Consider the following 127,500-nt stretch of genomic DNA (forward strand, 5'->3'; position numbering starts at 1 on the left):
AAAAACTAACGATGTACTGTATGGTGACTAACATAATTTAAAAAAAAGGTATTTGAATTAAGATCTGTCTTAAGCTGACACAGAACATTTAGATGTTATACTAACATTTAATGCAAAAACGGCTGTCAACCAGCCACAGAAACGAGGACTTAATTCCAATGGAAAATCACAACACATTTAATAGTAAAAGCATGTCATATAAGAAGTTCACTGTTGACATACACAACAGCAATAATTTTACTATGTATCCATTTTTATATAGAACATGTTTTCATTGGCTATGATTTGGTATTATTATGAACAGTAAAAAATTGTATGGTTTTTATTTTTTTCTTTCCCCACCCTGTTTGTTTTTCACTTATAGGTATGCCATCAAGGTACTCTAGTGTTGCAATGCAGGCTCAGTGATTATTGATTGCTTCCTAACCAGTTTAATTTAATAACAAATGTTTTAAAAACTTGTCACTTAAAAATACTATGTATCCTGGAATCTCTCTCTTGACACCGCTTAACCTTATGAGAAGTGAACTGTAAGAAAAATTAGAGAAACCAGAAAACTTTATTTATTATAAATGGCAAGGAAAGAACTCAGAAGTCACTGTGCTCCTCCAGTTTAGCGGAATATTCCCTCCAGCACCAAGTCTTATCTCTAATAGATAATATGTGAGAAGATTCTACACCAGTGAAAACAGAAAATGCAATTACATTTTATTGCAAGAAATTTGGAAAACGTATTTTTAACAAAGTTAGCTATTCAAAAGTGTTACCTTAGGCTGTCTCTTAATAGCTCCTTTTCACAAGTGTGAAATTTAATGAAGGCAACTGCACTTACAAGCAAGACCAAAATGGTATCTTAATTACTAGTTGCATTTTCTTAGGCAACAGGAGATTAGATGGAATGAGAAATTAGTTTTACAAATGGCATCATACATCTTTATGTTACACCCCCCTCCATCAAGTCACAGATGGTTATGTATCTGAAACTTCCTCATATTGTAGGCAATTTTCTTTTCCTTGGGCACACCCAAATCCATCACTGCTCTAAATTATATAGTATTTTGAATCATTTACAAGACTGAAGTGGTTTCTCATAATGATTTAACATTTACTGACCACGGGGAATGGACTTTTCCCTCCCTGGACTCTAGATGAATATGAAACTTAAGACCTGTTGAAACTTCTCGCCCTATAATGTTGCAGCATCCTCATGACATACAGTTCAGAGAAATAACTCAACTTGATCTAATGCTAATAAAGGGTTCCTGGTCCAATTACTACTGCCAAATCTCACAGCCAAAGCTTCTGGTAAAGTCGTGGCTAATATTTTTGCCTATCATGTAATTCAGGTCTTAAAATAGGGACTCATGAGAGTCCATGTGAAACTGCTCTTCCCAAATGTCTGCAAAACTAAGTCATTAAAAAGAGCCCAGAGATTTTGCTTCTAATCATGGCCAAGTAACACCTACAGGAATAACAGTTCCACATATAACAATTATAAACTCTGGACAAAATTTATTTTTACAAATTACCTAAAAGCACTGGAGAGCAATCAAAAGAAAGGAAATTCTACAGTGGAGTGTTGAGCACTGGGGTGGATTTTGCATTTTCTACTGTGGGCAGGCCTCAATCCATGCCATGCCAAGAGGCAAAAATGCAGATTTTAAAAAAAATCTATAGTCTTCCTTGTCCAAGAGGAAAAATTTCAGGGCAAATGCAGCAGCTGGTGAGGAAGAAAATGCTACAAAGGAGAGAACAAGAGAGGAGCATCCCCAAATTGTGTCATAAACACTGCCCAAGTCTCTGGCTAACCCCTGAAGCACACACATCAACAGCAGACTCCAACTAGCCCAAATAAGGTTAAAAGAACTGAACAAAATTTTGAGCTGCTCCACACTGTGGAGGAGATGAGTTTCCAATTCCCGTTCAGCCAACCTAATGGACTAAATTAAAAAAAAAAAAAAAAATCCCAATACCTTTAGGAGGAATATAACAAAATCCAAAGTCTTTATACTGGCATCATTCACAAGGTCTAGGATACAATCTAAATGTACTTCATATAACTAGAAACAGGAAAATACAAGCCATACTTGGAGACATTCAATGGAGGCTGACCCTGACAGGACCCCACATGTTGAAATTTACAAACAAGGAATTTAAAGTAGCTATTACAATTATGTTCAAGGACACAAGGAGAAAACACTTGTAAGGAATGAATAAATAAAAAAGTCAGCAGAGAAGTGGACACTATATAAGAGGACTAAATGGACATTTTAGATTTGAAATTACAGTATCTAACAGAAAAAATTCCCTGGATGGTTTAATATCAGTTTGAGGATAATAGAAGGATATATGAACTTGAAGAGACATCAATAGAAACTAGATAAAATTTACAGAGAAAAAAATATTTTAAAAATGAATGGAGCTTTGGGGACTTGGGACAAAATGAAAAGGTAAAACTGGATTCCTAAAAGAAAGAAAAAAATCTGAATGAATGAATAATGGCCCAAAACTCACTCTATCGGGTAAAAGACATTAACTTGTAAGAAATTCAGAAAACCCCAAGATAAACACAAAGAAGAATATGCATAGGCACAGCCACAAGCAAAATGATGGAAACCAAAATTAAATAGAAAAATCTTGAATGTTTTCCAGAGGAAAACATCACATTACACATAAGGGAAGAATGAATGATTCAAAATCTCTGATTTCTTCTCAGAAACAATAAAGGTGGGGAGAGGATCAAGATGGAAGAGTAGGAGAATCCTGAGCTGTCCTCCTCCCATGGACACACTAAGACTACAAATCTTTACAGAGCAACTCTTTCTGAGGTCAGCCTGAAGACCGGCAGGACAGCTCTCCTGTAGCTGGAGATATAAAGGACACACTGAAACAGGTAGGAGGGGCAGCACAAGGTCTACAGACCAGACACCGCTGGTACAACAACCTACAGTGGCAGGGATACGACAGATACAAAAGTCTTCCCTGAAGAGTGAAGGGTTCAAGCCCCACATTGGGGACCCCTGTCCTCGGGACATGTACTGGAAAGACAAGCCCCCCATAACTTCTTGCTTTGAAAAATCAGTGGGTCTTAACTGTGGGAGTGCTGGAGGGCTACAGGAAACTAAGACTCTGCTCTTAAAGGGTCCTGCACAAATTCACTAGCTCCTAGACCTAGCACAGACCCAACAGTTTGTAAAGCACCTAAGTCGTATGTGAAGATTTATTAAGTTTAGGGCATGTGGAGATAGTACTGAGATCTGTAGGAACCTTCTCTGGAAACAGAAGTGCTGGTGAAAGCCATTTTTAATTTTTTTAAATTTATCTGAGAGAGAGAGAATGAGTGGGGGCGGGAGAGGCAGAGGGAGAAGGAGAAGCAGACTCCCCGCTGAGCAGGGAGCACAAGGCTTGATCCCAGGACCCAGAGATCATGACCTGAGCTGAAGGCAGACGCTCAACTGACTGAGCCACCCAGGTGCCCTGGTGAGAGCCATTTTTTTTTTTTTTTTACCCTCCTTCTACCTAGCTGTTCTAGCACTGGTGGGTGCCATTTCTGACACTTTCCATCCACCTTGCTAGACTGCTCTCCTGCCCTGGTGTTCACCTCTGGACCTGTCCGCACAACCCACCCACCCTAGCAGGTACCCCTCCAATGTGGTTCCCACCCTACTGGACACAGCAGGGAGCCTTGGATGGGACTCCTGCACCCCCAAAGTGGCTCTCACCCAGCACACAGCCACACCAGGGGCTAGCCCTGCAGCACACCCACAGCAGTGGAGTCTGAGCCTCTCAGCCAGCTGTGCCAGGAGCCAGCCCCACGCACCAGTGTGTGTGCAGCAGCTGCTGTTGGGCACTGCAGTCAGCATGCTGGGGCACCAGTCTCGCCCACCAGCATGTCTGCGACAGTCACAGACCAGCCAACAGGATGGTGTACACAGCCTGCACTAGGGCCACCCCTGGAGCACCTGGTTCTGGTGACCAGAGGGGGTCATCCTTTTGGGCCCCACAGGACTCCTTCTCTATAGGGCCACTCCTTCAAAACCTGGAGATATAACTGACCTACCTAACAGACAGAAACACACACACACAGAGTCGGACAGATGAGGAGGAGAGAGGAGGACACAGAGGAGACAAAGGAAGATGTTCCAAACAAACAGAAAAACAAGATTAAAAAACAACAACAAGAAACAACATGAACATAGATAAGCTATCTACCTGATAAGGATTTCAAAGTAACAGTTGTAAAGATGCTTACCAAACTCAGGAGAAGACTGGATGAATACAGTGAGAATTTCAAGAAAAAGAAAATATGGAAAAGAACCAATCAGAACTAAAGAATACAATAACTGAAATAAAAAATACATAGAATCAAATGCAGATTAGATGATACAGAAGAACTGATCAGCAGTCTGGAACACAGGATGGTGAAAATCAAGCTGAACAGCAAAAAGAAAAAAGAATTTTAAAAACTAAGAATAGCTAAAGGGATCTCTGGGACTACTAGATCAAGTGTACTAAAATTCACATTATTAACTTCTCACAGAAGAAGTGAGAGAAAAAGACAGAAAACTTATTTGAAGAAAAAGCTGAAAACTTCCCTGAACTCAGGAAGGAAACAGATACCAGGTCCAGGAAACAGAGCCCCAAACAAGATAAATGTAAAGAGGCCCACGCTGAGACACATAAAAATTAAAATGTCAAAAATTAAAGGCAGAGAATCTTAAAAGCAGCAAGAGAAAAGCAATTAGTTACACACAAGGGCACACCCATAAGACTATGAGATGACTTTTCAGCAGATACTTTGCAAGCCAGAAGGGAGTGGCAGGATACATTCAATGTACTAAAAAGGAAAAAACCTAAAACCAAGAATAATCTACCCAGCAAGATTATCTTTCAGAATTGAAGGAGAGATAAGGAGTTTCCTAGATGAAAAAAAGTTAAAGGAGTTCGTCACCTCTAAATGGCCTTACATGAAATGTTACAGGGGCTTCTTTAAGCAGAAAAGGCCGTAACTTGAAGTAAGAAAACTGTGAAAGAAAAAAATCTTGCTGGTAAAAGCAAACATATAACAGTACTGGATCAACCACTTATAGGGCTAGTATGAAAATTAAAAACCAAAGTAGTAAAAACAACTATAATAATTAACACACAAATAAAAAGATGTAAAATATGATGTCAAAAATACAAAGTGGGTGGCTAAAAATGTAGCACTTTTAGAATGTAGTTGAACTTAAGCAACCATCAAAAAATAGACTGCTATATACAGAGGGTGTTAGAGATGAACCTTATGGTAACCACAAACCAAAAACCTATAATACCTACACACAACACACACACACACACACACACATAGAGAGAAAGGAATCCAAACATAACACTAAATAAAGTCACCAAATCAGAAGGAAAGAGAGCAAGAGAAGAAACAAAGAAGAGCTACAAAAACAACCAGAAAACAACAAAATGTCAGTAAGTACATACCTATCAAAAATTAAATGTAAAAGGACTAAATGCTCCAATCAAAAGACACAGGGTGAGCAAATAGATAAAAAAACCAAGATTCATCCATATGCTCCCTGCAGAGCCTCACTTCAGACCTAAAGACACATACAAAGTGAAGAGATTAAAAGAGATATCCCATGCAAACAGAAATGAAAAGAAAGCTGCAGTAGCAATACTTATATTAGACTAAATAGACTTTAATACAAAGACTGTAACAAAAGAAAAAGAAGGGCATTACATCATGATAAAAAGATAAATCCAGTAAGAGGATATAATAATCGTATCTATGCACCAAAACAGGAGCACCTAAATACATAAAGCAAGTATTAACACTTATTAAAAAAAAAACCCTGACAGTAATACAATAGTATGGGACTTTAACATCCCACTTACATCAATGGATAGATCATCCAAACAGAAAGTCAATAAGGAAACAATGGCCTTGAACAACACATCAGACCAGATAAATTGTATTGATCTATACAGAATAATCTACTCCCAAACAGCAGAATACACATTCTTTTCAATTGTACATGGAACATTCTCCAGGATAGATCACATGTTAGACTCAAAAAAAGTCTCAATAAGTTTAAGTCATATCAATCATCTTTTCCAACCACAACAGTGTGAAACTAGAAATCAATTTCAAGAAAAAACATGAAAAACACAAATATGTGGAGGCTAAACATGCTACTAAACAACCAACAGGTCAATAAAGAAATCAAAGAGGAAATTAAAAAAATACCCTGAGACAAATGAAAATGGAAACACCTTCCAAAATATATGAGATGTGGCAAAAGTAGTTCTAAGAGGGAATTTTAAAGCTATATAGGTCTAACTCAAGAAAAATGAAAAATATCAAATCTAATTTTACACCAAAGGGATGAGAAAAAGAAGAAACAAAGCCCAAAGTTAATAGAAGGAAGGAAATAATAAAGATCAGAATGGAAATAAATGAAATAGAGACTGAAAAAAAAAAAAATCAATCAAACTAAGGACTCCTTTGAAAAGATAAACAAATTTGATAATCTCCGGCTAAATTCCACCCCTCCTCTTGCTCCCCCTCCCCACAAAGAACCCAAATAAAATAAAAAATGAAAGAAAAGTTACAACTGACACCACAAAAATACAAAGGATTATAAGAGATTACTGGGGCTTCTGGGTGGCTCAGTCGTTAAGCATATGCCTTCAGCTCAGGTCATGATCCCAGGGTCCCAGGATCGAGCCCCGCAATGGGCTCCCTGCTCGGTAGGGAAGCCTGCTTCTCCTTCTCCCACTCCCCCTGCTTGTGTTCCCTCTCTCGCTGTCTCTCTGTCAAATAAATAAATAAAACTCTTTGAAAGAAAAAAAAAAGATTACTATGAATAATTATATGCCAACAAATTGGAAAGCCTAGAAAAAATGGATAAATTCCTAGAAACCGGTAATCTTCTATGACTGAATCAGGAAGAAACAGAAAATCCGAACAGACTGATTACTAGCAATGAAATTGAATCAATAATCAAAAAACCCCCAACAAACAAACGTCCAGGATTATACAGCTTCAGGTGAATTCTACCTAGCATTTAAAGAGTTTATACCAAAAAAATAAAGAGTTTATACCTATTTTTCTCAAACTATTTCAAAATGTTGAAGAGGAAGGAACATTTCCAAATTCATTCTACAAGGCCGGCATTACCCTGATACCAAAACTAGCCAAAGAAACTACAAAAAAAGAAAATTATAGGCCAATATCCCTGGTAAGTATAGACAGATGCAAAATCCTCAAGAAAATACTAAAGGAATCCAACAATACATTTAAAGGATCATATGCCATGATCCAAGTGGCATTATTCCAGGGATGCAAGAATGGTTCAATATTCACAAATCTATCAACATGATATACCACATTAACAAAATGAAGAATAAAAATCATATGATCACCTCAAAAGATGCAAAAAAAAAAAAAAGCATCTAACAAAATTTAACATTTACTTATGATAAAAACCCTCAACAAGGGGAGTATAGAGGAAACATACCTCAACATAATAAAAGCCATACATGACAAGCCCACAGCTAACATCAAACTTGACAGTAAATAGCTGAAAGCTTTTCCTCTAAGATGAGGAACAAGGATGCCCACTCTTCATTCAACAGTCAATCATGACTTTAATTCAACACAGTACTGGTAGTCCTGGCCCACAGCAATCAGACAAGAAATAAAAGACATCCAAATTGGTAAAGAAGAATTAAAACTGTCACTATTTACAGAAGACATGACATATATAGAAAACCCAAAAGATTCCATCAAGGAACTGTTAGAACGAATAAATTCAGTAAAGTTGCAGGATATAAAATCAATATACAAAAAAGCTGTTGTGTTTCTATACACTAATAATGAATTATCAGAAAGAGCAACTAAGAAAACAATACCATTTACAATTTACCAAAAAGATTAAAATACCCAGCAATAAATTTAACCAAGGAGGTGAAAGACCTGTATTCTGAAAATGAAAATGAAATGTTACCATGTAAGAGTATCAGAATGTATTTTAAAAATCAGAAAATGAAGGCTAAACAAAATCTGGCTATAATCCATTAACAAGAGCCACACTTAGAAGGTTGAAAGTCAGGGAACAGAAAACAATAACACTGTAGGAAAAATTATATGGCATCTTGGATTTGCTCTAAAATATCTCCCAAAAGAAGTAACCTGGGGAGGGAGAGTGGATGAAACAAGAATGCCAAATTGATGATTGTTGAAGATGGGTGGACACATGAGAATTCATTACAGTATTCCAACTTGGATATTACAAAATTGCTTTTGTAATAATAAACAAGTTTAAAAAGACAAAGGGAAAGATATCCCAGGACAATACTAACCCAAAGCAATTTCGTATAGCTACAAGAGTATCAGAAGAAAGGTAAAAGCATTGCTAGAGGGGTATTATACATAATAAGAGCATCAATTCACGTGAAAGATGTAAAAGTTCTACTTTTTATGTACCTAATTGTATGGCAAAAATATATGGAAAAAAAATGGAAAGAACTACCAGGAGAGGAAAAAAAAAATACATCAATCACTATATTGGGAAATTTTAACACATATCTTTCAGAAATTGTATCAAATACACACACACACCACTAAGGAGTTAGAAAATTTGAACACAAAGAATAAAGTTGGCCTAATAGTTCAAATACTGGAGAAAACAGGTTTTTCAAGAATAGTCACACATTTTATAAAATTGTCACATGCAGAGAGATCTTGGAAAATTTTTGATGTATCAGCATATGTATCAGAGGAAAGACTGTTCAAATAAACTATGGCAAGATTGTTACCCATGTGAGGGAGAAAACATTGGATCCCTATACCTTACACCATACACAAAAAATAAATCCAGGTAGATTAACAACCCAAATATAAAATGCTTTAAAACTTTTAGAATATCTTTATCATCTCTGGATAGATAAGTGTATTATTTTTGGAATAATATACTAATAGCTTAATCTACAATAATTCAGGATGGTGATTCTTTGGGTAGAAGGCAAGAAATAAGAGGGAGATGCAATCATACAAGTATACATGAGGGCTTCCACTTCACTGGCAATGATTTCTTCATTAGCTGGTAGGCACAAAGATATTCATTATATTATTCTTTATTATTCTTCATGCCAGAAGTATTTTACAAGGAATTTTTTTTTTTTAAGATTTTTTAAAATTTATTTGAGAGAGAGAGAGAAACAGCATGAGAAGGGAGAGGGTCAGAGGGAGAAACAGGCTCCCTGCCAAGCCGGGAGCCCAATGCGGGACTCCATCCCAGAATTCTGGGATCATGACCTGAGCCGAAGGCAGTCGCTTAACCAACTGAGCCACCCAGGCGCCCCTTTACAACGAATTCTTAAGAGTAAAACAAACACTTGTCTACACTATGCAATACATACTGTAACAGTTCAATCACGAGATTAAGGTGAAATGGATTAGATAGTATCTAGGTAAATGGAAAAGAAAACAATGTAAAAAAAAACTTAAAGGAAATCCTAGTTAGAAGATAGAGGAAGTAGGAGTAATTAAGAACATCTCTTCAGGGGCGCCTGGGTGGCTCGTTTGCATACTTAACTGACTAGTTAAGCATCTGACTCTTGATTTCTGTTCAGGTCATGATCTCAGGGTTGCAACAATAAGCCCCATGTGGGGCTCTGCACCTAGTATGGAGCCTGCTTAAGATTCTCTCCCCCTCTCCCTCTGCCCCTCCCCCCACTTTCCCACCCCCAGGATCACACATGCTCTAAAATAAAATAAAATCTTTAAAAAATTAAAAATTAAAAAAAGAACATCTCTTCAGATATGGAGGCTAAGAGAAGGAGAAATCAAGTCTTTGAGTAGTTTTAATTTGATGTAACAAATTATACATTATTACCATGTTACTATATTATAAATAGGACTCAGATACCATAAATGGTGCACCCAGAGTTTTCTTGGCTCCAAAGCCAGTATTTCCTTCCATCATAACATGCTGGCATTAATAGAAATGGTCCAGAGTGAAAGCTAGCACAAATGCACATATACGCATGATCATCAACTAGTCTTTTTTTTTCTTTTTGGGAGAGAGGGAGCATGAGCAGGAGGAGGGGCAGAGGGAGAAGCAGGCTTCCCGCTGAGCAAGGAACCCAATGCAGGGCTCAATCCCAGGACCCTGGGATCACGACCTGAGCCGAACGCAGATGCTTAACGACTGAGCCACCCAGGCGCCCCTCAACTAGTCTTTAAAAGATGTTTGCAGGGGTGCCTGGGTGGCTCAGTCGGTTAAGCGTCCAACTCTTGGTTTCAACTCAGGTCATGATCTCAGGGTGGTGAGATGGAGCCTGCCTCAGCCTCTGTGCTGCTGAGCTTGGAGCCTCCTTGGGATTCTCTCCCTCTCCCTCTGCTCCTCTCCTGTGTTCGCGCTCTCTCAAAAAATAAAAAAAATAAAAGATGTTCGCATACAACAAAAATTATAGGTCTTTGAGGGCGCCTGGGTGGCTCAATTGGTTAAGCGACTGCCTTCGGCTCAGGTCATGATCCTGGAGTCCCGGGATCGAGTCCCACGTCGGGCTCCCTGCTCAGCGGGGGGTCTGCTTCTCCCTCTGACCCTCTTCCCTCTCGTGCTCTCTGTCTCTCATTCTCTCTGTTTCAAATAAATAAATAAAATCTTTAAAAAAAAAAAAACTGTTAAAAAAAAATTATAGGTCTTTGAGCACAATAGTATTAGTTGTCTCACTGGGATCTAGTTGCACAACCAGCCTCAACCAAATATTCACAAGATTTTGGAGGTAATTCAACCTAATATAGTTCTGCAGAAAAAAATAAAACTTCGCAAGCTACAATTTTAAGTATCATTTGCCCCTGTTGTGAAGTACTACCTAAATCTCATAATACTACTAGTTATCTTAAGCCACATTAAGCAACATCCATTTCAATAATAATGAGTATTTCCTTCAATAAAACAGAGTGATCTGAATCCTTTTTCATGTACACTAGATGCTGCTGGTACTTACTGACATAGGGCCTCAGTAAGTGTCTCCTGGGTGGAACAATAAAAAAGAAAATGAACATATGCATGTAAAACCTTATAACTGGTCTTCCCACCTTCATTCTAGCTCACTAAGATTTCCAGGTGATTTTTTTTTTTTAAAGATTTTATTTATTTATTCATAAGAGACAGAGAGAGAGAAAGAAGCAGAGGGAGGAGCAAGCTCCCCGCTGAGCAGGGAGCCTGATGCGGGACTCTATCACAGGACCCTGGGATCATGACCTGAGCCCAAGCAGACTCTTAACCATCTGAGCCACCCAGGCGCCCCCAGTGGTACCACTCTTCTAAACTGGGAAAACCTGAAGCAGGTATTTCCGAGGCCCTTTAAAACTTTTAAAATTCAATCATTTTTAAAGTAGTATACCTGAAATATACACTTAAATAATATAGTAACAAAACTTCTGATTCCTTTAAAAATCATAAAAGTAATAAAACTGAAAACTAATAGAATTTGGTAGAAGAGAACTGTAAGCAGGATGGGAATGAAAAATATAAGTTCTTCAGTAGGAACCAGGATTTTCAGTATTGAGAAGATAAAGATATAAAAGAGGTTAAAGACTCTATAGTCCTGGATTTGAATTAGTATGAATTAGTATAAATTCATAATGTACTTTATCTTCAAAAAGCCATTTTTATATTTATATAACATAATTTGTGTGCTTGAAAATTTTATCACTTATACATAATACCTATTCATACAAACTGTTAAATCATATTTAGAAGACGTACACATTTTATTTACATAATGATTATAATAAGTGTTCATGCTATATTTACATGATTTATATATTTACACATGATCTACGTATTTAAATGTACAAAGTCCTTCAGCTCTAGCTACCAAAAAGGCCAAAAAAAAACCAATTACCAACCCATTAGCCATGACTTACTTACCTAGCACAAGATTCTGCTCTAGAAATACTATTTGCCACTAAAAGAAATCAAAGTTTCTTGGTGAAATGGCACATTTCAGTCTGGGGCAGCAGAATATGTGCAAGATCAGCCTTTTCTTTTTTTTTTTAAGATTTGATTTATTCATTTGAGAGAGCAAGAGAGACAGAGAGAGAGAGCCTGCGCGCAAGAGCAGAGGGGAGAGGCAGAGGGAGAAGCAGACTCCCCACTGAGCCTGGAACCCCACTGGGGCTTGATCCCAGGACCCGGAGATCATGACCTGAGCTAATGGCAGACACGTAACCATCTGAGCCACCCAGGCACCCCAAGATCAGTCTTTTCATGCTAGATCCTGTCATACCAGATACAAAGGAAATTATTCGACTATCAGGAACACTCAAAAGGACTCAGACAACTTGAAGAGGCTTGACTGGCCACAGATAGGACAGTGTGGACAACAATACAAATAGTATAGAAAGCAGTACTTCAAATTTGTTTAAATCTACACTAAAAAATAGTAATTGATTACTTTTAGAGGATGACAGAAAACAAATTCTCATTTTGAAAACTGGTTTAAAAAATGGACAAAAATCAAAGGTTTATTCTGCCTTTCCTATAGAAATTGTGCCACTGGATGGCCAATTTCTCTTTATAGAAACATTCCAGCCAAGGCATCAAGAAATGATAGAATAAAAAAACAAAAACAAAAACACACACACCACTTGGCACTCCCTAATAAATTAATGGATCTAAGCATTTAGCAATAATGGTAATGACTACTATCACTACAAAAAGATAAAATGATGAAAGATGAAAGAACATACTACCACCTATGAATTTAAGTTTGCCAGAAATATTGCAACTGAACCTGGTCAACCCTATAGATCTGACAGCAACAAAATCCAGAGTATGGGAAAGTCTACAGATCAAACACAATTTCCAGAACAAATTGCATGGGGTTGGAGGGTAACAGGATAGGATTACATGTAGATTAAAAGAAGCAAATATTAACCAATAGAGTTTGGGGAATACTAAGGTGATCAAAACTATAAACAAAAGCAAAGAAGTAATTCCTAGAAAAGTCAAGAAGGGAAGAGGGAGTTGTAGCTGTAATATGAAGAGACTGGCAATGTTCTCTTTCTTAATCTGGCAGAGAGAACAAGTGTTGTTTTCTCTATAATTAATTGGTAATTTGTTTTATGTAAATTTTTTGTATCTGTACTATATTTTACAATTAAAAGTTTTTATTTTTTAATTTATTTTTATTTATTTATTTGAGACAGAGAGAATGAGAGACAGAGAGCATGAGAGGGAGGAGGGTCAGAGGGAGAAGCAGGCTCCCCGCTGAGCAGGGAGCCCGATGCGGGACTCGATCCAGGGACTCCAGGATCATGACCTGAGCTGAAGGCAGTCGCTTAACCAACTGAGCCACCCAGGCACCCCAATTAAAAGTTTTTAAAAAAATGTTTGAAAATATGTTCAAATAGTTTGGGGAAATGGGTACTCTCCTATACATTGCTGGTGGGAGCATAAACTGGTACAGTCTTTATGGAGGACTTTTAGGCAAAATCTGTAAAAATTACAAGTGCACATACCATTGACTTAATAATTCCAGTTTCCGGAATTTACCTTATGGTTACTACTCTATACATATGAAATGTAAAAGGCTATTTACTGCAGGACTCTTGTAATAGCAAACTACTGGATACAACCTAAGTGGTTACTGATAAGAGACCAGTTGGGAAATTATAGTGCACTATACAATGGAATCATGATATACCTACAAAAAACAATGAAGCAGCCCAAGGTGATCTACACATTCAATACAATCTCTATGAAGATACCAATGCAGAAATAGAAAAACCGATCCTAAAATTCATACAGAAGGATCCCAAATAGCTGAAACTATCTTGAAAAGGAACAGAGCTGGAGGACTCACACTTACTAATTTCAAAACTTACCACAAAGCTACAGTAATCAAAACAGCGTAGTACTAGCACAAAGGCAGACCTAGAGATAAATAGAATAGAGAGCCCAGAAATAAACCCTTGTATATATAGTCAGATGATTTTTGACAAGGGTACACGACCATTCAATGGGAAAAGGACAGTCTTTACAACAAATGTTACTGGGAAAACGGGATGTCCACATGCAAAGGAATGAAGTTGGACCCTACCTAACATCACCTACAACAATTAACTCAAAGTGGATCAAATACCTAAATGTAAGAGTTAAAACTTAACTCTTAGAAGAAAACAGGGCAAAAGCCTCGTGACCTTGGATTTAGCAATGATTTCTTAGATATGACACCAAAGGCACAGGCAATAAAAGAAAAAACATTAAAGGGACATCGTGAAAATTAAAAAAATTTGTGCATCACAAGAGTTTCAATAAAGTAAAAACACAGCCCATAGATTAGGAGAAAATATTTGCAAATCTTCTATCTGATAAGGAATTAATATCCAGAATATACAGAGAACTCCTAAAACTCAACAGTAACAACAAAAAAAACCCCAATTTGAAAATAAAGGACTTGAGTAGACATTTCTCAAAAGATATTCAAATGGCCAATAAGCACATGGGAAGATGCTCAACATCACTGATTAGGGAAATGTCAATCAGAATTACAATGAGATACCACCTCATGCCCATTATGATGGCTACTATCAAAAAATCTGAAAATAAAAAGAGCTGGAGAGGATGTGAAGAAACTGGAATCCTTACGCACTATTGGTGGGAACATAGAATAGTACAGCAGCTATGAAAAACAGTATAGTGGCTCCTCAAAAAATTAAAAATAGAATTACCATATGATTTAGCAATTTCACTTCTAGATATATAACCCAAAAGAATTGAAAACAGGGTCTCTAAGAGGTATTTGTACACTTGTTTTTGTAGTAGCATTATTCACAATAGCCAAAAGGTGTAAGCAACCCAAGTGTCCATCAACAGGAAGATGAATAAGCAAAACACAGTCTATATATACATATAAGGAATATTATTCAGCCTTAGAAAGGAAATTCTGATGTATGCTACAATATGAACCTGGAGGACATTATGCTAAGTGAAATAAACCCACCACAAAAGGACAAATACTGAATGATTCCATTTATATAATATTTACAGTAGTCAAAATCATAGAGACAGAAAGTAGAATGATGGTTGCCAGGGGCTAGGGAGAGGGGAGAATGGAGTTACTGTTTAATGGGAATGTAAGTTCCAGTTCTACAGGACGAAAAGAGCTATGGAGATGGATGCATGACATTATGAATGTATTTAACATTACCAAACTGTACACTTAAAAGTGGTTAAGATAATTTTATGTTATGTGTATTTTACAATAAAAAAATAAGTAAAGAAAAACTTATTTGAAATGGATTGTAGACCTAAACATAAAAGGTAAAACTTTTAAACTTCTAGAAAAAAACATAAAGTCTTTGGGACTTTGGGGTAGGGTACGCAAAGATGTCTTCAGCAGGACACAGAAAACATGAATCATAAAATAAAAAACTTGATAACCTAGACTTCCTCAGAATTTAAAATTTCTGTTGTTTAAAATATACCAACAAAAAAATGAAAAAGGCAAGCAGGTGACTGGGACAAAATATTTGCAACATCTACATCTGAGAAAGGACTCATATCTAGAATATATAAAGAACTGTCACGACTCAATAATAAAAAGATAAACCAATTTAAAAATAGGCAAAGTTTTAAAAAATATTTGAGAGAGAGGGAGAGAGAGCACGCACAAGTGGGATGGGGAGAGGGAGAAGCAGGCTCCCTGCTGAGCAGGGAGCCCAACCTGAGGTCCTGGGATCAAGCCCCCGGGATCACAACTTGAGCTGAAGGCAGATGCTTGACCAATTGAACCACCCAGGTGCCCCTAAAAATAGGCAAAAGATTTGAACAGATACTTCACAAAAGAAGATATACGAATGATCAATAAACACACGAAAAAGTGCTCACTGTCATTAGTATTCAGGGGAATGCAAATTAAACTACAATGAGATACCACAACATATCCATCCACTAGAATGGCTAAAATGTGTTAGTGGGGATGTAGAGGAACTACACTCATACACTGCTGGTGGGAATGTAAAATAGCACAACCACTTTGCAAATCAATTTGGCAGTTTCTCCTAGAGGTAAACATATACTTCCCTTATTATCCAAGAAAATTTTCCCCAGAGAAATGAAAACATATCTACAGAAATACTTTTTTTAAAAAAAAGATTTATTTATTTGAGAAAGAGAGAGCAAGAGAGAGCACAAGTGGGGTGAAGGGCAGAAGGAGAAGTAGACTCCCTGCTGAGCAGGGAGCCTGATGCGGGACTCTGGGATCATGCCCTGAGCCGAAGGCAGACGCTTAACCAACTGAGCCACCCAGGCACCCTTACAGAAAGACTTCTGCACAAATATTCATAGCAACTTTATTTATAATGGCCAAACACAGGAAAGAACTCAAAAGTCCATCAACAAATAAATGGATAAACAAAATCTGATATATCAGGTCCTGGGACTGAGCCCCATGTCGGGCTTCCTGCTCAGTGGGGAGTCAGCTTCTCCCTTTCCCTGTGCTCCCCCAACCCCTAGCTTGTGCGGTCTCTTGTTCATAAATAAATAAAATCTTTAAAAAAATCTGATAGATCTATATAGAGGAGTATCATTTCAGCTGTGCAAAGGAGTTAACTGCATGCAACAATACTGATGAATCTCAGAAACATTATGCTGGATGAAGCAAGCCAGATACAAAAAAGTACACACTATATGATTCGATGATATGATACTCAAAAAAAACAAAAACAAAAACAAGTCTAATTTATAGTTACTGAAAGCAGTTCCAAGCATGCCTGGGCCTGGGAGTGTGGGTGACTGACAGGAAAGGGGCACATGGAAACCTTTTATAGAAATGGAGATGTCTTGCACCTTGATTGCTGTATTATCAAAGTATCTATTTGACATAACTCTTAAAACTGTATATTTAAAATGATGCATTTTACTGTATGTAAATTATAGCTTAGTACAGTTGTTTAACATTTTCTGCACATTATAAGACATAAACAAGATTTCTCCTTTATAAAATAGGGATAATAATAGTATCTATTTTACATGTGCTGTGATGAGTAAATAGGTTAGGGTTAAGTCATGTGAAACACACAGGGACTGGGATATAATATATATTCAAAAAAATGTTAGTGGGATAAAATTTTCTTAAAGATAAATAACTGTACAACAGAGTCATTATAAACCAGTGGTTTTCAATCAGGGGCAATTTTGCCCCCCAGGGGATACTCGGCACTGTCTGGAGAAATTTTTGATTGTCATGACTGGAGAGATGCTACTGGCATCTAGTGAATAGAGGCAAGGGATGCTGCTAAACATCCTACAAGACACAGAATAGTCTCCACAACAAAGTATAATCTAACCCAAAATGTCAGTACTGTAGAGACTGAGAAACCCTGCTACAAACAAAGTGATATAACAATCCACAGATAGAAAATATGTATACAAAGTGCATATAATCAAAACAGAATTAAAAATCCAAAATGGCTATGTATATATTCTTCTATAAATCAAAAAGAGGAAAACAAAACCAATAGGAAAATGAGCAAATAAGAACATGGACAGTAAGCATGGAGATCCTGACACTGCGGGGAAATGCCAAGTGAATATGTGAGATAGCATTCTAAAGCCAATAAAAGCGGCAAAAATGAAAAATTCTGACAATACCCAATGTTGGTGATGATACAGAACAGAAATCTATATTATACTCTGCAGATGAAAGGGTAAGTTACTATAGTCATTTATGGATACATACAGGAATATATGCATTCAGATATGCATTCTTATTCATACATTAGGATGAACAGTGATTACAGATAGTAGCTACCTCTAGGAATGCAGGGAGATGGATGGGAGGAACTTAGTTATATATTAATTTAGTGTTCTGTTCTCTGAAAGCTAGATGCTTTCAAATGATTCCCATTCATCGAACACCTATTATGTATCAGGTAGTAAGAGAGAGGTTCTTTTCACACTTCATACCTTTTATTCCTCACAACAAATTTGTTATAGATTTTCCTTGTAGAGATAGTGTCTCTGAGAGATTAAATAATTTACTCAAGGTACATAGACAGCAAGTGGCTGAGCCTGGATTCAGGCCAAGGGTTTTCTACTGCAAAGCCCAATCCTATGTCCCCAAAGGTGGCAAAATATTATGGCCGATGCCCTAAGGTTTGACAAAATTAAAGCATTCTTGGGAATATTTCTAGTTTTCATAGAAATAGTCTCAACCAAGATAATTCTAGAATGGGAAGAAGGTAAAAATAGGATGGCAAAATGCAGAATAAGCAAGACAATGTAAGCTATAGACTTCTCTCCCCGGAAAGATGGACATAAAATTATGTAATTTCAGTGGTTCACAAATTCCCTAACACCCACCAAAAAGCCTTTGGTTAAGAACGTCTGCTTTAGGAAAAAAAGGGGGGAAACTGAATTATAATATTTGAAAGACCGTCTGAATTTCTTTGACCAGAGTCGTACTTTATCAACTAGTGCATAAGTGTTCCAAACATTGCTCATGGTCAGAAATCTTTTGATCTGCCTCAATAAATCTACCATTATTCTTACTATAATGACCTCTTTGCTCCAGAATGACAGAAATGAGATTGTTGATTATACAAGGCGTGCAGAATTAGTTAAATGCAATTGCACATCTTGTGTGTAAAGTTACCTTTGTTGAGGGCTGAAAGTTAGAACAAAGAACAAGAAACATTAGGCTTAAAAGATGTTGGATTTTTTTCTATACCCAGAAACAATTACTAATAAGTTATATCCCATATTATGCCCATATTTGCAAAATGCACAAGATCTAACATCTTTAGTTTTAAAATAAGAACATGCCACACAGTCCGTTAGTTTATTTTTTATTTGTAATGATCTTTTTCTTTGTATGTCTTCCTTTCTCATTTTGGGGTAATGGTTCATGTCTTTGCTGCTCTCTAGTCCTCTTCAATATTCCCTCATTCTCCCACTTTTATCTCCTAGGCAGATAGAAAGCACAATAACTAGATTTCATGTTTTCTACCAACCTAGCTAACTTTGAATTAGTATTTTTTCCCCCTCAATCAATATGTCTAAACTGGTTACTTTCTTAATTTATCCTTGTAGTTTGTATTCAATGTTTTATACTTTTCTTTTTTTGAGAGAGCACAAGAGGGGAGAAGAGAGGGAGAGGGAGAGAGAGAATCCCAAGCAGACTCCATGCTCAGCTCACGACCCTGAGATCATGACCTGAGCAAAATCAAGAGTCTGACACTTAACCAACTGAGCCACCCAGGTGCCCCAGAAACTTGGGTGTTTAAGATTTTATTTCCTTTAAGTAATCTCTACACCCAACGTGGGGCTCGAACTCACAAACCTAAGATCGAGAGTCACATGCTGTACCAACTGAGCCAGCCAGGTGCTCCTGAATGTTTTAATATCAATCTTTGGATGGCAAAGGGAAACATTATCCACACTGTATAATGGTTCAGAGTTATGCTCCATCTAGCACAGTCTCTTTATTTTACAAACATTTGAGTACTAACTATGAGCAGCAACTGTGCTATGCAGACAGTGGAATTAACGAACACTTGTGGGAAAACTTCAAGAAAAGTTACACAACATCCTAAATTTTTCTTAATGATTGATAAAGCACGTCAACCACGAATTCATCCACGAAGTTTTTAAAGCTGTATTTTCACCCTGCATAACATTTTGGGAGAAATTATGACATAAAATGACTACTTACAAGTTTGACAATTAATATTACCTCCTTCGACCTTAAAAAATATCACACACACACACATACTATTCAAATTTGTATTTTATTCTAAGTAACTTGTAGATTTTGACCATAACCACCTTCTTCCCATAATTGAGAACAATTATTTGTCATACATTGTCTGCATGCCCCAACTTCCTATTCATTTTTTTCAAAAAAAAACCCTCAGTGCAGTGGAAAGACCAGACTTTGAAGTTAAAACCCAGATTTGAAACCTGGTTCTGTAAACAAGCTGGCTGAATGACTTCTGCATAGGTCACTTTATTTGGCTCCCTGAACCTCATTTTCTTTCCTTTCTAAAACATGCTAAAATACCTATCTCATTGCCTTGCTCTCAGGATGAAATGAGATAAAGCATCTCCATTACCTAGCACAGTACCTGGCATATGATAGGTGCCCAATAGATGGAAGCTACTCCCAACTTCTAACATCCGTAAAGGGCACATTTCCTTGAATGGTCGTCATTATAACTAGCAAAGTGCTTCACGCATCACAGAAATGATCCCCAGATACTGCCTTAGGAGGAAATCTCTAGCTTTTGGTAAGTATCTCGTTTATATTACTTTTGAGGTAGCCCTAATTCCACTGGGTGTCTTCTAGAACCCGATACACCATACAGATTTATATCAAACATTTTTAATGTTTATTTTATTCTTCTGATAACCTTCTAACAGCTTCCCATGGTTCTCAGAATACAATTCAAGTTCTTTACTATGGCCTAGTGACCTATTTAGTCCCAACTTATCTTCCCCCCTCATTTAAAATGTTCTAGCCACACCTACCCTCCACCTGCCCCTCAAATACTCCAAACTTATTCCAGCCTCAGGGGCTATCTCCCTCCAACTGGAGGGTCTCCCCCACCACCTTCACAGGCTGGGCTGTTCATAACCATAGGCCATGGCCTCCTGAGAGCCTTCCCTTGACGCCTCTGCCTCCTCTATTACCCTGTTTCGTTCATTCATGGAATAGCGCTTACCGCTAAACCAAATCCTCTCTTACTGATTTGTTCCCAAGGGAGGTCAGGGACCGTGCGAATTTTGTTTCCAGATATATCCCCAGTGCCCGGAACTGTGCCTGGCACAGAGTAAGCGAGTGACCCCCGGGGCCACCACTCATCCGAAGGTCCACCTTTTTGGCTTTCAGGCAGGTAGGACCCTGGGTGAGGGTGGTCGCGCGGGCTCTCACTGTGGCTGCGCGACCGCCCTCCCAGCCAGGTCCCCTTCCTGGGTCTTACGGGCGAGCACCCCTTGCCCCCACAGGGGACCTCGTCGCCAGTGGAGGGCGCTCCTCCCGTCGAGTCACTGGATTCTGGGGTGGATTCGGGGGCTGGGGAGCTGGTGGGGCCACAGCTGCTGGCCCTAGCCAGGTGAGCAACGGTCACATGGCTGCACTCACGAGGCTGTCGGAATATGCACGTGAGCTGCGAGCCAGTTAAGCCTCGGTCCCCCGGAATCCGACGGAGCCCGCCACCGGAGCAGAACGCGGTGGCGTCGGCCTACCCAACCCGACACAAGTCTTCCACGTGGACCTCGGAGTGAGAGTTCAAGGAGAGAACCTCTTCTCAAAAGCAGTGGGACAAAGTTTAGCGCTGGTCACGAGGAAACGACTTCAGAGGACTGATTGGAAAACTCACCAAAGAGCGTAAGCTGCACACACGCCCCGACGGAACTTGACTGGAGGGAGGAGCCGCAAGAACGGCACTCGCGAGCGCGCGCCTAGTGTGCGCAGCAGCAGTAGAAACTTTACGGCCCCCACCATGAGCCAGACGCGCAACCGCAGTGGAAGCTCCGCGAGCCCAGGGTGGGGCGCGAGACTAGGGCGGAGCTAGCCCTTAGCGCGCGCTGACGCGACGAGTAGCGGCGGAAGGGTGTGGACGCGCAGGCGCCGCGGTGGTTTGGTGAAGGGGGTAAGGAGGCGGCGCCGCGCAGGCGCCGTGAGGGGCGGTAGCGGCGGCGGTGGCGGCGGTAGCGGCGGCAGCTGTGAGGGGGTTCCGGGAAGATGGTGCTGATTAAGGAATTGTGAGTGGGTCGGTGGGCGCGAGCAAGGTTACCCAACGGCGGTGGTGGGAGGCTCACTGATTGAGAAGTGGCGGAAGCGGAATATTCCTAGAAAGGAGCGAGCCTCTGGCTGGCCGCTCCCTGCGCGCGCCCCCTCCCCCCGGCTCGCGCCCCCGGCCCACTGAAGGCCTCACCTTTGCGCGCCCCCAGACTCCCTCCCCTGGCGTTGCCGTGGTAATACCGCCGCCCACTCCCCTGGGGCGGAGGCGCCTGGGTCCGGGTCGGAGCGCGTGGCTCGGGAAGGCGAGGCCGGGAGTTTCCGCTGGGACCCGCCTTCTCCCCACCCCCCACCTCCAGTCCCAGCCTGGGCCCACCCGCACGCCCGCCCGGGAGGACCGAGCCAGGGGCCGAGTCGGAGCCCGAGGGTGGGGAGGCGCGGTGGGTCTGACAGTGATTTGTCGTGTGGGGGTGGAGCTTACCTGTAGCCCGCGGAAGATGGGTTTGCCAGGTGAAGACAGCCCCGGTGTCGGGACTCGAGGTGGGACGTAGGCGCCCTGAAGTTCAAGCAGGAGCTGGGAGTTCGGAAAAACTGCGCTCCTCAGGGCGGCTCAGTTGACTTAATCAGGAGAGCCGTCTCTCTGCTTTGAGTCTCAGTTTTCACATCTTTAAGATGGGGTGACACTGGGTTCCACCTACTTCACGGGGTTGACGTGAAGAATTGTTAACACGTGGCCTGTCAAATGGAAGGGTTTTCAGGTGCATTAGACCGGCGGAGTGATTTTACTGAAAAGTTATGGCATTTCCCACCGGCAAGCACTGTAACTATCACAGGAAATGTTTAGCCATGATGTTGAGTTGTCACAGCTGGTTCGTATCGTCAGCATCCTGTGGGCAACTAGGGATTTCGAGTATGGCCTGTTCTTTGGTTTTTCAAATGCTCTTCTCACTTTAAATTCTTAAACGTAAATTTTGGCTTCATTTAGTTATCTTAAGACACCTTATCTTTAGTGTTCTCAAACTTCCTTTAGAAAGTCACTACTGTCACTTCTCTGCTTAAAACCCTCCAAAGCCTCCCTATCTCATTGTGAATTTAAAAAGTCCTTAAAATAGCCCACGAGGTCTTACACTATTTTCTCTTCTGCTTTGGTCATATTTACTACCCTGCACGTGCCCGTGTCCATTTCCAGCTCAAGCTTTCTTATAGTTATTTCATTACTTCAGGGAAAAAGCTCAGTTCAGGGCCTTTCTGCTTGCTGTTCCCTCTGCGTGAAGTGCCCTTCCCTCATCTCACTAACCTACCTCCTTCAGGTCTTTGCTTAAGTATCAGCTTCTTTGGGAGTCCCTCTGAAGATCTAATTGCAACCCCCACTGTTTGGTATTTGCCTTTCCCGCATTATTGTTGTGTGTAGCAATTATCACCATCTAACATACAATACAGTCACTTTTTTTTTTCTATTTTACTACATGTATTCTCTTGCTACATGCGGGCTCCATGAATTTGTCTACTTTGTTCACTTCCATATTCTCAACTCTTAGAATAGTCCTTGGAGCATAGTGAGGGCTCAATAAGTACTTGTTAAGTTAATGAAAAATTAACAACTTTAGTCAGTGACAGGGATCCTGAGAAAAGACACATTTTTGGATAAAGTTTATAGTATTGAATTCTGGATTTATATAAAGTTTTTCTTCCAAGCTGTTTATACAATGTATCATGAAAGTTTTATTTTTTACTCTGACATCTTTGTAATGTAGGTAGGTGGCAGATATTAAGACAAATGGAGGAAACAAGACAGAAGGAAATTGACTTGGCCCAAGTCACATAGCAAGTGAGTTGCAGAACTGATCTTACATCATAGATCTCGTCATTTTTATTAGAGTATTTCCTCCCTTCTAAAATGTGAATTAAGTGTTCAGTAGATCCCTTTGACGGTTATGTGAGGAGTATCAAGCTAACTCATGGAAAGAAGTTCCCATTGGGAATTTGCATGATATGCTTTTTGTGAAACCGTTACTTTCATTATAAAAATTTCAGTGCGCCAAGGTAACACGTGCTGAAATGTGCCCAAATGTAATTTTTTTCGTAAGGAGTTATAAATTACATTTCTTGATGTTCACTCTTCATGTATGTCTCCCTAGACTTTTTTTTTTTTTTTTTCCTCCTTTTAGACTTTTTGAAAGCAGAGGCTGTTTTTATCTTATTTCTAGTACCCGGCATAGCATCTAGGCCACCATCCTGTAAGTGCTCAGTGTTGTTGAATGAAAAAAATGATTCTTCCTATTTTCAAGTCAACTTTCTAAAATCGTTTTTGGTTAGGAGCAATGAATAGGTCATTCCTATGTGAAGATGTTAAACTGTAAAATACTTTGGTAAATGTTTGTTGTTTTAAAAAATGCCATCTATTTTTGACATAAATTAAAAGGTTAGAAATGACTTTTCAGGGTGGGGGAGTTCCCTTTAATTTGTTATTTAAGCAATAGATGAAGTTGCCATTAGTATAAAGTCCTAGTTCTAAAGAACTAGTTGTTAGTTCCATTTGGAAGATTATTTTCCTGAGGATTTTCAGAGAATTTTGAAAATTTTCAAATTGTTGTAAAAGTTGAATAAGGCTTTGAGAAAAAAAAAAATCAAAGTCTGTCTGTTCCTTTTACTTTTCATTAAGCAAATCTTGAAGAATTTATTTGACTCATTATTCATCCAGAATGTCTTCTTCAGTCACTTTGATTTTGTGAAATAAGTTTTGCTTGAAGTGTTGTTATATAAAAATAGGTTCTTCCCACTAGTGAGTAGTTGTTAAAATTACTCAGCAGTGATTCTTTGGTTTTGTGAAAGTTCCGGGAAGTCTTTAACTCTTTCCTCTCTATTCCTTCCATTTCTTCTGCAGCCCGTCATCTTGGTTCAGGCCTTTGTAAACCCTTGCCCAGCCTCCTCAAAGATGGTTATTCCCCACACTCCTGCCTCTCAATGTTTTTTAACCAGCTACAGATGACTTCTTTAGATTGGCTGTAGTCATGTCACTTCCCTTTTGGAACAACCTTCCTGGATTCCTTGTTGCCTAATAAATGTAATAGATTTCTTATCATTGTATTCCAGGCCCTAAAAATATGCTCCCAACCTATATCTCTGTCTATATCTTTCTTTATCTTCCAGAATAAGCTCTCAGCCTCTATATCCTAGTCTGCCTCTCCCCCCACCACACCCTCTTGGCCCCAGTTTATTTTCTCTTCCTGGGACAGTGAGCAAATCAGTGTGTACTCTGAGAAGACAGTTAAAAGGATTAGGTATGCAAGGATTTTTGTATAACAGGTTTATTTTTTATGAGAATAGGAATTAGTAATCATGGTGTTTGAGAATGTTCGTTGTCTTTAGGTGACCATTATCAGAAAGACAAAGAGTGATGAGTGACCCCTGATAGTGAAGGAGGGGAGAATAACAGGAGGCATGTTTTATACATGTTGGAGATCAAGGTGATGTGAGGACTCAGGCATAGATGTTTGAGGAGAATAGGGAGAGAGGGGTGGGTGGACAGTGCAGCTGAAGAAAAGTTGGAATGAGGAAAAACTATTGGGAATTTTCTGTAAAATGAAAATCAAGGTGAAGGTTGTGGGGTTTTTTTCCCTCTCATTATAATAGAGAGTTAAAATGAAAGTTTACGTAACAGTGCTTTGGTACCTTTAGCAGGGAAAAGTCTGAGAAAGAACAGGCCAAAAAAAGAAGTTGCTATCTTGGACACCAGCTATTATTGTGAGATAATTGATATTCAGGGATTTTCAGAGTTTATGCTAGAGATAAGTGAAGGTACTTCCCTATAAAAATCTGGTGATAAAGTACAATATTCTGATATAATTTACCATAATATTATTTTTTTTGAATTATATATTCTGGGGTATTATGCCTCCATCTCAGTCCTTTTGTTGGTCTAGTAACAAACTCTTGGACAAGATCAAACACCAATCAACCTTATATTGCATCTGCCCTGGAAGGGGTTCTATTTCTAAGGTTCAAAGTATTTCCCTTGGTAAATAAAACTGAGGAATAATCGGGTAGTGGGGAACAATTTTTGGAAGCATTCATTCATGAGATTCAAGACATATATTCTATGAGAAATATCATAAAAACAAAATATGTAGCATATAGATGGAGAATGAAACCATACTAAAAATTTCATGAGGGCAACCTGACTAGACAGTCTAAAAATAATGTATTCGGTACCCTGTAATTTTCAGTGATGAGTTTTCTCTTGTTCCTTTTATCCTCACAAGAATCTCTGCAACTGCGTTTTTGGGGTCCTGGTACAATGAGAACACTAAATGGGAGTGATCATTGAGGCCCGCAAATGGTAGTTTTATTTCCCCAATTTAAAAATTCTTATTTAGAGCTGTAGGCATTGTAAAGACAATGACATCCTTGTATTACGCCATCATTGGATTTAAGCAAAAGTTCTAAGTGTAGAGATCTGTGTTTTAAAGCCAAATATTTCATACGTGACATTTTTTTTTCTTTTGTTGTTTTAGCCGTGTGGTTTTGCCATGTTCTGTTCAGGAGGTAAGTCTTGCTTTTTTCTGTATTATTTTGTTGATATAGCTTATTTCAATATGTTAATTTAAAGTCATATTTAAAGTCATACAATTTAAAGTTGTATTTACTTACCTTCATATTCCAGTTTGTGACAAAATGAATTGTGGTGTATTACAGATAATTCATTGTAAATGAATTCTGTTACACTGCCTTGTTTCAGAAGGCTCTAAAGAATGTAGTTTAATCTTCTTCCCAGTTCAGGATTTCTGGCTACAGTATCCCAGAGAAAGGAGGTTCCAGCCTCAACAAAGCACTTCAAGGCTAAGTAACTTGCTGCTTAGAGGAAGTCTGTTTTACTGTTGGATATTTTAAACATTTGTCTTTAAGCCAAAATTTGCTTTCCTATAATGTTTGTTGTTTACAGTTCCTTCCACTTGTGCAGTGGGAAATAAGCCTATTCTGTCTGGCATATGGTAGCCCTTCAGGTTTTCTTTTGGCCATTCTCTCTCCTGCCTTCAAGTTCTTTTGTTCCATCTTCTTTACATGAGGTCACAGGGTTAAACATTCCCAGCATGTTCATTTGGCCTAGTATAACATGACCTCTAGACTTCCTCACAGCTGGTCTAACTACCGCTTGTGTTGTAGTTGTTGCTCTTAACTGAAAACAGTATTCCAGACGTGGTCTGACCAGCATGTAACTGTGAGAGATTATTGTCTCCCTTGATCTGCACATGATACAGAAATACACTATCTGTTCAGAACTTGCGTGTCCTTCGGTTGTAGCTATTTGTGGTAGAGCCGGGAAGGAAGACAAAAGCAGAGAAACTGAGGTATGTGGTATGTGTAGCAAACCCACAAAGCCCTCTGGGTCGTTCTGTAACTTGCACACAGTTTGCACTTGCTCAGTTATCTGGTTTTCCTGGAGCTGACAGTAGATTAGAAGCAGTGAATTAGAAGTGGGACAAAACAAACTTGATAACCTAAGAAGTGACATCTGACAGAAGACAGAAAGGAGAAAAAAAACAAACAAACCCAAAATGCAGGAACTACAAATGAGTAGCTGTCTGGCACAGCTTAAAGTAGACTTGAACTTAGCTGTATGTATCTCAGTAGTGCTTGAGGTTTCCCCATATTAAAACACTCAAGACAAACCAGGCATCCCTATGCTTTCCTTGTGCAGTTGATTGTTTGAACTTGAATGTGGAAATTGACATTTGTTTTTGTTAAATTTTTTCTTTTGTTTCAGTTAGTTGGATCAACTTGTTGAAATCTTTCTGACTTGGTGTTGTCACTGAAAATAATCTCAGCTTTTTCTTCTATTCAGACTTAACTAAACATGTCTTCTGTCTCTATTTAAATTAGTCTTAAAAATGAGAATGAAAGGCTAGTGGCATGCCACAAAATATCAGTTCATTAATAACATTTTTTTTGGATACTGTTGTTTAGTTGTTTCTTTGTAAAGTTCTGTTACTTTGTTCCTGACCAAGATTAAATTTACCTTTTGATTTAGAGACATTTTAATCATCTTTTAAGAACACGACAGTGTTGAAAAGTACATTTTAAAGGACTTAAGGATTGTAGCATTATTGGACTAATCTGGTGTTGTATCACAAAAACCAGAGAAGAAATACACTCTCTCTGCAGTCTAAAATCCCTACAGAAATTATCTTTGTTGCTTTTAAGAAGTGTGTTTGGTTCTAGCTTCCTAAACCCAAATTGAGTGATTGAGTTAGTATGTGTTTAAATTAACCTTCAAGATAGTGTCATATTCCCATGGACTTTATAAATATAAATATTGACTGAGTTTACAACTACTCCTGTTTTTTGTCTCAAATAAAATGTTCATTTTCAGTAATTTCATTTTTAGAGATAGCTTTTCTTTGAAAATGTGCTTAAAAACAAAGAAAAGCATTTCTTCAGGCTGTCCTCACCTGGAGGAAGAGATTTAGCCAAATTTGAAGAGATTGGAGACCATGCCATGGTTGAGTCACTAGAACAAATTAGAACATGAGAACTTTGCCTTTTATTATTTGTTGGAACTGTTAGCGGCTCCAGATTGGCACAGAACAATACTGCCCACTCACAGGTATTGGTTCAGGCCATTGAGGATTCTGGTTCACTTTAAAATGAAATAGAAGCCACTGTCAGCAATTTCTTGCCTTTTATAGTAATTCTTGTGTATTTGTAATACTTTAAAAACAGTTTGTGTTTATTGGAGAACTTTACAGTTAACAGTTTTGATCCTGGGTATCCAGTATCGATTCTCTTGAGGTGGACAAGGGCTAAATTGGGCATGTCAGGCATAAGTCGTTGGAAAAAAGACCCCAGAGGTCTACTAAAATTTGGACTGTAATGGTTCTTTGTATTTTCAGGCTTTTAAATTACACTTTATATACCTCCTCTTTATCATTGACAGTGGTATTCTGGTTGCTCATCTTTCTTAATTAGCAGAGTAACAATTCTATTCCTTCATGCCTTTTTTTTTTTTTTTCCAGAATTTTGTGAAATTAAATGAGATAGAATAGACATGAAAGTGCTTTGGAAAAAAATATATATTATACAAAAAGCTGGGCCAAGCATCAAGGTGTTTTCTTGATAAGTGGGTAGTACATATGAAGGCACCCCAGAGTATTTGTAACTAGCAGTTTTCTCAAATCATGGAAATCTTGTAAAATATTAGAGTTTGTTGAAACTGTATGATCACCTAGTGTTTAATCTTCCTAAACATTAATTTTTAACTTGAGTCATGTTTTCATATGGAACAGATGTGCTGAATGATTTGGACAAGCTTTTCTATATCATATATGGTAAGATGTTAGCATAGGAAATTTCCACAGGTACTACTGGCTTAATGAAATTCTGTGCTCTGAAATTCCAGTATCAGGTTGGGCAGCTTTACTCTGTTGCAGAAGCTAGTAAGAATGAAACTGGTGGTGGAGAAGGAATTGAAGTCTTAAAAAATGAACCTTATGAGAAGGATGGAGAAAAGGGACAGTATACACACAAAATCTATCACCTAAAGAGGTAAGCTGATTGTTCACATCTGATGCTTAGTCATTCTATTGAAGATGATGCCTTAATTCTCCAGCTTACTTATTGAGCAGATAACTCCCTAACTTCCTGGGCCGTGTGCTGAGGTACTTTTTAAATTTTACTCTGACAATATGTTGCATTTTAATTTTTTGAGAGAACTCCCCCCTTATTGGTAATTTTTTAAATTATAAAAGTGATATAATTGTTCATAAAAAAAATTCAAACAACAGGGAAAGTTATAAAATAAAAACTTAGTTCCCGTCTCTTGCCATCACATATTCATAACCCCAGGGAGAATCACTAGAAACAGTTTCTCCTTCCGGATCATTTTCTATACATACTCAAATAAGTTTTTTTTTTTTTTTTTAAGATTTTATTTATTTATTTGACAGATAGAACAAGTAGGCAGAGAGGCAGGCAGAGGGAGAGGGAGAAGCAAACTCCCCGCCGAGCAGGGAGCCCGATGCGGGACTCGATCCCGGGACTCCAGGATCATGACCTGAGCCGAAGGCAGCCGCTTAACCGACTGAGCCACCCAGGCGCCCCTCAAATAAGTTTTTAAAATGAAAATAAACTATCACTTGTGTTATTTTTGTTTTCTACGGCAAACGGGATCCTACCATACATATGGTTCTGCAGTTGGCTTTGTTTTTCATGGAGTGACACATTGTAAACACCCTGCTGTGTTATTTAATGTCCATGTCCTCCTTTTGAAGGCTGAGTGACCTTTCATAGTGTGAACAAAGCATAGGTGATGTAACTATTCTCTAAATGATAAGTCGATTTAGGTGTTTCAGATATTTTCCTTTTTGCAGGTTACAAATAATATTTCTGTGAACATGGTTGTACATGTCTTCATGCCTTAGGTTACTATTTCTCTAGGAGAAATATATAAAAGTGGGATTTTGCTGCAAGGACATGCTTATTTAAAATTTTGGTATTACTGCCGGATTGCCCTCCGAGTGTTTGGTAGTGTTCATTTTCCATATTTTTCTCCATTTATTTTCTTGCCAATTTGATATGCAGAAATAGTCTCTTGTTTAAATTTGCATGCTTTAGGGGCGCCTGGGTGGCTCAGTCGTTAAGCGTCTGCCTTCAGCTCAGGTCATGATCCTGGGGTCCTGTGATCGAGCCCCGCATTGGGCTCCCTGCTCTGCGGGAAGCCTGCTTCTCTCTCTCCCACTCCCTCTGCTTGTGTTTCCTCTCTTGCTGTCTGTCAAATAAAAAAAAAAAAATCTTTAAAAAAAAAAATTTGCAGGCCTTATTAGTGATGTTGAATGTATTTTCCTATTAGTAGACCATTTGAATTTCTTGTGTGACTTGACTGTTGAAATCTTTCATTCATTGTTTTTCTCTCTTTGGTTTATAGAAGTTCTCCTGAGTTTGGCTGTCTGATCTCTCTCTTTGGCATAAATAATTTTAAAAAAATACTTAAGAGAAAGCGAGTGAGTGGGGGGAGGGGCAGAGGAAGGGAGAGAGAGAATCTCAAGCAGACTCTGTGCTGAGCATGGAGCCTGACATGGGGCTCGATCCTACGACACATCTTGCCCTGAGCCACCCAGGCACCCCTGGCATAAATATTTTAAAACAGAAAATGCATACCAGTATTTGTCTAAGGGCAAAAGATCAGTAATGGTTTTTAAGAGTCCATTTTGTCAGTAGTCCCTCAAATTTATTAAAAGTAGGAGGGATCGGGACGGCTGGGTGGCTCAGTTGGTTAAGTGTGTGCCTTCAGCTCAGGTCACAATCCCAGGGTCCTGGGATCGAGTCCTGCATCCGGCTCCCTGCTCAGAGGGGAGTCCGCTTCTCCCTCTCCCTTTGCCCCTCCCCCTCTGCTTGTGCTCCCGTGCTCACCCTCTTTCTCTCAAACAAATAAAATCTTTAAAAAGGTAGGAAAGATCTTTGGTCTTTTCTTGCCTTTATTGTCTTCATATTGAAATGAGTAACACCCATGTTTTTGTAGAGCTCCTTAAAGTTGTAGGTGAGCTGTAACAATCAGTGTTTCCTGTTTTTTTCAGTTTAAGACCACTGCTTGGTTTATACTGACACATGAATATAAAGTAGATTATCACTTTACAGAATCTTAAATTTTATTGTGTTTTTTTTTTCCTCCTAGAACACAGTGTTTCTGTATTTCTGATGCAGGTTTGAATGAAGGCAATAATTCTGATCAGTTACCCATAAGACTGTCTTATTCATGGTTCCTCTTAATTTGTTAGCACCCTAAGTATATCTAAAAAAATGTGTCAGTTGGAGAAAAATGTGGCATTCTAGACGGTATGATCTACATAGTATTTATACTATTGAATTTGCTTATGTATGCTTAGTTTATTCTTTAGTATCTTACATTTACTCATTACTTGAATTTTACCAACACAAAACTTTTTTTTTTTTTTTAAGATTTTTTATTTATTTATTTGACAGAAAGAGAGATAGCGAGAGCAGGAACACAAGCAGGGGGAGTGGGAGAGGGAGAAGCAGGCTTCCCGCCGAGCAGGAATCCTGATGTGGGACTCGATCCCAGTACCCTGGGATCATGACCTGAGCCGAAGGCAGACGCTTAACGACTGAGCCACCCAGGTGCCCCACATAAAACTTTTTTTATTGTAAACATTTAACTTTCTCTGGGGATTCTAAAATTAGCCAGAAAGTTCAATATATAAAACTTTCTGTTGGTGTATTATGTCCATATGTGAATAATCATGAAATAGATTCAAAATACCCTTCATTTTGAAAACTGAGAGATGGAAGTTTGGGGAAATGTTTGATATATCATTACATGGAAAAGATTAGTTGCCAAATATGTACATAAATATAAATATGCACTACATTACATGTATTTTTAAAAAACTAATCAGAAAAGGCATAGAAAGAGATTCACTAAAATGTTAATGTTTTTTTTCTCTTGGTGGTGGGATTATGGGTGATTTAATTTTTTTTTAATCTGCATTTTTAATTAGAAAAATGATATTTGAGACATCTGATTCAGATGACATTCCAGCCATAAATGATAAATTTCTTAAATTGAAGAGGGCTATATAAATATGGTTAGTTCAAGAGATGTTATTGTTCTGCAGAGCTTATTTGGGGACAAGGTTCAGAATTCTTCTCAGGCTTTTAATAGATTAAATAAAGGAAAATCGTGGCTCTCTGGAGGCCAGCCTCCCAGTGCTTTCATGACTTCTTCATTCCTAGAAGGAGCTGAAATCATTCCCAGTAGCCTTTGGTTTTACCCTTTCACGCACTCATTTACTCCTTATCACGCCTGTTGAAAAATAGGTGATACGCCTCTTGTACCTAAGAGGATACTGAAGTGCATGTTTACCCAAAGTCACACAGCTAGTAAGTGGCAGAATGGTAACTGACCTGGATTCTCTGGGTTCTAATCCCATGCTTTTTGGTCACAAGTAGGCAGTCCCAAGTCCTTGACAAGCACTCAGGACCTGATGAGCACAGGTGTCCCATGAGAAGGGAGGGGAGGGGGTCTGATTGGATGGGAAGAGCTGTTTGATGACCAGGGAAGGTTGGCTTTGTCACACAAAGATAGCAGCTGGGGACAGCATGGAGAGGCCTGATACAGGAAAGGAACAAAGGAAAGAGGATGGCACTAATGAATCTCAGGCAGTGTGGCGGGTGGTAGCCTCTCTGACAATGAAGAACAACCAAAAACCCATCAGCCAATAAAGACAAAACCAGGACCAACTGTTGCTGTAGTCTGGGGGAAGGGAACAGTCACAGGGCACGGCAATCAGAAGTCCACATGCTCAAAGGCGTTAGCGTTGTGCCGAAGGCCCAATAGCCACAGGATAACTAGATTATGGAAGGGCAAAGAATCATTTAGCAGTGAGTGCTGAGGCCTTCAACGTGCCGTAGGAAAGCTAGCAATCATGACACAGGGCTGGCCTCGCAGCTTGTCAGACAGCAGTGTCCTGCAGGGACAGCAAGCTCAGCATCTGTAGACTTACCCACGTTCCTAGAGAGTTTTAGAGCTATCTCCCTGAGGAAGTTAAGTTTGTGTCCAGTAATGTATGTTCCCTTTTTCAGCTTGGGCTCCGCTGGGTAACTTCTAGTGCTGTGTGCACTATCACTGTATAGCAGCAATAGAATTGCAGACTTGGCTGGCTAAATTTGTTGCCTGAGGCCACCGACACCTTGTTGTACATTTGAGATAACTTGAAATTCTGAGATTCACTTTACCCAGTGGAATCAACTTCTCTGGGTTCTCTGGCCAGTAAGCTTTCCCATTTCAGCAAAAACACTTCTGGGTGTAAGATACACTTCATCTTAACCAGAAGATTGAGAAACAATCTTGGCAAGGTATTAAAAAACCTCATAATTTAGTGACCATTGACTTTTTTGCCCTCTTGAATCTTGAGTAATAATCTTACAGGATATCTTTCCATATCCTTTGATAATTTACGGTAAGTAGTTGCCCATGGTAATTCTAACCAGAGGATCTAATCCTTACTGGTCACTGTACATGCTCTAGGTGGGAGCTCAGGGATTCCCCATAGCAGCCTTTTTTAGTGAGGAAATGAAGGTCCAGAAAGGTATAAGTAACTAGCCCCTGTGTCACTGCTTTTGGTAGCAGAGACAGGCCATGAACCCAGGCAGGCATTGTGACTCTTAATCACTTTGCTTTACTGCTGAGCCCTGTGGGAGGGTTAGAATATTTTCCATTTTCTGAAGTGAATGCCAAAGGAGTTTACAGAGAAATTCTCCCAAGACCATGGATTTCACCGTATCCCATGTTCTCATAGTCTTTAAAGTCTCAAGTCATCTTCCAGAATAAAGTTAAACTTAATAAGCCACTCAGGATTATCCATGTCTCTCCAGTTGTTATAACTGTTCAGAATAAAAACTATTGGCTCTAAGCAAGCCTGACTCTTCATTGTCCTCTAGAAGTGCCATGTTTAGCCCCTTAGGTCCTTTTCTTGTGATGTGGGGTTGCCCATAAACCCAGTTTCCTGAGCATAGCTCAGCTCTGTCCTGTGCAGAGGCATTCCTTGACTACTTTTCTTCTTCCCTAAACTCCATCACTTTTTGTCATGTCTATTCATTTTGACACCTGATTATGTATTTCATGTGTACATATTTGTCTTATACCCCTTTTACCATGAAAGTTTGTTTCCTTATGATGTTCAATATATACTTAAACACTTAATAGTGGATGGTGGGGAAGGAGGACAGACCTTATCGGGCAAAGAATTTTGAAGCAAGGCAAGGAAATGTGTTGCAACCTTTGAGATGGTTATTTTAGAGAAAAACTTGCAGCTCTCCTGAGACTTCGTAGTAAGGAACGCACTGACTGACCAATCCTTTTGTTGTTTTTTTTTCCCTTCTTGGGGAAAATCAGCTTTACTCTTTTTTATTCTTCATCAGCATTATATCTTCACCATCTCCAGTCAGTCCTGAATGACGGAGAATTCATAAAGCTATGCCAACTCCTGAATGGTCTTGTTCCCCAAAGGTTGAAACAACAGAGGTTTAATTGAAAATCGTTTTAAAATTTCATGTGGTTCCAGTTAAGAGCTCAGTCATTGCCAGGAACTAAAGTTACGTTCATGTTTAAAAATGAAAAGTGTAAATCACCTGAAAATGCAAAGATAGATCATATGTGATGATTCACATCAGAGAGCATCTTTTAATAAGTATACATAGGAAATTGATAAATATCAGCTCAATATAGTAATTCATTCTTGAGTCGAAAATTAGTCATCAACGCAAAGTTTTATCTTTGTGTATAGTTCTAGGTCTTCAGTTTTGCACATTTCAGAGTTGTCTAAATAAAGAGTGATCCTCTTCCAGAAGAATATCAGAAATACTTCTGTAATGCGTTTCCCTTTTATGGTATATTTTGTTTCTCATTGCTGATCTGTTTTGTTATGTGGAAAGCACTTCTTTCCCTCTCTCTTTTTGTTATTTCTCTAAAACTTGTCTTGTTTTATCTCCTGAAAGTTAGCCAATTTGTGTCTGGTTATTTTACTCTTTTCCCACAAATCAGGATTTGAAGTCATTTTGTAAATTTTTCCTGTTATTCTACACATTTTTTCCATCTTCATACCCACCACATTAGTGCAAGTTACCATTATCTCTTTCTCTTGAACTTTTCCAGTTGCTTCCAGACTGATCTCTTGCCACCCATTCTTTTGACTTAATAAGTAATGCTGCTATGAACACTTGTGTACAAGTTTCTGTATGGACATATGTTTTTATTTCTCTTGGATGTGCGCACGCACGCACACACACATACACACACTCTCCTAGTTGGAATTATTGGGTCATATGGTAACTCCTCACTTTTGAACTGCCAGACCCGTTTCCAAAGTGACTGCACCATTTTACATGCCCCCCAACCATGTAGGAAGGCTCCAGTGTCTCCATATCCTTGCCAACACTTGCTGTTATCAGGTTTTGTTTTGTTTTTGTAATAGCCATTTTAATGGGTGTGAGGTGGTATTTCAAGGTTTGGATGTTTTCATGTGTTTACTGTTAATTTGTAGATCTTCGGAGAAATATCCGTTCAAATCTTTTACCTGTTTTGTAATTGGGTTGTCTGTTTTAAGAGTTCTTTACATATTCTAGATACTAGCCTCTTATACATGATTTGCAGTTTTCCCATTTTGAGTTTTCTGCTCACTTTCTTGATAGTGACCTTTGAGGCATTAAAAAGTTTATAATTTTTTTTAAGATTTTTAAAAAAATTTATTTATTTGACAGAGAGCGAGAGAGGGAACACAAGCAGAGGGAGTGGGAGAGGGAGAGGCAGGCTTCCTGCCTAGCAGAGAGCCCGATATGGGGCTCGATCCCAGGACCCTGGGATCATGACCTGAGCCAAAGGCAGACGCTTAACGACTGAGCCACCCAGGCACCCCTAAAAAGTTTATAATTTTGGTTAAGCCCAATTTACTTGTTTTTCTTTTGTCATTTATGCTTCTGGTGTCCTATCAGAGAAACCATCATCCAATCCAAGGTCCCAAAGATTTACATCCACATTTTCTTACAAGAATTTTATAGTTTTAGGGGCCACCTGGGTGGCTCAGTCAGTTAAGCATCCGACTCTTGATTTCAGCTCAGGTCATGATCTCAGGGTCATGAGATTGAGCCCCGTGTCGGGCTCCATGCTCAGCAGGGAGGTAGTCTGCTTAAGATTCTCCCTCTCCCTCTCCCCTTCCTCCCACCTGCGCTTGCTCGCTCTCTCAAAAAAAAAAAAAAAAAAAATTTTTTTTTTTTTTTTACAGTTTTAGCTCTTACATATAGATCTTTAATCCATTTTGAGTTAATTTTTGCCTCCATCCACTCTTGCCCACTCCAGTTAATTTTCATTTACTAACATGACTACTAAATTGAGTCAAAATGTTCTTAAAACTTAAATCTGGTTGTGTCATTCTTCTTAAAGCCTTCAGTAGCTTCCCGTCATAGAAAGAATAAAACCCAAACACTTTGGCTTATAAAATGGGTCTTATTGTGATCTGCCTGTCCTCTGCTCACCTCACCATCCTCATCTTGTGTCTGTCCCTCTGTTCCCCCTTCACTACAGTCTAGCCATGTTGGAAGCCTTGTAGTGACCCAAGCAGGCCAAGTCTTTAGCTATTTCAGGACTTTGGGGCCTGTGTCTTCATGTGGCTGGACCTCCTCACCCTCAGATCGCCATTGTATTTTCACTTCCTCAGGGAGGCCTTCTTGGGCACCCTTAAACCAGGTACTCACTTGTGCAGTGCTCTGTTCCTTGACTGCTGCACTTTGGGAGAGGTAATTCACTGCCTCTTGGTATTTACTGCTCTGTTTCCTGCTTCTTTCCCTGGAAGGTGAGCTCAGAATAGGAATTGTTCATTTACACAGTTATTTACGTAGCCCCTGGTACAGTGGACACTCAGTAAATAAATACTTGAGTGAATGAATGAGTGAGGTGCCCACCAGTGTATTTAAGGTATATTTCATTTGATTATAAAATGAAAGATTATTTATGGCAAATTAATCTCGTCTTCAGATTCTTCCATATGTTTTTCTACATTTTGATGTTTACAGTAGGTTGTAGGATGGAAAAATAGAACTCAGCAGTTTGCTCATTTTGTTTACAAGTGGATGTAAAACTTCCACGGGAAAAGTGCAGTTTGAAATGATTTCCCAAGGTGTTATGTATCTCAGGAACAGATTTTTTAAAAAAAGAATGCTCCTAGATCAGAAGTTCAGTGTACATTATGGCCATTTATTACATATTTTTTAACCATGTAAGCCCTTTGTTTTCATCTACCACTGTTACAGAGTTGTCTTACCACTTAACAGGTTCACAGCCATTGTTATAGAAGTTAAATCTTAATATTTATTTCCTGTCAACACAATTGATGGAATGTTTTGGTTGAATTTTACCCTGAAGTTAAATGTTCTTTGTATGCATTCAGAGTTGGGGTGGGAAAAGGACTATGTATGGCAAAGAACCTTTTGTGCTCTTGGACATTATTTTATATCTGACTCTTAGACAAATCTAGAAATGTTTACCTTGAGTTAAGCACTGTCATGAGTGTTGGTTTGTCATGAGAGAACATTTCATGATCGTTGGGAGAACAAGAGGAGGAATGTCTTTGTTCATTTATTTTTGAAGACCTACCTCCATTTTGTTAATTCAGTTAATATTTATTCTTTTTCTGAGACACTTAAGCTTCCAAAACAGAATTTACTTCCTAGGTAGGTGATACTGAAGTAGAAAACCAATGTGTATGCTGTTAATTATATAAGTGGTTCATTTGAACCACCTTGTTAGGAATATTTTAAAGTTGGCCACTAAAGAAAATTTCTCTCCTTTAAAGCAGAATTGAAATTTAATTTTATTTACTCCATGTATGCATTTTCCCTGTGTTTAGTCCATAATTAGATTCACTGAGGAGAGATGTTTGTTAGTGTTCTCATGTTAAATGTAAAAAGCGAGTCAGTTTGAAATAACTGGCTCAGAGGTTTGGTCATTCTTAACTAAGTCAAAAAGTTGATTGTTGGAATTCACATAGTGGAAAAGTATCCTGGAAATAAGAAAACAGGCATTTGGGAGCAAAATGAAGACATGTTAAAACTTTCTTGTAGATTTGGTTCTTGCTGACCTTTAGTGACTGACTGCCAGTATTCTGTTTGGGTCAGCAAATTTTAGAGCTTTTGATGAATGTTTAAGGTTTTTAGACTATTGGGCACTATGGGAATAAATAGGATAATTAAAATATGTTTCTGAGCTAGTATGCAGCTGTTTTTTTTCCCCTGCCTTTTTCTTTTCTTTTAAAAAAAAATTGAAGATTTTATTTGTCAGAGAGAGAGAGAGCAAGTGTGTGCACAAGCAGGGGGGGCAGCAGGCAGAGGGAGAAGCAGGCTCCCTGCTGAGCAGAAAGCCAGCTGTGGGACTCGGTCCTAGGACCCTGGGAACATGACCTGAGCTGAAGGCAGGTGCTTAACGGACTGAGGCACCCAGGCGTCCCCCCCCCCTTTTTTTTAAAGAATTTATTTATTTATTTTAGAGCATGCATGGGCCTGTGGGGGAGGGACAGAGAGGGGAAAGAATCTTTCCTAGACTCCCCACTGAGTGCAGAGCCAGGATCCCAGGACCATGAGAGCACAACCTAAGCTGAAACCATGAGTCTAACCTTTAACCAATTGAGCCACACAGGCACCTCTTGCCTGCCTTTTTCTACTTTGACCACATGAACCAGTGATAGATCTGTTTGTCTTACTCTAGATGGATAGGTAATCCTGTGGTATATTTTAAAAATCACCCATATGTATTACATTATACCCTGATGAGACCTCTCCCAGTTTAAAGGGATTTTGGTTTCAGTTCTTGAGCAATGGAAGAAATAATGTGGACTTCAGATAGTCTTTGACTTTTAATATGAAAGTATTTTCAGGTATCTTGGCTTTATTTTTGTGAGGTTATGCCCCTTTGCATGAATCTTCTAGATTTGCAAAGAATGGATGCTCAAAGAATTCTCCTTTATTGTTATCTTTTCAGGGTGTAAAGGCACAGGTAAATCTCTGTGCCCTTGGAATCTCGATTATAATGTCACGTATAATAGTGCTTCAGCTTTTCTTTTCCAGTGGTTTAATTTGCCACAGTAGCGGAAGCTCCAAGACATACATATGTTCTTGTGTACTGAGGAGGCAACGAAGGGGCTGTCCACACTACCTCTTTTATAGCTGCACGGCTCTCTGGCTGGTGGGGCTTCCTTACATTCATCTTGCTTAGCTTCCAAAATTCATAGGGATGCCTCTGGCTCCCTGCTCCATCTTAGTATGGAGGCATAAGTCCTTTCTGGGGCCCAAGTCTCCTCCTTAGTTTGTTCTTTCTCCTAGCTTAGGAAGTTAAGTTGTATTTGACAGTTCTCAGAGAAGCCGTTCTGATACAGAAAAAGTATGTAGGGCTTCACATTAGAGGTTATAGTTTTGACATGTAGTTATTTAGCCACTTAAATGCTGGTTACACGGAATAATAAATGAATATGTAGCTTGCAGTGCTGTTGGAGGATGTAAGTGAAGAAAGGCACGTGAAAGTACTCAGCTTCATGTCAAATTATAATTAAAGAGCAGTACCTACTGTTTATTGAGCTTTTACTGTATTATGCAATGTGCTAATAAATAAATTACAGGTATTAATCTGAATCCTCCCAATAACCCTGCAGAGTAGGTCATAGGAACTGTGTTCAACTCATGGGGAAGTTCAGAGAGCCAAGTGATGTGTCCAAGGTCACACAGCTTCTAAGTGCTAACATTGGGATTTGAATCTGATCTGTATGAAAAGCCTATGCATGTAAAACTGATTTCTTTACAATCATTAGAAGTGGTCATTCTATTTGCATTTCTTTGAAGACTGAAAAGACTGATTTTTCCATTTGTTTGTTAACCAGTTGTGTTTTCTGTTTGTAACGTGTCTGGGGATGTCTTTTGCCTACTTACCTGTTGGCATCTTTGCTGATTACCTTATGAATTGGCACAGACTCCTCATGTATTATATACTTATCCCTTTTCCGATTATACTTGAGGCAGCAAATGACATTCATCATCCAAACATACAAAATTTTATACTTGGATATGCTTTTTTTTTTTTTTTTAAGATTTTATTTATTTATTTGACAGAGAGACACAGCGACAGAGGCAACAAAAGCAGGGGGAGTGGGAGAGAGAGAGAAGCAGGCTTCCTGCTGAGCAGGGAGCCCAGTGCGGGGCTAGATCCCAGGACCCTGGGATCATGACCTGAGCCGAAGGCAGACACTTAATGACTGAGCCACCCAGGCACCCCAATACTTGGATATGTTTTAAGATCTCATTTCCACCTGGGTTCCTCAGATTGTTACTTTTCTTTAAGTTTGTTCTGTAAAATGTATTTAAAGACTTTTATTCAGAGATACTCCTATATTCTAGGGATTCTTTTGTGTTAAACAGTGAATGTCGTCTAACCACATGAGAGAATTTCTGTGTTGTATTATGCGCAGCTTAAATAGCCTCAGTTAACTTTCAGATTTCACCTTAGGGGAATAGAGCAGAAGCCCGACACAAAATTGTTTCTTTTTTGCCCCTTAAATCCTGTATACAGCTAAATGTTCTTAATCATGTTGTAGTTTTACATTAATTTTCCACTTGATTACTTTGGGATTGAAAATGAAACATGTTGCTAACAGTCAGCCTGAGTTGATGAAACTTAGAACATAATCACCTTTGATAACAGTACTCTTTGAGGTTGCCCAGCAGATGCCAACAAAGAAGTGATGGTACTACTGAAAATATATTCACTGTTTCTCACTTCACAGCAAAGTTCCTGCGTTCGTCAGGATGATTGCTCCGGAGGGCTCCTTGGTGTTTCATGAGAAAGCCTGGAACGCGTACCCCTACTGTAGAACAAGTAAGCCTGGTTCCTGGCATTCATTCCCCGCCTCTGCCCCACTGCTGAGGAGGAGAGGGACTCCTGGTGCTGATGCCTTTGAGAAGGGTGACACTCACGGAAGTCCTCTGTGGGTTCTTGGGTAGTCACTGCAGGTGCTGTGGCAGAGGAGAGAGTTCTCTGTGTTCCTCCCCCTAGACCTTTGTGAGGGGCATTGGTTCATTCCCAGATGAGAGCACCTTGAGGTCCTTGCTGACCTCACTGGCTCCAGGGGTGAGACCTGAAAGGTCATCCACACTCAGAAGTGTCCTTTGGTGTAGTTTTAATAGTATTTTTCTCATATTGCCACATATAGTAGGGTAGGAATATGGCAGATGTCTGAAACAGTTTCCTGTTGTTTGCTGATTTGGCCTTAAAGTGATATATTGCTTTTGTGACATTATTCTCCCATTGTTTTAAAATTAGATTATTGACTCTATAATCTAAGGTAGACTGTAGTGTCACTTGTATAGAAACTTTTGCAGACATAAACTACTAAATGCTCTGTGTTTTAAGGGAGTTTAATCATCGTGACAGTAAATAATATGACAGATTGTTTTGACTTCGATTAATATTCTGAAATTTTTCCCCTTTTATTGCCCACCTGTCCATTATGCCTCAGTTGTAACGGTGAGTAAAACTATTTTTGTGTCACATACTCTTCATCTTTAAATTTTGCTTTACATAATAATTATTTTCAGTCATTCATTGCTTTTTAAAATAAAACTGCCCACCGCTGCATGGCTCCTCCTCTGTGCTCTTTCCACCAGCCTACACTCCACCACATGTTCACAGTGTTAGTGGGTTTTTTCCAGCCTTGTCTCAAAACCTCCCTGTTGACTTTATTTTGCTTCTGCTACTTCCTTTGAATGCTGTATTTGCTCACCAAACCTCCCAGCTTCTTTAATATTAGCCCTCTATGCTGCATGACAAGTAGGGTTGTTTAAATTATTTAAAAGCATGCAGCATTTGGTTTGCCTGACAAGTTTATAAAAACAGGTAGCTAATGATTCTTTGTCACTTGAGGATCAGTCTTATAGAGTCAAAGCACGGATGCTTATGCTGGGGAAGGCTCCTGCAGACAAAAGCCGCAAAGAACCAGTGAAAGATCACTGTCATTTTGCTGTTGTGTTTTCTGCAGAATGAATATATGAAAGATGATTTCTTCATTAAAATTGAAACATGGCACAAACCAGACTTGGGAACATTAGAAAATGTAAGTTTCAACTCTGGGCTTTCAGTGCAGAAGCCTCTGGAAATGGGAATACTGTTGTAGTCCATTCTGTCATCACCCGAGTGATATCACCTACGGGAGACCGGTACCTGGACACACCAGGGCATGTCCGATTACAGTGAGGCAGGCCAGCAACCAGCAACAAACGGGGCATTCCCTTTCAGCCCCCTTGCCTTGGTGCGAGAGCAGACTGTGGGGAGAGTTGCTGTTTTTATCAGCTCTCTCTCTCTGGGACAGGGAGAGCAGAGATAAAATTCACAAACCGATTTTAGCCATTAACTTTAGATTTCTTTCATCTTTTCATCTCTGTATGTTTGTCAGAGCTACTCTACAAAGCAAAATTGACGGCTTTAATTTTCACCTCCACTCTGCTTTGCTGGGTTGATGTCAGAGAAATGGCCAAAAGGCGAGGAGGAGGAGCAACTGTGAATGTTTTACAAAAATGTTGACAAGCGTCTGATTTTTACAAGTTGGAGCACATTTATCCCTCAAATAAATTTCAAGAAAATCACTTAAGACTCAGTGTAATCATTAACTTTTGATAAGATGTGTTACAGAACTTGGCAAACCATCTGGTATGGATCGATGCCCTTGGCCCAGTGGCTGTCAAAAGTGTGGTCTCTGGACCAGCAGCAGCATCTGGGAACTTGTTAGAAATGCACATTTTCAGCCCTCACCCAATACTTACTGAATTAAAATCCCTGGGGGTGGGGCCCAGTATGCTGTGTGTTGTGGTACACGATCCAGCTCAAGAGCTCCAGTTTGAGAACTGCCGTTCCAGCCTCACCATTACGCTGTTACAGGAGATTAAGTTCATGTTGTGGTATTTTTCGCTTTTATGTGATTGGTGCCAATTAATAGAACTTTTGAATTATAATTGGTAGTATTTGACTTGAGTTTTCTTCCGGGTGATCATTTGACATTTCATGTTGGTTTTTTTTCCCACAGTAATTCTAAAATTTAGAATCTAAATGAGATGATTGGGTGTGCTTTAGTCTGTGTATGAGTTGATCTGCCTTTTCTAGCTTCCAAATGGATAAACTTTGGCATTTGTAAACAGTTCTTAATTGGTTCATAGAGGGAGTTTTAGAAATGATTAGTTAACATGAGGAGTGGAGGAATTGCTGTCCTTTCAAAACTGAAAATTCAGGATAGGTTTTAAACCTCACAGTGTAGCTTCTTGAAATCTAATTTTAATGTCACCTTATGTTTGTCTAGGACTTAAAGGTTACAAGGACTTGGTCGTGTATCATTGGGTTAAACATAGGTTAGGTACATTTTGTTATATAACTCATCTCTAGGGATTACCAGAAAATAATGGTGACAGATTTCTGTTAATTTGGCAGCATTCTCACACCTCCTCCCCTCCCCACACTTATTTTTTTAGGTATACAAGGGTAACAAAAGATTTCTAGATCCTTTAAGACTTCAGACCGCTAATTTAATGAAGTAGCAATTTGGATTTTTTTATTCCTCGTAATGTGGTCTAAAAGACTCAGATAAAGATTATATATGTAATAGTTTGCCTAGTAAGAATAGTCTACAGTTTGCTGTGTTTCATTTCTCTTTGTCATTTATAGGTACACGGTTTAGATCCGAACACATGGAAAACTGTTGAAATTGTCCACATAGATATTGCAGATCGAAGTCAAGTTGAACCAGCAGTAAGTACTGCATACTTCTCAGTGACATTTTAACTTGTTGCCTCTTATATCTAAACACGATCTTTCTCTCTTGTATGGCCTGCATTTCTACACTGCAGTGAGCCTGGAGTTTGGGTGTGGGTCTGTGCAGCAAAAAGACCAGAGAGTAGGAAAGAGGGTTATTTGTTTCCTTCTGTGGATTTCATCTTTTCACAAATGATCCCCTTGAGAAATCCCAATATACCTGAGATATATAGAGGTTTGTTTTCATTGCGGGGGGGGAAAGACTAACAACATTATTTTACAAAAGAATTCTCCTTTGGGCTTCTGTAAATAATGTGGGTCCCTTATACTTTTAAAGTGTGATTAAGAAAGCTTAACAGTTGTGTAGCTTTCTTTTCTTTTCTTTTTTTAATTTTTATTTATTTGAGAGAGAGAATGAGAGAGAGAGAACACGAGAGGGGGTAGGGTCAGAGGGAGAAGCAAACTCCCCGCTGAGCAGGGAGCCTGATGCGGGACTTGATCCCGGAACTCCAGGATCATGCCCTGAGCCCAAGGCAGTCGCTTAACCAACTGAGCCACCCAGGCGCCCCCAGTTGTGTAGCTTTCTAATCTTGATTTTTACTAGATGTAAATATTCATACTCTAGGCTTTTGACTTAATAACCCACGCTCCCCCAGAAGTGAAGACCTGCATTCTCCCAAAGTAAGACCCTTGTATTACTTTGCTGCAGTTTGAAAATATTAACTCAGTTCTTATCTTAGAGTATGCTGGTGCTGCTTGTTTTTGCAGGGCACAGTTGTGGACTTTCTCTATGTTATGACAACCATTGGCCCTCTTTATGCTGGTGTAGAGAGCAAAAGCTTTGGAACAAGAGTTCTTCTGTCATGGTAAAGCCCAGCGTGTTCAGTTAGCATTTTTATTTCATGACCTTTCCATTTCATTTTCAGTGCTTATTGTCTGAACATGAGCAGTGTTATAGGCTGAACAGAAATAACCCAAACAAAATATCTGGTTTTGCTGTTGAAATTTAAAGGTAAACCTTCTAGGGGCACCTGGGTGGCTCACTGGGTTAAGCGTCTGCCTTCAGCTCAGGTCATGATCCCAGGGTCCTGGGATTGAGCCCTGCATTGGGCTCCCTGCTCAGTGGAGAGCCTGCTTCTCCCTCTTCCTCTGCCTGCCGCTCTGCCTACTTCTGCTCTATCTCTCTGTCAAATAAATAAGTAAAATCTTTAAAAAAAAAAAAGGTAAATCTTCTAAAACAAAGGTCCCCCATCTTTTCTCTGAAATCACTGGGTTTGAGACTGCCAGCTTTGACCCTCTGCTAGGCTAGGTCCTGTTCTGCTAGGACCCCGTCCCTGATTAGAAATGTGAACACTAATGAGGGATTCTTGTAGAACTTCTTGAATTTTAGTTGTGCTGTGATTTGCCATTATTTCAATTTTAAGGATAATTCCACCTTTGAAATTATATAGGACTTTTTTTTAATCTTCAGAAGTAAATGTATATTCTGTTTTTAAAAATAATATTCAGATTTCTCTTTTGCCTTTTATTTCTCTATCTTTTCCAGCCATGTTTACTGCATGTGAAAGAATGATGGTAGGAGGAAAAATCCTTGGGAGTGAGCAGTGAGTGAGTCGGTTAATGGGCTAGGTCAGGGTAGCCTACGTGCTTGGACCAGCAGGTCACAAGATAATGCCTAGTGACAGTATGGATGCCCCAGGGAAGGCATTCAGGTTATATTGTTGGTGTTTGAAAAAGTTGTGCCAGCCAGACAAAACAATCCGATCTTGTGGTTCATGGGTTTGCATTCCAGGTTGTTCTCCCGCAGAATACAAGGCACCTTTGGTTTTGCTGAGGTCATAAGAGTTCTTTGTTCTTGTTCTCAGGCTAAAATGGGAGTTCAGTCAGTGTTTGCAGGCATGAATGCAAGTAGATGGAACAGTTAAGGCCAATTGTGTAAGAGCCCCGGAGGCCCCTGGTCTCATTCTTTCCACCCCAGCCTAGACCAACAAGGAGAGAAGGCGCTGCTGGCCTTGAGGGGTGTGACAACGGCACTTGAGATCAGTGCTCCAGGTGAAGGGCACTGCACATGCAGAGGTCAAGCGGGTACTTCCCTGTTGTGGAACGTTGTCTGGGCTGGATACATGGTTTCGGAAAGAGAAGGGATTGGGCCCGAATGAGAAATGTCTGTATTCTGAGGCCGTGGAGCTGTGACTAAAAACATACATTCTGAAACTAGATTGGATTCAGATTCTGAGGTTCTGCCACCTGCTGGCTATTCAGTCTTGGATGGGTTGCTTCCTCTCTCTGTGCCTGTTTTATCTTGTGTAAAATGGGGCTAATTATCTCACAGCATTAAGTGTGAGCACTTAGAGCTGCGCCCAGTTTACTAAATGTTCGCCATTGTTGGCATCATGACTGGCTACGGTTGTACGGGAGCTTTGAGAACTCTCTTCACACCAAGCATTGTTTGGGGAGTAAATCAGTAGGTATGTGTGGTTTTGTTTTTCAGTGTTCACAGCTCCTTTTTGCCAATTACATTGTTGAGATCAGTAAGATACAAACTTATTTTAAAGTTGACTGAATTCCTAGTACTTTATTTTATTGTGATGAAATACACATAGCATTTGCTATTTTAACCACTTCAAAATGTACAGTTCGGTGGCATTTGGTACAGGTACCTTCACACCATCACCACTGTCCAGTTCAAGAACATTTCATCGCTCCAAAAGGACACCCTGTACCCATTAACAGTCACTCTCTACTTCCCCCTCCCCCCAGCCTTTGGCTACCACTAAGCTGTTTTTGTGGACTTATCTATGCAGGATAATTCATAGAAGTGGAATCATAGCAGTATGTGACTTACAGTGTTGGCTTCTTGTATGTTAGCCCGTTTTCATCCCCACTGTGGTGTGTGTCATTACTTCATTTCTCTTTATGGCTGATAACAGTCCAGTGTATGAATACACCACCCTTTGTGTATGCATCCATCTGGGGAGGGAGGTTTGGGTTGTTTCTACCTTTTGGCTATTGTAACTAGTGCTGCTGTGAAAAACTGTGTCACAGTAGTTATTTATGTATTTTCTCAGTTGTGAATACTGAAAGTAAACTGATAACATGTATGGATTCTTAGACCTTTGGACATAAAAAAGGAACCTTGACATGCATACTGACTGGTGCAAAAGGGAACTCTGTGTGCTAGGAGGCGAGGGTACCCTGGGCAGTTTTGAAGCCTGGGGATGAGGAACAGAGCATTGAGCTGCCTGAGGATGTGTGAAGGCTGAGGGGGCGTTTGGGGAGTGGGGTGTGGGGCCAGCACCCATTCCGGCAAGGAGGTGGGGAAGAGACATAGTGGGGCAGGGACTCTGGGTCTGCCCTTTTCTTCTGCTAATCCTCTTCTTCCCACACTTTGGGCACAGACATTCACCCGGACACTCTCCCTTTAGGTTCCACCCCATCTATTTTTGGCCTTGAGTAGTTAATGTTTATCCTAGGAATTAACGTCTAATGCAAACACTTGGACCACCTGGCCATCCTTACTTCTTACTAGACCCAATTTGGTTTTCTGTTGCATTAATTTGTTCATTTGATTCTGCTCTTTTTTTTTTTTAAGTTTTTATTTATTTGAAAGATTGAGAGGAAGCACAGGAGCATGGGGAGGGGCAGCCTGAGAGGGAGAGAGAGAGAATCTCAAGCAGACTCCTCAGCTCAGAGCCCGAATGTGGGGCTCAGTTTTATGACCCTGAGATCATGACCTGAGCTGAAATCAAGAGTCGGACACTTAACCAACTGAGCCGCCCAGGCACCCCTTGGTTCTGCTCTTTTAAGTTCTTTAAAAATTTTGGTCCGTGGTGTTGGGAAAAGGAAGTTAAGCACACATTTGTAATTCTCAGATGACAGTGTTTTTCATAGCAGTTAACAGGTATTGAGTGCGGGCTCTGTGCTGCTGGAATAGGCCTGCTGTAGCTATCCAAGATTGGGATAGAACCTTTGAGAGGCTTGCAATCTGGGTGAAACAAGCCCAGCACAGTGAAATAGTGAACAAATGGCAGAGGCTTAATGCATGGTCCAAAGTGCTGCAGGATTTCAGAGGAAAGAAAAAAACGATCTGTGAGGACAAAAATCTGGAAAGACTGAATTGAAGAGTCATAACATGAGGGAGAGTAGGATTTAATGGATGGAACAGCCCACCCCCATCCTCGTTACACTTTTCCCTCTTACCCTCATTTCTTTGACATACTATAAATTTGTTTACTTCTATTTCTCTTCTCCCTGAGTAGAGATTGAACCTCAGAGGGAAGAATCTTTGTATTCTTAACTGTTGTCTCCCCAGCTCCTAGAAGAGTGCCTGAGTTATATATATAGTAGGTACTCAGTGAATGAATGCGCTGTAGGCAAGCAGAGTTGCAGGTGCATTATCCAACACTGAAGGGAAAGCTGGAATCGTTTTTAGAGTTGAAGGGGACCTGAGCTATCCAGGTCTCATTGCTTTTGAACTGTACTTTGCATAATCCTAAGAAGTTCTTGGAGTTTACCAGTTTCTCAGGCTGTCAGGATGGAGCCACTAGAAAGTGGGGCTGAGGAATTCCCTCCGTCCCCCTCTCCCAGCACGGTTCTGTCTGTCTGACATTAGTCTTCACTATAAATTTACTTTGAACACAGTTAGTTCTGCAGCTACAGAAAGTTTGATTTCAGGGCTCACCACCCTGTTTTATACGTGAGGAAACTGAAGCCCAGATAAACTAGTCTCTTTCAAGGTCGTTCAACCAGTGCCAGAAGTGGAAATTCTAACTCTTCAATCCAGTGTTCTTTCTACTGACTCTTGGTTCCTTCGGAGCTAAGGCCCTGCTTTGTTGCTCTTCAAGCTGCCATCTTCCTCTCCTCACTGTTTGTTCTGGCCTGCCTTCTGGGCCTCCCTCTCTGTCCAAGGCCTGTGTGTCCTGTAGGTCAGATTCCATTTCCTCCAAGGAGATTTCGCCCATGTTGGAATCATCTACCCCTCTGCCCTTACTCGTTTCATTGATGTATCTTATTCTCCATGTTAGAAACCCATCCCCTTTTCAGAGTGAGTACTTCATCAGTATTTGTAGAGTGAACCTGATAAGCTTGAGGATAATGATGAAACTAACCTTTTTGAGTCAAGAATTTGTATAAAATCAATTTGATGTCAACTTGTAACACCTGGGTTGGCAAGGGGTGAGGAAACAGACACTCATATACATTGCCCATGGGAGTGTAAATCAGTGCAGCCTGTTTTGCAGAATTAAAAATGTACATGCCCTTTGACCCAGCAGAATTCCATTTCTAAGAATTGATCTACTAGGTGTGAAGTGCGAAATGTATAAACATAAGACTGGAAACATTCTGGAGTCTAAATGTCTCCATCAACAAGGACTAAAAACGTTATGGGTCTTCTGTATGATGGAGTTAAGTTGAATTATTAAAAGGGAGTGAGCACAATGCCACATTCACAAGGTAATGTGGTTGGAGAAAGATAAAAAAGAGTATTATAGGATGCTTCCATTTGAATATTGTAAAAGGGGGAAGATATATCTGTATGCACGTACTTGATTGCTCATGTATAGCTGCTCGAGAAGAATGTGTAAGACGGTTGGAAGAGTGATTTCCTTCATGAACGGTGGTGAGGGAGCTAGATGTCTGGGGAACGGGGTGGAAGAGTTGAGGTCTGTCAGAAATGTGTGCAATGAATTTTAAATGTCCTCTTCTCGCTTAGCATATCGGTTTCCTATTGCTGCATGACAAATCACAAATTTAGTGGTCATGTAATGCAACCTAATCAAAGGAGTGACAGCCCTTTGCCATACATAGTCTCTTGGTGAGAAGCAAGTCACAGGTTCCATCTGTGCTCAGGGGAGGAGCTTATACAGGAGTGTGACTCATTATGGGAGTCATCTTAGGGGATGTCTGCCATGGCATTGGTCAATTTTTAGTACCTAAAACTTACTCTTCAGGAATTAGAGGGACACTGGAATTGAGAACTTGGTAACTCTGACTGGACCAACAAGGTGGATATTTGGTAGGGAGACCTTGTGAAGATGTGGTGATCTATCAAAGTTCAGACTGTGGCACCTTAATCCCCAGAGGTTTTGGTTTCAGTCTGACTGAATCCATTGGTTTTCATTTGGTTGTTAATGAACTCCGATTTTTCTTGAATGAGCTAATTTTTCCCAAAACTTCTTAAATGGTTGAATTTCTTTCCTGCCTATTACTTGCTTTAAAAGAAATAAAAGCCGTTAATTAGTAATTTTGAGAGGATAAATAGCCAAATCTCCTTCTCAATCAGGAGAAATGTGAAATAGTTGGGAGTTCAGGAAACCCAAGAATTTGGAAGTGAAGCTTGCATCTTTTAACTCCACCTGGTGGGGGTTTTCTGTCACTGCAGGTGGATTTAATTCAAATACAGCCCTAAACATTTTAATTCAGAGTGACTGTTGATTACTTTTAGGATTTACTCTCTGCTGGGTTGGTTGTTTCAGACAGCTCGTATATCACTCTCGCTGTAGACTTGCTGGTTTTTGGCCGTGCTTACGAACTGTACTTCACCATGCATAGAACGGATGTGATTAGACCCACAGAGTAACTAAATATTTAAGTGGGTGCTTTGACATATGTACATAATCGAAGGGTGACATTGTCACAGTAACTCTAGGAACAAGGATTTGTTGTAAAAATTTGTCAGTATGACCCAGGGTCACAGTAGTTTGCTTCAGAAATCATATATATATTTAAATGTATGGGTTATTCATTTTTTTTGTTGTTGGTTACTTTGGAAAGTCTGTATAGAACTGTTACTGTAACCACCATTCTCTGTAATTTTCTAGAAGATGTGTGATTGCCTAATGAAACAAGCTGAGGAGTCGAAGATTTCTGCACAAATGTCCCCACTCAATTTCCTTTGGCCACTATACAAAGCAGGTTTCCTATTTTGGGGGAAAGCAGCGTTGTAGTGAAGGGTTAAAGTGTTATATCCCTTAAGAAGGAAGGCTCCTGCTTGGTGTGCCGTTCCAGCAGAACACATCCCTGAGCCCCTACACCCTCCTGGCCCCTCCTCCATTTCAAATCTAACCCAGGAATTGCTCCTGAAAAGCCTTCTTCTTTTCCTCAATAAATTGGGTACCCACTGGGGGCCCAGACTATACTGTACCTCATCAGGTCCTGTTTCCAGGACCTAGCAAGATGCTCAGTGCATGACATCAAGTGAACTTTTCAGTAAAGGTTTGGTGAATCAAAAAGCATTTGCAATTTTTTCCTTTGTTGTGTTTAAAAAAAGGTGGAGTGGGGAGAAGACCATTTGGAGGAATTGAAGTTTTTATCATTCTGGTATTAAATGAACAAAATGCTACTCTAGTTCCTTCTTTACTTATCCTAGGTGATGAAGCATATGTGATATGCCTTTAATTCTAAAATTTCATTTCTAAATGAGCAAGTAGCTTTGTCATATTAAAAGGTGTTTGAGTTAGACCAAATTGTAATGAGTCAAGGTTTTATCTAGCATACAAAAGATACCAGAATATAACTTCCTTAACTTCTAAAGTCGTTTTTCATACAGAACCACAATAAAAAAGTTGAGAATTCTTTAAATATCCTGATGAAATGCACATGCATATCTTCAACTTATTTCCAAAATATACACAAATGAGTCAGTTGACATCTGCGTCTGCTTTTTTTTAAGGTATAAATGCGAATCTGGCCTCTTTTAATCATCTCCAGCACTTTGTCTAAGTAGCTTTTCATGATTTGTACACAAAAGTCACTTCCCAGGAGAGGAAGACTCTTTAAAGTGTAAGCCGAAGTGTACACACAATTAACATGAGAGAGACCTTCGTTTTTGGAAGTAATTTGAAAGAAAATGAGCACGGTTTGAAAAAAAGAAAGAAATTGGAACCACATTTTTAGGTATTTATGTGTAACCAGAAAGGACTGTATCAGTCTTCCTCCATAGTGTATGCTTCCTCTGCAGTGTGTGCTGTGTGACTTTATCATTTCCAAGAATTTATTTTCATAGAAATAATGTTTAATTGAAGCTTTTAAGGCTCACAAGTCTAAAAGTGATATAGTTTCACATCCAACTGTTTTTTAAACATCAGTAATAAGGAAATACTAATGATATGAAACTGTAGTGGTGTTTCACTGAAGATGGTATTCTGCCGGTCATTTCTGGGTCACAGAAAGGATGTGCAGGGTGTGCTCTGACTGATAGGGTCTTTCCTGGGGACTTCCCCGAAGAGCATGAAGGGGCCCTTTGAATGTGAGTGACCCAGTAAGCTTGTGTTCTTAAGAGAAACCTCAGATTCCTACCTCTTCCTTCTTTTGTTCTTTTTAATCTCTTGTTACCAAGTCATATTTAGTCCAAGTCTCCATCCTTTCTCCCAGCCCCTCTCCTTTGCAAATACCCCCCTGGGGAGCATTGGGGGGTTGTGTCCTGCAGTGTGGTCGCTGAGTGCTACAGCCACCGTGCAGCCCCGATGCCTGCCCTGCGGAGCCAGACTTCCTGAGCTGTGGTCCTTGGGTCATCACACTGCTGAACTCTGGACCACTCTCTCTGCCACCTCTTGGCAGCACAGCCCTTCTCCTTGATACCTCACGGGACACAGGCATCCCAGGTGAGGGGGTGGGCTGCTGATCAAGTTCACCCTTCCTCGAAGTACCTGGAATTGCTTTCCTCGGTCCAGCCCACTCGGCTTTACCCCTCCCCCCCCCTTGCTTATTTTCCTTTGGAGAACATCCCCACTGTGGCTAGAAGGCAGGTCTGTAAATGTGGGAATCCCAGTTGTGGCTGAATCTGCCCACAGGTCCAGTTCTCTGAACATTGCTTGGAAGTAAAGAGGTTCTATTTAGGGTTCCTGAGGCCCTCTGGGGAGCGTTGTGACTAACTCTCAAGCTTGCTTCTCAGAGCCTTAGCTAGGACTCTGGCCAAAACGCTTGGGGCCCTTTCCTTTCAAGCTAGGTTTGCCCAGGGACAGCTTGTTAGAAATGCAGATTTTTAGCTCCCACCCTGGTCAGTCTCTAGGCGGCACTCTGGGCTCCATCCAGCTCTCTGGGCGGTTTCTGTGCATGCTCACTTGGGACATGCTTTAGTACACTATACGTGGTGAAGATTGCACAGTGGGCACTCTTCGAAGATTTTAAAAGCGGAGGGAATCTCAGTTGGAGGCCAGGATCCAAAACATTCACCTCAACCTTTATTTTTACTGTTAAGGAGTTTGAGCCCAGGGGAAGTGCTGTAACTTCTCTAAACCACATAAGTGCTGGAAAGGGAAGTTGGGGACTCAAAAGCAGGGCTGCTAATTTTTGTCTTTCTAGAGCATCTTCTCACCATATGATGTTCCTTCCTTTACAGTATATTAAGAGCATGCTTAATTTATTTAAAACAACCAACCACCCGCTCTTCTTTCCATCTCCCCTGGTTCCCCGAAAAAGCAGCAGTGGCCTTGGTCACCCTCTCCCATAACCACTAGACTCTGGGATATTTTGAAATTTGCATATATGCAATAGAATAGTAAAAGGATTGGAGCCACTAAGGTGTCTTTTGGTCTGGGCACTGTTTAACAGAGAACACCCCTCATGTGTTTTCTCATATGTTCACTTAGCAAACATCTGTTGGAACTTGCTATTTGCTCTGTGTTGGTATGGTAAATATTTTTCCAGATAAAGGAATAATTGTATCTGTCTGAAGGGATTGCAAGATTCTTTTTTTTTTAATTCTAAATCATTAGCATTAATTTTATTCCTCTTTATAGTACACCATTCCAGTTTTAAATGCAACTAGAAGAGCAGAGAACTCATGCAGAATCACCAAAATTAAACAAGTTACATTTCATAGCTTATGTATATATGTGGTATATATTTTGTCCTTATTAGGCAACACTGCAAAAAAAAAAACCTCGCTCAACTATCATTTCACTTCTTTTTTTTTAATCTTATGTTAATCCCCATACATTACATCATTAGTTTTAGATGAAGTGTTCCATGATTCATTGTTTGAAGGATTGCAAGATTCTTAATCAGGGAACACTTTAAAGTGTTTCTAAGTGAATTGGAGTTGGTTGCTTGTGTAGCGAGCAGTGCTAAGTTTCCCTGCACCAAAGGGCCTTTTTTTTTTTCTTTCTTTTCCATCACAACTGATACAAACCAGTGCTGGGCTCCAGGCTGCAGCCAAAGTTGGAGTTCGAGGGCTGACTAGAACCTGGAAGCTTGGAGTTTTGTACTTCACTAAAAGAAGAGCCCTGGCCCATTTTAATTGTACATAATAATGGAATTGTTGGGCACTTCTAAACTACTCACTTAAGCCATTTGTAGAAATCCCTTGGTGAAACACTTGGCATTATCAGCAATTTGCATTTTAGCTACTCTGATGTATGTAAAGTGGTATTACATTTCAGTTTTAATTTACAGTTTGTAAATGATTAATAATGTTAAACAAAATTTCACACTTATTGGCCATTTACCTTTTTTTAATTTAAATTCAATTAACCAACATATAGTGTATCATTGGTTTCAGGTGTAGTGTTCAATAATTTATCAATTGCGAATAACACCCAGTGCTCATCATATCATGTGCCCTCCTTAATGTCCTCCTTAATAAAGTGTTTTTTTCCCACAAAAAAAAAAAATCCCTTGGTGATTTTTTTAAGGATTGCGATGTCAAAGCAAATGAGTTGGTTTTTAAAGTTTGTGCTTTTTGCTTCTTTCTAGCATTGCCCATTTGTTCTTTGTTTATGAACCTTTTGTTTAGTGTGTTTTGGTAGGCAGAACAATGCCGCAATTTAGTTGAGAGCCGAAATAATGCTAAGCAACACCTGATTATCTGAAATCCCATTTGCCTTTGTAAATGAATATATAAAGGCCTGCTTTTCCTTGCATTTAGCCATTTTTACTTTAAACACATCATTACCTTGTTTGAGTGTTGAACAGTCTGACACTTTTTAATTGTTTTAAACCATGAGTGTATATTGTTTTTAGTTATTGCTCTTTTTAAAAGAGACTTCTTGAATGTCAGCCTTGGAAGGCTGATGAAACTTGGTTTAATTTATTTAGGCATGTAAGTTTTGGTCGCACCTTCAGCAATGCTTGTTTCTGGTGCTCTAGGAAGGATTTGGGCATATCTTTTTCTTTGATCAGACATTTCCGTGAGACGGTGCCCAGATGTTACACATTTGAGTATATAGTCTTGGCAACATATGCTTTACTGTACTGCCTTTAGAAAAAACTTCGTAATTTTAAAGAAATGCAAGAATCATAAAATACGCTTTCTAAACCTTTTTAAGATTAATTTTTTTTCTTTAAAATTAAAAACATAAAATCTGGCTGGAAAAAACTAAATATTAGGTCAGACTTTGTGGAATTGTTAATATTTGTCAGCTTTTGAGCCACATAAATGACATTTTGGGAGTCAACCTAACAGACCTTCCAAATTAATCTTTGATGGATGATAATGCTAGTGGTCAACACCGGTTCATCATCTTTCACAGCTTTCAAAAAGCTTCTGCAGTTCTAGATGTTACTTTCATTCCAACTATTGCCGCTTACTTCCTAAGAAGGGCTTTCTACTTCTTAGAGCTGTGCAGTGGCTACCTAATTCTTTAGCCCTGAAGAGAGCTTTTGTTTATTAGAAGTCCGTGGCTGAGATCCATTGAGTCCGAGGAGAGCCTGTGGTTGCCAGCCCTGTTTCAGTTGTTCTCTTTGGCGTGAGCAGACTTGATCTAGTAGAATACCTCTTCCTTTTGCCATAAATGAAGCTAGGCATTCAATCTCTATCTTAAAAGTTTGTAACATGTCTCTGATGTATGTGCGAGAGCGCCAAAAGCTCTTTATTAAAGTGTGTGCGTAATAAAGAGGTGAGACATCTGACCCAGCTCCTAATTGTAATGGTAGCCCCCTTGAATTCGGAGAAAAGAAAAAACAAAACAAATATAGGTTTTCAGGTACCAGTGATTTTGCATTTGCTCACAAAATTTCCGCTTGTCAATGCTCGTCTCCTTTCACCTTTTCTGTGCTGTGAAGCAAGCCACTGTCGAAATCCTTTTTGTAGTAATAGAGGTTCCCCCCTCCTTAAAGGGGATATAAATAAACATAAGCATAGTTTTTATTAAAAAGAAATGTAAAAATGTTTCCCACTTTATTCTGCTACCTTACATGGTCAGCTTTTGGAACTCTTAAAAGATTTACATCCAGTCATGGATTTAGAGAATGTGCTAGTGTATTTGAAGGCATAGTTGGATGGCAGTGCCCTCTTGTGGGAGAATATCATATTGCTTATTTCATGCTCGGTTAAATCTTAAGGGATTTTTAAATTTCTCTTAAAAATCTGAATGTATGAAGGATGGCTCAGTAGGTTAAGCGTCTGACTCTTGGTTTCGTTTCAGGTCATGATCTCAGGGTCAGGTGATGGAGCCCTTATCAGGCTCGCTCAGCACTTGGAGTCGGCTTGAGAGTCTCTCTCTCCCTCTTCCCCCCACACCCCATGACCTTATTTCATGGCTTGGTTAAATCTTAAGAGTGCTTGTGTGCCCTCTCTCTCTCAAATAAATCTTAAAAAATCTGCATGAACCAGTATGTTTTGCATAAAATACTTTTTCAACTAGAACCTATTAACTTAATGTTTATTTTTGATCTCTTCCATATTTTAAAAATAAAAAAGTAGGGAGGGTGGTGGAGGTGGTGAGGTGTGTGTGAAGTAGAATTGCTCCAGTTTCTGAAGGGGGGGAAAAATGCATTTTTGAACAGCTGAAAGAAATTAGCGTAAGTGGCTCCAAATTGAGTTTTTGAAGTGTATTCCTTATAAAAGCCTCCCCCCCCCCGCCTTTTTTTCCTTTTTTTCTCTTTTCTTTTTTAAAGCAGTGTTACTCTTTCTTAGGGAAAGTTCTCCAGGCAGAGAGGGAGCAAAAATCCTTTCAGGTACTTGAGTCTTATCAAATGATAAAAATGTAAATCACATCATATTTGCAGTTAAAGTATGGTGTTTGACCTGGGTGTTGACAGAGCAGCATCTGAGTCTTGGTTCTTCTGCTCCACAAGGGCAAAGGATTTCATTTCCCCACCCCCAGAAGTGGTGGTATTACCTTTGTTCCAACATTGTGAGGGTTAACTGAGAGAATGTGTGTGCCTGGCACATAAGTAAGTTCTCCAAAAATAGTAGCAAGAATGATTCTGTTTATTGGATTTTGCTTTTGCTGTTAAAAAAAAAAAGTATTTTTTTCTGCAATTATTTCCTACTTAATGTTTGTTAAATTAGTGATTATGGGTTAACTGGAGTCCTGGGTTAGGAGCAGTTGTGTCTGAAGGTTAGCTCATAGACCAACGTGGACATTTTGCTGGAAAGGGCTCACGTGAATATTCATTAGGACTTTCCCCCTTGTTTTAGTTTAAGGAATTTAATATGATAGGTTTATCATCTATTGTCATTTAAGGAAATAAATACATTTTGTGTTAAGACTTTCTTGAACATACTACATATCGGGCATTTGCAATTTAATCTTAAAATATGTGATGTTTAACAAGCCCCTTTAACAAAATTGACTTGTTAACGTGTTAAAACTTGTTGGTGTGAAGAGTTTAAAATATCTTCATTTTAAAATGCTTTAATAAGTATATAAACATAATAATAAAATATCTTGTAGTAACAAACATATCGTGTATTTGTGCAAACCAGTAGTAGCCCACCTACTCTGAGGGCAGGGCTGAGGAGTAGCCTACCAGCCTTGGGCTATCCAAAAACCCCCTTTCCCACTTGCCCACATTTCATTTAGAGCACAACTATTTGGTTTCCCTGTTGGGTTGTGGGAGATGGATTTGTCATATCAGGCTTTTTTTTTTTTCTTAACTTTCATTTTTATTTTTTTAAGTAGGCTTCACACCCAGCGTGGGGCTCAAACTCACAACCCCTAGATCAAGAGTCACATGCTCTAGCATCTGAGCCAGCCAGGTGCCCCTGTCACATTAGGCTTTTGGTTGTAACTTCTTTTCAGGGCTGGAATTCTGATTTCTTTCTCTTTCTCTATTAACTTGTAACCTTCCAGAGGCTTTGGAGGTCTGCCTTCATAAGCATGACAGTGTCGGCCATCTCAGACTAAGATACAGATAAGATGAGAAAGAATGCAAGAGGCGCTTAGCCTGACTGTGCTCTAACCTCGCTGTGCTCTAGCCAGACTGTGTTCTGGGCTGTGGCCACCTTTTAACATAGAGCTCTGTTGACAGCCTCTGCCTGCTTCCCATGCTCAACGTCATCCTCACCCCCACCCCAGATCTCTATGCAGGGTCTCTATGAGATTAAAAAGATCACAAAAAAAGTGTTTTCTTCGGCCCTGTAGGTTTGACTGCATTTCTGTTCTCAGTGCAGTTATTTAAAAATTCTCCTTTTAGGATTCATTGGTGGGAAGCCGGTAAGGATTAATGAGAGGGCTGAATTAGAGAATATTTTTTAATGCAGTTTTGTTCCTCTGAGGTACATTCAGTAACAGAAACTAGGCCAACAAGTTATTGACAATTAGTGGTCCTTTGGGAATCTGCTTTAATGAATAGATAAGAATGATTTGTAATTAGCATAATAATTATATGCAAATGAATGCTTCTGAATTGCTCTAAAACACTTCTGAACTGTTTAAACAGCCCTCCTGAGATCTTGTTACTCTATTAATTTGTGTAGCAAATCTTTTTTTCATAGATCACGCAAAGATAAACTTCAGTCCAGCCCCTGTCCGAATTATGAATTCCAAGGTGGTAGGACCTGAATTAATGAGATTTACTTATACTATATTAATGGTGCTCTGTGGGAACCTGAAAGGGTGAGGAGTCCTTGGGGAGATGTAATTAAAAATAGGAAAGAAAGCTGCTTATTTGAAAATAACTGTTGAAATGAGTTTCTTAAACAAGTTCGTAAATGTTATTTGTCTTTACACCTTTGTTACTTGCTGTTGCAAAATTTAATGCAAACATTTTTCTTAATGGGCTTCTCCTCTGCAGTCTGGCTTGAATTTTGTCAGCTCCAATTAGTTACGTACTAGGGTCAGCGGTGATAGGATCCAGGAACTCCTTGTGTTCCAAGTGCCACAGTATGTACTGAAAAATGAAGGGCAGTGCTAATAGACGATGTTTGTTACTTATCTTCATATTTAATTTGGTCTTTTCACCCTCATCCTGGTCTTTACTTTTAGGATGTGATTAGAGGAAGTACGCTTTGCTAGGTTGAGCAGCAATACCCGTGCATTCTAAACTTCGTGATTATCTTTGAGCTATTTGAATAGACACCTAATTAATCATCTTGTGCTAAAGAAAAGCATTTTACAGCATGCTGCAGGATCCTAATAGCTCTCTCAAGTTTTTATTTTTATCCTGTAGAATTGTTTCTTTTTGCAGGGGTGCGGGGGGCGGGGCGTGTGTGTGTGTGTGTGTGTGTGTGTGTGTGTGTGTGTGTGTGTGTGTGTGTGTGTGTGTGTCCTTTTTTAAGCAGGTGTGGAGGGGTTGCTAATGCTTGTGGTTTGGGTACTCTTTTCCTCAGCTTACATTTAGCTTCACTTGTGGTAACCCATGTATGGTTCTTTAAGCAGTTTCTGGTGTCTGGAGCTCTTCTCGATTTTTCCACAAGCTGTCAAGAAACTCCTACCAAGTCCCCCACCTCCTACTCACTTCCCCATTCATAATCATGAGTTAAATCTGGGCTCAAGGACATTTAGGTTGGCTCAGCACAGATTTTATACTTGCATTTTGGGGGGCAGCCACTATGCTAGAAGATTCATAAAACTAATATTCTTTGTCTTCAGAATGAATCTGGTTTCTGTTGAGAGTTTCTATTGAGAGCTGTAGTGAGTAACAGATGTACACCCAAGAGGTAGCACAACTTTTGTATTCGAGTGACAGAAAACAGCTATTTATGAGAATTTAATGAATGTATTTTGTGGCTCCAGCATGGAGACTCAGTAAGCCATTTATTTACCATATTATATTTTATTTGTTCTCCATAGGGTGTCTTGACTTTCACTTGCCTCCTTTTTTTACTTAAATAAGAGTTTTCAATTAAATAGAGTTGTATTAACACTAATCCGAATCTACCTTATGCTGATACCGTTGTGTTTTTTTGTTGTTCGGCCACTAGTATTGGTGGAACGAGCCGTGTCTAGGGACATTACACCTAACTTGATAATGATGGTTTTACTAAGCCCTTATCCTGGCCAGGCCTGTGGGCATTATACAGATAATTAAAATTTGATCATAAAAAATTTTAAACACAGTGCACCTTAGCAATAGGATTTTTCTATTTTTAAAAGTGATTTTAAAAATACATTTCCGTGGCCTAGTGAATTTGCTTTCTTTTTTTCCCAAGGATTACAGAAAGTGCATAGCAAATTCAGCCTTCAGAATACCCAGGAGCTGAAGACTCAAGTAGGCTACAGCTGTCTTCACCCACAGTATTCTAAAAGAACTAATGAGATGAGAAGTCTGCAGCTGGTGGCAAGCACAATAAACCATGAGCCAAGGGCTTCTCTTCATCAGAGCCTCCCTGTTCCCCATGGGATCCCAAAGGAGACAGAATACTAACAAAGCCAGCAGGCTGTCTCATTCCACACTATTGCTCATTTGCAGCTATAATTGGTAGCTGAGGTTGCATTCTGTATGCTGAAACTGTCATACATGAAGGAATATATTTGTTCATTGTGATACAGATATAAATCGGCCAGTTTTCAAATATGGAAAGACCAAACTAGATACCCAACAATAAAATTGTAGCAAAGACGATTCTGTTCCAAAAAATTAAATGTTTGTTATAAAGGTACAAAACTGAGGTGGTTAAAACTACACCTGCTTCCCGCTTTTTAATACCTTGCTACTTAATTCAACTGATTAAACATTTACGTATTCAAACCAACATAAAAAAACACAAAAATTCCTAGGTTTTGACAAGATGCATTATCCTCATGTGTCAGGGTTAAGGTGCTATTGTTAATAATTGGGTTCTGTTACGTTTTCAGTATAATACCTTTAATGTTTGCTGTTTTTTAGTCAAGAGAAAAAAAGCCAGGAAGATTTACCTTGGGAGATCTGTGTATGTGTGTATAGTATTTTATATGCACACACTCTTGCCTTATAGGCAGATCTACTTTGATACCTCTGCTGCTGCTGCTTCTTGGTGTTTTTGAAATGTGTTTTGCTTATCTGGCAGTTGTGGACGCTCTTCTGCCACCTGCTCTGTGGTGTACTAGAGTGAGCCAAGGACAGAGGCTAAGAAGGCTTGAGTTGAAGCCCTAGGGCAAGAGAGATTTTCAACTCACCACTTCCTTGTTGGGACTATGGCTTCCTCATCTGCAGAGAGGCAGCTCCGATGGTCTTCAAGGTTGGGTTTTCCTGTATAATTCTGTGAGCTCTTAGTTTGCAGTGAATAACTGGCACTAATGATGGAGGCTGGCAAGTAGACTGCAACAGTGTGTTGGGTAGAGAGTGGAGAAGTTTGGAAGCATTATTCCATGTTCTTCAGTTAATTAATTTATCAAATATGGATTGAGAAGCCCTGAGTTGTCACCCTGGGATGGAGCTGGGTTGGGAAGGGCCTGAAGGAGTGTCGTCAATGAAGCCTGCCTGATCCATCTGTTCGTTTTCACCCTCCCTGGTGCCATCATCGTGCAGTAGTTCTGTAGGCTCCATTTCATCAGTTCTAAGGTTCCCCTGCCCTCTTTTCCTCACATTTTAATACATTCAAAATTAGGGTTTGTCTTCCAGTTGTGGCATGCTTTATTGGCTGAGTGTGTTCTTTCTTAATGGCACATAAAATGGTGGAGCATCCTGTGACAGCCTCTCAGATTTGGGAAATTGATATTTACTGTTCAGCACAGGCCAGGCTCCATAATATCTCAGATTTTGCATTAAAAAGAACATTTTGAATGGCATACCCACAGTGAGGTCACACCTGAGACGGTTTAAAAAAAAAAAAGTATTTTCCCTTTAAATAGGATGAAATATAGAACACTTGCCAGGCCTCTGGGCATTGTAGAGATAATTACAATTTAATCATAAAAATTTTTTTTTTTAAGATTTTATTTATTTATTTGACAGAGAGATTGACAGCGAGAGAGGGAACACAAGCAGGGGGGACTGGGAGAGGGAGAAGCAGGCTTCCCGCTGAGCAGGGAGCCCGATGTGGGGCTCAGTCCCAGGACCCTGGGACCATGACCTGAGCCGAAGGCAGACGCCTAACGACTGAGCCGCCCAGGCACCCCTAATCATAAAAATTTTTAACATCTACCTTAGCAGTTAAGGTTCTTCTACCTTTAAACATACTGTTAAAACTCCTTTTAAGAATACATTTCCTTGGCTTATGTCGGTTGATTTCGATTCTGAGTACAGTTCTCTCCATTCTCTGTTGGCAGTTAACCTGTGCTCTCTGGGATTTCCATTATCTTTTCTTTGTTTGCCTCTCTTTTTTTCTCCCAGCCCAACTGTGACTTTCTAGGAGCTAGCTAGCACCAAGTGGGTGTGTTGGTTCTCCTTACACCCTCAGAGCCCTTGGACTACCTCATAGCATCTTGTGTGCTGCTTTCTATGTGTGGTGGTTATGGAATAAGTAGACCTTGATGGAGGGAGATGGTGTCAAAAGTGATTATTTGATAGAATGCTAAATACTTTCAATTTTGGGGAAAAGTGAGCTTGTCTCTAGGTTTCAGTTCCAAGCCTCCGAGCTAGAGAAAATGTTTGATGGCGCTACGTGATTATTTACGTTAGCAGGAGGGCTGATTTTGCACTGTGAACCCAGGTCTTGAGACCACCTGCCCACTTGGTTTTTGCTCAGCAGTGAAGTTGTTAATTTTGAAGTTGTAGCTCTAAATCGGAATTTAAAAATTTGTGCTAGTTGACAGTAATTAAACTTTCTGCTGATGTGCCCAGACACATGAGTAACTCCAGTTCTCCAACTCCTTGCAGGCGGCTCGTCCAGGTTTGTCGTTCCCGGATAATGCTGACTGACCTAATGCCTGTGGCTACACCACACGGTGTATTTTAAAGCACTAAGATCCAGTGTAGCCAGCTAAGTGTGCTAGTTTAATAATTATGGTGTGCTCTTGGGGGCCTTTCTGAAGTTTTGTTTTCTACTTGAACCTCACATTTTTCCTTCTTCACACAATTTACCTATAACTTTGTCAGTAATTATTGACATGTCATGTGCATACCCTAAGTAAGTGTTGAATCCTGAGTGGCTGCTTCTCACCATGTTTTCTTTGATTTATGAAAGTTTGTCTTCTCCTTTAGAGTATGTTCAGTGCTTGCCGTTTTCTCTAGAACAATGATTTTTCATACTTGACTGGTCTGGGCGTTTCCCCCAAAGTCTCTGGTCCTTCCATGAATGCCATGAGGGACCCTTGGCTCAGAAATTCTACTCGAGAAGGCAAGGGCTTCCCTTTGTAGGATTTTCAACTCACCAACTGACCTCTGCTCACTGGTACCATTAAAATTCATTTGTTTTTCTAAATCTGGACTTCAGCTCTTCAAAGGGAGTTTTTTCCTATTGCTGGGTTGTGTGTAGATACGTGTGCGATGACAAAAGAACTTTGGTAAAGCAGACAGGTTTAAAAAGATTTACTTCTTTCATTTTCTCCATTCTGTACGGAAGAGGATGTTAGGGAAATAGAATTGACACACACTATAGAACTTTGCTTAAAACCTAAGTCTTAGGGCCATTCCCCTGTGACAAGATATAACTGAGGTAGTCCCATCACGGAGTCGTAAACCCTTCCCTCGCCTTCTGTGACAACGAGGAGCTGCCATGAGTGCAGTCCCTCTATGAGCAGGCCAAGGGATTTGCACTTGATGGGTCTCTGGACAAGGGTTTGGAGAGGCTGGCCTCGTCATTGAGGCATCCGGCACAGACCCAGCCATGGAAGAGATGGGGGTGTTGCAGGATTAGTAGTTCAGTCTGCATTCCTAGCCAGAGTAGTCGCTCTCGGTCATCACCTCTGGGTATTGTCAAGACTAGGATGAGTACCTTTTATTTCTCGAATATGACTATATATGTATCAAAATGTTGAAACTGTTAAAAAAAAATGTGGGAATATTTGTTCTTGGAGGTAGCTGTTCAGTAACCAGTGGCTTGCTCATCGAGACTTTCATGACTAAATATTATGTAGTTGTCTTGCCTTAACGTTAAAGTGTGTAAAGCAAAGAGAACCAAACCAAAAACTTAATGTAATGAACCATTTTGCTCCTTTTACACAAAAGCACAGTAAGTCTAATCAGTTTCTGTCCTGTGTTTTAGTAGCTGCAAAGAGCTGTTCTGGCAAGGTTAAATAATTTTCTCTGAGTTTCTTCTCTGCCTCTGACTTTGTTTTGCTTTGCAGGACTACAAAGCTGATGAAGACCCAGCATTATTCCAGTCAGTCAAGACCAAGAGAGGCCCTTTGGGACCCAACTGGAAGGTACTGGATGCTGACCTTTCTGACAGGCAGAGTCTTGGCAACAAACCACTTGACAGGTCCCTAGTCTGGAAGAGCTGGTGATGTTTAAGTGAAAAATAGAAATGGCACAAAAATAGTTTTATTTGTGATAAGGACTTAGAGCCAGTTGCAGTTGGCCAGCAGGTGTGCGCTGTATTAACAAACAGAACACAGCCAGACTGTCACTTTCAGCATAACGCTCTTCCGATCACTCTTAAAAGAGACAAGTGATGTAGTCTTTGGGGATTGTAATGTTCTCTTCTGAGACTTGAAGCAGTACAAAAGTCCATGTTAAATGAAGGTTTATAGTTTAATTTAGTCTTAGTAAAAACTGAACAAGTTGCATTCACCTGAGCTCATGTTCCTGGCCTTTTAGTAGTTACGTTCTGGAAACCAGGACACCAGAGAACAATTTTGATGGCAAATAGTCATTTTCTAATAAAGAACACATCCTTACTTTATTCATGGGAGTAGGAAAAGCAATGTCAAGGTAATCATTTAAATTGCTGTAGAAATATAATGCATTTTAAAGATAGCCACTAAACTAAATGACAGACCCTTAAAGAAGGCTTAATGTGGTGATGGCAAGTTATTACAGTTAATTAGACAGGAGCAGAGGAACATTAAAACCTAAACATGCCCAAAGCAGATTTCCACCAACGTGTTTTACTTGGTAACCAATCTCTTCATGGTGAATCCAGTCACCGATCATTGATAAAAGTTATCTGCATGCTAGTTGTTGCTTGCAGATAGAGGATTACTATAACAGCACCACAAATAACCCATTGAGTGGTTCTCCATGGGTGTTGGACTGTTTTGCAGACTGTCTTGCACATCAGCTAAAATGAAGAATGAGTCTGACTTTGTTCTATAAGAAATGATTCTTAATGATCTTAATTTTGCATTTGTTCTCTGGGTAGAGTTCAGTTCAAGATTCTCCCAATTGAATGGTCATGGCCAGAGACTTTTAACTTTAATTCCCAGGAAGTGATATATGTCACTTATAAATTAAGGAACAAATTCAGTATGGGTGATCTAAATTTCATTGAATGGATTTAAAGAATTTCCCCACCCTTTTGCAGATTTCTAACTGTGGACTTTAGAACTCACACTGAGTCAGAGGAGAAGTCTTTTCCCTTTGAGATTTAACCTGGCCTTCCAAAAAAAGAGTCTCGTGTTGGAGCAGTAGATGGGTGGCCACCTCAAAGGCAGCCCTATCTTCTAGAAGGCCGTCTTGCTCCATTAAGTCCTAACGCTAGCTAACGATGCTTTTACAGGGAATAGAGCGCAAAGTTAAGACTAATTTCCAACCTTTTAGGAACTTGGAATTTGATTTTTATTCCTTTTTTATTTATGATTTACCCTTTTTTTTTTTTTAAAGGTTTTATTTATTTATTTGAGAGAAACAATGAGATAGAGAGAGCATGAGAGGGGAGAGGGTCAGAGGGAGAAGCAGACTCCCTGCTGAGCAGGGAGCCCGATGCGGGACTCGATCCCGGGACTCCAGGATCATGACCTGAGCTGAAGGCAGTCGCTTAACCAACTGAGCCACCCAGGTGCCCTATGATTTACCCTTTTAACTAACATTGCTTTGTCTTTTATCATCAATCAGTGATTAAAATTCTAGAATAAGTTAATTTTTAGAAATAATGTGAAATTTACATTTTTTCAGGTTGCATTATAGCATTCTTCCCCCATTGTGTTTGTGTGTGTGCGTGCGCGCGTGTGAGACAGTTGCTTATTATTTCTCTGAGAGGATGCTGGCTGATAGTGATCCCTTCCCACCCCTTTATCTCTTGGTTATTAACTTCAGCCAAATGATGGTGGATGTAGCTACTCTTATAAATGGAGTTACTGCTTAACTGAATTTCATTGAATTACCACGATCTCAGAAATAACCAGTAGTGTGTTGTCGTCCGCTCCCTCCGCCCCCCTGCAGTTTCTCTTTCTGAGGTTTCATTTATCAGTGGTCAACTGCATTCTGGAATTAGTTGTTCCTTCTGAGGTCAAAAGGTCAGTGGTAGCCTGAAGCTGCATCACAGTGCCTGTGTTGTTCACCTCACTTCATCTCACCGTGTAGGCATTTTATCATCTCACATTGTCACAAGACGGGTGAGCTCAGTATAAGAAGATACTTTGAGAGAGAGAAAGACCAGATAGAGGATTACTATATATATATATATATTCGTGTAACTTTTATTACAGTATTTTGTTGTAATTGTTGTTTCGTGATTAGTTGTTGATGTCTCACTGTGCCTAATTTATAAATCAAACATGATCATAGGTATGTGCGTGTAGGAAAAAACATGGTATATATAGGGTTCAGTACTGCCCGTGGTTTCAGGCCTCCACTGGGGGACTTGCAACATATCCCCCATGGATAAAGGGGACCTGCTGTAATTACACCATCTGCTTACTCCCCTGAAGGAAAATAAAGAGTAGAAAGGATGACAAATAACTGCTAATTCAGCATATAGAAAACTGTGGACTGACTTGATCTTCTCAGCGTCTCTTGTAAGGAGGCCCCGTTTGTCAGTAACTATACTCCTCATGGCACTGAGGGCAGCGCTGGATGGTAGTTGCAGATTTCTATACTTCTGAAGTAGGAGAAGAGGCAAGGAATACACGGTAATTAGGGCAGAAAGGACGAAGAAATCCTGTTCTGGACCCACTTAGCCCAGAGTGTATGTCAGAATGTTCCTGTGTCAGAGCTGCTTGGTAGCTCCACAGCCCTCCAGAGGCCTTCCATGTGCCATCCCACCCTCACCCTTCAGTCTTCCTTCCCATTGCCCCTCAGGAGAAACTCCCCTTACAAGAACAAACTCAAAAGTGTGTTCAGCACTAAGTGCAAACTCTGTGATCTCTTTGAGACTTTTCCTTACTTATCCCACACTGGTGTGTTCTTCTGAATTATTGCAGTATTTACTGCTTGTCTGCACCAGACTGGAGAGTGGAAAAGAAACTTCTTCTTTGGTGCCAGGCACTATGCAAGGTTGTGTTTAATCTTCACGACCTTTGTGTGGGCTAAGTGCAACTGCTTCATTATATAGATGGGAAACTTGGTCAGAGAAACACAGCAGGACGCCTCCCGTTTCCACAGCACTTGATTCAGTGCTCAGCACAGAGATGTGTAATGCGCGGAGACATGGCAGTTTCTGACTCAGAATTCTGCCTGTGACTCCCCAATCACTAGTGCATCTTTTATGCCCTGTTGCATCAAGGCACTTGTGGCTCTCTGTATTCATGGTATTTGCCAGAATTTGTTAATTCCTGTTAGTATCAGTTGTACGTTTCCAATGGTCAGAGAGTCTGTGGGTGAAATCCATTCCCTTATCCCATGTGTCACAAGTTGTGACTTCAGTAACTTAATCCTAGCTCTGGGCCTGGGTTTCCACATCTCTAAAATGTGAGGGACGTTGTAACTGCCTCAGAAGGTTGTTGCCAGGACTGAATGAAGTAATGAATGTCACATTCCCAGCTCAGGAAACTTGGGTCTTTGGGAATGAAAAGCCTCTTCATGTCTTGGGGTTGATTACATCTGTGCATAAGCTACCCTATTTATGACACAGATATTCCTTGTCTCTGTCTAGTATCCAGGGCTTCCCTCGTTTTAGTATCTGGGTTTGTCAAACTCATCTTGACTCACCCCTCCTTACCCCTTGTGGTTATGTATGTTTAATGAGTGCTTGGCCTAGGTCAGCCATGAAGCAGAGGCCACATAAAGGCTAGGGAGTCTTTGCTAGCAGGGGATCATGGGGATGCCAGGGAATAGATTTTCATATTTTCCAATTAGGTTAGAGTACAGGCTTTTTTTTTTTTTTGCCTTGTGGTATGATACATACCTTTTGTTTTTTGAAAACTACAGACCCAGAGATGCGGGCCTTAGTTATATATTCATTTTCCCTCTGAAAAGATAATTTTTAAAATCTGAGCACATGAATTCTATTTTGTTATGTAGGGTTCAACATTTAAGTGATTCTGTGCATACGAATAGAGTGATTTATAACCTGATAAAGATTTTTGCTTCAAGGTAGATTTGTGCATTTCTTATGGATTTAAATGTTTATTTCTTTGTGGCACTGCATGCACATGCGTGTGTGTGTACATGCTTTGGTTTCTTTTGGTTTTGAGGGCTTTGTTGTGTATTATGACATTGGTATGGCTGCCTATTCTAATGGTGTATCAAAAACAACGTACATGTGGATTCCTTCAGCTTTCCAGTTTACCTCCTCTGAACTGAAGAGTTGTCATTTTAACAAATTGAAACACCATCTTTGAAGATTATGGTGTCATTTTTATCCTATGGCAACGCCTCATTTCTTTCTTCATTTAATCCAGACGCCTCATGAAGACTTAAGCTTCTGTGTCTACATATATGAGGTAGTTAATAATTAGGCCTGTGAAGGTCTTTGTAGGAGACTTTGCCAAAGTATCTGGCCCTTAGAGTGCTTGACATGTCTCGGAAGATTCATCTAGTGTCTGAACATTGCGGTCTAGGGGATCAGGTCAAATAAGGATACTGATCTAGAAATTGGGATTTTTATGTTATCTTTATATGTGTATTATGTGCTCTTTCTAACCATAAAGGTATGTCCGGTTAATGTTCTAATTCCACTCTGGAGCAAAAGCTCTGGCAGTTGGAGCTTTCATAACATTATGTCATGCTGTTTACCTGCTCAGTCCTGCTTTAGACTCATTTTTTTTTTTTTTTAAGATTTTTACTTATTTGACAGAGAGAGAGATAGCGAGAGCAGGAACACAAGCAGGGGGAGTGGGAGAGGGAGAAGCAGGCCTCCTGCCGAGCAGGGAGCCTGATGTGGGACTCGATCCCAGGACCCTGGGATCATGACCTGAGCCAAAGGCAGACGCTTAACGACTGAGCCACCCAGGCGCCCTAGACTCATTTTTGAATTACCAGAGAGGCTGTTCTGGATCCTTGAAGCTAGTGGAGGGTAGCCATCTTTGTGGGGTATAGGGACGCTAATTTTTGTTCCCTGCCCTGCTACCAAGGCTCCTTTCTCCTCCTGCCTCACATCTATGGAAAGAAGGTGGAAGCCTTGCTTGTCAGTGGCCTGAAGTAAAGATACTTCAAGGTCCTGTTGGCCAGGGATGGGAAGAATGGAAGTGGGGGTGTGGGAGAAGTTACAGCTCAGTTGTGGAAATCTCTTTGAGATAGAGGTTGACAAGAAAACAGCCCAGAGAGTCCTCAAGAGGCTGGTGAACACTGATAGCCCCCTAAGGAGAGAGACTGAGGGTGCTCTCCTGTCTTCATCTAGATATTGCTGTGAGTCCCAGGAAGGATGTGAAGATGTCTAAAACGTGTTCCCTCCCTATAATCTCACTTTCAAAAACCTATAGTGGGTGGCATAAAGAGGCTTAATAATTAGTTTCTGGTTAGACCACATTGTGGATTATCTATAATAAAGCAGACCTTAAAACATGGTTGTTTTGTTTGTTTGTTGAGCATCTGGTTTGGAAGCTAGGTTTTTAATACATCGTAAAAAATAAGTAACGCTTGGTATGTATGAATTACCCAACACCTGTAGAGGACACCAAAAAAGCTATTCCATGTCTTCAAGAAGCTGAGCACCCCAGGAGTGATACATGATTAGTTCTAACCTTATCTTGGATACTGAATGCCTCTGTTCTCAGGCAGCACCGAAGGATTCAGGCTTGGACAGGTGGAGTGCCTTACTTGAGTTTGAGAGGTGATTTGACAGGATGGGCCCCTTGCAGAGTTCTTACTGACTCTGTCAGGGACGATGTTTTCTTCATGAGTATTATCTGAAGGGTGAACCTGTGGTATCACTTTTACATAGTGTCACTCCTAAAGGAATTGGACACGAGCACAAAGCACATGTCATAGTTCTGATTAGTAAAATGGGTGTGAGCTACAAAAACACTAAGTTTGGAGACATGGAAAATGTGACTGATTGTCCTGCCACAGGAAGGAAGCTTTCGTGTCTTATTTTCATGAAACTAGTTTAACCCGTGATTACTCTTTTGAACTTTGATTTCACATTTGCTTACTCCATATAACATTTCCCATTTGCCCAGTCAGACAGGAATCTTCCACCTCTGAGCCCTACTGAAGTCCTTAGTCGGTGACCTTTCTCATGGTACTTTGTGTGTCTCATGTCAGGGTAGTGGTTTATGTGCTCACACTGTCTTCCTTCCCCATCTCCTTTGTCCCCTGGTACACACTGAGTTTTCAGCCATAGGCTCTGTGTCTGACCTACTTAAATGGGGCACTGCCTAGCACAGAGGTTTGCTCCTAGGAGAGGCTTAGTAAGTATTTGCTGGATTCAAGTTAACTGCCTTAAACCAAATAAAACACAACCAAATGTTGGACTTGCTGTGTACTTACAAAGAATATAATGCCCACTGTAGGTCTGTCCAGATAGCTACCAAAATCTAAACAAAATTGAGGGAATGGTATGGCTGAGTGAGGAATTGGGTTTTGCTTGAAATTTCAGTACACATACTTCACATATATTCTCTAATCTTCTGTTGATATTTACTGATGGATGCACTGGCAACAGCCCCAGCAGTGCGTTTATTTTTGACTTTCTTAGTGAAATCTGGGTTGGAAACTTACATTATGAAATCAACAGCTGAAATTGAGCATTCAGATTGCCTTAAATTGAAAAATCAGAATATGAAGGCAGTGTGAGCCTACCAGAAACTGCTGTGTCCTTCCAAAGTATTAATTCTGATTAACTGGAGCACATGCCAATTTCATCTTCATCCCAACGCATTTTAAGCCGGAAAAGTGTGTGTGGAGTTGCCGTGTAGCATGGAACTATGAGAGGACCACATTTTCAGAACATGAGTTTCCAGAACGCCTTTGGGTTTGTTTTTTTTCTAATTGTCTTTTACATTTGTTTATATTTGTTTGTCACAGATACAAGAAACTAGTTCTTGTGGATAACGTGGCCTGATTGCTCACCATTCTAGTCAGACACGCTGCGTTTTGTTTGGTTCTGTTGCGTGGCTCCAGTTATACATTACTCTCCCTCAGGCCCAGTCCGCATACCTCAGAGTAACCTAATACACATCGTTAAATTAAAAACACAATTTGAGTTTGGGGGTTTCATTTATGGTTAGAAACATGAAATGTAAGGAATTCAGTGAATACACAAACTAAATAAAATTTTGGAAACGTTTTTGCAACTAGCTTGTGCTTGCTCTTTTACAGATGAAATTTAAATTCTGTAGAGATGAGTCATAATTTGGGGTTCTTCAATTAGCTCAGGGTTTTCATTTAAAACTTCTGACCTTTCTGGTCTTTTGGTGACCAACAGTCTATACCTTTTCTTTTCAATTGTTCTTTTAAGTTTTTATGCTTTAATCTACATACGACTCATTTATCAGCAAAATAATTGTATTTACTTCTGGGTTTAGGAAAGAGTGAATCCTGTTTTGCTTTAGGTTAGGAAATGTTAAGTTTGAGTTGCGTTGGAATTACGTGTGAATGATCTGAATTTGGATTTTGGCTTTATTTGCCTTGGGGTTATTTTTTTGCCTGGTGGAAGAGGAAAGAGTTGGAAAACATTTGTATTGTTTAAGGCTAGAGAGGAAGTTCTGCTCGGCCCCAGTGAGCCTCCTGAGAGCCGGGCAGACAAGCTGGAGCTCCTTTGAGTTCTGTGGATCCTAGAACATTCATCTGAATGTGGAGTCCCAAATATTTGCCCCGTTGAGATTGTTCACATTTTAAAAGTTACACATTTTTTCACAGGAATATTTCTAATAATACTCTGAGGAGTATATCATATTTTACTCTTCATGTGTACCTCCTTTTTACTTTAGAAGTTTAAGATTAGGAAAAATGTAGCATGGACCGGACTAAAGTTGGATATTTAAATCTTAATTTAGCTTTTAGCTTGATTTTGTGTAGCTTTTATTTATTAAACATCAAAACGAAAAGAAGCAGGAAAACATTTAGATTGTTTATAGTCAAAGAAGAATGAAGATTTGAAATAGTACCCAGATAATTTAGGGCAAAGTAATTCTTTGTCCTAAAATACTCAACTTAGGGCAAAAACTTCTCTAGTGTATTTTTGAAGCATATTGGTTTTTTTTCCTGATTACAAAATGATATATATTTATTAGGTTTTGAAAATAAAGAATTGTACACAGAAGAAAGTAAAAATCATTATAGTCTCACCATTTAATTATTGCTATTTGTTACATTTCCTGAGTTATGTAGTTTTGTTAATAAGTGTTTATACCGTGCACAGATACCTGTTTCTGTTCATATTAGGCCTTTTTTTTTTTTTTTGAACATTATTAAGCATTCTTTGAAAAGATGGTTTTTAATGGCTGTATGTGTAGTAGCCCATTGTTTGGAAGGTTTATGAAGTACTTCATCGTTAAGTCCAGGTTTTTGCAATTATAAATAAATCCGTAGTGTTGTTGTTTCCTTACCTGATGAACTGGGATATATCTCTGAAAGTGGAATTACCAGGTTAAAGCGTATGTGGTATACATAGGAAACGAACAGCTTTAAGGCTCTGTAATGATGTGTGGTCAGATTCTACCCCAAGAAGATGGTGCCAAAAGTATCGTTTCAGCTTTTACTTAACCACATCTAGGCAATCACTCTATTTTTGGTTTCATCATTAAGTATGGATACTTTTTTTTTTTTTAAGTTTATTTAAGTGATCTCTACACCCAATGTGGGGCTCAAACTCAGGACCCCAAGATCAACAGTCACTTGCTCTTCCGACTGAGCCAACCAGGCACCCCTAAGTGTGGAGACTTTTTAAGCCATTTTTAAATTTAACCATTAGTCTTAAGGCCATACATAGCTCAAGATAAGAGGGAATTGCGTGAGTCATTTTAAGAACTGAATGAGACCTTAAATATCACATATATATTAATTGAAGAAAAAAATAACATCTTTGTTCTCAGCTTTTTGCTCTGGTTATTTGAGATTATGTTTCTGTAAGTCACCTCTGTGCCTTATGTTGTAAGGTGTCGATACTATAGAGAATTAGGCCAAGAAATAAAGGCAGCAGGCTCTTTGTTTACTTGTTTGTTTTTTAATTGGTACATATTCCCTGAATTTTTCTTTTCTTTAATAGTTACTTACAAGTTTTATGGAAAACAAAAAACCAGTGAGACTGGAATACACATTTTAAATCTGGGGAAGACAGTTCAGAGAACAGGTTCATTTTGTCCCATCACTTAAACTAAATTTTATAGATCAGTGTTAGTTTGTAAATTACCAGTATTACCTTAATTGATTTGAACAGACTGCCAGAGTCACTAGAAAGAATGAGAAATAGACTTAGGTAATTGTTGAAGTCATGTGTGTATGCTCTGCTCTTGGAGCCCAAGTGTGGTATGGGCATATTTGTATTAAATTTAGCTTACTCTTTAATTAGAACCATGCTTCATCCCGCTGTTTTTATAAAATGGTAGGAGAATTCTGAGGAGTTGGTGTTCTGTTGGAAACACCCAAGGTTTTCGTTTAGCACAAGGTGTGCAATGATTCGGAGTTTCGGAATGAAGGGATCAGCAGCCTGTAATTAATAGGACCTTGGAATGTTCCATCTGGAAGGTATCTTAGGGCTAATCGTGGTGCATCAGAGGTTCTCAGCCGTAGAGAAAATTTAGCCCAAGTGCATGGAGGGGGCGGGGGATATTGCACTAATAAGCCCATTATAGAATAAAGTGCAAAATTAAAGGAAATGGCAAGACAAGACAGGCTATCAGATGTCAAGGACATGTGCTTACCGCCTGCAGTACTGGGCCACCCCCGACCCCGGACAAACTGAGTTCACTCATCCTTGCTTTTAGTATCACGTCAGTGGAGGATGAGAAGTTGAGCCTTTCCTTTTACTGACAGAGAAGTAAGGCCCAGAGAGGTTAAGCATCCTACCTGCCTTACATAGAAAGTTACTTTGCATAATGGGAACTGCAACCCATGTCCCCTTTTTCCTAGTCTAACACTACTATTTAACAGGTGTTTAAGTACTATATTCTTCATATACCAAAATTGTGTTTCATATGAAGGTTTTCAGTGACACTCATTGGATTAGAGAGTACCTCAACACTGGCTCGTGGCTTATTGAAAAAAATGATATGTGAAAGGCCAGTCTTGTGATAATTTCAGTGAGGCTGGGCATTCAGAAGCTAGTTGTGTCCTGTGGAAGGTTGGCTCGCTGGCTACTTCCACACACAGGAGCCCAGCTGAAGTGCGTGGGGCCTGCGGGGCGGGGGGGGGGTGCGGGGTTTACAAATATGTCTCAGGCCAGGGCCACAGCAACAGAAAGGTGTCCCTTCTGGTAGAGTTCATTAGCACCAAGGATAGTGGTTTTATCGTTATTTATGCACATGTAATTACTCTTCTCTACTGGCCACTTTTGTGTCCTCTACAACACCTAGGACAGATAGGGTTGTAAATGATGCCCTCTTAATACTTGCTGAATTAAGCATGTTCATAAAGTGTATGGGATTGTATACACATCCATGCTGACTTTTAACATTAGTACTCTTTTATGGGAGGGAAAATGGAGCTCAGCTAACCAAGTTCTTTGGTTGACATAGAACTCACCTGTACAAGGACAGTTTGCTGTATATATCATGTTTTCATTTAAATGCAAATGGTGCTACCTCACTGATTTAACCCATGTACCAGCTCATTAATAGGATGAAATATGGGGCGCCTGGGTGGCTCAGTCGGTTAAGCATCTGCCTTCGGCTCAGGTCATGAACCTGGGGTCCTGGGATCGAGTCCTGCATCGGGCTCCCTGCTCAGCAGGAAGCCTGCTTCTCCCTCTGCCACTCCCCCTGCTTGTGTTCCCTCTCTTGCTGTGTCTCTCTCTGTCAAACAAATAAAATCTTTAAAAAAAAAAAAAAAAAAAGGATGAAATGTTATGACAGGAGATTTTCTGAGAAAAGTTTGATCAGTCATGCAGGACTCTATAAAACGTGGAATCATATTAATAATAATACCAAGAAAGAATTTTTTCATCTATCCTGTCTTTAGAATTCCCTTGAAACTGGAACATTATTGAGGATTTGGGGGGAAATGTGGTCTGGTGCTATGATTGCATAAATGAAGAATAATTTTGAGGTTTTAGAACATGACGTAGAAATTCATGATTTTTTAAATGTATGTACATATGGCTGAATGGAACGAATATTTGCCACAGACAGTGAACCTCCTGAAAGTGGGATGTGCGAATGGGTTGCAGCTGACAAGAAGGGACAGTGGCACACAGTGTGACCGATGCTGGCATTGTAGTGTCTTGAGTGTGGGGTGAAGCTGAGAACAGTGGTGAAGAAGGGGGAAGAACCCTTATATAGAAGACTGCATTTCTCTTTTCACTCACCAATTTAGTGTTTATAAAAAGTGCCCCCATAGTGTTGCACATGACTTTGTACCCTTTTGAGAAATTTTATTTAAAATTGTTTTGCAAACTCAAACTGGTAATTCCTACTTTATGAAAGAATAAAGGAGAGCGAGAAGTAATATGTATTAAGCCGTGAGTTCCCCCAGCTAAGCACGGAGCTCACACTGTTTTACTCAGACTTGGCAAAAGGGTCCTGAGACATAGCTTTCATCTTGTAAGTACACCAGCCCTGGGGCTTAGTGTTTACCGAATGGTCCTTTCCATGCAGACCGTGAGCTCCAGAGGCAGGACCGTGTCTGCTCTTGCTCACTGGCATGAGCCTGTCCCAGGCACTCTTCTGGCTCAGCCCAGGAGGGTTTCGTTCTCCTGCACACACAGCTTGGAAGACCCACATGAAGCTCTTGGCTCACCCCCTCCTTAACCCTTCCCTCAAAATAAAGATGCTAGTGCCTTGAACTTCCCAAAGCAGAAGCCTGACTTAGTTTCACAGAAATGGGCAGTAATACATAGATTGCAGTTCCCTGCCCAGTTTTTACAATAAAAATTTCAAAATTCGCTGAAAAAACTGGGAAGAACAATGAGCACCTCCACCTAGATTCACCAGTTGTTAGCGCTTCACCGTCCCCTCTCCTCTTCTCTTTTCTCCTTCCCTCTCCGCCTCTCTCTACACAAATGCATTATATTTACAAGATTTTTGGCTGAACCTAGGTTGACATAATCTGAAGTTCCAAATTCTAATTGCTTTTTAATGTTTTCTGAAAGTACATTATAGACATTATATTTTATTACTTCTTTAGTCTTTTAATCCAGATAGCCCCCACCTCTCTCCCTTGTTCCTTTTTTTTTTTTTTTTTAAAGATTTTATTTATTTGAGAGAGAGAGAATGAGAGACAGAGAGCATGAGAGGGAGGAGGGTCAGAGGGAGAAGCAGCAGACTCCCCGCCGAGCAGGGAGCCTGATGCGGGACCCGATCCCGGGACTCCAGGATCATGACCTGAGCCGAAGGCAGTCGCTTAACCAACTGAGCCACCCAGGTGCCCCTCCTTTTTTTTTTTTTTTTAATAGTCCCCCCCCTTTTTTGTTTTTTTTTTTTACCGTAACAACCTCAGTTAACAAACAGTGCCGTTCCCTGTGCCAGTGTTAGAAGACACAGGAGCTGACTACGCTTCCCGACGGTTCTTCGTGGAGCCTCAGCACAGCCACGGCGGGAACGTGATAATGGCGTCAGGAGCATCCTGACGCACCCGAGCTCACTGTTGGCGTGAGGTGGATCGCATTGGGTATTTAATATGAAATCTGAACAGTGTAGTTGGAGACACAACAATGCCCCTATTTTTTTTTTTTTTTAAAGATTTTTATTTATTTATTTGTCAGAGAGAGAGAGCACAAGCAGAGGGAGGGGGAGAATCAGGCTCCTTACTGAGCAAGGAGCCCGATGTGGGACTTGATCCCAGGACCCTGGGATCGTGACCTGAGCCGAAGGCAGACATTTAACGACTGAGCCACCCAGGCGTCCCAACAATGCACCTATTAAACTGCAGAGCCAGGAAGTAACTTCGTCTGTGGAAGGAGGGTTTGCAGCAGGGGAGTACCGCTGCTTTTGCTAAAATGATTTTGAATTTCCAGATACCCGAATTAAACACATGCGAGATTGTACTTTTCTTCATGTATGTCTGTGATGTCGTTACACAGCAGTCAATTTTCATCAAAACATAAATATTTAAGTCACGATTTTTCCTTTTCGATTTTCTTCATCTAGAAGGAGCTGGCAAACAACCCTGACTGTCCTCAGATGTGTGCCTATAAGCTGGTGACCATCAAATTCAAGTGGTGGGGACTGCAAAGCAAAGTAGAAAACTTCATTCAGAAGGTAAAGGGCTGTTCAAAATGCAGTGACTTAAATTTAGGTAGCTATTAATGGGGTATTTTCTGTTAGCACCGCTCTTTCTCACTTATGAGGTAAAAATTATTGCTTCTGTATAGTTTCTCTCTGTGTTTCTTTTTTTTCTCCCTAGAAACAGCAAAGACAAATGCCAGCAGGTTTTAAGGGGCTTTCTTTGGGGAAGAGCATAGGAGTTTTTTGTTCCAAGTCCTTTCCCCATGGTTTGCCCAGCTGTATAGAGAGCCCTTTCCACGTACAGCATGCGGGACCTGGTGTCCTGGCATCGGCTGGAGGGAGAGGCCAGGCCTTCCCTGCTGAGGGGCTCCTCTGTCCCAGCTCAGCTGGCCACTCACTCACCCCCTCCACACATCTCTCTCTTGACATACACTTTCTTACATCCTTTGCACTTTCTCGTGAGATGTTTTCTTTAGAGGTCCTTACTGAGAATAGTTACACTCTGAACCTAGGGTGACAGAATCTGAGGATCCGAATTCTGATTACCTCTTTTTTATGTCTTCTTTATTGAAGTGAAAGTAACATGGACAATTTGATCTAGAAAGGGGAGAGTTGGAGCTGTGTAAATAGGTACACATGTTGAAAACACATAGGGAACATGAAAAGTTTCTTCGGTGTCTACTTTTCCTGTAGTATGACTATTTCTTCTATTACCATTATTAAGAAACCCCTGGTACGCCTCTGAACCCACAACTGCTTGTATCTGTTCCACCATAACTTTTCTGCTGTTAAGCTGGAACCGCTCTGACATTTTTTTTAAAAGGGTCCTAATGTGCTGGAAACTGATTACTCTTGGGCCTGCTTACAGCTGGCCCATGGTAGGCACTCTGTAAATGTTGGCTTCCTTCCTTCCTCTTGGATCATAGTAATAGATTAACAACTAGTTCATCACACGTGTAATTGATGAAGTCCCTTCTGTTCGTGGAAAAAAATTTTAGAGTTGAAGATTGTCCAAAAGTATTAAAGTACTCACTGTTCAGTGCATTTTTCTCTCTTCTTGGGAAAGTTTAGTAAAATTTAAATAATGCAGCAATTAAAACCACTCATTATGTACATGGTTGTGTGTGTGTGTGTAGTGACAGTAATATGGGAGTATAAAAATTGATGGAGAGTGTGTAATAATTCTTGATTTAAATAAACATCTTATTCCAAAGAACCAGGATTCTTTAGTTTCAGTACACGTTATATTCAACCTCACAGTATTCCTTTGAATTGCAGAGAAGAATGACCGTGGATAGTCTATAGTAGAAGAAATCGAGTTGACCTTTGGTCACTGAGATTTAGAAAAAGGTAAAAATAGATCAGGTCTAGCAGGAGTTGATGTTGGATCAGAATGTGTGCCCCATGGTTTTTTCCGTTCCTGATAAATTGTGCTACCTTTGCGAGGAAAGATTCACATTTCACAGGGAGATTTTTCTTTTTCTTTTGTTTTATAAAATGATAATGGGATGGAACTAAGATTGCCACTAATCGACAAAGTGGTCTTTTCAAACCAGGTATATGGAGATTGCATGGGTTAATTGGGACGTAGAAAGTTAGTATGTTATTAATCTTAGATTTTTGCTGTCTTACATTACTCTTCTTTGTTTTAAAAGCAAGAAAAAAGGATATTTACAAACTTTCATCGCCAGCTTTTTTGTTGGATTGACAAGTGGATTGATCTGACAATGGAAGACATTAGGAGAATGGAGGATGAAACTCAGAAAGAACTAGAAACAGTAAGACTTCCCTGTTTGTGCAAATTCTCTCATTGCCACTCTCTAAAACTGTGTGCACGCTGAGTAAGTGTAGATTTAGGATTAAGAAGAGTGTCATTACAAGCCGTTTTTTAATATTTACCCTCATCAAAATCTGGTTTCTTAGACACTAACATCCCTCGCATGTTCTGATTTGAAACTTTTCTTGAGCATCTTCCATGAAAGCAGAATAGAGCTTTATTGATCTAGAGTTGGTTACCTCTAAGATGCCCAGTGGTTTTGTATTCTTTGTCATGCATCAGTTCTCTCTGATGGTACCTGGTTCATAGTCCTTTTAGGCATACACTTGATCAGACCAAGTTGCCTTTGGCTCATTTTGTTATCATTGTAAGTTACTGATGTTCGCACAGTAAGTCCTACTTCCCTCTTCTGTAGAAAAGATAAGCCTAGCTATACTGTCACAGATGCCAGAAATGCCTCCTTCCCTCCCACAGCTAGCACTGAATCCTTAGCTCTTCATAAGCTTTAGGCAGAAATTGAGGTGATGGCTTGGGCCGGAGGTCAGCATGCCATGTTTCACAGTTAAAGCTCCCGCCCACCACCAGTGAGCAGGGCAGCTGCATCGTGTGGGCACCCCCTTTCTGCCAGGGATGGATTCTTCCCACTTCCTCTAAGTATCTGGTTTTGCTTTTGCTCCGGACTACACTGCTTTTCAGTTGAAAGTAAGGCCCTCCTGGGGGCAAGTGAACCCAAGGAATGTCCGGGATAGGCTAGTGGTTTCCATGCAGTCATCCAGAGTCCCGCCAGCAGTCCCAGTTTTGGAAGCCCTGCAGGTGGGGAGTGTTTGACAAACGCCTGTGTGTGAGGCAGGACCCCCACTTAATCACAGGAGAATCGCGGCAAATCATTCTTTGGCACAAAAGGAAATCTATTTGTCTGGCACACAGCATCATAAAGAATCTGTGTTTAAAATTGCTTACTTTTGGTGATTACAGCAGATCTGCTTCTAATTAGCTTTATACAAACCTTCTGAGAGGACTAGGACTTACTTTCTTTATAAGGCAGTAAAATGTTTTAACCTTATCTTATACAGAAAGTAAACTTTCGGCAGTCTCCAACTTATGAATGGATTTTGTTCCAAAAGTTTTTAAGTTGATTTTTTGGCATTTGGGACATGTTTTACCATGGAGACAACATAATAAATTGGAGTTTGGTTTCTAGGCCAGACAATAGAAGCCTCTTTGACCTCCATTTCTCATACTAATAGTATGACTCTGAGTTCTGGATCTCGGGAGTAGGGTGATAGAATGGCAAACAGAGGGCTCTCCCTCACCCCCATAGCTTTAGGCTGGCCCCTAATATTTAAACCGGCAAGAGTAAGTCATGGGTACTTCCTTTTTTCCCCATGCCCCTCTCCCACTTTTGTCTCCCCTTTTTCAAGAGTCCAGTGCCCTTCTCTGAGAAGCACCCCTGCTCCTGCCCAGTTTTAGTCCCTTCTCCCCTGCCTTGCCTGATTCTGCTCCCTCTATGTGCTCCAGGCCCCAGAGATACCTGCCCCTGTCCCCAGCCCTTCTGAGCTGCTAGGCTCAGCTGAACATTAGGAAAAAAGCAGCGTGCTGACACTCATTCTCACTGAGCTCACCGCATAGCCTTGCTGTCTTCAAAAAGGATTTGCCAGTGCTGAGATAAAACAAAACATACTTAACTTTTCTTGGTTTGAGCTCTCGAGAAGGAGTTTTGGTTTTGATTTTGATTTTTTTAAGATTTTATTTGAGAGAGAGAGCGAGCGAGCATGAGCACGGAGGGAGAGGGAGAAGCAGACCCCCGCTGAGCAGGGAGCCCAACGTGGGGCTCAATCCCAGGACCCCAGGATCGTGACCTGAGCTGAAGGCAGACGCTTAACCGACCTAAGCCACCCAGGCGCCCCTGGTTTTGATTTTTATGCTGAGAGGACTGTCCATAACATGAGGAAAAGAGGTCATGGTTGGAGGGTGAGGGATGGAGCCCTCCCTGGTTGGAGCTCTGAACCCTGCCTACCCTCTGGACTTCTCGGACAGAACTTGGCTGGGACCTCTTCCCTTAGGAGAGTGCCCTTACTTCCATCCCAAGTTCTCAGTCTCAGGACACAGAGCATTCCCAGTGTAAACACAGTGAGTGCCCCGATGAGGAGGTGGGGATTTTGCCGAGGGCCTGCAGGCTCAGCTCCTTTCTTCTCCGTGCAGGTCCGTAAGGTAGACAAGTAGTTACACAGAAGCCCCGTTTATTAGAAGATATCATCGTTGTTGTGCCTACATGGCTCAGCCTGACTGATTCCCACATGATGTTGGTAGAAATCTTTTGTTGGTTCAGGGTTTGGGGGTACATGGCCGTTTCTTTATTAGAGATCTGAAAAACATTTTAGGGCAATTTCAGCATTCTGTGCTGATCATTGTAACTTAAAATCCCATTTAAGTTATTTTGCTCTGGGTCATTGGGGAGTGCTTTATTCCACATCACATTGCTGCTGCTTCAAGCCCTAACAGTTGGTTTGTTAGTATCTTCAGACTCTGGGCAGTAGCATGCCTGCAGGCCAAAGTGCCTACCCAGAAAGCACCTGCCTCATGACGAGGCTTAACACTTCCAAGTCTTCTCCACCACCCAGGGAATTTCCCCTTTTCTTGAGGTCCTATTTCCCTGACACCTGATGATAGAGTTTGATACATTGTAATTCTCTTCTTAATTTGCAAATATTTTAAGACTTGGGTATTGCTCATACGGGATTTGGCTCTGGAGAAAAGGAACAGCATCTTGAAAGCTTAGGCATGACAGGAATGCCCCTGCCTGGAATCCTAAAGAGAAATATGGGTTTAAGGCCCAGCTGCTAAAGAAGTACTGGGGGTAAACTTTCTGCCTGTTTGTTCACAGCTGGCACTTCTGGGGGTCGGGGAGAAGTGTTGAGGTTTAGAAAGGGGTTTATTACATCTGTTCCTTTTTCTGTCCATTCTTTTCTGATTTTCTCATTGAGTTTTTTTTGGAATTGTCTGTGGTCTGCTGTTACGAATGCCTGTCCTTTCTGATGCATCCTTATGTCCTTTGTTGTTTCTCGTACATTGTTCCCATGCTCACTTGTTCTTCCTTTTGTCCTCCTTCTTTTAAATAAACTTCCCATAAAGAACTCCTCTCAGGGACTCTAGTCTCAGAAGCAGTAGAGGTGGCCGCACCTTGTGTCTTCCTGTCTGGTCTAGGGACTAGGAAAATGTGAATCAGACCATCAGGGCATTTTCTCACATGGTATTAGTGAACAACAGTTCATTTACCCTTGGCTGTCTTTGATAATTTCATACCATCATTCTGCAGGCTTTTGTTTCCTGGATTCAAGAATAGATACACATTTTTTGTGTTGTTGTAAGAAAAGCCTTTTGCAGGATTTTCCTTACATAACCAACTTTACTAGAGGGACCTCAGAACTTCATTCTCAGTGTGGATGTGGTTATGAACAGGCAGCAGTCATTCACAATCTTTCCTAGATCTTTTTTCTGCCTTCGCTTACTAACCCAATTTAGAGTCTGTGATTTCAGCAGCTCATGATTTTATTTTACGTTTAGATGCGTAAGAAGGGTTCCGTCCGAGGCACGTCGGCTGCTGATGTCTAGATGAGTCCCCTGTAGGGTCAGAGACAATATCAAACTGTGTAAGTGAAGACCTGGGTAAAAAGAATGTTTAAAAACCAATACCTTGTTGGTAATGGGTAGTTAACTTGCTGAGCAGAGACTAAGTATTAAATGTGGTTTAATTTTTAGAATTTAAAGAGATACATATTTTAGAGATTGACATGGAACACTTAAGTTATTATTCTGTAAGAGTTTTATCTGTGGAACAGGTTGAATTTAGTAATCTCCAGTTAGTTCTTAGTGTTAGGGCCAGAGACCAACTGCCAGGCATACTCATTCATCACGTAGTGTTGTCCTGGAAGCCAGCTGATTCTTCGTTGATGTCCAGTTATTTGACCTATTTCTCAATAGAACCGTATGTGGTTAGTAAGGAAATACGTAAAAGCATTTTAAACCAGAGATCCTCCATCCCATACCAGAAGGGCAGCCTTAGTGATTCATTGTAGTTGAAATTTTTTCCGAACATCTCAGTGTCTTCCTTCACATTGAATCTTCAGTTACCTTTACAGTATACACTTTGGCTTTCACTATAATATAAAACATTTCTGTGGCTTTATTTCCCTAACACAAATTTATATGCTCAGATAAGAGATTTTCCTCGAGGGGAAAAAAGAGCCTCAGAATCTACCCCACATACCAAAACCAGCATGAGTACACACAAGGGGACAGTCCACTGCTGCCCGTTGTTACTGTTGAGCTACAGTATTGAGGGAAAGAACAAAACAGAACACTCTCTTCACTCACTGTGGTTCTTTGCTGCCCCCTTACTGTGCTACCTGCTCTTTAATTATCGAACAGGGGAGAAATGGAGTATTCAGTTGTGAACACAAGTAGTTGTATAAATAAGAATGAAGAAACTCTGCCCGGATTCCTCCAGAGCCCTGTCTTTAAATACAGTGTTCCTGTAAAAAAAAAAAAAAAAGATTATTGTTACTTTTGTTAAATTCTTCCAAGTTCTGTGACTTATTTCCACTTCCAATTTATTTTCTCCCTGTTGAAACAAAATGTTATGTCATAGTGAAACCAAAATCTTCAAGAGATTAAATTTTTTAAATGTAGTAGTTGGGGTACGTTTTCTGCAAAAGTTTTGCCATGTTGAGGATTTTTTTTTTTTTTTCTGGAGAATGTATGTGACACGATAACATTTTTTGTGCGTCTCTGTTTTAATATTGCCCTGTCTTTCGCTTTTTTTTTTACAGTTACGTAATCAAGGTCAAGTGAGGGGAACAAGTGCCGCCAGTGATGAGTGAAGAAGAATCTGACCAGTATCTTGCAGTGTTGACGTTTCCCAGATGTGTGCTTGTGATGATGTACTCACACGCACAGGTTCCCAACCACATGTATATATATGTGTGTGTGTGTATATATCTGTAGCTGTATATAAAACGCATGTAGAGCTACAGATCAAGATACACACACTTGTGTATATATGTACATACAAACATACTGAAAGGATTAGTACAATTTCTCCAAAGTACTGTACCTATCTTCAAGAATGCAAAAGAAAATATTTTCAATATATATACCTGGAACAGATTTTAATAATTATCAGAGTAATACCATTAATGGACAAATTGACTGCAATGTAATACTAGCTGGTATGTTTCATAAATGTCAAATTGTGGACCAATATATATAGCCTTTTATTACTTTTCTGTTCTTTTAAATCTTGCTGTTCTTTTAAATCTTAATATTTTTATTTTAGTCCCATAAGCAACAGACTCCCACAGAAAAATTTATTCAAAATCTTTTGGTATTCCAGTGAATCTGGAATGTAAACTCTGAATGTATTTATAATGATTTATTTCTGGATGGTTATTATCTTAAATTCAAATTGGACAATGTCTATTAGTAAGGAGTATAGTTACCAGCCAATTTTTACTTGTTTGCCCTGAGGGAAAAAATCCTTTAAAAAAAAAAAAATTCTGGTTTTTATTGGATTTTTGTATTTTAAATTTCAATATTTTTCTACATCAAACCTAGCAAAAATGGAGATGATGGTTTGTGATTTATAATAAACACTTACACAATTTTCAGGCTCCTGTTAGGCAAACAAAGAAATTGATGAAGAAATGAATAGCATCGTAGGCTGTAGGAAAACTTTTGGAAGTAGAGCACTTCCATGGAGTCTTGTTTCTGAAATGACTGTTTTCTGAAATTAGAGCTTGGAGACTATGCAAATGATCTAGATTCCTCACAGCTGACACGCTAGAATACAGATAGTGGTGACGGTTTTGGTTTTGGTTTTTTTGTGCTTTTCATAGTGAAATACGCCCCGCGGGGGAGGCGCCGCCTTTGAGATAGCGGAATTTCAGAGGCAGCACAGGCTGGTCTCCTTGCCTGGGAGGCCCCGCTGAGGGGCCAGTTCGCCGCCACCCATGGGGAGGTGCTCTCTAGTAGGACGCCATTGGAACCTGTCACGTGTGAGCATCGTGAACGTGCTGGTTGGCAGCCGCTGCCACCTTGTCCTCCTCCTCCTTCCTTCTTTAAGAAAGGAGCCATAGCTAGGTAAGATTTTTATCAGCTCTCTCTGTCCAAATCCGGTTTTTCTCCCGTCAGTCCTGGAAGCTTGACTAGAAAGATACTGTTGAAGCCTTCTGGTCACAAACTGTCTTCTTTAACCTCTCGTCCTTCCTGCAACACACTGGCCCCTGTAGTCCTATCACGTTTGTAATCTGATTTGCTGACAGTCCTGCCCGCCCTGCTCCTCATTTTCCCATACGCCCTGTGTCCCCACTGAGGTGGTGGCAGTGAGTCAGACGAGGGTGTTGAGGATCACTGCCGCACCGCGATGCCCTCTTCGCCTTGGCTCCGAACCCCACGTCAAATATGTCCTCTGTGTACTCAGGATCAAGACTGATGTTTACTCTCTGGGCACTGTTATAAGATAGGTGTTGTCAAAGCATAATCATTGTCTGCAAAGTGTTTGGTGCAAGGAAGATTATTGCTAATTTTGTGAAATAAAGAGTCTCGCCCTCTCCTTTTAATGGACTAAACTCTCACTGGCATCTGTAGCTTCGTTGGGAGCTTGGGCGCACATGGAAATCCATGCCCAGCGCACGGATTCTAATGTTTTCCTAACAACTGTGGAGATTTGAGGGAATGTGTGGTGAATGTAAAATATCTAGTTTACTTGGCAGTCTCTTGTGTAAATTACAGTAAAACAAAGTAAATGAAATTGAAACAAAAAATAAATTTGATCACAAAATGCCACTTTTGTGCTTGAGTGGTTGTTTCCCCAGTGCCACGTCTAGGTTCAGCACGCTGCGGACCACTTCTCTGCCACTTTCTCAAGAAGTCTCTGTTGTGCGGCCCTGCCACTGTGGGAAAAATAAAGGAAAAACACGGTTTTTAAAATTTTTTCACCGCAAACTCCTATTCATGAAATGTGTCTATACCATATTAACCTGTTACATTTGCTTTCTTAGATAATTTTCTGCTTTTAAAAGTAAGCAGAAAACTAAAGAAGGGTTATTTCTTAGCAGTCTCAGAGGTTTTTTTTTTTTTTAATTATGTTTCAAGGGGAAAAATAGGGAAAACCCATAGTATTTCTAGAAGCACTCAGTGAGGATTTTGTCATCAGCCTCTGATTGTTTGAAGATGGTGGCTTTTTGGTTTGGGACGGCATTTCACCTGTCCTGAGACCTTGTCATTTCCACTCTTCTTGTTTCGGGACACCTCACAGCTATTTTCTCATGGTCCCATCTTACATTCGGGAGCTGCTCAGCATTAGGAGAGGTGGCCAGCTGCATGGATGGGTTCATACAGAATGTTATATTTCCAGGTGATCTTTGTTTCCTGAGGTGATTTTCCTAGTGTTTATCTCAGAGTTAGCGTTTGTGTTTGCAGGGCCAGTCTGTCATTCGGGATGCTGAGCGCTAAAGCTCAGCACTCGGGTCTCGCCAAAGGCAGCAAGGTGAATAAAAGCACACAGTCCAGTGTGGGAGACACACACGCACAGACGATTACAGTTCAGTAGGATAATTGAAAGAGAGTTTAGACGTCATCCACATCGTGCAGATGCGAAAGCAAACGTTCAGGCCGAAGGCGGCTGGGCAGGGCAGCGGGGACCCAAGGAGCCTAGGGTGTTGCTCTTGGGCGGGCACTGCCAGCAGGGGGCCTGGGGTCAGGATCACCCCTTCTGGCCTCTTGCTGAGTCCTGGAGTGCCCAGCTGCGGTGTTCAGGGTCAGTGTCCCTGAGCATATGGGGTGCCCTCACTCACTGTGATCTTTCCCTTCCTGTTCCGTTGCTTTACCAGACTGCCTCCTGGTTGATCTAAAATCACAGTGGACCCAACACCTGGCTTTTATAAAGCTCACCTCTCTCCCCGTTTCCAACTTGCTAAGCTGTAGAGTTTCACAGCCCCGCCTCCTCCTCATGTCTTGTCTCTGAGGAATAGACACTTAACTGTTCATCTCCTCTCAGCTGCGTTGACAAGGTCAGTGTGTAATACCCTGTTCTTGACCATTTGGAAAGGTGAATGTTGTTCTGCCTGTTCGTAGACCCTCCAATCCGACATCCGGAGAGCCATGGAATGTTACGATGTTTTAGGACTTAGGATTTTTTTTCAAGTTGCCCTCACTGGCAGTTGTAGAGTTTGGGACTTAGAATGGTTGGGAGGGAGGGAAAGCGCTAGGAGACAGGTGGAAGATTATCCCGCTGAGCTTGGAGCATCCACTGCCCACAGGGAGTGCTTCCTAGGAATCCTGCCAGGGTCACTTGAGGTTATGTCTTCTGACTTGGAAATACTAAGCAACAGCAGGTCTCTTCAAAACCAGTTCTTCAACTAGACTGGATTGGGAAAAGTAGAAATTGCGGCTATTCCAAGGCCATGTCATCCGAGGCCACGCTAGGCATTTGAAGCAGTGCTCAGCACTTGGAGACACCTGATGCTTCGACGCCCATCCCTTTTTTCCTTCTGAAAGTGCCATGTTGCTAGCTTACTGTTTAAAAGGGATTCAGGACTAACTTGGTATGCTTCCCCAACTCCCCAAGATCGCTTGCACTCCCCTAGGGTGGTGGGGGTTGGGGAGTGGAGGACCCCTGCTTCCTGACCTCCTCATGGTTTCTCCTCCATCGAGTTAAATCACAAATTAAAATCTGTCCCTGGATGACTCTCCCCAGGCATCTGAGGGGTTCCCATCTCTTGAGTGTTTGTTCTGTCCTGCTAGGGTTACTGGTTCGAAAAAATTCAGTGCATGTAAACCAGAGGTTCTCAGCCCTGGCAGCACCCTAGAGTCACATGGGGGAGCCTTTAAAAGTATAGGCTGCCCACCAGTTGCCTTTTCTATGGCTTGGGTTCAGTGTGCCCTGTTTTCAAAGGACAGGGAAAGAGAGCCCAGAGAATTCCCACCTTCTTTCTAGGAGATCACTGAGAAGACCGCTTTGTCTCCAAGCAGTCAGACTCCTACCCGGTTGACAAAGCCCAAGTACCACTTGCTCCACGCAGCCGGCCTTAACCTGATGTAGTCTCTGCAGCAGCCCACACCCCTCATGTGGCACCTGTGGACTCCGTGCTGCCTCAGTAGATTAATCGATGCTGTCATCTTCTGAGTCTGTGTGGTTTGCATCCCAAGTTAGCTTGGGACCTCCTTGTGGGCAGGAGCCGCCGTTTCCCCCCCCCCCCCGCCCACACACAACCCCGGTCGCCTCCCCTGATGGGCACTTGGACTCTGAAACTGCTCTGTTCGCCCACAGCGCACCCCTGCCTGCCCTGTACAAGGCCCCTTTTGAGTCTTGGGGTCAGAGGGGAGGGGAGTATAGCCCCCACATCAGTAAGGTCTAATGTCTGCTGTAGGAGAATTAAAGCGTGACAATGAGCTGCAACAGGATGTAGTAATTGTGGAAGCTGACGGTGAGAGGACAGAGGAGGGAGCTCCAGGTCCGCGTTTCCCCCTCTCTCTTCAGACATCTAAACCGGAGCTTTGGTAGGCTCCTCCAACTCAAGAAGTCTTAAACCAGATTCAGGTCTTTCCTCCTTCCCCCAGGCCTACTGTCTTCCATCAGGTACCTGCATCTCTGGCTGCACGGCCCAAGCCAGGAAGCCTGTGGTCCCTGAGTCTACAGGTGACTTTCTAGGATGCCCCTGATTGTGCCACACCCCTCCTTGAACACCTGCACGGCTCTCTGAGGCCCAGAGCAGTGCAGCCAAGGACAGTGACCAGCGACCAGCGAGAGCCGCCTCCTGCCGTCTGTGAAGTGGGGCCAGCACTGCTCGTCTACCTCCTGGCCGTTGGGTGGTCAGGCCTGGGTGGAAGGGACCGTGCGTAGCGTGGATGTTGCCCATGGAGAGCGCTCAGCGTAGGAAGACAGTTGCTGTTGTTTGCCATCAGATTGCCAACCCATACCAACCGAAAGTTGAAGGGTAAGAGCCGTGATGGGCTAACAAAAGCTGTTGGTGTCTGAAATACAATGAAGATAATGCTGGTTAGCTAAACTTCTCAACTGGCATGTGTTAACTTCACTGTCTGTCGTCTGTTGTCCAGAAAATACCATCTGTGGCTGTTAAACTGAATGCTGTGCTCACGGAAAAGCTCATAGATGCCCTACGTGTTTTCCGCGATTAGAATTTGGCTCTCTAGATACCATTGCTAACAGGTTAACCCGAGCTTGGCTTCGGGACTCCTAATGGGGCACGCTAAAGCCAGGCCTTTGCCTAGAAAATCAGCCCCGTTTTCCCAGAGTCTGTGACACTCAACCCTGGGTCGACTCTGTTTACTCCTTGAATTTCTGAGAAGCGGTAAAGCACCATGACATGCCTCCGCCTTGTTGATCCCTTATATATTCTGACACCACCTGCTAATCAGTCAATAGCAGAATTGCCTTGCACTCCAGACCGAGGGAGGTTCATGAAGTGGAACGGAGGAGTGGCTTACAGTGTTTATTAATGTATGTGCTAAACAAAAGCTTCGCCTCTGGGCATCCCGTTGCATGCCGGCTCCCCGCAGCCTGGAATACTGATGGCCTGTTCTCTCAGAGCTGACTCCATTTTCCCATGGCCTGGGAAGCCCTGAAACAACTCAGCCTACCAAGAGGTTCTATGAGTGTTTTGTGGCCATCACTCCAAAATGTCATTCCCAGAGAGGCACTGTGTAGGACGAGAGACTTCTCCCAAGTAAGGCCAGAGGGAGGCTTAGAATCAGGCCCAGAACACCCATGCGCAGACATTGCTCGAGCCCTTCCGTTCCTTTCTTTAGGTGAGGGGTCGGCAAACTTTCTCTATAAAGGGCCAAATAAATAAATAAGTAAATATTTTGGGCTTTGTGGGTCATGCAGACTCTGTTGCAACTACTCAACTCTGCCTCTGTAGCATGAAAGTAGCCTTAGATGTAATGTAAATGAACGAGTGTGGTGGTGTTCCAATAAAACTTTATTTACACAAACAGGTGGTGGGCCGCATTTGGCCCAAGGGCCATAGTTTGCCAATCCCTACTCCGGACTCCTGCCCCAAAAAACCGCCAGCACTTAAGAGTGCATGTCAGGTCTTGTTCTGAGCACGACACATAAATGACCTCACTGAATCTTCACAACCGCCTTGTGAGCTAGGTACTGCTCTCACCCCCCTTTCTACAGATGAGGAAACTGAGGCCCAGACTAACGTTGCCACGTCCCATTACCGAAAGCGGCGGAGCCAGGGTTATAACCCAGGGAGTCACACCGGAGTCACTCCTAGCCGCTGCCCATCCACCTCCCTGTCTTTCAGGACCGCTGAGGTCCATGCCTGTGGCATTTACTAAGAGTCGAAGGAAGGAGCAGCCCTAATGATAAAAATTCTATCAAGGACCCTTTGTTCTTAAACACCCCTTAGGAGCAACCTTCCATGACTGATTCTTCCCAGAGCCCAGAGCCAAGAAAACATTTTTTCCTCGACAGTGTCAAATTTCCCCCTCAGTCTTTGGTGTCAGGCAGCTCCCATGTTGCAGTTTGTGTCCAGCTGAGGCAACCTCTCCAGGCAGTCTTCCTGGCATAACTCCTTCACCTCCCCCTCCACCAAACCCGGCCCCCCCTTCTCAGCCCCCACACTTGGTCTGTGCGATGGCGCTATGCAAATGGAAGGTTTTTGCTCTCCTGTCTCCGTGCCTCCTGTGTACGTCACCTCAGAGTATTTGGGGGGAAAGTTTTAGCGAGAACTCTGAAATGCGTGTGCAAACACAAACATTGTCTGCAACGTCGAGGTGAGAAATCAGAGCTGCAGTCACTCCTCACCTGCAGGAAATCTCGAGGCCTGTGAACATCTGGAAGGGAGCCGCCGGGGTGGTTTTGTTAACATGGCGCGATTGTGGGTAGTTCTCCCCCACCGCCCCCGACCCCCCCGATTTGTCTTCGGTGTTTCACTTTACAAGAGAATCTTATTGAAAACTCGATTTGTACTGCGCCAGGCCTTGAGAAGCCTTCCCCATACGCGAGTGCCCGGCGTGCCTTTTATCACTGGGGCTAAGATCTTTTGCTTCTGCAGCTGGTGGCCCATGAGCTCACTCCTCTTCCGAGGCGCGTGCCAGAAAGCAGTCGCGGGAGGGATTTCAGGATTCCTCCCAGCCCCTTCCAAACCCAACAGGCTCAGATTTTCCACTTGTGTGATTGAGGTCAGCGCCTGCCTTCCGGCTGGCGGGCTCCCTACACATGGGAGCGCCAGGCCTCAAGCAGGGGCTTCTCCCACTTGCCCTGGAATTCACCCCCCATCGTTGGTCCTCTCCGTCCCGGGGCTGTTTGTGCGCCGCCTGGCCCCCAGGATCTGGGGGGCGCTCTACCCGTGGCTGAGGACAGCCTGGCCCAGCCCTGGCTGGGGCCACCAGGATGCAATGTTGGCCCCTGTGTTTGCTCAGGCCTTTGTGTGAGTCGGGAGGAGTCGTCTGGCCAGGTGAGGAACAGTGGGATGACTGTTGCTTGTGAAGAACTTCGTTCCCTTCCTTGCCAGCCTACCCAGAGAATGTGGAGCTTGGCAGCCATGACTGCTGCCACCGGGTTTTACTAACGGTCGCTGCTGCTGTCTCCCCGCGACCCTCCGAGAGGCCACGATGGACATGGGGGTTTTGGCATCTGATGCCTACATTCCGAGTCTGCCATGTCCACTTACTGAGCCGCAGGCCAGTTAGTACGTCTCAGCCCCTCTGAGCCCCTGCGTCCTGCCCATGAAGGTTGGGGTACTAACACTGACACGGAATACGGCCCTGAGACAAGAAATGTACAAGTAATGGGTGAAAAATCTCTCCAGCATCGGATTTGCCGCTTAGTTGGTCTCCTAATCAGGGAAGACGAACAGCCATCCCAGTTCACCCGGGATATAGGGGAGTTTCCTGGGAGGCTGGACCGGGACAGTCCTGGGCAAACGGGGGACAGCGGGTCACCTTATTTTCAGCCCCAAATGTCCACATTCTTTAAGCCAGCAGCATTCATTTAAAAACAAATAACAAAAGCCGAACGAACGTAGTATGGGGGACAAGCAACTTAGTTTTGTAGCCTGATGTGCCCCCGAACTAGCTGCCTAATCCTCTCTCCAGCCTTCACAGGGCACAGAAGATTTCGGGGTAGGGTGTGCAGACTGGGTGGAAGTCGCTCTCGGAGGAGCTGCTGACCTGGGGGCCCCAGCAGCACTTGGCTCAGGCTGGCCCATTCCATGGGGGAGAGCATGAATCCCTCCTCCACCTGAGCATCCCCTGCTATGGCTCACACTTCCACCCTGACACCAGCCCCGGGGAGCGGGGAGTTCTCACATTTCCCCATCCTTGAGGAAACTAGGGCGCACACTGGTCAAGAAGCTGCCCTCCGCTGAAAAGAGGCAGAGCTTCCTGCAGCCAAGGGGCTCTCCAAAAGGGAGGTGGATCGCCTCATTCCATCTTTGCTTTGAGGACAGGGACAAACCTCCTCACTGTGCCTGACTGGGCTGGCCATCCTCTCCACCCTAGCCCCTCGCCTCCATGATCCAGGATCTCGTGACCAAAGGCCACGGTGTCCTCTAGGCCCAGAGTCCCTTTCCCTCCCCCGTTCATCCTTCGGCCTCAGCCCAGGGTCCAGGTCCTCGAAGACCCCTCCCTTGACCTTCTGACGAGGCCAGCATCCCTCCCGGGTGCTCTAAGGGCAGGTGCCAGAAGCACCAGCCACCACCGTTGCAGGCTCAGGGCCTGCCCACCGAGCAGATCCGTTCTGAATGAATGGAGTAGAGAAGCCCCACGTTTAACCCCTCTCCTCCCACGCCTTTTCCCACGGAGCAGCCAGGCCGTCTCTCTTAACCATTAACCACCAACCATTCCCCTGACCCCCGCCAGCAGCCCGGCTGAGGCCACATCCCGGTAGGACCCCTTCCACCTCGATCCCCTCCCATCCTTGGCGAGGAAATATTTCTGTTTTATGACTAACTCTGCTCCTCATTTCTCTCACGTTATCTTAATGAATTAACTGGGTCCCCATCGTTCCCCCGGCCCCCCGCAGTTTACGAGCTGTACAGCGATATCTGCGATCTTAGTCAACCCCACGCAGTTGTTGTGCTGGTTCCTATTACGGTAATTGGCATAAACTTTATTCTTTTGCAGAGAGATTTTTTGGCCCGCTGAGACTGCATAACCATCTGCCATAAATTGAGACTAGTACGGCTTATTTTGGTGAATGCAAAATTGGATCCCATTCTTTACTCTGTGGCTTGATTCAACTTCCAGATGGTTAATCCACATGAAGTAATAGGAATGCACCACAGCTCTGCTTAGCTGAAGATGGAGACGTAATATTTATTTGCTGATGTGGAGGCCTCCGAACGCTGCCCTGTCAGGATGTCAGTATATAACACAGCAGCACAAAAATGTCAGCCTGTTTCATGGGAGCGGCAGCCTTCCTCCGAGTTGCCATGGGGGACCCCCGGATGTCTTTTTTTTTTTTTTTTTGGTCTGCCCTTGACCTAATCTCAAGAGGTTTTGTTCTCTCCTGGGCTGTTTCTTATCAGCTACGTCTGCCCGTGTAGCCGGCTTCGCATCTGCTTTGACTTTAGTGCCTGTGACATTTTCATTAATATTTCTTCAAGGTTGAGCCTTTCCTTCAAATATCTTGCAGCTCACAGAAGCCGTAGCTCAGCTGTGCCCAGCTAGGGGCCGCTGGGAAATTTGGCTCAGCAGTATCAACAAGCTCAGTCGTCTCCGCCCAGTTGGGCTAATCAATCCATTTTCATTTTTGCTTCTCCCCACTCTAGCCTGCCACGCTGGGAATGCTCTGAAGGAGATCTAGGTCAGCAGATTCGGGGTGCTTTGACCCCACTGGCACTTTTACTCCCAGGGGTCTTGACTGCCCCCGCTGCCTGGATCACCACCCCCCCAGCCCCGCCGCCGCCCCTGCCAGCCAAACTTGCCCTTGTAAACTCCCCACCTACTCTACCTCTGGACTTCAGAGGTGGGCCACGTTACCCCACCTATCCCAGGGAGGACTGGGGCTCAGGGCTTCCTGTCAGCTCCCACGAGACCCTGTGCAACACCCGTGTTTGAATCACTTGGGGAGTGTTTTAAAAATGCATACTCCTGGGTCATGGGAGACCAACCGTCCCAGTTTGCTCAGAACTGTCCTGGTTTTAGAACTGGAGTCCTGCGTCCCAGAGAACCCCTAAGGTCTGGGCAAAAGGGGACAGTTGGTCACCCTACTTGGCTCTACTCCAGACCTGCAGAAGGAGAACCCCTGAGGGCTCAGGCCTAGGGTTCTGCATTTTGATCAGTTTCCAGCAGAGACGCTGGTGCACAATTGAACTTGGGAACCGTAGCTGGAAGCCTCAAGTGCCCACAGAGCCCATGCTCTCTCCCTCGTGTGCCCAGCAGAGATTGGATGTATAGGACATTTTGCATGAATTTAGCACCAAACGCCATCATCGTTTACTTCTGTAGAGTGTTTGCTTCCCTGCCGACAGTGAGACCCTCCAGAGAAGAAAGAGGCTCTGCCCCGTTCACTTTTGAATTCTTAGTTCCCAGCTCTGTGCCTGGCCCGCAGTCGACACTCCAAACAGACTGGAGGAATAATTAGATACAAGCAAATATTCATGGTAGGGAAAGTGACCCAGACCTGTTTCCCACATACTTTTCCAACGTTCTGGGGTGGACTCGATTAGAAATTAGATCAAGGAAATTCTAGTTAGGGCAGGAATTAGATCTAGGATATTTTTTAAAGGAACGAAAACCTTGGAAGTCCCAAGATGGAACAAATAAGAAATTAGATCTAAGAAATTCTAAAATGGAATGGACAGGAACTGCGAATGTTCTACGATGGAATCGTTCTTTCTTCCTTGATCGTCCCGGGAGCTTCTGCAGGCAGAAAGTACAAGAGGCTGGATGCCTTGTACCTGATTATCACAGCTCAACATCCCTTAGTGCCTTCAAATGTTGGAAGTCTGCAGCTCCCCAAATAATCATAGCTGTGCATGAAGACGGACTCAAGTGTGAGTTCTCCAGGCTGGGTAGGGGGGGGCTCCAGGAAGCCCAGAAAACAAGCTGGGCCAAGGGTAAAGGAGTGGGAGCCAGTGTCTGGCCCCGGCAGGATCTCAGCACCAGGATCCTTCGCTTCTCAACTGGCAGAGCTCAGCCAGGTGATACTCCTGTCACCTGAGTGCAACCCCCAGCTTTATTCTAAGTGATCAGATCTCGCCACCTCATCTGTATGATGAAGATGGAAAGACTCTCCTCTGGATTGTGGTGCAAACATAAAGGATTATTTGCATGGGTTTGCATTGCATGTCTGTGAAAACACTGCCCTTGGCTCAGGGTCCTGGTCTCACACCCTGCTCGCGATCATCAGGTTGGCAAGAGGGAGCAGATGCAAGGAATAGAGTCTGCGACTGCAAAAAGAGCTGGGTGCTCCTTAAGGGATGGAACCCACAGGATTTAGTGGCCATCAGCACGCTTGCTCGAGGGCATCATCTAAGGCCCCAGTGATAGGCTGTGGAAGGAAGCAGGAGACCTGGCTCAACACCCCCACTCCCTGACTGGGTCAAGTGCGCCTCTTACTCCCTACTTGAGATCGTGTAGGCTCCACCTTCAAAATAGGTCCAGAATCCGATCGTCCCTTCTGACTGTGTCCACCACAACAATCCTGACCCTGTCTAGCCACCATCCTTTCTTCCTGGGTGGTGGATCAAGACCTTCCTAACTGGCCCCTTCCCCTCCCACAGAGGAGCCAGAGGGTTTCACTTAAGTATCAGACAGGTCACATCCCTCCTCCTCTCAAAGCCCTGCCATGTAACTCAGATTACAGGTCTCCTTTACTGGGACCCCCACTCTGTCCCCACCCCCTCTTAGGCCTCCTCTCCCTCACTCCCCTCCAGCCACGCTGGCCTCCTTCTGGCTGCTTCTCCAACACTCTCCAACACTCCAGGCAACTCGCCTCAGGGACTTTGCACCGGCTGTTCCTGAAGTCCAGAACATGCTTCCACCAGAGCCCCTCACAGCTCCCTCCCTTGCCTCACCTGGATGCTCCAGTGTTCCCTCTTCAAGGGGGTCTTCCCAGACCACCTCACATAAAACCAGGCCCTCCCCCTATCTGTCATAGTTCCTTATCCTTCACAGCGCTTATCGCTACTGCACAGTGCACGCACGCACATGCGTGTGTACTGCTGGTCTCTCCCAGTTGGACTGGAAGTTCCATGAGAGTCAATTTTTCCCTGTCCTCCGTTCCCAGAGCCAGGTGTGGTCTGCACTGGGTGCTCAGGAAGCATGTGCAAGTGAGCCACTCTGACGTTTCTCCCATGTTAGACCAGGCTGGCGACTCTCGGAGAACCACACGGTAGTTGCAAAGATCACAATATAACCGAACAGGGCTGTCCAAACGTAATGATGGCCATTAGCGTCTCTCTACCCCAGAGCGGCGATTCTGGAGCATTCTGTGTAATTGGAGCACAATTAAGCATATGGCAGTGTTTCCACCAGGCCGTACATCTGATTCTGAGCTTCCTCAACGTGGGCTCTGGTTTCTTTCTTTTTTCCCTGTAACAACAAACCTGGATCCACCATTGGGCAGGCCCCGTGGTCTGGATCACAAGGGAATACTGGGGAATGAGATTCATACTAACAGGATTTAATCCTGAGACATTGGGCTATATATCCAGTGGCGATTTCCTGGATTTTGCAGCCAACATAAATAACAGCCAGAGGATTCCCGCTGTGTGCCGTGAGATGCGTCCTGCTAGTCTGGGGCAGGAAGCTGCCCAGCCTGGGCTGTTATTGATGGACCAGGCAGGGCCTCCCGACGGAATCAGTGGAGGTGCACACGCCCCCTCCCCCCCCAGTGCCAGACCCCTCACTGGCCTTGCTCATTCTTCCAGGAGTGCCAGGCACTGTGTAAAGCATTCTCGGGATGGGAGGAGTTTAGAGACCGACGGCAGAGATGAGAATTAGGAAACACATTGGCACCCCATTCAGCCACGCAGTGAAATCCCTCTCCTGTACATACGAGTCTACAAGTCCTGTCTTTCCAACTGGACTGCGAACTTCCGGAGGGTGAGGTCTGCATTTCAGGTGCCCAGGTCCTGGGAAGTTGGAAGTCATCTGTAGTACCTCATTTTTATAGAAGAGATGACTAAAGAAGGAAAATGTGGGGCAGGGTTAGAAATAACTTGCATCTCCATCCATGGGGAAGTGGACAGATAACATACGGGATGGTCATGCCCTGGAATATTATATAGTAGTTGGAAGGAGGAAGGATGAATCTCGAAAATTAATACTGATGGGGAAAAGAAAATTGCAAATAAGCCACAGAAGATGGTATCTCTTACGTTCTTTTAAAAACCACCTACCCACCCATTGTTATTTGTTGTTCTTGGATACATAAATATGTACATAAAGGGGTGGCAGGTGTCCTGGAACGATGAAGCTACATTAAAAACATGGTGGCCCATGTCCATGGTAGCAGGGAGGGGAACACACTGGTGGGGAAAGTCTGGCCAGACTGATGATAATATCGAGCTCTCCTGGATGAGTGTCCTTGAGGGAATCTGTTAATTCCCATGCACCTGCCAGTCAAAAATAAGTCAGTCGAGTCCTACATTGGGTATAGAGATTACTTAAAAAATATATCCCCAAATAAGTAAGTCAGACTTTCAGTGTCTCCCAGACTATGGTGGTATAGTCTAGGCCTGGGTCCCCTGAGCCTCAATCTGCCTCTTTTGTGGGTTTTCATTAACTACCTGCTCAATTCATACAACTTCTGCATTCATAAAACCGATATACTAGAAGAGCTTGCTTGGCCAAAAAAAAAATATTCTTTACTGAGTCCTGCAGATAAAAATCTACCTCCCAGTGCATCCTCCCCTCTCCCCGTGACAGTCTGTTGCTCCCTTGATTTGCATGGAACACTACAGTGTCTGCTTATTATTGCTGTTCTATCTGTTGCTTTGGCTCTTCTGTCTGCTTGTTGTTGCCTCAGGAGTTTGATCAGTTATAGCACCCCATGCCTTGGAGGTCTTTTCTCTTCCCCTGACTCAAGTTTTTCCTCGGTTCTTGTTTGTTTTTTTTTTCCTTCTCTTTATTCAAACCACGTGTCTTGAATAGCTTCTCTGTGCCATTAGCTCTACTGGGTGGGATCCAAACATCAATACAAAATCATTCCTCCCTTCAAGGGGGATTCAAATGTAATACCCCCCCTTTCTTAGGCAGGTCAACAAGCGTCAGGCAAGGCTAGGGGTGGAGAAACAGGGATGCCCACAGGGAGCGGTCCTCTGTTCCAAGCAGGAACTCTCATAAAGGCCACTGACACCCAGGCATGCATGCAGAGGAGGGTGGGCAGAGGGGAGAGGGAAGTGGAAACTGGGTTTATAAGAAGGCTGGAAGGGCCTGGAAGTCCACATTCCATTTCAGAGGCAGCGGATATCTCCTCCTGTCTGCAGCACTCAAGGACTAGTAATGTGAGTTTGGGGGAAGGAGGGCCCCAGCTGGGAGTCCACACAGGTTGAGACAATTAGGATGATAATTTGGGTTGAGTCATCTTGGCAGAGGCCAGGAGGAGAGTGTTGGGTGGGTGGGGTCCCCAATCAGCATAATTGCTCCAGACTTCTGCTTCTCCTTGACACAGCAGTAAAATAAGTTAATCCACGGCTCGAAAAGGGTTGAGTCTGCTCATGCAACGTGGCATTAATAGCAAAATCTGCCCGAACCTGACACCAGGGTGACCTGGCAAGGACCCTGTCCTGGGGCAGGAGCAGAGAACATGGCGGGTGGTGGGGGGTGGGGGAACAGGCATATCATATCCCTGCCCGGAGCCTCAATGCCCCAATCAGGAAAACAGGAATAATGTCATGTTCTGTCAGTTCTAAGAAATCCTTCCCTCCCCACCCTGCATTTTAATAGCTCTAAAATTGGGATGTGGTTTACAACTGATAATGTCCTAGATTTGGCGAAATACGGTGCTAAGAAGAAAAAACTAGGAGAATCATTACAGTTTATGGCATGCTTACTCCGTGCCAGGCACTGTTCCCGGGAACTTTACGGTTTAATCCTCTCAACGACCCTATGAAACGAATACTGATTTCATGCCCATTTTATGGATGGAAAAACTGAGGTTTCAAGGAGATTCGTATGCCCTAGTGTCCAAAGCCCGTGAATAACAGATGCAAAATCCTGTGAAGTGGCCTTTTGATGCTCCCACATGCACATGTCATTTGGAATGATAGCATATTTATATTTGCAGCCTGATTGCATAGTAGGTGCTTGATTGTTTCTACCATTCCAAGCTGCCCTCTGTTCGGACCATAGCACTGCCAGCCATGTGGAGGTCCAAAAAATGGTTGCTGCCTGCCAGACCAGATGGGTGAACAAACTTCCTGTAATCAATGTCCTGCAACATGTCATGGCCCGGCCCACCCCGGAGGTCACGTGCACACAGTGCAGTAGCTCTGCTCTCCAGCCAGGTGAGTGAGCAGACTGGCTGCAAACGCCGGAAGTTAACGCCCCCAGCCCCACCCCAGGAGCAGCCTTAGAGCAGGATGGGCGTTGGGGGATACATACCCCAGCTCCCTCGTCTCTCGGCTGGGTCCCCCCAAGTGTAATCTGCACAGCCTCCCCACCAAAAACGAGGAATGACACGTGAATCCCTCACTTGCTGCTGTGGGCAGGGGTGGGGCTGACTTCGGGGTGAGGCCTGTGCTGGCCCTGACGGACACTTAGAAGCTGCTGCAGCTCTGAGACTGTGGAAACCACCCTGGGCTCGGAGCCAAGCTCACCGGGGTTCGGATCCCGGCTCTGTGACCTGGGACAGGTCACATGCCCTGTCTGAGCCTCACTGTTCTCATCTGTGCAGTGGGGGTAATAAAGGTCTCTCTGTGTCACAGGTTGCTGAAAGGTTGCACCGAAATAATGTGTTTAAAGTAGCTCACATGGAGCCACTGCAGGGGCTGGGTCTGCCGGTGGAGTCGAATCCTGGCTTTGGGGACTTCCAACATCTGAGTTTCCATTTCCTTTTATTTGAAAAACAGAGGGGGGGGGGAATACCCTCACCACGGAGGTATTGTAACGATCAAAAGAGATCATATATAAGAAGCTGTGTGGGTCCGTGTGTAGTGGCCACACAGCAAATGTTAGCTGGAACCATTGGTGTTAGGAGCCATTCAAATTTATTTTATTCCCCGGACACTTCCTATGCTCCTGTCACACTGATCTTTTTGGGTCCTACCACAGTGCCTTTGCACATGCTGTTTCTACTGCCTGGAGTACTACTCTCTCCTTTCTTTGCTTTGTTACCTCCCCGGAACTTTAGCTCTTAGCCTGTATGGCATTCCCTCAGGGAAGCCCTCTGTGGCCCCACATTCTCTTGGCATCGTGTACCATGCTTTTTACCTGCGCTGGTGACACTCTAGAGCTCTCCACTGAACCTGGGGCCTGGGGATGCACTGTGGTTATGAGGCCGTTGCACACCTCAAAGTCATCATTGCTGGGTCAGATTTAATTGTGTGCTAAGGAGCAGATGGCCACCCTGGGCCATCTGACACATCACTCATGTTGGCTCGCCTGGCAGTGCGGCCCCAGTGGGCGCGGGGGACCTTTGTTCTCCTGACTCACGCACGAGTCAGGCTGTGGCAGTGCGGATATGTTCCAGGCCATTCCTGCCGTGGAGCCTCCTCTGGCCAATGTCCCTCCTGGTCTGCAGTGGGAGACTTGAGACCAAGTCTTGGGGCAGGGGTACAGGGTGGGGGGACAGTGAGGGCGCAAGAATGGTCGGCAGGGGGAAGAGAAGGCCCCGGAGGCAAGAGTTTTGTCTTCAGCTCTCATGAGGGCGGTAGAAGGTGCTGGCGCAGGCCAGGGAGGGCACCCAGGTCCCCGCAGGGGCTTGCGGTCCCCCCTCAGAGTCAGCTGCCCAGACTGTCCCAGCAGCACTGTATGCAAATGGCTGCCCTCCCTGGCCTCGATGTCCTCATCTCTAAAATGGGAATAATAGTACTGGTGGGATGAAGGGATGTAACCGTAAAGAAACTCTAAAAACGAGCTGAGGTGCTGCCACCCTGACCCCACAGCGATGTTCTCCCTGCACTCTGCTCCTGTCCCTCCCCTTCTTGTCCTGTGTGTGCACACTTAGCTTACGTGGCCACAGGCACAGTGCACGTTCTGCTATTCCTTTTTTTTTTTTTTAAAGATTTTATTTATTTATTTGAGAGAGAGAATGAGAGACAGAGAGCGTGAGAGGGAGGAGGGTCAGAGGGAGAAGCAGACTCCCCGCCGAGCAGGGAGCCCGATGCGGGACTCGATCCCGGGACTCCAGGATCATGACCTGAGCCGAAGGCAGTCGCTTAACCAACTGAGCCACCCAGGCGCCCACGTTCTGCTATTCCTAACCTTCCGTCCCGTCCCACTTCCCGTGTGTCTATGTGCTTCCCCTGGTTCGCGGTTTTCGTGGGTGCTAGATAGTCCGTGCAGTGGTGTCTCCGGAGTAACTAAAGCGTGCACACACATGCTCACACACATACACACTTGCACGCTCACACACACACCTGCACTCACCCACACACATTCACACCACACATACACTCACACATATACACACGCTCACACTCACACACATATACACACATACACACTTGCACACTCACACACACACGCACACCTGCACTCACCCCCACACACATATACACACGCTTACACTCACACATACATACACACATACACACTTGCACGCTCACACACACTCACACACACACCTGCACTCACCCACACACATGCACACACATACACACTCACATATATACACATATGCATACACAACTGTACACAGGCACACACATACATATACACACACATATACACACTCACATACACACACACACAGTCTTTGCCACCTGTGAGGTGTTCCCACTGTTCCTAGATTCCCACCACGACAACACTAGAACGAACATCGTCACATGGATAATTTGTTTTTGCCACTTTTGAATTCTCTCCTGAGAATAAAATCCGAAGTGGGAGATCTCTGAATCTTGTTCTGTCATTTTGCCGTCTTGAGGGGGTTGAGGATGGCATTCCTCGCTGCGCTGTTCAACAAAGGGACAGACTGGCTTGGGCGGCAGTGAGCCTCCCGTGCCTGGAGGTGTGCAAGACCACGGGGGCAGCCATCCGTTAATCTGACAACCATTCACTGGGCCTCACAGTGAGCACACAGGCGACACGGCCCCTGGGTCCTGGAGCTCGCAGCCCAGGGGGCAATGGCTCACGGTGAGTGCCATGCTGTGCTGTGAGGGGACACTCGGGGCCATTTGCTGCCCTGCTTACACCACGAGGACCCCAGTCCAGTCCAGCGGTCACGGCTCTGCGAGTCAGTACGCACCGTGCCTGGGCACTGAGTCCCTGGGGCCTCACCTGAGCTCCAGCAACCTGCGGCTCTCCCTTCATGTCCCCCACACGAAGTAATGTGTTCTGGGGGCTTCCAGGCCCTGTTCAGTCCTGACTCTAGACCAGAAGTTGCTTGAGGCTTCCCCTCTCTTAGTTAGTGGATATTGAGATGATGCCTGCAGGAAAGCAGCTTCTAGAGAGAGTCACTTCTTATATTTTTGGGACTCATGGGTGGCTTCTCTGGGTTGTTAGCAGGGAGTGTGCATAGCTCCCACCTGCAGGGTATTGTGAGCTGTTGGCCATTGCGGTTGTCTGAAGGAAGTCTGGAGACCTGACTCCCTTTGGGTTACTGTGTGACCTCCTGCCAGTCACTTTACCTCTCTGTTTCCACTTCAGGGAAGTGGGGATGGTAATCCAGTGGAATCCAGTCCCAGCCCAAGGCTGGGCTACTTTGCTCCTTCCCCTTCATGGTCCATGATCAAGGTTTCTAGAAATAGAATCCGGATTTTCCTTTGGGGACCTGTTCCCCTACCATCTCAGACCGTGGCTTTGGAGTGGGGTTGATCCCACTCCCTAACTCCAAGTGTGGGTCTTGATGTAGACCTGGCCAGTGAGATACCACTGTGATTGGCTGAGAAATGGGTCTATCCCAGCCAGCAAGTGGCAGCACTAACACTTAGGCTGAAAGTACTGTGTGACAGGCATTCTCTTCCTGGTGGGGTTGATAAGCCACAGAGCCAAACCTTGAGCTTCTGGGGGCAATCCTATCATCAAAGATAGAGGATCTATCTGGAAAGATGCCAGAACAGAGCCAAGACATGGAGAGAGACTGGTTTCTTAATTGAGCGCCTGGATACAGCCATGCCTGAAGCTAATGCAATTATGTAAGTCAATGCATTTCCAAGCCAGTTTGAGCTTGACTTCTTTCGTTTTCTTCCTAACTGTTCTGTTGACTCCAGTCACAGCCCCTTCCAGCATAACTACTGACTAGGAGCTGGACTCATCTTTCCAAAGTACAAATTTGACCCTGTAACTACTGTTTAAATCCTCCCATGGCTCCCCAGTGCCTTCAAGATAAAATCCAAATTCCTTAGCCTGGTCTTCAAGCCCCCCAGACCTGGGTCTGTCAACAGCAGCTTCCTTTCCTTCTCTGTCCCTCAAGGGCATTATATTCAGGTACACACTCATCAGTCCCCACAACTTTATGCCCTGCCTCACGCTCTTCCCTCAGCTTCAATGCTTGTCTCCATTGAACTTCCATTCTGTGTTTAGCTCTCCAAGGCCATTCCCAGTGGAGCTGGGTAGAGTTTTGCACACTGAAATTATTTGCACATAGAATCAGTAGGAGGGTGTGTTATAAAACGCAGATCCCTCATCCACTGAGTTGGATTCTCTAGGGATGGGGCCCAGGGATCTCTGATTTTAATAAAAGCCTGTGAGGATCTTCCACTCTCCTGCTGTTTGACTTCCCCCACTGAGTCTCAGTTGCCTGCTCTGTCAAATGGGCATAATATCCCTGAAAAGATGATTTATTTATATAAAGCCTTAGCATGACAAGGGGCACTTGGAAAATGGTCCATAACGGCTGTGATAGTCATCATTGTTACTCTGTCTTGTAGGGTGACCAGCTCTCCCCGTCCCCCGGGGACTGAGGGGTTTCCTTGAATGTGAGGCTTTCAGTTTTAATGCTGGGAAGGTCTCAGGCAAGTCAGGATGAACTGGGTACTCTACATCTCTTGCTCCCACCCACCCCCGGATCAAAGGCCTTGCTTACTGGCTCCCCAGGCCAGTAGGAATCACTAAATCGGGGGCCCCAACAGAAGGGCTGTAAACTCAGCAAACAAAAGCAAAAACCATTTTTGAAAATATTAAGAAATGGCGTTTTCCTTCCAGGAGTCATGTGGTCTGCATGTTGCCCTTCATCCCACTGAAGGGGTCACATTATGACCCCCACCCTACATTCCCTGGCCTCTCAGCCTCACTCACATGCATGGCGGGGCACAGGAAACCACGTTGGCCGAGCTCTGGCCCAAGTTTTCTGAGTTCTTGATGCTCCAAACTCTACCTCTAAATATTCCCTCCATTGGAGTCTTGAGAATTTTTTTTTCTTCCCCTGCACTGAGTTCCTGGATTTATTTTGAGCCAAACAGCTCCTCACCCAAACTCCTCTGCCTCCTTTTAAAACCCAAGGCCACGTCCAACCTCGTGGGCCCAAACCACGCTTACATAACCTGCAGTGACACTAAGTGTTTGTGAGGCCAGCCGGAGCTCGAGCACAGGGGACATTCTGTCCTGCAAAATGATGCTGTTTGGTGTATGTGTGTGTGCGCACGCGCGCGTGTGTGTTTTTCCCCTCCCGAAATTCAAAAACAGCTCCTTTTGCTCAAGCTGTCGAAAAGAAGAGGAGAAAAAAAACAAAAAACAAAAAACAAATGTCTGCAATAATTTCAGTGTTGGGCCCAGATCAAGAACTGCAAATGCTAAGAGAATATTTTCCAAAGTTGTGAGGCGAGTAGGAGTCGCCGAGTTACGGGAAATCGGAGGCTGACCTTGTATAATTTCCAGGGGCCCTGTCTCCTGGCTCGTGCCTCAACGGTGGTGATGAGATTTTTCTTTGATCATCATCGCTCGCACAATGATCTGGTCCCTTCCAGACCAGACCATGTGCCAGGCGCTTCTATCCCTCATCTTATTTCTTCCTCGCAAGCAGGTCCTCTTCTTATCCCATTTTGCTTAGGAGAAAAATCAAGTTCAGAGATGTTGAAGGGACTTGTTCCAGGTCAGTATATTGGTTATGGGAGAGTGGTGATTTGAATCCAGTTCTCCCTGACTCCAAAGTCCAGACTCTCACCAGCACGTGATGTGGATGTAAGCACCTACTGTGTGCAGATGATATGGTTTCATCTTTCCTGTGGCTTTCTTGCTGAATATCCAGCTAACATGTAGCTTTCAAACTTCTACCCCGTCTTCTGAAAGTGGCATTTGGTGCTTCCAAGGCGAGAGTTATGTTCAGGAGGGTGACACCTGGAGCCATACTGTGCGCCTCACATAGATGAGGCTGTGATGAATGCCCCTATAACCCACTTCTTGGATGGAGAGACCTGAGGCCCAAGATCAAGCCCAAAGGGTCACTTAGCTCAGAATCTGCCTCCGTGAAACAGGCCAAAGAGAAAAAGAAACTGCTGGTCTGTTAAACACCTACGATATGCAGGATGGACCTTGTCTGGTTTAATTTTTGCAACAATGTCTGAAGCCAGGTGCTGCTCCACATACCTGCTGTAGAAATGGCAAAAGGGGGTTCAGAGAGGAAAAGGGATTGCCCAAGGTCACACAGCCAGGAAGCAGAGAAACCAGGATGAGACCCAGACTCACCCATTCAACTGGTGTGTCCTGAGCACCCACTCTGTGCTAGATGGGGGCCCTGGCAATATGGAGGTCAATGAGACACATTCCTGACCTTAAGAAATCTAGTTGAAGAGATGGGTCATTGACCTTACGAGATGACAGCATTGGGATGGGGGTAGCACCTGGGCACAGGAGCGCTCAAAGGAGCCCCCTGGACAGTCAGGGAGGGCTTCCTAGAGGCAGTGATCATCTATATTGAGACCCACCAGTCTGGGAGGTCCGTCATGGCAGAGGGTGAGTTTGTCCTGGTCACCACTCCATTCCCCAATACGGTGCGTGACACATTTCAGACGCCCAAAATGTGGGCATGAGATCACTGAATGAATGGGAGAGGTCAGGGTCGGAGGCAGTGATCGTCACAGAAAGAACAATGGCCCCTAAAGATGTCCAAGTCCTAAGCCCTAGAACCTGTGAATATGTTTCCTTGCATGGCAAAAGGCACTCTGCAGATGTGATCAAGGTTAAGAATCTGGAGCAGGGGGATTATCCTGGTTTATCTGGGGTGGAGTCGCCGTCATCATAGGAGCTCTTCGAAGTAGAGCATCTTTCCTGAGTGTTCAGAGGGACATGTGACTGTGGAAGAATGGCCGGAGAGATGCCGCGTTGCTGACTTTTTAGAGGGAAGAGGAAAGCCCACGAACCTGGCAAGGGGGCAGCCTTGAGAAGCTGCAAGAGCCAAGGAAACAGAATCTCCCCTCCAGCCTCCAGCCTCCAGCAAGAAACACCTTAATTCTAGCCTAGTGAGAGCCCGACCTCCAGAACTGTAAAATAACAAATGTGTGTTATTGGAAGCCATTAGGTTTGGAGTAGTTTGTGGCAATGGCATCAGGAAGCAAAGACAGCGGACGAGGCTTGCAGGCCCGGGGAACAGCGTGTGTGCAAAGGGCCAGAGGTGAGAATGGACACACTGTGCCAACAGGAGCCCTGAGGCCGGTGTGCCTGCCGCTTTCCTCGCCCTTACTTACCCAGACAGATTGCCAGCGACACGGACGGGCCCTTACCCGCAAGGCGGGCACCTGAAGGCTCCCCTGGGTGCTCCCTGTGCGCACCCACACGCACGCTCTCGAAAGCCGGCCGGGGCAGACCCATTGGCAGCTCGCACTCAGAGAATACCCCTCCTCTCTGGCCTGCCTTCGTTCTGGGGATTTTGTGAGAACAAGGTGAAATAGGGCCCTTTGGAAAAAGGGAGAGGGCTGGGCCAACCTGAGGGACGTCACCTATCTGCGTGGAGCCCAGAGTTCGGTCCCTGTTTTGCTTTCACGGCCATAATACAATTTCTTGAAACAATGGGGTCTCCTGCCTGAGCTTCCCCTGGGCCCTGTGAGGTCCTGCAGAGCCAAGAGCAATAGACCCGGAACGTGGAGGAGGACAGAGATGCGTAGAGAGGTTCCCTCACTACCCAAATGCGCCCAGCATGGGGGGCAGAGCTCAGCTGGTCTCTGTGTCCTTTGATGCTCTTTCCTGTCCCCCATGCCGCCTCCTGCCTGAAAGGGGAGTGACGTAGACGTATGTTTTTATTGTGGCAAAATACATACAAACTGATCATTTGGACCATTTTAAAGTGACTGATTCAGGGGCACCTGGGGGGCTCGGTTGGTAAAGCCGCTGGCTCTAGATTTTGGCTCAGGTCATGACCTCAGGGTCCTGGGATGGAGCCCCGAATCCGGCTCCATGCTCAGCAGGGAGTCTGCTTGAGGATTCTCTCTCTTCCTCTGCCTCTGCCCCTCCCCCCGCACTCTCTCTCAAATAAATCAATACACCTTTAAAAGAAAATGAAGTGAGTGATTCAGTGGCATCGAGTACCTTTACAAAGTGGTGCAACCATCACTTCTAACTAGTTCCAGACTATTCTCACATCCAAAGGGAACCCTGTACCCATTATAACAGTCACGCTTTATGCCCCCCTTCCCCAAGCTCCTGGCCACCCCTAACCTGCTTTCTGTGTCTGTAGATCTGTCTGTTCTAGACCGCTTCACATAAATGGCCTCGCAGCATACATGGTCTTGCGACTGGCTTCTTCCACGTGAGCAGAGCGATGTCCAAGTGCATCCGTGTGTAGCGTGCATGTGTCCTCCGTGCCTGTTTAAAGCTAATAGTCCACGTTTTGTTTATCCTTCCATCTGTTGCCGGACACCGGGCTGCTTCCACTTTTTAGGCTGCTAGGAGCGTTTTGGTTGGAACCCCAGCTCTCAGTCCTTTGGGGCATTTACCGAGCAGCGGACCTGCTGGGTCCCGGGCATGACTCTGTGCTTAACTGAACTGCAGGTTTAAGTTGTGTCAGCACAGAATCTGGTGTAGCGGTGAAGGTCAATAGATGTGTGCGAACATGTCCACCTGCTCGTTAGCTGCAGGCTGGTGCACGCACGTTCTGCTTGCTGTTGGGGCTGGGGCGGCAGCGGCTGAGGCAGGCATGCCCTCCAACCACATAGACAATCTGGGAATGTGATGTGTCCCCCGAGGGAGCACTGAGCTAGGTGACATCGGGGCTCCCTCTAGGAAGTGATGTACAGGTGATCTGTGCAGGGTGAGGCAGCCATGCGCTGGGGAAGAGGGGAGGAGAGAGGATTTCAGGCAGAGGGGACAGCGCTGGAGGGACATTTCGATGTCACCCAAACTCCCATTTTATAAAGAGGGAGCGACTGAGGCCCCAGGAAGGGGAGGGACTGGCCCAAAGCTTATCATGGCTAAGGGCCAAATCAGGACCCGTGTCCACATCAGCTCCTAGCTGGTCCTAGCTTGACACAGAGGGTGCTGTCCAGTTTTAAGAGAGCAGGGGTTGTCCCCCGAATGCTCCTTGGGGAGTGTGCACGTATGTGTGGCATGCTCAGTGCAGATTTGTCACCTGTCTCACAGACTTGATCCCTGGCTCTTGCTCGGGTGAAGCGCCCTTTATTAAGCTCCCATCGCATCCCCTAACTCTGACCACCTCCTGGCCCCCGACAGATGTGGGCACAGAGTGAGCTCTCAGTACATCAACACTGAGACTGTTTTCAGCTGCCCACGATGCACAGGACCTGGTCCCATGAGAAAAGTCAGAAGCTTAGAGTGGGCCTAAGGTCTCAAGATACAGTTTGATTCTAGAAAGATCATTTGGGTGGGGGGTGGGGGTGCCTGGGTGGCTCAGTGGGTTAAGCATCCAACTCATGGTTTTGGCTCAAGTCATGATCTCAGGGTCGTGGGATCGAGCCCCGTGTGGGCTCATTTGGTGGCTGGCAGGTTCAAGGCTCTTGCTAACGCACCCAGCAAAGGGTGGGGAGTTGGTGGCAACTTTTCATTTGAACGTCCTCTTTTCCAGAGATGCCCCTTCTCTCTGAGGAGGTAAGCAGGGCATGGTTACCTCAATAAGCCAAGGCCCAGACCCAGCCAGGTCAGAGGGCTGCCACAGTCCCTGCCTAACTGTGTGACTTCAGCCGAGTCACTTCACCTCTGAATCTTGGCAGAGGGGCAGAAGAATGGTTTTGAGAAATTAAAATGAAATAAAATAAAAAGAGCGGCTCTTATTGTGGACAGGGTGTCAAGCTCCTTGAATACGTCATTTCGTTGTGTTCTCAAACACAACAGCTGTGTGAAGGTCGGGGAAACTGAGGCACGAGCAACTACACGAATTTTTTTTTACTGTGGTGAAATTCACATAACAAAATTCACCATTTTAACCATTTTAAAGGGTCTCATTCCGCAGTACTTAGTACATTTCCAGTGTTGTACAACCACCACCTCCCTGTAGTTCCAAAATGTTTTCGTCACCCCAGAAGAAGACCCTGAACCCATGAGCTCTAACTCCCCATCCCCCTCTCCTCCAAGCACCAGGCAACCACTAACCTGGTTTTTGTGTCCTATTCTGGATGTTTCATAGAAACAGAATCGTCACAATATGTGATTTTTGCGTCTGCCTCGTTCCCTTGGCATGATGTTTCCAAGGATCCTCCACGTCGTAGCACAGATCGGTAGTTCACTGTTTTTTTCATTGCTGAATAATATTCCATCATAGAAACTCACCACATTTTGCTCATGCATTCGTCCGTTGATGGATATTGGGTTTTTTTCCACCTTTCTCGACTGTTAGGAATAGTGTTGCTATGTACATTCATGGCTAAGTTTTTGTTGGAACAAACATCTGTTTTGAATTTTCTTGGGTATATACCTAGCAGTGGAATTGCTAGGTCATCTGGTAATCCTACAGCTTCACTTCTTGAGGAACGTGAATCTGCTTGGAACCTCCCCTCAGTCACACAGCCTGTGAACATCCAGGTAGAGCCGGTGTTTCTGAGTCAAGTCCAAGTTCTCCCCTCCCTCCCACCCCCGTGCCATCCTCATGCTGAGGGGCAGAGAAGGGTCTGTGTCCTTTGGGGCACTACACAGCTCTGAAGAACTGTCACGGTCATTTATTAGAAACTCAAGTGCAGGCATGGTCTGGAGCCAATGGGGTTCCTTCGGAGGAGGTGAGACCGGTCGGCCGGAGAGGTTCTGGGGGAGGTGCTCATGTGTGAACTTGAAGGAATGGGGTGTGCATGGGGTCGAGTGGCTGTCGGATGCCCTCTCGGGTGACCAGTGGGGTAGAGGTCAGAGGTGGGGATGTAGTCCACGTCTGTGACCATCAACGGGATGAAGAGGGTACACAGGAAACAACTTTAGAAGATCCAAGAGACCCAGGTCAAGGCTGCCTCTGTCACGTGGACCCACATGTCCCTACACCTCAGTTTTCCCATCTGTAGAACGGTACTACCAGTCGAAACCTCCCCAAGCGCTGAGGATTGGCAGTCACGTGCGTAGGCGGGCTGGCACCTGTTAGGGGCTCCGTGAATCACATCCAGCACTGTTGTAATGATGGCTGTTAGGATTATTTCACCCTAGGGACTTCCCAGCCCAGGTCCAAGGCCCAAGTCTGCCCCGAGCTAATCTTGTTCCTAAAAAAGCAAGGGGCAGATTCCGTTTGAACGATCACCCTCACACTTGAAACAGGCTCCTCACACCATTTCTGAACCGTCTTGCAGCGTGATCACGCCTTCATTGCTAATATCTTCAGGGATTTAAAAAACAAATGTGCAACAAAGAGGCCTTTGTCTGCTGGCCTGGGCAGGCTGGCGGGGATATTACTCGAAATCTGATCGGCAGACCTTGGCCACGAGCCGGCTGTATTGTGCTCCAGCCGCAGCACTGGGTTAAACTGGGCCTTTTGTCGGGGCGGGAGGGGCCGCCAGCCGTGTGACCCTGCAGGGCTTTCACCTTGCAGGGGCCAGCAACCCCTTCCCTGAAGTCACCCCAGGAGGGGCACGAGCTCCACCCCTGCTTTCCAGATGAGGTGTTGGCGAGGGACTTGGGCCAAGGTCACCCGACGTGCGAACAGCACAGCTGAGATGTGGACTAGGATCTGAGCACAAGCCCTACACTCCTCTGTGGGACCAAGCATTGGGTTTTTTGTTTTTTTTTTTTAAGATTTTATTTATTCATAAGAGACAGAGAGAGAGAGAGAGGCAGAGGGAGAAGCAGGCTCCCCACTGAGCAGGGAGCCCGATGTGGGGCTCGATCCCAGGACCCTGGGATCATGACCTGAGCCGAAGGCAGATGCTTAACCATCTGAGCCACCCAGGCGCCCCAAGCATTGGGTTTTAGGACCAATCATTCAGCAAATGTATGTTGAATAGTTACGACACGTAGCCCCTGTTCTGGGCACTGGGGATGCAGTAATGAGTTAGACAAAGACAGTGGTTCATTCGTTCGTTCATTCGTTCATTCATTCATTCATTCATTCATTCACTCATTCATGCAACTAATATTTATTGAGCTCCTGCTATGTGCCAGGAGCTGGAGAACCCAAGGAGGAACTGTCCAGCAGGAAATCCACTTTATAACTCATACACCTCATCTCCTGCCGTGTCTCGTAGGCCCAGAGCTCAAGGGAGTTGCCATGTTCCTAGCTCTTTCCCTGTTGCTTTCCCAAGGCCGGCTACCACGCCTGGTACCCAGTAGGTTGCTTCAAAAAGAAGCAACTTTGTGAACACACACGTTTGCAATGGCACCATCCACAATAACCCAAAGGCAGAAATAACCCAAGTGTCCATCCATGGGTGAATGAACACACAAAATGTATATCCGTGCAATGGCATATTATTCAGCCACAAAAGGAATGACGTACCGATACATGGATGAACCTCAGACGTGGCTGAACCTCGAAGACATTATGTGAAGTGAAAATGAGCCTGGCACGAAGGTCATAGGTCGTATGGTTCCATTTATATGAAATATCCAGAGTAGGCAAATCCAGACAGACAGAACGCCCGGACCGGTGGTTACCAGAGGCTGGGGGAAGAAGGCACGGGGAATGACTGCTTAACGGGAATGGGATTTCCTTCGGAGGGGACGGGACGAAAAGGTTTGAACTTGAGAGAAATGGTGGTTGTACAATGTTGTGAATGCACTAGTGGCTACTGAATCGTTTACTTAAAAATGGTTAATTTTAGATGATGTGAATTTCACCTCCATTAAAAAAAAAAAGAAGTGGCTTTTCCAGCGACTCTGTGAGGGTAGGATTTTGACAGCCCCGTTTTACAGATGAAGAAGTAGAGGCTCCAGGAGGGTGCCGGGCTTGCTGGGTACCCGGGGGCTGGCCTGTGGCCTTCTGGCAGCACAGGTCTGTCTTCCACATACCCCTGCAGTGGCCTTGGAAAGGGGTTTGGCATTGCCTTCCCCGAGTGCTAGGGTCAAGCCCTGTGTGTGGTTTCCCAAATGGTCCAAGGTCAAGGTGGGTGTGGAGTGCTGTCGGGAGCTTGTCTTTGCAATGCGGACCCCAGAGGCTCTGGGGGAGCTTGTCAAACCAGGTTGAAGGGTCTGTGGTCACTGAAACGTATTTCCGTGAAGTGGGGTGAGCAGCGCTCACCAGCTCGCCTTCACATGCTCCTCCAGCTGCCGGGAGACACCCAAATGTCTGTGCCTGGTGACTGAGGTTTCTCCTGAGGTGTGGTGGAGGCCTGGTGGCCAGGAGAGATGCAGGAGAGTGGAGCCCCTTCTCACGGTCCAAAGCCGGGCTCTCCACCTGAGTGTAGAATGAACCTCCGTGCTCTGGTCGCCTCTGGGGCAAAATTAGACTCTGCAGAACATCAAGGGCTTCTCAAGTAGTTGTCTTTGGTTGGAGGAGTTGGGCTGACATCTGTCCTTCGGGGAGGTTGAGGGAAGGGGGTTCTGACTTCCTGGGACCAAGGAATTTCACAACTGGGGGTCAGGAGAGCTGGTGCTAGCCCGGGTGGAGAGTGGTTTCTGACTTGCTGGGTGGTCTCCGGAGGTCCCCTGGACTGCATCTTCCTCACTGTGCCTTGTCTTGCAGGAGTATGAGAAGGATCCAGAAACATGAGTAGGAGCCCAGTGAGTTCTTTTTTTTTTTAACTTATTTATTTGACAGAGAGATAGCACAAGTAGGCAGAGCGGCAGGCAGAGGGAAATGGAGAAGCAGGCTCTCTGCTGAGCAGGGAGCCCGATGCGGGGCTCGATCCCAGGAGCCTGGGATCATGACCTGAGCCGAAGGGAGCCGCTTAACCGACTGAGCCACCCAGGCGCCCCCTCCCCAGTGAGTTCTTTAAGCCCATGCCCTGTGCTATAGAAATATTATCCTCAGGGGCGCCTGGGTGGCCCAGTCAAATCATCCTACTCTTGGTTTCAGCTCAGGTTGTGATCTCAGGGTCGTGAGATTGAGCCCTGGGTTGGGCTCTGCGCTTGGCACTGAGTCAGCTTGAGGATTCTCTCTCTCTTTCCCTCTGCCCTTCCCACTTGTGCTCTCTCTCTCTAAAATAAATACATAAATCTTTAAAAAGAAATATTATTCTCACCACCCAGACTCAGTCCTCATCTTTAGGCCAAATTATTGCACACATATTTTTTTTTAATTTTTAAATATTTGTCTTGCTTTCTGTGGCTATAAAGCTCTAAGGATTACAGTATTTTTTTTCTGGCTTGAGTTATCATTATAGTTATCATTGGCATACAGTTGATCGAAGTAACAGAAATAGATTATACTTTAAAAAAAAAGATTTTATTTATTTATTTGACACAGAGAGAGATCACAAGTAGGCAGAGCGGCAGGCAGAGGGTGAGGGAAAAGCAGACTCCCCGCTGAGCAGAGACTCCGATGTGGGACTCGATCCCAGAACCCTGGGATCATGACCTGAGCCAAAGGCGGACGCTTAACCGACTGAGCCACCCAGGCCCCCTCAGATTACCCCTTTTTATAAAATTATAAAATATTTCTTATAATAATGTAAATATTATATAAAATATTTGTCATCATAATATAATTATAAAATAACTCTAGTTTATGACATAATTATTATTAACTGTTCACGGGAATGTATCCCATAATGAGGTGAATCACAATCAAACTTTTCCTCTGCTTTGAGTGAAAGATAATGTATATGTTGCTCACGCCTAATTGGTCTGCAGTTAGGTCCTTTAAAAATTTTTTGTTGTTGTTGTTAATTATTGGTTGAATCTATGAAATGTTGTGTGAGATGAACTTCAGATTGACTGTCATTGGAATGGAATGCTTTGTGATATTACCCGATAAAATATATTTTAGCACCTAATTGAGTCCCGCCTGCTGAATCTGGACAATTTTTTTTTTTTTTTAAGATTTTATTTATTTATTTGGCACAGTGAGAGACACAGCGAGAGAGGGAACACAAGCAGGGGGAGTGGGAGAAGCAGGCTTCCCACCTTCCCACCAAGCAGGGAGCCCAATGCAGGGCTCGATCCCAGGACCCTGGGATCATGACCTGAGCTGAAGGCAGACGCTTAACTGACTGAGCCACCCAGGTGTCCCTGAATCTGGACAATTCTTATCCATGGGTTTTATCCAGTGTATCTTGGAAAAGTCCCTGGGAAACGTTCTAGTTGATTTAAAAGAACCAGAGTGTACTGAGTTGAGTAGCCTACCCCCAGAATTCAGGTCCACCCAGAACTTGCAGATGTGACCTTATTGGGAGAGAGGGTCTTTCTTATTTGCAGATGTCATCAAGTTACAATGTGGCTGCACTGGGTTAGGGTGGGCCCTCCATTCAGTATGACCCGGGTCCTTATAAGGAAAAGGAGATTTGAATATAGAGACACACAGTAGGAGGCCACACAGGAATGGAGGCAGAGACTGGAGGGATGTGTCCACGAGCCTGGGAAGCCCAAGCATGGCTGGAGGCTACAGAAGCTGGAGAAAGCAAGGAAGGACCCCCACCCCCACCCTAGAGCCTTCGGAGGGGGTGCAGGCTTCCAAGACCTCGATTTTGGACTTCTACCCTCCAGGACTGTGAGAGAGTACATTCCTGTTGTTTGAAGCTGCCCAGTTTGTGGGGCTTTGTTATGGGAGCCCTAGGACGTTAATATGTGGGGTCACTACCCATCTCACTTCAGCTACTTAAAGATGAGTTTTCTCCAGCTGGGAACATGACACAAGGATGAGCATTGAGAGTCTTGGGGAGGAACGGCTTAATTTAGGAGGTGGGAAGGGATGGATAGGAGGGAGGGAGGGAGGGAGGGAGAGGATGGCTTATGAAATATGACAAGTCAGATCTCAAGAGGGTCAGCTCCGTGAGGGGTGGGACCTCGTCAGTCTTACTCAGTATTGTTTCTCCAGAGCCTAGAACAGAGCCGTGCAAAGACAGGCCCACAGTAGATGCTAAATGCGTACTGATTAACTGAATGAATGAATGAATGAATTTCACTGCCCCTTACTCTTCAAAGGCTTCCTCTGGTCAGAGTCTTGCCGGCCTAGCCCCTGTCACCCCCTCTGGTTTCTCTGGTCTGTCTCATTTCTTTTTTTTTTTCTTTTCAAATTAGTGGGTTTTTGGTCTGTCTCATTTCTTGAACTTCCTGTGGTGCTTCCTGCCTCAGGGCCTTTGTCTCTGCCATTCTGTCTGCCTGGGGCAACTTTTCTCTCTCTCCCTCTCTCTCTTACTTAGTTAGCTCCCATCTGTTCTCCCTGTGCCCCAGTTCATTCAGAGTCCATTGCTGTGTGGCCCCTATTGTCTTCTTCCCCTTCAGAGCCTTTGGGGCCCTGATCTCTTTGGAATCCCGGGCAGTTCCTGTCACTGTTGCGTTCATACACCATCTCCCTCTGGACTGTGGCGCCCTTGAAGGCTGGGACTGCATCTGTTTTAACTCATCATCACAATCCTGGTAGGCAGCACACAGTAGGTGCTCACTTAAAGTCTGTTGAAGTGTACTGTCTTTTGTAGGAGTCCTAATCTCGTCACCTCCCCCTCTATTGCCTCAGTTTTCCTTAAGTGCAGGGCCCACTACAGCCCAGTTTGCACGGTGCCTGGGAAGCCACGCCATGTCTGGCTTGGGGGCAGTGGTCTCAATGTGTAGTTAGGGCTGTACCTGGTGCTCTCAAGGGGAAGAAGCCACGGGCATGGAAGGGGCCTTCCCTGCTTTTTCATTCAGACAGTGGGTGTCTTGAATGCAGATTCTGGGTTACCTGAAGCCAGGGAGGACTTACGCCTTCCCGCCTCCCCTGTAGCAACAGTGGGTCCCCCCAACCCCATGCTGCTGCCCCCATCCCTCCACTTGTCTCTCCTCTGCCTTTTCCTGCCTCCTTACCAGCCAGTGTCTCCAGGACACACACGAACACACGCACTCACGCACGCACGCACGTGTGACCTTCCTTTATGCCAAGTAGAGAGGCCCAGCCTTCCCACCCAGCCCTCCAAACAGGAAACTGGGAGCTCTCTGGGGCCCTTCCCTGTTGGCTTGCTGTTCCACGGCCTGGAATGCCCTTCCCTGCTTCTCCTGCCATACTCTGCTCAGATGTCACTTCCTCCAGGAGGCCCAGCCTTACTCCCTCCCCCCTCCAGGGTCTCCTCTTTGCTCCTGCAGATCTAGAGCTTCCCTCATCCAGGCATTCAACAGACTGTTCCTGTGTTTCTCTCTCCAGCCAGGGCCAGAGCCAGGTGCACAGTAGGGCTACTGAAGTCTTTGTGGGATGAGAAAGAACTTGAGTCCTCTTAAGTCCTGGGCTCTGCAGCCATGGGACCCCCATAGGGCAATGGGAGGCAGGAAAGAGGCCAGGCTCAGAGTCAGAACTTTCTGGCCTCAGTCTTCTTGTCTGCATAATGGGTGCTGGGAAGATTTGATGAGATAAAGATCCACAAAGATAAAGATCCAGGACCCACTTGTCCTGCTCACCTTTTAATCTCCAGGGCTGCATATGGTGGTTGCTCAAACGTTTGTTGAACGAGTCGATGTTTATAAATCTCTTAGCCTTCCATATAAATTAGAGTGGTTTTTTTGTTATTATAATTAATGAGAAATGGAAGCCCGGAGAGGCAGTGACTTGCCCAAGCTCACACAGCATACTGGTGGCAGAGCTGGGACTTGAAATCTGGGCGAATCCAGATCTGGGACTGTTGAACTCAGCTGCATCTTGGTCATGGGCCGGCACCTAGCTTGGCATCTTGAGGGCGTGGAGATAAGTGTGACACAGCCCTGGGCCCTCATGAGCTTGTGGTCCGATTCTGGTGACCGACAGATAAACGTGAGGTTAGACCACAGGGGACCCTTGCTGAGCACGGAGCATCTGCAGGAAGGGGCCTGAGAACAGAGGTCGGGGAACACCTCACTCTCCCCGAGGTCAGGGCAGGCTTCTAAGCATCCGTGACTCCAGAGGGCAGTGTTTTTCAAAATTACTTTACCTTGACCCTAAGTCAGAAATATACTTTACACAAACACCCTAACAAAAGCACACATGAAACAAAAGTTTCACTAGATAATTCTTACTTAGATACTTACCCAGACAGTTGAAGGCTTTTATTATTGTTTATTATAAATATGCATAACGTACATTTATGATGTTAACAGTTTTCAAGTGTATGGTTCAACAACATTAAGTATATTCACGTGTTGGGCAACCATCGCCACGGGTCATTTCTAGAACTTTTTCATCACCCCAAACGGAAACTCTGTACCCATTAAATGATAACTGCCCCTTATCCCAGCCCCTGGTGATCTCCATCCCGCTTTCTGTCTATGACTACGTCTTCTAGTCACCTCATGTAGGTGGAATCCTACAATATTTGTTCTTTTCCATCTGGCTTAGTTCACTTAGCACGATGTTTTCAGGGTCTCCCCATGTTGTAGCATATATCAGAATTTCATTCCTTTTTCTGGCTGACTAATATTCCATCGTATGGAGATGCCACACTCCTTAAATGGATTTTTAATCTATTGATCACAACTTCCAGTTTGAAAAGCACTAAGTGGGGCCTTGAAGGATGAATAGGAGTTTACTGGGCCCAGAGAGGCAAGTAACAATGAGCCCAGAGAAGGGCCCTGGAGCGGGAGGGAAGATTGAACTGGGGAGACTGAACTACAAGGGCCCTTGCTGGTTGGCAAAACCGTTGGGCTTAATCTACTAGGTTTTAGAAATGTTCTGGACCCCCAATATTACCCCTTTCTCTGGATGGCACAATGTCTTCATTCATTCAATCATTTGGTAAATGTAGAATGAGTACCTACACGATGCCAGCAAACCTGAAGAGTCCAGAAGCAGGGAGAGTCCCTGCCTGCCTGGCACTCACTACTGAGTGGGGTGGACAGAGATTCATTAAAGGATCTCACGAGCTAATAATGCTGGCTGGATGTCCACAGTAACGAATGCCACACTGCCCAGTCCCGGAGTGAGGAGAACGTCCCGAAGTCAGCTTTTCAGGTAGGACTGGCTGGGGAGGACTTCCCTAAGGATGTGGTAGCTGAGCTGAGGGATGACTGTGCGTCCCCGTGGGGGAAGGGGACATGGGCAGGGAAGAGCCCCCAGCTGTGGGCACTGGGCCTGTGAAGTCCTGTGAAGGATGGAGGGAGGGCCTGTGAGGTGTGGCTGGGGAGAGACAGGGGTGGGCATAGCCGGGTCTCTAGGGCCGGCAGACTGTGGCAAGGAATTTGATCTTTCTTCCCAAATACTGGGATCCACTGTACATTTTAAGGATGTGGGTAGGGTGGGAGTGGGGCAGGGGGAGGGATGTATGTGATCTGATTTGATCAGATTTAGATCCTGAGTCCGGTCCCGGTGGGGAGGGTAGTGGCCAGAACCAGGGAAGGGAAGGGGCCAGGAGAGATTCTGACAGGACCTAGGGATATGCGTGTGTGTTTGTGCACGCGCGTGCCCATGCATGCGTCTCCCGGTGCGGGTCCAAGTTGGGTGAGCCCCTCCAGACTTCCTTTCCTCCACCTGAGATCCTCCAAAGGAGTAGGTCTGACATTGGTGGCAGGAGGAGGTCCAGTGCCTGGAGGCAGCCCCTCCCTCGTGGCCCTGCCTTTGGAGTGACATCAGGTCCCTGCTCCCCCTTCCTCCCCATTCCCTGTGATTTAAGAGGCATTTTCCTTTTGGGTGATATAGATTCCAAAACGCTGCATCCATCTCCTTGGCCTGCTGAAGCCAGCCTGTCTGAGTTATAGCAGATTGCTTTCAGCATGCACAAGCGGGGCGCAGGGCACCGTTTTGCTCTCTCTGCTCCCTGGGCCTGGAACATTTGAGCAAACATTCCTGGCTGCTTTGGAAGTTACCAAACCCAGATGAGCTCATCCGAGCCAGAGGTGGGGGCAGCTGGGGCAGGGAGCCTGCCCAGAGCTCACCAGGTGGCCTGGTGGCAAATGTCAGAGGCGGCTGGGCCTCAGCTGGGGTGGGGGGGAGCCAGGGGAAGGCCCCCCCCCGGCCCCCTGCACAGCTGGGGCCTGGCCCAGAGAACCCCGGCTGGGGACGCCGGCCTGCTGCCCCTCCTCGGAGCCGGCTGGGTGTTTGGCCTTGCCAGGCCTCGGATACAAGCTGGGGGCGTTGAACGGCCCCGCCAGGGGCTGAGAGGGAGCAAAAGTGTGCAACAGGCACCTCATCAATCCTCCTCAGGGCCACCCTGTGGGAGCCGGCCCGCCCTGCAGGAGTAGCCGCAGGCTGTTTATGGGGTGTTAACTATGTGCTAAGTACCCTGTGCTGGGTCCCACCGCCCCCCCCCACAACGGACAACCCAAGGGACCATTATTCTTCCCATTTGACAGATGGGGACACCGAGGCTCGGAGAGGTAAAGTGACTGTGAGTGGCCGCATTTGAGGCCGAGCCCGCTTACCTCGGGACTGTCCTGGCCCTCTGCTTACTCACGGAACAATTCGCCAAGGAAGAGCTGTTCATACTGTCACGGGCCAAACAGTGATAATTTGTGAACTTTTCCAAGGATCTGACTCCAATCAGCACGTTACTGACTCGGCCTGGGCTCCGTTGCCTCACTGGAGTGGGAAGGGCCCTCAAAGCCCAACAGCCCCGGGATCCACTCTACAAGCTGAGCGGCGGGGGTGGGGTGCCCCAGTCCGAGCCTCCCCCGGGCAGTTCTGTGTATTTCCCATCTGGGTCTTTTGGGCCATAGGCAAAGGGTCTTATTTCGAAGGAAATCTCCCCGCACTCCTTCCCAAAGCGGCGTACCTTCCTCTAAGTTCCCTTCTTTAAAATGGGTACATGCATAACCCCAGGTACTGTTGCCTTAGGAGTTAGAAATAATCTATGGAGCCGACTCAGCATGGAGGCTGGTGCAGTGAGTGCTCAGAAGAGGAGAACATGTTCCTCCCATTGTGGGTTGCCAGCCCCCCCCATTTCCTACACTGGCTTCCACTTACCTAATGGGGGGGTTTGAGACTGTGACACTCAACCGACATCATTTCATGGTATTCACACAAACACCCCCTTTTAAAAAAAGATTTTATTTATTTACTTGAGAGAGAGAGAGCATGAGCAGGGGGGAGGGGCAGAGGGAGAAGACACCCCAATGAGCAGGGAGCCTGATGCGGGGCTCCGGGGCTCGATCCCAGGACCCTGAGATCATGACCCGAGCCAACGGCTGATGTTAACCGACTGAACCACGCAGGCGCCGCTCCCCCCAAACATCCTTTGACGTAGGTATGCTGGGATCTGCTTTTACAGATGAGGAGACTGAGGCACAGAGAAAGGAATGTCCAAGGTCATAGGTCTCACATCTGGGGGACGCTCTGAGCCCCACCAGCCCACACCTTCCCTCCGAAGTGGAAAGCTAAGGGGGTCTGTCCCTGCCACTGACCCTGACAGAGCCAGGCTTCAGACTCCAGGTCCTCATGGGAATCCTCCCTGGCAGACAAGTCCTCGGCCCCAGGTGCTGCTGGCCCAAGTCTGGGTGACCTCCCCCTTGCCTTGGCCCCCCCTCCCAACCCCACTGGAGACGCCACCATGCAGCAGCTTCTCCCAGCAGCGGAGGGTGGGGACGAGGGAACAACAGACAAAGCCATTTGAAAGGCTTTGGCTAACGACCGGCCGGTCCAAAGTTTTCCCATCATATATGCGTGTTCGGTTCCGTTTATGAAGCTGGTTTGCCAGCTAGATTCTCAGTGGTAATGAGCTCGCATCGCTGATGGCTGCAGGGACAGAACGAAGGTGGGGGGCTGGGACATCATGCTAAATAGGTTTGTTGAATAATTACGAACCCCGCCAAACTTTCGCATTTTCTGACTCATTGTGTGCTGCGTGATACTTCACGTGTGCCGCCTGTTATTTTGCTGAATGAGAACTTTTTCAGAGGGAGGCGGGACTAGGCAACGGAGCCGCTGGGCCTTCGGTTCCAGCCCAGGGAGCTGGTTTGAGTTATTTTGGGACTGGGGCCTGGGTTCAGCACACTCCGCTTAGAGAATGGAAAATAGAAGTTTAGAGCTGGATGCTGTCTGGGGAAGAGAAAACCTCGTCTGTAGATGGAGGGGTTGGCCGAATGCCTGAGGATCCTACAGCCCGGAGTTTGAGACCAGGCCAGGCCATGGACAAGCCACGTGGGCTCCAGCAAGTTCCCAAGGATGATAGAGGCACCTACCTATCTCCTAGGATCTTTTTCAAGATTGAATGAAGTCTAGGGGGGTTTCTGCACTCAGAAAAGAGGCACCTCTTATCAACGTTACTATTCTTACGTTTAAGCATTGGTCCCGCTTCTGGTCCCCTGGGTCATACCTAAGCATATGGGTACCGGGTATGAGCTAGGCTCTTGAAAGAGGAATGTGCCCCAGGGAAGGCCGGGCTTCAAGGACAGCTTGATGCTGGAAGCAGGTTACAGACTCGGGCCCTGGGTGTCCGGGTCCCTGGGAAGCTGGACTGCTTTATGGTGGCAAGAGCTCCTTTCCTGTACAGGGAGCCCTCCCCAGCCAGGTGAGCTGCAAAGTGGCCAGGTCCTATTTATTCCAAGTATGGCTCAAGGGGAAATGCACTGACTCTCTCATATTGAAATGCTGTGGTCAGGCCCCAGAGGCCTCTGGGAACAGGGGGTGTGCAGAAAGGAGCAGAGAAGCAGGGGGACCCTGCTGGGAGTCTTCAGGGGCAGAGGAAGGAGGAGTTTTTCTGGAGAGGCCAGTTCCCCCTTCCTCCCCTGGAGGGGCTCAGACCCAGGCCCAAGCTGCATAGGTTGTGGACTGGTGGGAGGCTGATCATAGGGTCAAGCGAGGCCTGGTGTGAGTCCGGCTCTGCCTCTCACTCGCTGGATGACCTGCGGCAAATCTTTTCACCTCTCTGTGCCTCAGTTTCCTTCTGTATAAAATAGGAAAAATGATAGAACTTACCTCACAGGGTAGCTATTTAATATAATATAGGATATAATGATATGTTTTGTATGATATATATGATATTGTATGGGCTGGGTGCTTTCCCATGCTTTCCGTCTCCCTGACACCCTTGGAGACTGGTGTTATTATAGAGCTGGAAACTGGAGCTCCAGTCCAGGTGTGGCCCACGGTCATGTGGTCAGGGGGTGGCAAACTGGGCTTTGAACCTGGGACATCTTGTACATGTCCCTCGGGCTTCTTTGGCTGAGGGCCAGGTGGGCTGAGTTCTACTCAGCAGGGAGCAGCATCTGTAGTCCTTGTCTTTGCAAACAACCCCGAGGTGGGCAAGCCAGCGGGTACTGCCTTGTTCCGTGCTGCCCGCCTGGGGACAAACCCGGGGCTCTCCCCCATCTGAGGCCCTGTTTCCAGGGAAACCAGTGAAAATGGCGTTTGGGTCCACCTTGAAAGGCAAAGAAAGCAGAGATCCTCAGGTCTCCAAGGATCTTCTAAAACCCACCTCCGACGATGTCACTTGGCTTTGCCTAAAACCCTTTCCTGGCTCCCCAGAACCATGTCCAAACTTTCCTACCTGCCTTGTGGTCCTCCCAATCCAGGTCTTCCTGACCTTTAGAGCTTTAGACCGACCTCTGCCTCATCCAGCTCTAAACAAAATGCTGCCCAAACCTTCTCCATACGCTCTAACCTGATTTCTCTGCTTGGGAAGTCCCTTGACTCTCTTCTGGTTGTTAAGCTCTTATTCTACCTTCAAAACCCACCTCTGAGAACCCCTCTCTCCCAGCGCAGTTTTTTTACCCCTTATAGTATGTAATGTAGTATATAATACGAGGCGGTTTCTTTGATCTGGCTTGAGAGCTGGGACTGCAGCTTCCTCTCTTTCCCGAGTTCCCAGCCTGAGCCCAGTCGCACACAGTAGGCGCTCAGTGGACAGATGGAGGACAGACCTCCCAAAATATCAGGCATCAGGTGTAGAGTCCCTCTCCTCTGTCCTGGCCATACCTGGGCCCTCCCAGAGGCTTCAGCCCTGGGTCCTCCCTGGAAGGTGCTGGGCCTGCACCCATTTACACCAACACAGTGTGAAATCGGGGAGGTTGCGGTGACCACCTAACAGAATCATCCTTTCTCTCAAAGGCTGGCTGGTGAGGCAAGGCTCTGATTTGGCAAATCAATCTAATTTCTCTGGGATCATTATTTTGCTCTCCACCTCCCTGGATCCAAACACAGAAGAAATAATAATGATAATAATAATCATAAGAGAGGCCATCTGTCATGCTCTGGGCCTCTTTTTGAGCATTGTCTCCAATCCTTATGCTCCATACGCACTGGCTGTGATTCCTCTTTGCAATGGGGTAACTGAGGCCAGGGGGACGGAAGTATTTTGTCCAAGGTTGCACAGCTCAAAAGCGGTGAAGACAAGATTTGAATCTGGCTACGTAATGCCAAAACTCATACCCTTCCCACCACTGACTCAGGAGAGGGAGTCATTGCGTGGACGCTCTACCCTTGGCATCAGGGGAAGCAGGTCCTGTCGGGGGCCCCTAGGAGCCCACCTGCATAGAGACTCAGGCCTGCTGTGGTTCCTGTGAGTTCCCAAGCTCTAAAGGGCATGGGGGTTAAGGGAGAAAAGGCCGAGGATATAGGTATGTGTATGTGCGCGTGTACGCCTTGCTCTCTCATGTCTGCATAGGAGAGGGAAACACACAGAGACTAATAATACTCATCGTAGCCACCATCATATTAATAGTGATAATAGGGGCAGTAGCGATAAAGGCAGCTACCATTTCTTGGCACTTACCGTGTTCCCTGTACTGTGCCAAGGGCTTTACCTGAACGATCCCATTCAGGGAGAGCAGGCAGTGGTGAAGAGCCAGGTCTCAGGGGCAGGTGGGTTGGTTTGGAATCCCAGCTCTGCCACAGTTGGACTCTGGGAAAGTCACTTGGCCAGTGTGAGGCTCCACGTCCTCATCTGTAAAATGGGTTCAGAGCCCCAACCTCATGGGGCTCCTATGAGGATGCAATGGGGCCCCGAATAGAAAGCGATTAACACCGAGCCTTCCATACCCAGTAGCGGGTGTTCAGACATGTCCATTATGGAGGTGTGGGTGGGTGAGGGTGCCTGTCTTGGTGTTGGGGACCTGAGGGGCAAGGTGTGAGGGCCGTGTGTCTACTAGGTGAAGGGTGTTGAGTGTCGGTTGTTCTGTGTTTTTGCTGAGTGGGGTGTTCACTGTTTGGGGGGCCCCCTTTTAAACTGGAGCTCCCCGGCTGGTTTGAATATGCCAGGCTCTCAGCCCCAGGAGGGAGAGTTCTGGTAGCTCCCCGGGGGGCCATTCCGGGTGGCCCCCTGCTTGTCACCAGCTGGGAGCATCCCTCCATAGCTCGGGGGCCCCAGTCCAGCTGTCCCCTTTCTCCATCTGGGAGTCCCCCTCCGAATGCCAGCACATCCAGCACCCCTCGAGGGCCCCGGCCAAAGGAAGGTTAACAGGAAGGAGAAGGAAGGGCCTGGGGGTGGACCCTGCGGCTCCCGCAGCTCCCGGCTCGGTGCCGGCGGCCGGGGACTTTGAGTCGTCTGAGCGCTAGGGGGCAATGTGTCTGTTCCAAAGAAGCCGCGGTCCGCCGTAGGCCGAGTGCGCCTCCAGGCACCCGCAGGGGCGCCCACTCCACGGAGGCACACACAGGCCGGAGCGTCCACGGGCACAGATGGCCACAGGCGGGCACCCCCTCTCCCACTCGCAGAGCAAACACGCACACCCGAGCAGAGACTCGGGCACACGAGGGGTGAGGCAGGCCCATGCACTAGGGACAGACACAGGCGGACACACAGAGAGACTTGGGGGGGTCGACAGCACCTCCCCCAGGGACCCTCAGCGAGACACCCAGAGGTACTCGAAGGCACACGCACCCCACACAGGCGAAGACACAAACGCAGGCCCCCTGCCCCACACCCGCACAACATTCTTGTGTGAAGGAAAGGTGATCCAGACACATCCTGAACAGAAACCCAGCCAGACCCAAACACACCCTGCTTTCAGACACTCACACACCTTGTAGACTGACTCTTGGAAACAGCCCCAGAAAAATACTCCCCCCACCCCCCCGCACCCCCCCACCCCCCAGAACACACAGAATTATTCCACAGGAAACCTGCCCAGGTGTTCAGGGGACCCCCCCCACCCCCGTGTGAAGTCATGCCTCAGCCGAGAGCACACCCCAACCAGGGTCTCCCCAGACTGCAGGTCTGTGGGCCATTCTTCCCACTGCCCTGGCCCACCCAGGCCTCCAGACAGGTCCCAACTTCCCCTATTCCCTCCAGACACACACAAGACACAATGTCCTCACATGGGGCTCTGGAGACACCCATCTTTCCCAGCACTGATGGTTCTGGACAAGGCGTGCCACCAGCTGTCATGAGCTTTGCATAGGCCTTTGCCCATGTGGGGTCCTCCTCCTGGCGACCATTCCCCCTACTGGTCCCCTTCCTGACCAGGAGGCTCAGGGTCTCCCCATCTCTGGCCTGGGGCCCTGGGTGGGGGTGGGGGTCACTGGAGGCCTACCCAGTACCTTTATTTCTTTGTGCCTAAATCAGCCAAGCCCCAGTCTTTTCCGGCTCTCACTTCCCTGTCACTTTGCTAAGTAATAATTTCCATGTCCGATTCCATTTCTTTCTAGTTCTGAAACCTCTAAGCTATCAGCAAGAGGATAGTTCACATGAAAACTAATTACACAAAATCAATATTTAATCACAGACCAACAACCTGATCCTGCAGAAAAATCCTTTTAAAACTCCACCGCCCTGTACAAATACTTCTTCCCCATGCTTATTTATGGACCCCATTTTTGGTGGGGGTAATTTTCATTTTTAATTTCAAAAGGAAAAAATATCTGTAGACATCCACAACAGGAAGGTCCCAGGAAGGACCTTGGATCTGAGCTGGCTTCAGCTCTCTTGAGTTTCAAAGTTGCAAGTTTTTATTGCTTGTTTTCATTTGTATTCTTTTTGGGAGGGGTGTTATTTTCTTCAGGAGTCCCTCAAGAGACCCTGCTTCCCGCCTCCCCTCCCCCGAAGTGGAGCCCATTTTCCTGGCATTTTGGTTCAGGAACACCCAGAGTCTGCTTTCCCAGCAGCAGCTCCGGGGAGCAATGAATTGGTGTGCGCACAACGCGGTAACTTTTTAACTCCTGCCCGCAACGGTGGAGTGCTTAATCTGAGGTTTTTAAATAAAAAGGGCTCAGGGGTTGGTTTTATTATAACGTTTATTTCATTTCAGATTTCATGCGCAATTTAGCAAACGCTAGACAGACTTGGGTGATAAACACTTTCTTTTGTGGGGGGAAAAGGCATTTTTATACACCATGCTTAATTTTATTTAGATTTAATAGCGATATCAGGGGCACTTCAAAGAAAGTTCTTTTTTCCCCCCCTCCCCTTCTCCGAAGAATGCTGGTCTGCTAGCAAAATCGCCTCGTGCTATTTTATGGCAAGGGAAATTACAGGCCTTCTCCCCCTTCCTCCCTTGCATGCACTTTAGGGAGGAAAATACACACACGCAGGCACACAGAATAAACACCTTCCCTACTCTCCATCCCCTCTAACTCCCAACTTCTAATTGTAAGATAGATTTCAGCCTCAGTGGGGATC

General features: G+C 43.9%; 1 protein-coding gene across 2 annotated transcripts; it reads left to right on the forward strand.

The window, feature by feature from the left end:
- The first annotated feature begins 21,680 nt into the window (after nt 1-21,680).
- Nucleotides 21,681-86,329, forward strand: PITPNB (phosphatidylinositol transfer protein beta). 2 transcript variants are annotated; one of them, XM_081801917.1, is made up of 12 exons: nt 21,681-21,779; nt 26,271-26,301; nt 29,153-29,298; nt 41,088-41,179; nt 41,820-41,827; nt 42,339-42,413; nt 44,012-44,095; nt 64,414-64,491; nt 77,632-77,742; nt 79,365-79,487; nt 83,051-83,136; nt 84,316-86,329. In XM_081801917.1, the coding sequence occupies exons 1-11, from the start codon at nt 21,760-21,762 to the stop codon at nt 83,096-83,098; spliced, it is 816 nt and encodes a 271-aa protein (XP_081658043.1). In that variant the 5' UTR covers nt 21,681-21,759; the 3' UTR covers nt 83,099-83,136; nt 84,316-86,329. The 2 variants fall into 2 exon arrangements, with proteins under 2 accessions (XP_081658043.1, XP_081658042.1); XM_081801916.1 differs by lacking the exon at nt 83,051-83,136.
- Nucleotides 86,330-127,500: the final 41,171 nt, after the last annotated feature.

The sequence above is a fragment of the Leptonychotes weddellii genome, chromosome 13 (genome assembly GCF_054177405.1).
Source record: "Leptonychotes weddellii isolate Sample4059 chromosome 13, ASM5417740v2, whole genome shotgun sequence".
In the NCBI taxonomy this organism is placed as follows: domain Eukaryota; kingdom Metazoa; phylum Chordata; class Mammalia; order Carnivora; family Phocidae; genus Leptonychotes; species Leptonychotes weddellii.

What these genes read in the sequence shown, in the direction of transcription:
- PITPNB (XM_081801916.1), top strand. Translation starts at nt 21,760, where the DNA reads ATGGTGCTGATTAAGGAATT. An exon ending in GAAGTCAAGTTGAACCAGCA is followed by an intron (nt 44,096 to 64,413) that starts GTAAGTACTGCA and finishes TTTGCTTTGCAG; the next exon opens with GACTACAAAGCTGATGAAGA. An exon ending in CTTTGGGACCCAACTGGAAG is followed by an intron (nt 64,492 to 77,631) that starts GTACTGGATGCT and finishes TTCTTCATCTAG; the next exon opens with AAGGAGCTGGCAAACAACCC.